This window comes from Hylobates moloch, unplaced genomic scaffold (assembly GCF_009828535.3).
Source record: "Hylobates moloch isolate HMO894 unplaced genomic scaffold, HMol_V3 SCAFFOLD_5, whole genome shotgun sequence".
NCBI lineage: Eukaryota > Metazoa > Chordata > Mammalia > Primates > Hylobatidae > Hylobates > Hylobates moloch.
In genome coordinates, this window is record NW_026652280.1 from 95300713 (window position 1) to 95442922 (window position 142210).

Here is a 142210-nt window from a genome sequence, read left to right on the forward strand (position 1 = left end):
ATATGCCCCCTAGGATCTGGCTGAGGGGGAGCAGTTGACTCAGAATCCCAGGATGACAGATACCATGTGGCCTAAATCTTCTTTTCCAAGTGGGGAAACTGAGGCTCAGAGAGATTAAACTATTTGAATTGATAAGACAGAGCCAGAACTCAGGTCTCCCGAGTCTACATCCAATCTCCCAGAGAAAGAAAGAAACAGAGACTACTCTGTTCCTTCTATTATAGAGGTTGCAGGGACACTGAAGCCCAGAAATAGTTAGAATTTGAACCGAAGGCTGACTTCTGCACTTGAGGCACCTGGAAGGGGGGGCCGGGAGGAGTCAAAGGTGGCTCGGGAGGCAGCGGGAAGTTTGGAGATGGAGGCGAGAGGGTGTCCCCAAACCCTGCCAGGTGTAACCTCTGAAAGTTTTGAAGGAGAATCAGGACTCTGGTAGGGAGGGGCAGGCCAGGGCTAGAGGGGAACGGTGAGACTCCTAGCAGGCATCTGATGACATCTCTGGGTTTTGTTTACTCCTCGTTTACCGTTTCATCGCTGTTGAAGAGCTCTAGACTGAATCTATGCTTGAGTAGAGTAGTGACAGGGAGAAGTCAAAAGAGAGGAAAATGCAGAACCTCTAAGATGTGTGTGAAGGTCAGTATCATAGCAAATATCAGACATGTGAACGAGAAAGGAGAGTGACTGTTTCCTTCTTCCAGTGGGGAAGGGGAAGCAAATCTGCAGCATGCAGGACTGAGGCTGGAGAAGAGGCCTCTCTGCAGTGAAGTTGGGGAGATTGAAAGTGTCTGAGGAGTGAGGATGCCCATCAGAGTCAGGAGCAATCCCAGAAATGCCTAAGGCTTTGCCTGGGTCTGGAAAGGGTATCTTTAACCTTATACCAGCTAGAAACTGGGGACAACGAGATGACCCAGGACAGGACCAGCTGGTCTAGGGGTGTTGTTGCTGCTCATTTGATGAGAAAACCAAAGGATGAGGGGCACAGAGAGGAAGGGGAACCCAGAAGGGGCAGAGAGAAAAGAAAAAATTCTGCTCCCGCCTTCTACTGGGAACAGTCAGAGGACAGGATTCCCCTGGAGTGCCCCTGTTTCTCCGGGCACAGAGATGGAGTGAGGGGAAGCCAGCAGAGTGGGGCAGGTCTAAGTGCCCTGAGTGCAAAGAAAGCAGAGAGGAAGGGAGGGAGGGAAGGGGGGCTTTGGCCAGAGGCCTAAGGTGCCTGCTGGCTGGGCTGGGTCCATCTCTGGCCCCAGAGGGAACTCCCTGCAGAGGGATTATCAGCCTCTCCTCTAGCAAATCCACTCTCAGGGCACAAGGCTAACATCTGAATTCCCTAAATAACTGGCCCCCTCTGGGCCTGCAGTTGAGATTTTCCATTACAGGGACCTGGTAGGTCACATCTCACTTCCACCCTCCTTCCCTCTCTGGGTTTCAGTCAGAAAGGGTGGGTAGGATGGGACCAACAGGGCCTTCTCATGGCCCCCTTCACTGAGCTCAGATTTGGTCTTGGGAGAGTATGGGCAGAGGGAGGAAACAATGAAGGGAACACATGCCAGTTCAACCCCTGTGTGTTAAGGAGAGAGTGAGAGGGGAGTAGTGGGACAGCCTGTGGTTAGACATCAGGACAGACTGTCTAAAGCAAAGTCACTCTAGAGTGGCCCCAAGGCAGCTATAGGGCGATCAACACTGGGGCAGCCTTGCCTGGGGGCTGTGGGAACAACATGATAAATTGGGGTTTAGGAAGCACCTGTTCCTTAGGTTCCTGGGTTGGAATTCCTGGGTAATCTTCTGCCCAGCCCTCTCCAGAACACAAACTGAGATAGAAGAGAAAACGTCAGTCCCCGAATCTGAAGGTGTGCAAACCTCAAGCACTCTAACAGTTTTCATCTCACCCCTCACCCCTGCTGGCACCTCCCAGTACTGCCCAGTCCTTCCAAAGGCCCTGGCTCTGGTCCCTGTGGCCAAGCTCAATACTGGAAAGGATGTGCCCTTCCTCTGCCCCTACAGCCTGCTGGGGCTCCCTGCCATGCCCTGCATTTGGGTGAGAGCATAGCTCAAGGGGCACTGCTGCTCACATATTTAGGGCTCAGAGAAATCAAAGAGTGGGCAGGACACCCAGGGCCTATACTTTCACCGTGCATCACTGACCACCCTCCCTGCCCAGTGAGAGCTGAGGCTCTGGGGTGGTCTACCTCCTTCTTGTCCACCATGAACCTCAGGCTCTAGGATATTAACAGGTGTAGACACCTGATCCTTTGATCTGGAGTGCCTGGGTTGGGCTACTGTTTCTTCAAATACAGTCAGCGGTACCAGTTTAGATCAAGGCCCTTGGAGTAAGAGGAGGAAAGGAGAGAGAAAGAAAGACTTGAAAGCAGGAGGATGGAAGGCCAAGATGCCTGGGCTGGGGAGTGGGCTGAGAGAAAGTCAGGAGGGGGATCCATCAAGGGCAGAGTGGGGATGGAGTGGTCCTGAATCAAATATTTGGTTGGTAAGAAGTGTGTGTGTGTGTGTGTGTGTGTGTGTGTGAGAGAGAGAGAGAGAGAGAGAGAGACCAAGAGAGTTGGAGAGAGACAGGAGTGTGCATGTGCCTGTGTACAGATGTGTGCTAGTTAATGACTGGGAGGACCTGAGCGTTGGGTCCTGTGTGAGGTATGAGACAGCGTGGTGGTACCAAACCACATTCCAAAGGAGGAGGTCCTCAGGGGAGAGGACAACACTCATTCGGATGTGTGGCCAATCTGCTATGAATCGGTTGTCTGTATGCAAGCATGAGTACAGAGGTGCGTGTGAGTCCGTGAGTGCGCATTGCTTCTCGGCCTTTTGGCTAAGATCAAGTGTGGAGTCCGCGTGTGCGTGCATGTGGGCCAGTGGGGAGCTCATGTGAAGCCGGGTGTGGGTGTACGTGAGAGTCCATGGGAGAATGTGTGTGTGCACAGGGAGGGGGTGGGGACGCTGCTCAGCTGCAGATGGGCTTTCAAGGTCTCCAAGAAACAGTTTTGTTTCCTAAGTGACTGGTCTCCTGGGGCCTCCAGCCCAGACTTGAAGGTTGTTTCAAGATCATGAAAGAGAGAGAGGAGGAGGGAGAGTGGGAGGGAAGGAAGAGCTGGGAGGCTTTATCACCCCCATCATCCCTCCTCCCGCTCCGTCACCCCACTTCTCTGCCCCAGTCCTGATTTGGGCCCAGCTCTCCAGCCCTGCTCCTCCGGTCCTCCTCTCGGCTGCCAACCCCTCTCTGGGCATCTCTCCTTCTTTTCCTTCTTCCACTCCCTCTAACTCTCCTTTTCTTTTTTTCTTTAGGGACTGTGGTCTTGTCACTGCTATCAGGCTTCTGAGGTCTTCTGGGAGTGTGGATGGAGTTTTTCTGCTTCCAAAGGGACCCCATCTTGGGGGATGAGATGAGGGGAGCCGGGAAGGCCTGGGCTGGCCATGACAAGTGTCCAAGAAAGATGACTTCTCACTCTCCCTGCCTCTCCCGCCCTCTGTCCTCCCACTCCCTCAGGTTATAGTGACCTATTAAAAGGTTGGGATCAGCCAGGTGGGGTGGCTCATGCCTGTAATCCCAGCACTTTAGGAGGCCGAGGCGGGCGGATCACGAAGTCTGGAGTTTAAGACCATCCTGGCCAACATGGTGGAACCCTGTCTCTACTAAAAATATAAAAATTAGCTGGGAGTGGTGGCACAAGCCTGTAATCCCAGCTACTCGGGGGGCTGAGGCAGAAGAATCACTTGAACCAGGGAGTCAGAGGTTGCAGTGAGCCGAGATCGTGCCAGTGCACTCCAGCCTGGTGACAGAGCAAGACTCCGTCTCAAAAATAAATAAATAAATAAATAAATAAATAAATAAATAAATAAATAAATAAATAAAAAGGTTGGGCTCAGAGCCCCAGAGTGGCTGTCCAAGTCCTGCTGCTGTCTCAGTTTCCTCACTGGACTACAAAGATGGTGTTGAATTTTCTCCCCGTCTCTCCTTTAACATCTGCTCCTCTGTTTTCTTTTTGGTTTTTCTTTTCTTTTTATTTTCTTTTATTTTTTTTCTTTATCTGTTAAACCATTCCTTCAACATGGTCTTTCTTTTCAGTCTACTAAAAGTAGATTCTAAAAATCTCTTCTGGCCAGGCGCGGTGGCTCATGCTTGTTTTCCCAGCACTTTGGGAGGCTGAGGTGGGTAGATCTCCTGAGTCCATGAGTTCAAGACCAGCCTTGGCAACATGGTGAAACCTGCCTCTAATAAAAATACGAAAAAATTAGCTGAGTGTGGTGGCATGTGTCTGTAGTCCTAGCTACTCAGAAGGCTAAAGTGGGAGAAGCACCTGAGCCAAGGGAGATTGAGAGGCTGCAGTGAGCCAAGATTGCACCACTGTACTCTAGCCTGGGCAATCAAAGTGAGACCCTGTCTCAAAAACAATAACAAACAAAAAACAGACCAAAAAAAAAAACTCTTCTTCTCTCTCCCTTAAAAAAAAAAAGGACAGATTCTCACTCTGTCACCCCAGCGGCACGATCAACTCACTGCAGCCTTGACCTCCTGGGCTCAAGCCGTCATCCTGCCTCAGCCTCCAGAGTTGCTGCATCTATTGGCACGCGCCACACACCCAGCTGGTTCTGTCATTTTAATCTCTCCCCTAGAGTATTTTTATTATCCTCTTTATTATTAAAACCACACTGTATAGAATTTAGAAAATAGGATGAAAAAGCACCCAGAAGCATTTTCCCGTCTCTGCCTGTGCTGCATTCCCACCTCCTTCTGTCCTTACTTCTCTCTGGATTCAGATAGCTCCATGTTGTGTTCTGCCTGTGCCTTCCTCAGGTGGAAGTCCCAAGGGAGAAAAAGGAAAGGACCTATGGTGTGGCCCAGGGAGCCGGTGTCAACCCTTCCCAGGAGCATGAAGGCCCCGGGCTATTCTGTGCCTCTGCTTTCCCTCCTGTCCTCTCACGGTCCCCACCGTGGTCCAATGCAATGAACTTTTGCCTGAAAGTCAAGTCAGCTGAGGCTAGTCCTGCTGAAGCCACTAACCACCTGTGTGATGTTGGACAAGAAGCTTCTCTACTCTGACCTTGGCATCTTCATCTGAATGACAAGGAACGGGATTAGAAAATCTGTGAGTAATCCCAGCACTTTGGGAGGCACGAGGTCAGGAGATTGAGACCATCCTGGCTAACGCGTGAAACCCCGTCTCTACTAAAAATACACACGCACAGAAAATTAGCCAGGCATGGTGGTGGGCGCCTGTAGTCCCAGCTACTCAGGAGGCTGACGCAGGAGAATCACTTGAACCTAGGAAGTGGAGGTTGCAGTGAGCCGAGGTCGCGCCACTGCACTCCAGCCTGGGCGACAGAGTTAGACTCTGTCTCAAAAAAAAAAAAGAAAATCTCTGAGGTCCCTCTCCAGTTCTGATGATCCCCAAATTCCAGGCTACTGCCTCCTCACTGCACAGCTCAGCTCAGGTAAACAGCAGGAGTTACCTGCAGGTTGTACCTGTGTGAGAACCATCAGCTGGAGACCGGGGTTCAGAAGGAGATCCAAGGGGGTAGGTTGTTCTATCTTGTTTGTTAGCACGGAGGCAGGTGCTCCTATTTTGTTTATTATTATGACTCATAGAAATGAATCGAATCTCTTTAAATCTTGGCATGGAAAAAAAGAAGGGCTCCGGTTTGGGCAAAGACTACCCTGGTTTCTTACAGAACACCACTGTGAGAGGTGGGACAGGGTCTGGGTATCTTTAGGGGAGAAAGGCAGGGCTGGTGGTGAGACTGGGAAAATCTGACATCTCTTGGCTGGTATCGGATCAGCAAATACCAGGGGAGTCTGTTTGCAAAGATTCTTTGGGCTGGGAAAAGTGTGTTGAGGATATGGGGAGGACGGGGTTAATGGGCCCTGCTGAGTGTGAGGAGCAAGGGTCACAGCTGGACCCTCCAGGGTTCCTGTTAGCCTTTGATTCCATCTGGGCAGGGAGGGAGAGGCCCCCCAGCCCCCTGAGGCAGGTTTGCTTTGGCCAGAGATCTGACCCAGCCACTGGCCCAGAGCACCCCGCCTCCCCACTCCCCCTATCAAGAGGCAGCTGGCTTGGCCCCCAGCCTCCTTCTTTCCACCTCCTTCTTCCCTTACCAGGCCCCCTCCACTTGGCCCAGGATACAGCTCTGTTTATCTGCTTGTCCCCTGTGGCATTCTGTATGCTCAGTGAGTTCAGGATGCCCTGCAAACATCTGGCACACAGGGCCACTGCCTCCCTCCCACATAGCAGCCTCTCCTTGGAATTTCAGGGAGCTTGGCCTCCTCTGTGCCTCAGTGTCTCTGAAAGTCCAAGATTCTTTTACTTTTGTGCTCCCCTCTGGATGTTCTCACCACTGCCCCCTTGAGGAATGTGAGTGCCCTCTGGGTGACTTAATAAACAGAACATGTGCTTTTTGATGTTATTGCATCATTTAGACATTCAACAAGCATTTGTTGAGCACGTACTATATGCTATATTCTGTGCAAGGTACTAGAAAGACAGTTACAATCAAGGCAAACAAGATCCCCACCCTCACTGTCCTTTCTCTCAGAATCTCATGCCATTTAGTCACTAAATCCCCCCACCCATTCTTGACCTTGTCCTCCCAAGCTCATAGTCCTCAGGGACTCCCCACTTCCATTTCCTCAAACTTTCCCCACTTCTTTACCTCTATTTTTGCTGAGTGAGGTTGAATGGGCCTGGCTCTGCCTCCTGCCTAGATGATTCTCCCAACCCAATGACGCGGGAGCAAAGGCTGGGCAATGGCATATTGGAAATCGCATTGGAAATCACTCTGGATTAGACTAGAGGGAGGGCAGAGGCTTTTAGTGTGGGACTTGCTCTACAATTAACCAGCTGTGTGCACTTGAATAAGTCCTTTACCTCTCATCAATAAAGTAGGGGATGGAAGGTTGGACTAGCTAAGGATTCTCACCCTTAGCAGCATGTTAACATCCCACGCCCAGGCCTCATCTTCAGGTACCATGTTTTTAATTGATCTAAGGTGGGGCTTAGGCATCAGTGTTTTGTTTTGTTTTTTGAGACTGAGTCTCACTCTGTCGCCCAGGCTGGAGTGCAGTGGCACAATCTCGGCTCACTGCAACTTCCACCTCTCAGGATCAAATGATTCTCCTGCCTCATCCTCCTGAGTAGCTGGGATTACAGGCATGCAGCACTACACCTGGCTAATTTTTGTATTTTTAGTAGAGACAGGGTTTCACCATGTTGGCCAGGCTGGTCTCGAACTCCTGACCTCAGGTGATCTATACCCACTTTGGCCTCCCAAAGTGCTGGGATTATAGGCGTGAGCCACTGCGCCCAGCCGCATCAGTATTTTTTTTTAACTCCCCAGATGAATCAACAGGCAGATTTGAGAACCACTGAGCTATATTGTCCCTAAGATCTGTAGCTCATCATAGCTAACAGTTAGTCAGCACTTATTGTAGATTGCACGTTTGTGTCTCCCCAGAATTTACAGATTGAACCTCTGATGTGATGGTATTAGGAGGTGGGGCGCTTGGGAGATAATTAGGTCATGAGGGTGGGATTCGTGCTCTTTTAAGAGGAGGCATGAGAGAGCTTGCTTCCTCTCTCTGCTGGCCAACATGTGGGGACACAGCAAGAAGGTAGCTATCTGCAAACCAGGAAGGGACCCCTCACCAGATACTGGATCTGCCAGCACCTGGACCTTGGACTTCCCAATCTCCAGAACTAATGAAGACAGCATGTAGTTCTTAACTTAGTCCTCACAACTCTATTTTACAGATGAAAAAACTGAGGCACATAGATCCTAAGCTTACCCAAGTAGGGGGGCTGGGGTTCAAACCTAGTTAGTTTGTTTCCAGAGCCTGCACATTAAACTTCCATGCTGTAAGGACCCACTGAAGCTTCTCCTTTGGGTTCTTTTCCCCAGGAGTAAATGACCAGAACCGTCTCAATGTGAACATCTCTTCCTCCTAGAAGCCTTCCTGGACCCCTCCTGTCTGGATTAGATGCCCCTATGCTCTGCTTTCACAGTGCCCCCATTACCAAATGCTCCTTATTTGCCTCTGTGTCCAATTAGACTGAGAGCCCCAGAGAGCAGGGGCAGCATTGGATGCAGTGGCGACAGTGAGGAGTGCTCCAGAAGATAAAGGGGAAGAAAAAGTGCCAAGTCTTGTGCATCTGTGTTGAGCCAGGTATTGCTGGCTGCTGGTTGCTCACCATAGCGTTTAGAGGGTGGTGGGAGCCCAGAGAAGGGGGAGATGGTTCTCAGTTGGAAGAATCGAAAAGGTCTTCACGGAGGAGGTGGCATTCTAGTTGGGCCTGGACAGATAGGTAGGATCTGACTCAGAGAGAGAAAGGAGAAGGAACAATGTGAGCACAGACACAGAGAGCAGAAGCACTCAGTGCACAAGGAAGAAATATGGGCGGTAATACTGGAAATAGACGTTGGAGCCATTTCATGGAGGGCCTTGAATGCCAGAGTAATTGCCACTCTAATTGCTAGTGTTTCCTAAAAAGGCTCTGATGATAAGAATCACCTGGGTGCTTGTTAAAACTATAAAAGAACAGGCACATTTCTTCAAGATTCTGATTCATGAGGGTGGGCGTGGAGAGTGGGAACCTGTATTCCTACCACCAAGCAAGTTTGAGAAACATTGCTATAAACAATATGGAGCCACTTAAAGTTTTTCAGCAGGGGAGTAATCTCATTGAAATTGTGTTCTAGGAGCTCATCAAATGTGTGCCTGTACATGGACAGGTGTGTGCCTGTACGCGGACGGGGTGTTGGGCTGGAAGGGAGAGACTGATGGGGGCTATAGGTGGTGAAGGTCTGGAGCAAGACAGAGAGGAGACAAGGATGGATGAAAAAGATGTTTGGGAGGTAGAATTTCAGTATTTGGCAGCTGATTGGACATCAGGGTAAGGAAGGAAGCAGTTGGAGATGGTGGGGGTGGTGAGGACATTGGTGCAAAGTTAACTAAAATAAGGGGTAGTGGAGAAAGGAGGTTGGGAAATAAGCCGCAGTTTGCTTGGGGGCATATGGAGGTTGAGGTGCTCCAGGCAGGGCTTCAGATGAAGGCACTTGGTGGGTGATAGAAATGGGGACTAGAGATTGGGAGAGGGCATGGGCCATGGGAATCCCCCGCATGGAGGTGAACACTGAGCCAGGAGAGCAGAGGAGATGGCCCAGGCAGGGGAGCTAGAGGACAGAGGTCTGCGGATCCTGGATAGTAACACCTATGGTTGAGGAAGAGGATCTGGAAGATGGCAAGATAGAGAAGCCAGAGAGATGGAGAAGAGGGGCCAGGAAGCTGAGAGAGGAACAAGTTTTAAGGGGCAAAAAACTAACAGTTTCAGATTTCAGATGCCAGGGGGAAAGGAAAGCTGGTCACTTTTTTTTTTGTCAACTCAGAGGTCACTGGTGTGTCCTTTGGGAAAACCATTTCCATGTCGGGTTGAGTTTGGAAAAAAACCTGTGAAGGGTTGAGGAGTGTGGTGAGGAAGCTGAGGCAGGGCGTAGGTTATCCTCTTCCAAGGGGATTGTGGGAGATGGAAGGGGAAATAAGACTTGGTAAACTGAGACAGACAGCAGATGGGGGAAGCAGTGAACAGTAGAGACCCATTTAGAAGTCTCCTCTCCTTTGCCACTGGTCCCACTCCACCTGTGGGCCCTAGCTTTGATCATAATGGGGCACCATGATACACATGTTTTCATTTCATCTTCACAACAATCCTCAAAAAATAATGAGATCGGTACTCTTGTAATTCTCACTTTACAGATGATGACACTGAGGCTAGAGAACGTGAGGAATGGGATTCAGGCTACACAGCTGGCAAATTCAGGTCTGTGCTGTCTGCTTCTGAAATCCCAGCCCCCAAGCTTTTGATTTAATTGAAAACACAGAAGCTTTATTTCTTACACCTGAGCTTCCGATTGGTAACCTGGCTCATCCCCTGATTTCCAGGTTCGTTCTGGCCGGTCCCCTTTCCCCAGGGCTATCCAGTCCGGGAGCTGGGATCGTTCATGCCAGTGCTCAGGGCCTCAGTACCAACTGGATTCCCTGTCACCCTGCCCTGCTGGCTGATCGGACCTCTACGTCTTTGTCGTCTCCCAGCTCCTTCTGAGGACAATCATTTGTATGGTATAGAAGCAGCCCGCAACATGGCTGAAGACTTGTGCTGTGGAGTCAGAATGCCTGGAGAAGAAATCCTAGGTCTACCACTAATTGGACACATTTTTTTTTGAGACAGGGTCTTGCTGTGTTGCCCAGGCTGGAGTGTAGTGGTGCAACTGTGGTTTACTGCAGCCTCACCTTCCTAGGCTCAAGCAATCCTCCTGCCTCAGCCTCTTGAGTAGCTGGGAATACAGTTGGTGCCCACCAGGACTGGCTAGTTGTTTGCTTTTTAAAAAATTTTTAGTAGTGACAGGGTCTTGCTATGTTGCCCAGGCTGGTCTTGAACACCTATAGGCTCAAGCAATCCTCCGGCCTTGGCCTCCCAAAGTGCTGGGATTACAGGTGTGAGCCACTGTGCCTGGCTTGGGCAAATTTTTTAGCTTCTCTGAACTTCAATTTTTTTTTAACACCTCTAACTTATAGAGTCATTTTGAGAATTACAATGCCCAGTGAAGGTTAGCAATTATTTTGTGCCCTTGATTTCCAATGTCCTGGCCTTCAGACTGTAATTTCTTTTTCAGCTTGACCTGATCCCCAGTGCCCTTCCCACCCTACAGGACAGAACTCAGCCCTTCCTAGGCTGCTTTGGAAGCCAGCCTGGGTTGTTTCCTGAGGGGTGGAAGGTTCAGGTTCTGAAATAAGAGGAGGAACTTTCTATCAGCTGTAGATGGAAGTGACTAGTATATGATGGACTCCAGAAGAAATAACAGTGTCCACTGTGGAGGTGACACGACCACCAGAGAGGAAGGGCCCAGATTCCCTCTCTCGTCATTCAGCATGTCCTCACTTCCTCAGTCACTCAGCAAATGTCTGTTGAGCTTCTACTCCTTGCCAGGAAACTCTGTAGGCTTTGGGGAAGGGCAAAAAAGAGTTAACAGTGGCTTTGAGAAGCTCACAGCCAGGATGGAGAGGCAGATACAAACAAGCCCTGTAATTACAATGCAGAGTGGGAAACTCTACCAAGGAGCTGAGAACAGGGTGCAGTGGGAGCAAGGGGGTGGGTCGCGTTAGCATCAAAACTCTGGGCCCCCGCTCTCTCCCATGGCCAGCTCAGTCACCCCCACTGTTCCATCTGTTTCTTTGTTTTTGCAGAGTCTTTATTTCTGGCTTTGTTTTCCCTTCACTTTCCTAATAGAGAGCCTTTGGAAAAATTCCACCCTTGTTTCAGTTGGAACAGGGAAAAGGAGAATTGTCTACTCTTCAGCCAAAATAGCCAAGGGGTGCCGGGTTCCTGGAGAGTCCAGGTGGACAAGCAGAGGAAGCAGGGACTGTCCCGAGGGAGCCAGGGGAGAGCCTGCAGCGCGGCAGGCATGGGGCAGGGAGAGGTGAAAACACAGGATGAGCTGTGCCTGGCTGGAAGGCCCAGGCGGCTGTGTGCCTCAAGTCCTCTTCAAGCTCTCTCTGCATATCCTGTCCTCTGTTCTGATTGGAAGAGATAGTTGAGACTTCTTCCACTTCAGAGAATCCTGTAAAGCCTAGTTACATTGCTCTTTCCCCACCCAGGTAGCTGTGAAGGGCTGGGACCCCAGAGTTAGAAGTGAGTCTTTGATATTATTCGCAGCAGAGGGCTGTGTGTGTGTGTGTGTGTGTGTGTGTGTGTGTGTGTGTGAAATCCCTCCTTTCCCCTCCCTCTTTCCCCATACCACCACACACACAACGCTCGTTGTTCCCTGGGCCTTCAGTTCTGCATTCATCCATTCAACACATATTTATTGAACACTCACTATGTGCTGGAAGCTGGAGCTGTGTAGTGGAAAAAGTTATTTCAGAAGGTTGCATAGGCACCAGATATGCATGTGTGTGCCTGAATATATGCACATGTATGTATGAATCAATGTGGGCAGGCTAGGGAAACAGGAGGAAGAAGGGAAGAAGAATGTTTGGGAAACTGAAGTTTGGGAGTCAGGTAGCTTGCATTTGCATCTGGGTGCTACCATTTGCTAGCTGTGTGACCTCGGGTAAATTATATGAGCTTTCTGTGCCCCTATCTCCCAGCTGTAAAATAGAGACACCCATAGTATTCACCTCATGGGGTTGTTGTGAAAGCTGAATGAATGAATGCACACAGAGTGTGTGCAACGGTGCCCAGCATGAAGTAGGTGCTCCGTAGGTATTAGCAATTGTTGTTCCTTTCTCACCCCACTCAGAGCTGGGTGGAGACAAACTCGTAAATGACTGGCAGTCACCTGGTGCTATCAGCCTCCTGCCCCCTGAGGCTCATCTACAACACTCAGCCCACAAACCTCTGTCTAACCAAACCACTGCCATCTCCTGCCCTTGGCTGACCCCCACCCCACCCTAGGCTGCTCAGGGTAGAGAAGAAGTAATATCACACAGTGGGGGTTGCTTCAGTCCCACGCTACCCTCCAGACGTATATCTGAGCTGTCAGTTCCCTCTTAGCAGACTGGGAATGGAGAAGTGCGATGGGTGAGCATCTGGGGCGGAGCCCAGGCCCCCAGCGCCCACCCAATGGGACTAGGGAACAAAGAACTTGTCAGGAGGTCAGGAGAGAGACCGAGGGGATTCCAGCTCTGAGGAATCCATGTGTGGCATTCGAGCGTGGGTGGCAGCTGGCATGAATCCTTGGTTCAGAAATGGCAGGGCCCCCTCAGGAGTCAGGGCCAGGTCGTGCCAAAGCCCCAGTGGCATCGTGGCTCTGCTATTCTTGAACAGCTGTGCTGCTCCCCTTGGCACAGGGTTCGAGAACAGGGGCAGGAGTGTGGGCCTAGCCAGGGAAAGAGGGTTCAGAGAGTAGACACACACATGTGCACACACACACACACACACACACACATAATCCACCATGAAGGTGCAGACGCCTGGCTCAGGGAGAAAAGAGGGGAGGGAGAGGGTGGAAAGTGAATGTGTGTGTGTGTGTGTGTGTGTGTGTGTGTGTCGGGGGGGAGATGGCTTTGTGGTTCTGTGAGTGCGTTTGGTGTTTGGGTGTGCATAATGTCTCTGTGTTTATCTTTGTGTGCGCACTTCTGTTTCAGTGTGTCTCTGAATGAGTTTGTTATCAGGGCGAGGGTAGGTTTTTGCGCTACTTCTGTCTCTGACTCTGCTTGAGTCTCTCAGCAACTCAGCAGAGAGAATTTTCCCTTCTGGGAGAGTGGGAAAATATAGCTCATCAGGGCAGTATGGGCCAATGCTTTATAAACACACACAAATCACAGGACATTCTTTTGTGTGATCCTTAGCTCCCCACAAAGCTAGGGTTGATACACATTCAAAAGAGAGAGAGCTGAGTCCTATGCGTATGCTTGTGCCATTTCTATATGTCTGACTGTCTGACGAGCATGTGTGCTTATGTATTTGATGTATTTGTCACTTTGTCCCCATGGCAGTATCTGTGTCTACAGCTTGGTATATACTCATGTGTGCTAAGCCCATATTTAACTGTGTCCCTAGTGACGTTTGTCTTTAAGCAGCAACATAACAGGAGTTAGAAGCACAGGCTCCACAGTGAGGTGATCTGTTTCGAATCCCTGTGTGGACAGTAACTAGTCCATTAACGTTGGACAAGTTTCTTAACTTTTCTATGCCTCAGTTTTCTCACAGGGATAATAATAGCACATGAGGATAAATGAGATCACATTTAGTGCCTGACACAGGTCAGCATATGTGAATGGTCCTGCCTTTGAACGTGCTCCTCTCTGAGAGCTATCTCCTTGGTTGTGACTGCAGTGTGTCACATCTCAGCTGGATTATAAACTGCTTTTGGGCACAGCGTGGGTCTCAATTATCTTTAACAATACTCATGACACCTCAGTGCCACCTTGGTGTTTTGTGTATATGTCATCTCGAGGTGAAATGAGACCTGTTTCATGTGAAACAGGACGGGTGTCAGATGTAGGCCCATGCCTGGGGTAGTACATGGAGGGCAGGTGGGAAGCTGGTGATGGCAGTGACAACACAGCCCAGCCGGGCATCAGGGTCCCTCATGGTCACTACTGCATCCTTGCCAGGTCTCTCTGCAAACCCAGGTTCCCTCCTCCTTCGTGTCTCAGTCTGGCCTGGAAACTCACTGAAGGGCTTGCTTCCTCCTTTCTCTGCTCACCCCACCCTAGGGCACCAGCCTAGGTGCTGGGAGGCCTGTGTGTGTTTTTAATGGATAAGATGAGTGCTCTCCAATCTACACCATGCATCACTGTTTTGCACCTTGTGTGTGTTTGCGCATGACTCTGTGGGGGTGTGTTTCTGGGAGCCGTCTTTCTGTCTGATCCCCGCTCCATTACAGTGGGGACATGTGTCTGTGTGTGTGACGTGCCTCGTGCCTGGGGTTTGTTCCCCTCCCCCAGCTTTGCCAGTTACATAAGCAGCAGAGGGGTCCGTCAGGCCTGGGCTGTGGGCTCCCCCTGCTGGCCGCCTCTGGAACCCGCAGTCTGGGGAGGGGCCTGCTGAAGACACTGTTCTCTCCTTGGGCCTTATCCCCTCTGGAGGGAGACACCAACCCAGTTCTCAACGCCAACCTGCCCCCAGCTCCTTCCTAGCCCCAGGCCACGGGGTAAGAGAGGATACCTCACCTCCCTGAAGACTCCTCTCATCATGCTCATACTGGGGGTTGGTTATGACTTGTTTATGAAATGTATCCTTAACATACAGAACTATGTTCCCTGAGGGCAGGGGAGCAGGCCCGCCTTGTTTACCAAGGCATCTCCAGTGCCCAGTACAAGGCCTGGCCCAATCAATATTTGTTGAATGACTGAGTTTACAGGGTGGAGAGGCTTGGGAGGAGGGACAGTGAGGTGTAGGAAGATTTGGGGCTTTGGGGACAGACAGACAAGCCTGGGCTGAAGTCACCCCTAAGCCAGTTAAAAACTTTGTGGCCTTGGGCAAGGTACTTAACCTGCCTAACCTCAAGTTTCTCTTCTGTTAAATGACACCACCTTGCAAAATATGCTATAAGGGCTAGACTAATATCCAAAAGGGCCTTCTTGTGTAAGCATTTCATAAATGACATCTATCATTATTACAATTGGTAACATCTTTCATCCCTCAAGCATCATGAAGGCATTAAATCCACTCGATAATTAAATCTATTATAAAGGGAGAGATGTGTTCTTCCAAAAGCTTCCCCTATGAGTTTCAGTTTTCACATAGCTCGATATGCCTGTGGATGGATTTAGATGATGAGGTTCTGGAGCAACCAGGTTGTGGATATAAACAGGCACCCTATTGCCCTGTTCGTGGGCCAGTGCTGGCAGTCCTGGGAGGTGAGGGCTGGACCTCTGATCTCCCTTCAAGGCCTCAGTTTCTCTGGCTTCTCCAGGGTTCCTCAACGTGGCTTCTACTGGCAACCCCGTGAGCATCTTCTCAGAGTCAGGCACTGTGACACGCTTGAGGAATACAATGTCAAGGAAGGTCTGGTCTGGCCTGTGCCACTAACCCTCTCTGGGATTCAGTTTCATCTTCTGTAAAGGGGGGGGGGGGGTGAGTGAGTGGGAGGGAAGGGGGATGAGAGGGGAGAGGGAGGGTGTCGGAGGGTAGAGGGTGGTAAATGGGCTCTATGGTCACTTCCCACTGACAGCCACTCTGACAGCCTTAGCTTTGCAAACCTGGCCATCTCTTCTCCCCATTCTGGCCTCATCCTTCCTGCCCCTCCCCACTCCCCATCTTTACAGTTCAGGAAGAGACAGAGCACCTGGGAAGGGTGCCTCCTCCATTCTCCCACCTCCAGGGCAAGCCCCACTCTTCCTAGAACAGAGCAATGTTCATCTCTTCCCACTGTCACTGAACATAGAGACTCCTTCACCTAAATGCCAGGTCTAAACTAGGTCTAAACTAAGCCTCTTAGGAAGCAGTTCAAATAATAATTCAAAACCTAAAACAAAATAATCCTTCTTTATCTCCCATTTCGTGTTAGTTCCCTGTGCCAAACACTTTATGTATATTACCTATCATCACAATAACCCTTTGGGTGATGTGATCAACCTCAATTCAATCTGCAGAGGAGAAAACTGAAGTTGAAGGAGGTTAGACAACTGGGCTAGGATCACCCAACCCAGAAATGACGTCACATGGACGGCCCCCTCTCCTAATCCATTTTTCTTTTGGTTTTGCCCTCTGAGGGGGTGAAAAACAGGTCTCCAGTGACCTTCTGGATCCTGGAAGCGCCCTTCAGCTCAAACCCTTCGCATTCAGGAACTCCTGGGTTCCACCAACCCCTACTTCAGCAGGGTTTGCAGCGAGGACTATGGCTCAGAGCAAATAACTGAATTCTAAATGCGTGGTCACAGTCACCTCGCCAATCCCAGGGACCCTGCATCTAATTCTCCAGGAAAAGCTGGCAGGTGCGGGGTGGAGTGCGCTCTGTGCGAGGGTGGGTGGGAATTTCGAAACGCCGAGGTGCAGTTAGCTCACTCCTGCGGGGGCCTCGGGCGGAGCCAGGGCCAGGGGCGGGGCGAGGCCGGGGTCCGGGGCGGAGCCAGGATTGGAGGCTGACGTTAGCCCTGGGGGGACGAGGAAGGGGTGTGGCTTGGGACTGGGGCGGGGCCGGGGCCCGGGGAGGAGCCAGGATTGGAGTCCGACTGTAGTCCTGGTAGGGCGGGGTGGGGGAGGGGCCGGAACTGGGGGCTGGGCCGAGGCCCGGGGCGGAGCCAGGGCTGGAGTCTTGCGGGGCGGGGCGGGGAGGGGCGGGGCCGGGGCGGGGCTGGGACTCGATGCGACGCAAAGGTGAGTTCCGAGGGGCGGGGCGGGGCCGGGGCCAGGTGTGGAGCAAAGGCCGGAGTCTGGCGGGGTGGGGCGGGCAGGGCCAGGGCTGGGTCCGGGGCGGGGCGGGCCTAGACGGGGCGGGGAAAGGGGCGGTGCCGGGGCGGGCCGGGACGAGAATGGTCTCGGAACTGCTGAGGGCTGGAGGGAAAGCAGCGGGAGGGGCGGAGGGAGGGGATTCGGCAGCTCCAGTTCAGCTCGCTCGGCGCACCCACGCCTCGCTGTCCCGCTTCCTTACCCCCACCTGGGCATGCGCCCCCCACCCTTCCGGCCCCCCAGAACCCGCGCCATCCCCCGGAGCCTCCCCAGAGCTGGCCGCGCAGGATGGGCGCCCTCAGGCCCACGCTGCTGCCGCCGTCGCTGCCGCTGCTGCTGCTGCTGCTAATGCTAGGTAAGCCAGGCCCCCGTTCCGGTTCCCGGCCCTGCCGGGCAGGTGCCTGCCATCCAGCACCTCCCAAACATTTCGGGGCTGCTCACATCCTCCTCCGTCAGGGGTACCTCCAGCCTCCCCCGGGGTCGGCGTCCAGCTGCGCTTTGTGGCTGCCTGCCGAGCCAGTCTTGGGAAGAGTGCAGGCTCCCCAGCTCTAAGCCAGGGACTGGGGCATAGGGAGGACCCACTAAGGTGCTGCCCCAGGCACTGCTCCGCCTCCCGGGGCAGGCCCCACTTCTCAGCTAGCATATCCACGTCCTGGGGTCGCTGCACCAAATGCTGCGACTCGTTTCTGCCCCACACTCAGCTCCAGGCCTGGCCTTGGGTGCCCGCCCTACGTGGGCAGTGCCTGCCCAGCTTCATAATTGCCCCAGAGTTGGCTGGAGGCCCAGAGGCCAGTTCTGCCCACGATCTTTGAAGTAAGTCTCTCCCAGTTGTGCTCCACACACTTCATCAACTGGGGGCAGTTCCCTCTCTCACCCCCATCTCCACCCTGGGTTGGGTCCCTCTTTGCCCTTCTTCCTCTCTCCCAAATGGCACTTGGCTCTGCAGCCACCCATCAGTTTTCACACCGCTTAGTTCCAGCTTCCTTGCCTCAGGAGAAACCAGGTTCCATGGAGACTGATCCTGGGATCTCCAAGCACCTTGTGCCTGCTGTGGTGGGTGTTTATGAAGGGGTGTTCTGGGCCAATCTTGCATGGATGCATGGGGATAATGACAGTGGAATTGTTTTTGGCCTGAACTGGAGGGCTCCCTGTAGGAGGTGGTCTGGGGAAGAGCATGGCCTGGAGACAGTGAAACTGCCAGTACAGATGTTGATGAGGCTGAAGCCCTTGAAATGAGAGTGAAGCGTGGGGGTGGGGATGGTGACTTCAGAGCTGCTGTCGTCAAGGCAGAGGCTGAAGGTAGCCCCAGCTGCCTGTTTCTAGACCAGAGCTCCACAGTGGCACCAAGCAAAGCCTTCTCCTGCTGCAGGTCCCTGGGCCCTGCAGGGTTAGGATGAGTCCTCTCCCTGGTCCCTGGGCAGGTGGCAGGAGGATGTACAGAGAGGAAGGCGCTGTGGGGCCTGGGTTGCCTAGCACTTGGTGTTTTTTCCCCAGTGGGCAGCATGGAGCAGGGAGGAGCCCAGGGAGGTGGGGAAGTGCTGGCCTGTGTTTGAAAAAGCACGCAGAGGTCTGAGCACCCACTGCCTGTGGGCACTTACATTCATTTCACAAATGAGGAAAATGAAGTAACTTGCCCCAGAGAGCACATTTAGTGAGCGTTGGGGCTAGGATTTGAACACAGATCTGATTCCAAAGCAGGCCTCTTTGCTCTACCTTTCCTTGCTGCGACTGATACAGAGGAGGGGAGAGAGAGCTGTGTGGCAACTGATTTCCTAAGGCTGTGGAGGTGACTTTCCCATGGGCATCTCCAAGCATCAGCAGTTGTGGAGCCAGGAAGATGGGAGGGGGCCTTCTGAGCAGTCTGCCCCGAGGCAGTCAGGGAAGGTGTCGGCTTGGCTGTCTCCACCATCATCCTGATTATGAAACTTGCCTGGCCTGGGGCAGGGCTCTCCTGAGTCACAGACGCACTCACACACGGTCAGAGCTGGAGCTCTTAGTTCTCCTCCAGTGTGGAAACTGAGGCCTAGGACAGAAAGAGACTGGATCCCAGGCCACACAGCTGGGCATGGGGATGGTGCTGGAATCCCACTTCCTGACTGGCAGCCTGTGCCCTTAACAACAGACCATGAGTTCTCCCTGTGACTCAGCCAGAGGATGAAGGAAGGGGCTAGGAGCCCAGCAGCAGGGGTGGGGAAGTTCAGAGGAGCCGTTCCAGAGAAGCTGGAGGGTAGAATTTGACCACAGACTCCTGGGCATTTTCCTCTAGCTCTTGCAGAGAGTCCATGGTATCCCCCTGGGCAGCCTAAAAGTGACACCCTGGTTGGTGAGGTCAGTCCCTTCAGGCCTAGCCTTGGAGTTTCCCCATCTTCCTCCCTGGTTTTGTCCCTCTGGAGGAGTGTGTAGAAGCCATCTAGGGACAGCATGATCTTGGCTAAGATATTATATTTTTCCTGCCTTACCTTTCTCATCTGTAAAATGGGAAGAGGTGGGGAGGGGTGGCCTAGCCCTTCTTACATTCTGAGGTTCTGTGTTCTTATCTAGTGGGAGCTATGGAAGGAGAGAAGGGAGGAGCTAAGCCCTCTAAGTCTGCCAGGAGTATCTACTGGGGTAGGGTTGGGCATAGAGGTGGAGTAGGGTGAAGAAGAGAGGTTTGGCCTTTCTGAAGGGGGAGAGGTGAGAAGGGGCAGCTAGGGATTTAGTGTCTCCCTACAGAAAGACAGCCATATATGTAAATGAATGCATACCATATGCAAATGAAGGCTTTTGTTAAGGAACTGGGGCAGGCGCCTTGTGTGTCTGCTGGGCTAGCCTGAAAGTTTGGCAGGCACTGGAGGAGGGGATCTTCTGCCCCCAGTGGCCAGGGCAGAGCCTGGATCTTGCCCCAGAAGGCCCAGCTGCCTGGGCAGCCCTGTGGGGTGAGAGAAGCAGTGAGCTCATGGCACAGCTGGAGGGGGGAGGGCATTGTGTGGTGAGAACTGACTGGGCCTGTGCCCTTTCCAGCTAGGGTCACTGGCTCCATTGTCTGGCCCAGGTGACACAGCTGAGCCAACTAGCACTTCTGAGCAAGACTGCCAGCTCCCCTCAAGCAAAGGAGAGGGACATGTAGTCTCAGAGTCCCCTAGCCAGAAGGCTCCCCTTGCCAGGTGCTGAGGAAGGAATGGCAGACATGGAGGTGGGTGAGTGGCAGGGACAGATCAAGGTTCAGTTGGAACCAAGGCCTGGTTAGGTCAGGAATCAGATGTACTCCTTTCTGCCTTCAGGCGCTCTGCTTCTAGTCCACCGGAAATGGGATGCATCTGGGTGCCAAGGCAATCCTGGGCCCATGCCACCTCCTTGAGATCCAGGTGTTTTATATCACAGCATCCCTTTCCTATTCTCAGAACAGGGTCCAAGCTGTGGACAAGCTTCCCCAGGTCTCCTTTCCTTTTGTAGGCAGAGATCAAGAATGATGCTTGTGGTGGCAGAGGGCATGGAATGAGGAACCAGGCATCTCCAACTCCTTCTGCCTTTCCCTACAGGAATGGGATGCTGGGCCCGGGAGGTGCTGGTCCCCGAGGGGCCCTTGTACCGCGTGGCTGGCACAGCTGTCTCCATCTCCTGCAATGTGACCGGCTATGAGGGCCCTGCCCAGCAGAACTTCGAGTGGTTCCTGTATAGGCCAGAGGCCCCAGATACTGCACTGGGCATCGTCAGTACCAAGGATACCCAGTTCTCCTATGCTGTCTTCAAGTCCCGAGTAGTGGCGGGTGAGGTGCAGGTGCAGCGCCTACAAGGTGATGCCGTGGTGCTCAAGATTGCCCGCCTGCAGGCCCAGGATGCTGGCATTTATGAGTGCCACACCCCCTCCACTGATACCCGCTACCTGGGCAGCTACAGTGGCAAGGTGGAGCTGAGAGGTACTGGGCTCTGGGATGGGGTGGGGCCACACACCCTCTCAAGGCAGAAAGTCAAGGCCACAAGTGACCTATTTAACTGCCCCTTTAGGTTTTGTAGCCAAGGAACTTGAGGCCCAAAGAGGTTAAGCGACTTGCACAAAGTCACCCAATAACTCAGTGGCTGATGTGGGACTCAAACTCAGAGTTCCTCACCCAGGCCAGTGCTCGTCTTATCATATTAAGACCCCTCCTGGGAGAAGAAGTGTCCTTAAGTTGTCCAGTCCCCTTTCCATTCCCAAGAACGAGGAAGACTGTTGGGTTGAATAGACTCTACTCCTGGACAGTACAGGACCCAGATCTGGGAAAGAGAGTAGAGTTAGGGAAGGAGTTAGACCATGTGACATTCTCACTCTCTTAAGTTTCTTTGTCTTCTGAGAAGAAAGACAGAGCCGCTTTTCTCAGTATTTCAAACAGTGGTCAGTCTCAAACATAAGGGTGAGTAGGTGATGGGCTGGTTCTATGAAATTCAACAAGTATTTATTGAGTGCCTGTGCTGTGCCCAGTACTGCCCTTGGCACCACTGAGTTACAGAAGAAATAATACAACATGCAATCTTTGCCCTCTGGGAGCTCACAGTCTATTTAGGGAGATAGGCTATACACGGGAAATAGTAACAAGGGCTGCCAGCTCCCAGCCCTCCCTCACTCCAGCTGTTCTCTCCAGTTCTTCCAGATGTCCTCCAGGTGTCTGCTGCCCCCCCAGGGCCCCGAGGCCGCCAGGCCCCAACCTCACCCCCACGCCTGATGGTGCATGAGGGGCAGGAGCTGGCACTGGGCTGCGTGGCGAGGACAAGCACACAGAAGCACACACACCTGGCAGTGTCCTTTGGGCGATCTGTGCCCGAGGCACCAGTTGGGCGGTCAACTCTGCAGGAAGTGGTGGGAATCCGGTCAGACTTGGCCGTGGAGGCCGGAGCTCCCTATGCTGAGCGACTGGCTGCAGGGGAGCTTCGCCTGGGCAAGGAAGGGACTGATCGGTACCGCATGGTAGTAGGGGGTGCCCAGGCAGGGGACGCAGGCACCTACCACTGCACTGCCGCTGAGTGGATTCAGGATCCTGATGGCAGCTGGGCCCAGATCGCAGAGAAAAGGGCTGTCCTGGCCCATGTGGATGTGCAGACGCTGTGTAAGTGCCACTTACACATCCCACTGTGGGAGCTGGGAGGGACAGTGTCCTGGTGGGCACTGTGGCCACAGGGGGTACCAGATAGCCATCATCTGACTCCAAGGAACTCATCTTCCACGGAGTGAGCAGCCTTGTTAGCATTTCTTCCCCCGCTGCCCTTGATGGGTTTTCTCTGCTCAGAAATTGGGTATAGAGCTAGGAGGCCCATGGCTGAGGGGTGAGATTCAAGCCCCCAAGTAGAAAGATGGTCATACCTAGTGAGGGGGAGACAGGAGGTTTTGAAGTTGCTGCTGTCAAGTAGGAAACAGCAAGTTGGGGAATCAGGTGCCTCTGTGTCCCCTACTGCCTCCATGACACCTCTTCCCCTTCCTGTGTTTCAGCCAGCCAGCTGGCAGTGACAGTGGGGCCTGGTGAACGTCGGATTGGCCCAGGGGAGCCCTTGGAACTGCTGTGCAATGTGTCAGGGGCACTTCCCCCAGCAGGCCGTCATGCTGCATACTCTGTAGGTTGGGAGATGGCACCTGCGGGGGCACCTGGGCCCGGCCGCCTGGTAGCCCAGCTGGACACAGAGGGTGTGGGCAGCCTGGGCCCTGGCTATGAGGGCCGACACATTGCCATGGAGAAGGTGGCATCCAGAACATACCGGCTACGGCTAGAGGCTGCCAGGCCTGGTGATGCGGGCACCTACCGCTGCCTCGCCAAAGCCTATGTTCGAGGGTCTGGGACCCGGCTTCGTGAAGCAGCCAGTGCCCGTTCCCGGCCTCTCCCTGTGCACGTGCGGGAGGAAGGTGAGAGGGGGCTGGGCCCTGGACGGGGTTCGAGGATTGTCAACCCCTTTTCCTTCTGTTTCCATGACCCTCTCCCTCTCCATCAGCTCAGGAGATGTGGCTTGCAGGCCACAGCCTCACGCTCCTCTTCTACCAATATTGTGGGAATACCCTGAGTTTCCTGGGGCGGTGCTTGGCAGCAACCCTAACCCCATGCTCCCTGGCCCTGCACCTTCCGACCCCATGTCCTTTGTTCTGCAGGTGTGGTGCTGGAGGCTGTGGCATGGCTAGCAGGAGGCACAGTGTACCGTGGGGAGACTGCCTCCCTGCTGTGCAACATCTCTGTGCGGGGTGGCCCCCCAGGACTGCGGCTGGCCGCCAGCTGGTGGGTGGAGCGACCAGAGGACGGAGAGCTCAGCTCTGTCCCTGCCCAGCTGGTGGGTGGCGTGGGCCAGGATGGTGTGGCAGAACTGGGAGTCCGGCCTGGAGGAGGCCCTGTCAGCGTAGAGCTGGTGGGGCCCCGAAGCCATCGGCTGAGACTACACAGCTTGGGGCCCGAGGATGAAGGTGTGTACCACTGTGCCCCCAGCGCCTGGGTGCAGCATGCCGACTACAGCTGGTACCAGGCGGGCAGTGCCCGCTCAGGGCCTGTTACAGTCTACCCCTACATGCATGGTGAGTGACACCCTCTCCACCCTCCTCACTCTGCCTTCCTCCTGGCCCCTGCCACTGGCCTTCCCTTCCCATCTTCTGACCCTCCTGCTACTATCTCTCTCCTCCACATCATGTCACATGAAGTCTCAAAAAATCCAACTTCCAGCCCCGCAGTGCCCACCTGCATAGGGTCCTCTGTGGTTGATGCTGACTTGCGTGCTGAGGGGGCAGGCTGTGGGCAGGGATGGGGGTGTCTGTGAATGGAGAAGGTGGGTTCAGAGAACTTGATGGGGAAAGCGTAGAGGCAAGTGTGATGGGTGGAGGATGATGGCATCCTCTCTGAACGGTCATCCTCTCTCCCCCAGCCCTGGACACCCTATTTGTGCCTCTGCTGGTGGGCACAGGGGTGGCCCTAGTCACTGGTGCCACTGTCCTTGGTACCATCACTTGCTGCTTCATGAAGAGGCTTCGAAAACGGTGATCCCTTACTCCCCAGGTGAGGGAGAAGAACCCCCCAACCTTGTTTTCATTGGGCTTCCCACCCCCAAGTCCTGAACCAAGCTGCTCCCTCCCAGGCCCCACCTGGAGGAGGAGTAGGCAGCTGAGATCCACAGGGCCCTGTTAAGGGGTGGAGGCCGTGAGGGAGCCCCACTCAGGGCTCTCTGTCCTTAGCCCACGCCGGGCACCCTTTTCAGGTCTTGCAGGTGTCGACTGTCTTCCGGCCCAGCTCCAAGCCCTCCTCTGGTTGCCTGGACACCCTCTCCCTCTGTCCACTCTTCCTTTAATTTATTTGATCTCCCACTACTCACAATGGGAGACATGCCTCCCCTTCCCCACCCCTTCCCTCCCAAGCCCCTCCCTCTGGCCTTCTGTTCTTGATCTCTTAGGGATCCTATAGGGAGGCCATTTCCTGCCCTGGAATTAGTTTTTCTAAAATGTGAATAAACTTGTTTTATAAAAAGCAGGCTTGGCTGTGTCTTCCCTACCACGAGACTGTAAAAGGCTCAGCGTGCATAGTAGGGAGGTGGTTGGGGGTTGACAACCTATTCTGGACGACCCAGGCCTCTTTTCCCACCACAAACACCATCTGGCCTCCATGGGCCATGCCACCCACCCCAGGAGGGGACACCTGGGTTCCATCTGCTGTCTGAACTGCCAGGGCTGAGACAACGCCTGATTGGACTCCTACTTGGGGAGGGAAGCATAGAAAAGGAGGGTAGGTTCCAGCTGCTTGTGGTCCCCCCTCCCCAGCTTCTCCCATGTTAAAGGGCATGGCCCTCCAGGGGCAGTGCCTTTTCTGAGCTCCCCAGCCTTTCCCCAACTCTTCCCGTCTCATTCTCCTGGTCAGGCTAGTCTTGGACCTGACTCCTCCCACTAGGTCCTGGGGCTGAAATTCTTGTTCCTTCTGACCGATAGCAGCAGAATAGAAGCCTCAGAACACAACTGATACTCAGGCTGGGACAACAGGCAGTCAGGGGAGGGCCTGTGTGTCCACAGAGCCATCACACCCGCATGTACTTGCTGTACCTGCATATACCCACTACCCGCATATACCCACTACACCTGCATATACCCACTACACCCGCATATACCCACTACACCTGCATATACCTGCTACACCCGCATATACCTGCTTCACCTGCCTATACCCACCCTGGGGTCTCTTCCCTCCCACCCTTCAGCTTCACCCCTCCTCCAGTGCCCCAGGAGTTTCATGAATTTTCTTGCCTAAGGATTCTTTGATCCTAAAATTCTTACCTGCACAGCACCTTAACAGACATCTGGTAGGCCTCCTTCAGTTGTTATTTAAACATTTATTGAGCATTACGAGTTTGCTAAGTGTCATTTTTACAGATGAGGAAACTGAGGCCCAGATATGCGATTTGCCCAGAGTCATAGAGCTAATTAACAAGTGTCAGGAGTAGGACCTAGGTCTCCTGACTTGTTGCACTGTACAGTGGTGCCCTGAGTGGTGACAGTGGCGAGGAGAGGTGTGGCAGGGTCTCAGTGACTTCAGCAGGCAGGAGGGGCCTTTCCAGACTCAGTTTCTCTGCTTGTTCAGCTGCAATGGGTTGGCTCCTGTGTGAGTGCCTGTGTGTGGATACCAAGTAGCCCACCCCCTCTTGTCCAGATCCCCCTGTTCTACTGAAACCCGAATGAATCCCCATTCCCCATCCCAACATCTGTTCTTAGGGGACCAGTCAATGCCAGGCTTCAGGAATCTCATCTTTGATGACGACCCCAGTGGCCCTGTGACCTGAGGCAAAGATGTCCGTGCTTTGACTGAAAGGAAGGGACTGGGACTTGGGTCCTTTCTGAGTGAACCCAAGCTGTCTGGGCTCCTTCCATGGCCCTCTTTCTTGCTTCCAGAGGACCCATAGGGCCCTGGCTGTGCCCATAGGACCCTGGCTGTGCCCCATAGGACCCTAGCTGCCCAGCCTGGAACAGAGAAGACTGGAGTGCTTTCCCCAGGGCGCTTATGAAAGGGCAGGAGTGGGATGTGGCCAGGGCCAAGGGAGGAGGTCCTTGCTGGGCCAGTGCTGCTGTGTGGGAGATAGATGCTGTCCCAGGGCAGGCTCTCCTGGGCCTATGCTTTTCTCCAGGCCAGCTTCAGGTCCCTTCCACCCCTCTGCCCCTCTCAACTTGCCATTGTTCTCCCTCACCGTCCAGGAAGCTGCCGCTGGTGACTGGGATGTGATCAGGAAGCAGGTGGAGGTGGGGTGAGAATATGCATCTTTGGGACCCCCTGGCCCAATTGGGCTGACAGCAGGCTGCAGACACATCCAGATGTTCTGACTCCTATCGCTTCTCTCAGATTTTCTCCCACATTCAATCCTGCCTCCAGTCCCACAAGGGGTTCTGTCCTTTGCCCCTAAAACCGTTCCTGCTCCACCTCCCCCCGACCTCCCCAGGAGCCCCCTCAAGTCATTCTGATGGCTTCATCTCTCTGTCGGGCCTGCTCAGCTTCCAGACACCCCCTCCACTTGTCACTGCCCTGTTTCCACTGATGGTTGAGTTTCTGGGCCCAGAGTTAAACTCTTCAGCCTGGGCTTCAGGTCCCTTTCCCATACATAAAACCCCACCCTTCACATTTCTCTGTCTGCTCCTGTGAGGATCCTCAGCTTCTTCTCAGCTTCTCTTCATCTTCCTCTCAGCTACTCCTCAGTTTCTATGCCCCATGTCCTGAGACGACCTCTAAGTCTTCACTTAGAGCACAGGTTCTCAAAGTGTGGTCCCCAGTCCAGCAGCAGCAGCATGACCTGGGGACTTCTTAGGAATGCATAGTTTTGGTCCCCACCTCTTGGGTCAGAACCCTTGGAGTGGAGCCCAAAAATCTGTGTTTTAACAAGCCCTCCAGGTGATTCCAACGCATACTGGAGACTTCTAACTCCTGACTTACATATTCCCTATGCCTTACACCAGCCCCAGCCTTCTGATCACGCACACTCCCCCACCCTCCACGGGACTGCACAGGTTGTCAGTTTGAATTATCCCTCGTTCAGTCGCCACAGGTAGATTCCTCTGTTTTCCCAGGTGCCCCTTATTTTGAGGACAGGAACCAGGTTTTTGAATGTCCACTCCACATGGCACCCAATCAGTGATGTGAATGACTGTGCCCCAAGGACACACTGCTTTTCTAGGGGCTCCCTCTGTCCCAGCTCCAGCGAACCCACTTTCTAGATCTCTCTCCTGGCCCTTCCTCCCCAGAACCTCTCTCTCTTCCTGCCTGTGCCTGATACCTGTAAGATCTCACTCCACTATAAGAAAATAGCTATCCTTGGTTTTCCTTTCCCAGGCCCTTCTCCAGGCCCCAGCTCAGGCACCTGCCTGCTCTGCCTGCTTCCCTGAACTTGTGGACTAAGGTCATTCACACCTTGCTGAGCCCCTTGCATGCCTTCATCCTGGTGAGGGTGGAGCTAGGAGGGCACCCTCCTCACGTGCCCATCTTGGTCTGGCTCCTTTCTCCTTCGCTTCAGCTTGGCCTACCATGTCATTAGACAGTTGTGCCATATGTGGGGAGGCTGGCAGAAGAGGTGATTGGGGACTGCAATCCATCCTACACTCTGCTCCCCAAGCCATGCACCCTGGTTTGGGGCTGTATCTGTCTGGAGGAAAAAGGTTCCCTTTTAGAATTTGCACAGGGGCGTTCTACAGGTTAGTGGCAGCCCTGAGTGGACCAATTGTCTACTGGTCCATTTATGTATCTGTCAGCTGTCTTTATCTGCTACTATCTTCCCATCCAACCCCCAAAAGTCCATCATTCTGTCCATCCATCCACTCATGAACAAATGTGAAGGTCAAACACACACTGGCATGTTCACCCGGCCCCACCCTCCATTTCCCTGAAATCAGGACCCTTCCCTTCCATACTGGTTTCTAGACTTGAGGATCTGGGGGACGGGGACTTTCCAACTTTAGCACATTTCCAGGGGCTTTGCCTTCCTCCTCCTCCTCCCCCACCACCTCCGATATGCAGTTCCCCATGTATCTGTGTCTGGCCCCCGGTCTGCCACAGGGGTCTGGAGGAAGCTGGTCACACCTTGGACTCACTCTCTGGGGGTGGCAGGCAGCCATTCTGCTCCTTGTCAGCCCCAGCTTCCCCACCCGCCCCCTCCCCCGCCCCCTCCTCCTCCACCTTCTCATCCAGCCGGCTGGGGATGGACCAGTAGAGATGGGCATCAAGGCGGGCCGCAGCCTCTGCCAGCTCTCGAGCACTGCAGGAAGGTGTGGGCACCTCAAAAGTCTCGTGAAAGCTGGCATAGTCCACCTCGTAGAAGCCGTCCTCCAGAGTCAGCACTGACGTGAAGCGGTGGCCCCACAGCACCTCGTCTACCAGGTAGGAGCTCCGAGCTTGGCATGTCATTCCTGGGAGGAGGGGGCACCGGTCAGGGGGAATCTCAGCTCCAGGCTTCCCTCTCCTCTTCTCATTCCACAACCCTACTCCCAGCACCCTCCCTTCTATTCCTTCCTAAGGGGTCCCACCTCCCTTTGGTCCAGTCCATTCCCCCCCCCCACCCCCCGGCTCCTGTTCTTACCCAGCTCCCTCAAGTCTTCTCCATTTGCCCCAACTCCTCTTAATGTCCAGCTCTTTTTTCCCCTCCTGTCATTTGGTGATGCCAACCAAAAAAAGCTTAACCTTGAAACTAACCTCAGGGATCCTCTAGTCCAACTTCTCACTCCATACAGTGCTCCCCAAAGGAGCATTTCTAACGATGGGCATCTAGCTTATACTTGATTACCTCCTGGGATTGATAGCTCACCACTTCAGAAAGGGCCCACTCCTTTGTACGATAGCTCTAATAGTTGGGTTGTTCTTTATACAGAGCTAAAACCTGTCCCCTGGGATTTCCAACTCTTGGCCTCATTCCCCTCCCACTTCACAGTCCTCTGAGTATCTGAAAACAGGAGTCTCAGATTCCCTCATGTTTTCTCTCTTGACTTAACATCCCTGGCTTCCTCCACGATTCCTCATTTGACCTGGTTTTCCAAAATTCTACTTTTTTGATTACAAGCCAGAATGGCCAAGGAGGGCCCTTTAAGCATTTTGAGTATAGTAAATTTTCCAACTGTGGCCTGCTCCGTGCATAAGAGAGGGCGCACCATCTCTCTCTTCTGGCCATGATGCTTTCACTAATAGGGCCCAGGATAACATTACATAATCATTTTGGAGGCTGCATCACATTGCTACGACATCAAGCCTGTAGCCAACTAAAACTCCCAGTTCTTTTTTCACCAGTGCTCTTCCATGCTGTGCTTACATAAGTGATTTTTTTAAAGCCTAAATGTAGAATTTTATATTTATTCATTTTAAATGTCATCTTGCTGGGTTTTGGCTCATTATTCTTGCTTTTCAAAAGCGTTTTGAATCCTGACTGTCTCACCCAAAATATTACCATCCTTTCCAGCTTTATATCTCTAGAAAAACAGACAGATTCCTATCCCTTATCTCCTCTGTCCTGGTCCTCCCTGCCCGGGGCCTGTGTCCTATCTTCCTGTTGGGCTGGTGCATCCCTCAGGGCAGGTCATTCTCCTTTCTGCCACAGGGTCTTGCCCCCAACCCATATCCGTCTCGGAACAAGGGGAAACAGAAGAGTGAACATTAGCTAACCGGAGAGTGGCTGTCAACTCGGAAAGCCTGGCGCTGAGACATTGGTATTCCTCGGTGAAGTTGGAATAGAAAGTATCCAGTGGGAGAGAGGAGAAAGAGGCATAAGGGACACTGGGGAGAGAAGGGCTTCGAGGAGGAGAGGGCAGGGCTGGGGGTACAAAGAGAAAAGAGGGCCGGGCAGGAACTTCCCTGGAGGGTGAGGGGCCTGCCTGAGATACTGGCAAAAAAGGAGTGACAGCTGGAGAGAGAGAGAGGAAAGGGAACGGGGTGAGTGGGGGAAGGGGAAAGAGTCGGGATGAAGCAGGAATGGGAACAGTGATGGGGAGCTGGGGTTGGGGTGTGAAGCGGAGGCTCAGCGTAAAGGGGCCAGAGAAAGGATCTGAAGGCACCAGCTAGTCAGCGAAGCCGACAGGGAGCATCAGCAGCTCTGGCGTCAGAGGCAGGGACTGCGGCGCCCCCTAGTGGGCCTTTGGTCCTCCACCCGCAGTTTCCTCATCCTCATCTATCCTCTAGATCTCAAGTCTTAAGTGACCTCCTTTGCGACTCCTGTAACACTGGTCTTTTCCCACCTGCTCCCAAAGCCTTCACTGTGTAGGTCTGGGTTGGACTTATAGACATCACAGATGAGTTGCCAGTTCCTTTTGGAAAAGGGCTAGAAATGGTAACATCATCTATATCCCTTGTCAGTGGAAACGGATGAATTGGGAAACCGAGGCAGAAGTGAGACCAGGTATTAAGCTCCCCTCAAGATCCGGCCTAGAAATAACTCAGGCAATGGAAAACCTTCACCGTCAAATTCCAGGGGCCTGAACCTGGCTGCAGTGAGAAAACCCCTGCACCTAACCCCTCCTTCCAACTCGGGAGCACTAAACATTGAAGCCACATTGCCTGTGTCCAATCCAGACATGACTACTTATTGGCTTAGGAAAGTGGACAACTTCCTTAATTTCTCATTGGAGCAATCTCATCTCTAAAAAATGAGCACAATAACAAGAAGTTACCTTCAGAGGGTTCTTGTTAGGGTTAAATCGACTCAGAGGTGGAAAGTGCTTTGGAACTGCGCATGACACAGGGTGAGTACTGGGCGAGCACTAGCTATTATTGCTCTCCCTATTCCAAGTGACACATTCCTCTGGGCCCAGGGCCCCACGCCAGTGCCATTTCGGAGAATTCCTCCAAGCTTTCTCTTGGCCTTCCGCAGCGTTGCTCGATTCCACCCCCGCCCCCCGACCCCTGTCTCACCTCACTCTCTCATCCTCCACCAGCCCCTCCATCCATCCTCCCCACCTCCCCGGCCCCCCGTCTCGCCCCTGCCTTCCTCGGCCCCGCCCACCCTCTGCCAGCCCCGCTCCCCTCCCCAGGCCTGCTCGCACCCGTGGCTTCCACCATGCCCTCGAGGATAACGACGATCTCGAAGTCGTCCCTCTCGAGGGCACGGCGCGACGCCTCCCAGAAGGGGCTGGCGGCGTCGATCTCGTGGCTGATAACCAGCGGCGAGACGAGGAAGAGGCGGTCGTCTCCCGTGTCGAAGCCCACGCTGAGGTCGGTCTGGTGCAGCGGGATGAACTCGCCCTCCAGCGTCTGGCGCGAGCGGATGAGCTTGGCGCGGATGGAGGCCTCCACTATGTGTGAGGAGCGCAAGTCGCCCACGCGGAACATGAGGCAGAGGCGCCCGTCGCGCAGCGACACCACGGCGTGCGAGGAGAAGACGAGCGTGGCTGCGCGCTTGTTGGGCTGCGAGATCTTGACGAACATGCAGCCCACCATGAAGGCGTTCACCATGGAGCCCAGGATGGCCTGCAGCAGCAGCAGCACGATGCCCTCGGGGCACTGGTCGGTGATGACGCGGTGCCCGTAGCCGATGGTGGTCTCGGTCTCGATGGAGAAGAGGAAGGCGGCCACGAAGCCGTTGAGGTTGTTGACACACGGCGTCCACGCGGTGTCCTCCAGGTGCTCCAGGTCGCCGCGGCCGTAGGCGATCAGCCACCAGATGGCGCCGAAGAAGAGCCAGGTGAGCGCGTAGGCCAGGACGAAGAATAACAGGCTGAGGCGCCACTGCAGGTCCACCAGCGTGGTGAACAGGTCCGTCAGGTAGCGGTATGTCTCGCGCACGTTGCCCTGCTGCACGTTGCACCGGCCATCCTTCTCCACGTAGCGCTGGCGGCCGCGCCGCCGCGGCTGCTCCTCCGGCCCGGGCGAGAAGGCCGCGTTCTCCTGCGCCATGGCGGCCGCGTCAGGGCGAGCGCTGCGGGCGCCTGGAGTGCGGCGGGGGCCCGAGCTGCTGCCACCTGCCGCGGGTCGCTGGGCGCCTAGGCGGCGTCGGGGGTCCTGGAGGGGCTTAATAAAGGTTTGCCGAATGAGTGGCCCCTCGGAGATGGGGAGGCACGGGACATCAGGGCCAGCACCGAGCCCTGGGGGGCCCTGGGCGAGTCCCTTCGTGTTTCCTGGCCTCCATTTCTGGGAATAACACATTCAGCCCTAACTGCCCCCCAGGCTCAGAAAGTTGTGAGGGTCAAATGGAATAATGTACCTGAACTGAATAGAACTGTGCAAGTTCCACGATGATTTTCAGGGGAAGGAGGTACCAGACATTTTGGTGCCATCACCTCCAGCTGGGGTGTGCAGCACCTCAGGGGCAGCCCCGGGGCCAAAGACCCAGGCCCAGATCCCCCTAGTGATTTCCTGAAATCACTAGACTGGGGGCTTTTTGGGGAGGGGGGCAGGCGGGTAATGGAGCCCTCCCTGCCCTAAGGACTTCCACCATCCCTTCCCCAGCTGTAGCCAGTGCAGCCACCAATGGCTCTCCTCGCAGGCTGTTTTGAAGTTCACCCCAAGACTGATACACAGTCTTTCTCATTCTTCCCTCCTTGGACCTCACTCACTCCACTCTACTCCCTCCCCTCAACATGCTTACAAAGGAGAAAGAAATGAAAGCTGTGGAAAGTCAGTGGAAACCCTCCAGTGCACAAGGGTGGAACATTAGGAAATTCCCACTAGAAATCCTGAGACCTACCCACGATCACTGCTGCTCTTGGGCCAGCCTCATATCCCTTGGGTTTTTTCTCCTAGTGGAGACAGCCTGCAAATGGGGAGGGGAACTGGAAGATCCCAACACAGAAGCCTGGGAAAGGAAGCCCAGAGTTATTAAGAGTTAGGCTCGTATCCCTCTGGGATCCTATTCTTCATGAGAGACATGGAATCAGATCAAGTGAAGCACTAAGCACCCACATTTATTTCCCCACTCCCTCTAGTTATATTTCCCCCCAGCCTGTTACTTCCCATGGACTATCCTAACACCAGCCCCGCCCCCACCTGCCATATGCCCCAAAGCCCACATTCCAAGCGAAGCCCACCTGATTTTGCTTCACATGCTTGCCTCTGAGGAGCTCTCTGAGCTGCAGTCTGCTCTGAGAGAGGTCCAGAGCCCTTCCCCAAAGCACCCAGGGTCCTCTAGGAGATATGGACCATACAGGGGAAGGTTTAGAATAAGGATTTGGGACTCTTCCACCTTCCCTTCTCTTTCCTGGGAATGATCCTCTCCTCCCACTCCACGGAAACGTGGGCTGGCTAGTGGGTGGGGGATGGAGGAGTGTGCCATAGGAACCACAGATGGCCTGGATGGTTGACCAGGTCCTGAGGAAAAACTGCCTGGGTATGTGACTCTAAACCTAGCACTCCAGCATCTTATGTCCTGGGGTGAGGTGCTCTGCAGTCAGCACTCTGGAGAGGGTGTGTGTGTGTGTGTGTGTGTGTGTGTGTGTGTGTGTGTGTGTGTGTATTGGGGTAGAGAGGGCAGGAAGAGAAATCAAAATGAAATGGCTTTGAGCTTAGGGGCACCCCCTGCATTTATTATCCATGAAGTCAGGGGACACAGGGTCCAAGAGCCCCATGGCAATGGAAGATTAGGGTCTCCCCTGCCCCCAACAATGGGCTTCCTTTTCCTTCCCTGTAGCTCAGATGTCCTCAGGAAGAGTAAGCATTGACTGGCTCAGAGACCCCAGGTCATGCAGAAAATGACCCTGCTCCCATCATCCTAGGTTTAGTCCCAGGTGGGCTTCCAGATGTTCTCTCAGGGTCTTAGGTAATCTGACCCCCAGTCAGCCTGGTTAGACAGATCTCTCTGCCCAGGGATGGGGAAGGAACCCCCATGTCGGATCACCCCCAGAACTCTCTCACTCTCCATTGCCCCAGGGATCTAGGTAAACCTTATTTTCAATGTGTCCCACATCCTGTCTTCCTGAGTGGGGGACTGCATTTTTCTCAGGGGAAGGAAAAGTGTGAAATTGTTACCTCTGTCTCAAGATCAAGGACTTGATTTCTCCATCTTCCCTCCAAGAATTTCAGTTCCTCCAACCTACTCCTCATTTCTTGTGCATGCTGTGACCCCTTTGCAGAAGATCGCAATACCACTTTTCCTGGGCCCTTCTTCCTCCCTCTAGAGAGCTGGGGAGTAAGGGGGCTCATTTTTTGGAAGGAGAGACCTAGTGAAAACTCCCCCAAGAACCAGCTCCCCCCAAACCCCCAACTGCCTTGGAAATAGGGGCCCAAACCCCAAGTCCCCCGCAACTCAACTCACAGCACGTGGAGAGGAGAGTAGCCGGCAGCAGAGACCCCTGGGGGGTGGCGTCCATGCCCCTGACACCGCCCCCCCCACGGGCCCCCTGAAGGGTGGGAGCCGCAGACACCGCTGTTTCTCCTAAATGTAGCGGCGGCTCTGACTAGGACTTGCTATCTGTGTCATCCCTACTTCCCAGGCTCCCCTGCTCCTCTCTCGTTTCCACGGCAACCAGTCTGGCGACAGCTCCAGAGCATCCCCCTCCCCTCCCCAGTCCTGGGTACCACTAGGGGTTGATCCAAACCACACGCCATAGTTATTTTTAGCCAAAGTCCCTCCTCCTGGACAACTCAGAGCTTGGCTCCTCACCCCCTCATAGGAAAAAAAAAAAAAAAAGAAGAAGAAGAAAGAAAAACAAAGCTGGCATGCTGGCTCTTTCCTAAGAAGCTCCTTGCTGGGGGAAAATACAAGCCCTCATGTATTTGAGAATAAGGTGTTAGGTTCCCTGGGGTTTCAGAGGGCCATCTGGTAGCTGGCAGTTCACCACCTTCAACATGGGTCTCTGCGTGCAGGTGCTGCTCTCAGGTCAGGCCGACCATCATGGTCTCTAGTTTTGGAGAGGCCATGGATCCAGAAGGTGGTAGCTAGAAGGAAAATAGATCTACTAAAGGAAGGGAGGCAGGGTCAGGGGTTCTAATTATTGCCACTGATTTGCACTGTGACCCATAGGAGTCACTTCACTTCTCTAGCCACAGTTATTCCATCTATCCCAGGGTGTGGACAAGTGCAAATACCCCCTTTCTGCCTGCTTCACAGAGTCTGCGGATCAAATGAAGCAAAAACAAACAAACAAAAAAACCCAAAAAACCACGAAGGGCTTTGAAATGTGTTTTATTCATAGCAAAAACCCTAGAAACAACCCAAATGTCCACCAGAGAGAAAAGCCTAGGTTAGGGCTTACTAAGTATTCACTCAGCAAACTTCTGCGGAGCCCAAGTGCCAGGCAGTGTGTTAGATGGGGTGGTTACAGAATGAGTAAGTCCCTGCCCACAAGGAGCTCATTAACCCGTGAGGGAGAAAGACACACAAACACACAGTAGCTGCTGCTACTAATTCACTGAACATTGGATATGAACGAGACACATGCCTCATTTCATCCCCATGGCAACTCTATAAGACAGGTATAATTTTTCCCAGTTATAGATGAGGAAACTAAAACAGAGATATGTTAAGTAATTTATCGAATGTCACAGACTTGGGCAGAGATAGGAGTCAAACTCCCACATCTGTATCACCTCATGCTTTTTAAACTGTTTTAAAAGAAGACTTCTTAAAGGGTAGTTTTAGATTCAGAGCAAAATTGAGAGGAAAGTTACAGAGATTTTCCGTATGCCCCCTATCCCCATGCATCCACCAGAGTGGCACACTGGTTACAAGTGATGAAACTACATTGACATCATAATCACCCAAAGTCCATAGCTGACATTAGGGTTCACTTTTGGTGTTGTACACTCTGTGGGGTTGGACAAATATATAATGATGTGTATCCACCATTATAGTCTCATTGCTGTAAAAGTCCTCTATGCTCTGCCTAGTCAATCCCCCTTCCCTAACCCCTGGCAACAACTGCTCTTTTTCCTGTTTCCATAATTTTCCTTTTCCAGAATGTCATATAGTTGGAATTGTACAATATGTAGCCATTTCAAATTGGCTTCTTTCACTTAGTAATGTAAATTTAAGGTTCCTCCATGTCTTTTCATGGCTTTGTAGTTCATTTCTTTTTGGCACTGAATAATATTCCATTTCAGGATGGCCACGGTTTATTTATCTATTTACCTACTGAAGGACATCTTGGTTGCTTTCAAGATTTGGCCATGGTGAATACAGCTGCTATAAACATTCGTTGGCAGATTTTCATGTGGACGTAAGTTTTCATCTCCTTTGGGTAGATACCAATGAGCATGATTCCCAGATCGTATGGTAAGAGTATGTTTAGTTTTTTAAGAAACTGCCACACTTTCTTCCAAAGTAGCTGTACCATTTTGCATTCCCATCAGCCACGAATTCCTGTTCCTGTTGCTCCACATTCCTGCCAGCATTTGGTGTTGTCAGCCTCAGCCTATGTTCTTTTCAGAAAGTTACACTGCCTCAGTAATGTAATATCTGTGGAATATTAATATCATGGGTTACTGTAAAGCCATAATAATTGCTGTGCTTAAATATGTGAATGTGTATACAACACACTGTTACATAAAAAAGCAGGACCTAAAAATATTCTTATAAATTGATCACGACTATATTGAAATAGCTTCAGGAACACTGATAAAAATCAGAACAAAATTTGGAGAAATAGAAATATCTTATTGCTTATTTTTCCCCAGGGAAATAATGAAGAGAAGAAAGTGGTTTACAAATGCAAAGTGTTGCTGTTGTTATCAGTATTATTATATCCCAGATACGGATCTATTCTTATCCAGATCCTTTAAATTTGGATCAAGAAAATATGAGCTAGAGGAGCAGGAAGACATAGAGATGGACACGGAGGGCTAGAAGCTCCTGGAATGACCTGGCGAGGTGGGAAATTCGGTACTGGATAATATAAGCTCGGGAGGCAACGACTTGGGTTCAAATCCCACCTCTGTCCACTACCAGCTGGGTGAACCTGAGCAATTATTTAACCTCGTTAAACCTCAGATTCTTCATCTAAAAAAAAGAACAACCATATTATTCATTTCTTAGGGGGTTGTCATGAAGACTACATAAGGCAATGCCTGACACATTGTTAGTACTCAGTAAATGCTAGCTACTGTCTTCCTCTTCCTCTTCCTCCTACTCATTGTCTTCTTCATGGTCATCATCATTGTCACCATCATCACCATCATCTCAGGGATGTCCTGAAAGCCCTACCCTGCCTGTGCCACCTTCCTCTGTTCTGGCACCAACCTGTGAGGCCTGCAGGGGGCACCCCCGGTATACTGCCCTCTCCTCAGCTCTCTTGCTGGTGATTCTTGTTGTTCCAAGTGGAAATATCGAGCTTTCAGCCTGAGATTGGCATCAAGAGTGCTGTTAAAGCCCCAGTCAACATCCCCGTCTCTTGGGCCTGGTCCTGTCACCCGAGCTTTGGGACTGCTAGCCTGCCCTTCTCTGTCCTGCCAAGCAGCTGCTCACATTGGTTTCACTATGCCAGGAGCTCAGAGAGAAGAAACCAAACTCCTAGGCAAGAACATATTTGCATAGAGCTGGCCCTATTTGCTGGAGGGGGCATCACTGGCAGGGCCCTCCACAAGGCAATTTTAGCCAGCCCCTCGCCTCAGTCCAGGTGCCCCTGAACCTAGCCTTGCTGACAAGGAAGAAGACCACCACTCCCTCACCTGATTCACTCATCCTGCAGGTCCTAGACTTTACCTGTTATCTAACCTCAGTTCCTTATTTATCACTGAGCTTGAACTGAGGCAGGAGAAAAAAAGTTTTCCTAGGCACCAGGACACAAAAGCATAGACAAGATTCTAGCTTTTGGCCTGGCACGGTGGCTCACACCTATAATCCCAGCAATTTGGGAGGCTGAGACGCACGGATCGCTTGAACCCAGGAGATGGAGACCAGCCTGGGCAACATGGTGAAACCTTGTCTCTGCAAAAAATACAAAATTAGATGGGTGTAGTGGTATGTGCATGTGGTCCTAGCCACCCTGGAGATTGAGGCGGGAGGATAACCTGAGCCTGGGAGCTCAAGGCTGCAGTGAGCCATGATTGTGCCAGTGAACTCCAGCCTGGACGACAGACTGAGACCCTGTCTCAAAAAAAAAGGGAACTGTGGTGCAAAGGTTCCCTTCCTCCAGCAGACACAGCTCTGAGCTGGATGCAGGAATTGGCAAGCTGAATGCAGTTCAGTCTTCAACTTGCCCCATCAGCAGGTGGCTTTGTGGCAGCCCTGAGACCAGCCAAACTGGGGAGGCTTCCCTGGACAAGATCATGAGACATCTTGTGCAAAATCTGGCAAGCGGAAGAGGAAGCATGATGGGGAAGACAGGAGACAGTTGAGGATATGAGTTTAGTGGAGCAGGGAGGCCAATCTGGTTAATTGTAAAAATTTGTATAAATTCAAGGGGGATGGGGCTCCAGAAAACTCAGAGCAGAGGAAAGATACGGTTGAAGGAGTAGATGTGGCAAATGACTGAAGCTGAAGATTAGAGTGAACTGGGGAGAAGCAGAGCACAGCTCCAGGCCAGACGGAGGCAATTTCAGCCAGCCCCTCACCTCAGGCTGGGTTCCTGAGGCTGAGGAGCTTGCTGCCTTTCTGGCTACTTTCAGCAGAGCGGGAGGATCAGAAGCCTTCTCACACAGAGTTCTATCTTGCTTTATAGGACTGGGTAGAGATAGGCTAAGATTTAAAAGTTATATGACAGTTAGAGGTGGTACAGGATTAGCCCTTACTTTACAGGTAGGAACAGGTCCCAAGAAAATAGTCAGGACTAAGACTCAGGCCACCCGACTCGAGGTTCCTCGTGTTTCTTTATTCCCAGTTGCCTCCCTCCTATCACAGTGCATTGGATGTTAATGGAATTTCTATTAACTGGACCCAACTAGAAAGGTACTAGAAGTCCCTAGTTAAAGGAATTCGTTTTTTTCTTTTTTCCTTTTTTTTTTTTTCTTTTTAAGACAGAGTTCCGCTCTGTCACCCAGGCTGGAGTGCAGTGGCACGATCTCAGCTCACTGCAACCTCTGCCGCCTGGATTCAAGTGATTCTCTTGCCTCACCCTCCCGAGTAGCTGAGATTACAGGCACACACCACTATGCCTGGCTAATTTTATTTTATTTTTGTATTTTCAGTAGAGATGGGGTTTCACCATGTTGGCCAGGCTGGTCTTGAACTCCTGACCTTAGGTCATCCACCCGCCTTGGCTTCCCAAAGTGCTGGGATTACAGGCATGAGCCACCATGCCTGGCCATGCTTTTCTTTTTTAAAGGAAAGAATTCTTTAGTAGGTAACTAAGTATTCCCTAAATTATGTCTTATAAATGTGGGTTTGTGTATATTGCATTTATTTAAAGGGGGTGATCTACTTACATAATGATTCATTAGTGACCTGGGGAATATAGCTCAGTCCTTCTCTTGGATTTCTCCTCTGCGGCCTGAGTCATTCAGCTATGAGATGCTCCACTACTAATGGAATTTGTTCAGCACTGTGGGATGTGAGCACCAAAACGCCACTTGGAATCCTGAATCCTGTGGTGAGCCATTTCAGTGTCTCTGTTCTTTCCAGCCACTTCCCCTGACTTGTTAAATACTGACTATTCTGAGTCTCTATCATGCCTCCCAACCCAAAGCTTTCCTGATTCCCTCTGTCCACATCTGCTTTGCCCAGCACAAGCCCCTCAGACTGCTGCCCACTTGTGGATTCTCTTTCTAAAACAGGTGACACACCCCAACTCTCCTCCTCCTCTGCTCTGAGGTAGCCTCTGCCCCATTATAAATGAAGTAAAAGTAGAGATGAGGCCAAAGCTGGAAGCAGTGAGTCTGAAAGGAGAAATGGAGGAGAATAAGGAAGATGCAAGTTGGGAAACTGAAAGAAGAGAGAGGGGTCCTCAAAAAGAGAACGTTCCTCTGTCATGTTTCATGGTGGACACTGAATGTTGTAATTCTGGGGAATTTTTCATACTAACATGTACTCAGGGGTCATAGCCTCTGGTTGGCAAGATTGTGTTTAAACCGTGCAAATTCCCTCTGGCATTATTCTGAGACAAGTTTTGGGGTCAAATATATGTGGATTCAAATCCCAAAACACTTTCCAGCTATGTTACCATAGGCAAACCACTTAACTCCTCAGAACTTTAGTTTCCCCATCTCCTGATCTATCTGACGTAGTAAACACTCACAAATATTAATGTCCTATGCCCCTTATTACTGATTCCCTACTGGGCTCCTAGAGACTGTTCTAGGACTTCTCTTTTGCAAACAAATTTAAAAATGAAAACCTCACATTTGATATGTACAAAAGAATATAGATGGTGGACATATGTCTATATGTTATAAAGTATAATTTAAAAACAAAAACTCAATTTAAATCACTCTTTTAAAGTCAGAACATTACAGTGCTGATGAAGCTACCTGTGTACTTTTCCACAAGCTCCCACCCCTGCTGTTCAAGGACTTATAAAGTCTTTCTAACTGCCCAGTCCCACCCCACTCTATCCTCACTCTGATTGTTAGTAGAGGACACTTCTGTAGATCACTTGTAGTTTTTTAGTCTGATTGACCAGAAGTAACACAGAATTAAGGAAGTCATGAGCACTTCCAGCCTCGGAGAGGAAGATGCCGAGTTCAGTCTGGGGGCCTGTCACATTTTTTATCTTCTTTTTTTTTTTTTTCTAGGTCTTCTGTGGTGAAGACCTCCTTCACTGTGACCTGTAAGCACGAGGCACCTGTTTGGGGTTTTAAAACAAGGGCACAGGGACCGACATGATGAAAACAGGTTGCCTCTTCCTTTGAGACTGGAGAGAAAGGTGAAGGATGGGTCAGGTCCTGATCTTTCTGATTCTGGTAGTGCTTATAGGAATGAAAAAGGACATTGCAAACAGATGAAAGAAAGGGAGACTTGACAGCATTTGTTGGCTTAATTGACATGTCCAGGAATGGGCCCAAGGCAAGGGCAAAGAGTAAAGGTCACTTGTAGTTTTTTATTCTAATTGACCAGGAGTAACACAGAACTAAGGAAGTCACGAGCACTTCCACCTTTGGGAAGGAAGGTACTGAGTTCAGTTTGGGGCCTGTCAAGTCAAGATGGAAATCCCCTGCAAGCAACTAGAAATATGGAGCTCCAAAGAGAGTGTAGGATTGAAGACAGAGATTTGGGCATCACTCAAGGACAATCGTTGGAGCTATGCAAATGACAAAGGCTCAAGGGGCAAGACACAGAAAGAGAACATAAGGCTGAACCTTGAGTATTAAAAGAAGTAGCTGTAGCTTTGGGTGTATAGGGGCAATGGAAGAAGATAAGGCTGGAATGGCACCAGGTCCAGGTTATAATAGGCCTTCTCTTCCAGGGTAAGGAACTTGGACTTTACTTATAGAAAGTTGGCAGTTACTGAAGGTTTTAAAACTTGGAAGTGATATGGTCAGATGTGTGTTTCAGAGAGATGAACTTTACTGGTGCTTAATTATTTTTAAATAAAGAAATTAATAATCCAAAGAATTATTAGGGTGGAGGAAGACTGGAGGTAGGAAGAGTAGTTAGAAGGCTGCTGCAGTAGCCCTGGTATATTAGGCCATTCTTGCGTTGCTATAATGAAATACCTGAGACAGGGCATGGTGGCTCAAGCCTGTAATCCAGCATTCTGGGAGGCTGAGGTGGGAGGACTGCTTGAGCTCACAAGTTCAAGACCATCCTGATCAACATAGCGATTCTTCGTCTCTACTAAAAGTTAAAAAAAAAATAGCTGGGTATAATGGTGAATACCTGTAGTTCCAGCTATGTTTGAGGTTGAGGCAGGAAGACTGCTTCAGCACAGGAGTTCAGGGTTGCAGTGAGCTGTGATCACACCACTGCACTCCAGCCTGGGGGACAGAGTGAAACCCTGTCTCAAAAAAAAAAAAAAAAAAAAAAAACCCAGAGAGTGGGTAATTTATAAAGAAAAGAGGTTTAATTGGCGCAGAATTCTGCAGGATTTACAGGAAGCATGGTGCTCACATCTGCTCAGCTTCTCAGGAGACCTCAGGAAGGTTTTACTTACGGTGGAAGGCAAAGCAGGAGCAAGCACATCACATGGCAAAAGCAGGAGCAACAGAGAGTTGCTGATGGGGGATGTTGCCATATACTTTTAAACGACCAGATCTCATGAGAACTCACTATCATGAAGATAGCACCAAGCCGCTGAGGGACCTGCCCCCATGATCAAAACACCTCCCACCAGGCCCATGTCCAGCATTGGGGATTACAATCCAGCATGAAATTTGAGCAGTATCAAAGATCCAAACTATTATTACCTGGTGAGAGGTAATGGTGTCCTAGACTACAGCAATGATAGTGGAATAGAGAGGAAGGGGACAATATTGAGGCTATTTAGAACACAGATGCATTGATTCAATAAGGGAGATGAGGTGAGGAAGATTGAAGAATCTAGGATGGCTGCCATGTTTCTGGTTGGGTGATGATAGTATATCTACCACGGTAGAGAATAAATGGAGAGGAGCACTTTTGTGAGCAAGGTGACATGTTCTACTTTAAATATGTTGAGTTTGAAATGGATATCCCGGTGGGCTGGACATATTGACCCATGGGTGGTAGTTGAAGCTAAATGCATGGATAATATTTTTGGAAAAATAATAAGTGCACAATAAATGTCTGTTAATGATCCATAAATCATTACAGTCCCTTTGCTTTCTCTTCTGTGGTGTTCTTCATGTTTATTTTGGAGTTCCATCAGGGCCTCCAAGCCAAGCTTGTCCAACCCAACGCCTGTGGGCTGCATGCAGCCCAGGACGGCTTTGAATGAGGCCCAACACAAATTTGTAAACTTTCTTAAAACATTATGAGGGTTTTTTTTTGTGATTTTTTGTTTTTAAGCTCATCAGCTACTGTTAGTGTTAGTGTATTTTATGTGTGGCCCAAGATAATTCTTCTTCTTCCAATGTGGCCCAGGGAAACCAAAAGATTGGACACCCCTGCCTAAGTCCTCTCTGTCTGTGAATGTCAAGACTGTGGCCCCCTTAAGGATCTTTTGGATGTCCTATTTTTTTTGAAACTTAAAGTTCTTATACCAGCCTTGCAGGCTGGCCCTCAGACCATCTCACCACAGCCCCTCATCCATATTGACTTAGGAAGAGAGGGCGTTGGGATTGTGAAGAAGAAAAACTGGAAGACTGTTTCTTTTTTCTTTTTATTTTGTGTTTTGTTTTGTTTCTGGAGACAGAGTCTAGCTCCGTCCCCCAGGCTGGAGTGCAGTGGCATGATCTTGGCTCACTGCAATCTCTGCTTCCCAGGTTCAAGTGATTCACATGCCTCAGTCTCCCAAGTAGCTGGGATTACAGGCGCGTGCCACCACGCCCAGCTAATTTTTATATTTTTAGGAGAGATGGGTTTTTGCCATGTTGGCCAGGCTGGTCTCAAACCCCTGACCTCAGGTGATCCACCTACCTAGGCCTCCCAAAGTGCTGGGATTACAGGCATGCGCCACCGCGCCTGGCCTGTTTCTAGTATATTGTCTGGTTTCTATTTCTCTCCTCTCTATGAGTAGAGTTCTCAAAAGTGTAACCTATACTTGCTAACAGTTTCTCACTTTCTAGTAGTAACTTGTAATCTGGTTCCCACCTTGCTCACTCTTCTGAAATTGCTCTCAAATGTCACTAGAGACTTTGTCACTGCCAAACCCAATGCCTCTTCTCTCTGTACCTGTTGGCACTGTTAGAACCTCCTCCTTAAAAGTCTCTCCTTCCTTAGCTCTGTGACATCTCACTTTCTTTGTCTCCTTCCTGCCTATCTGGTGGATTCTCTTTCACTCTTTGGGGGTCCTTCTTCTTCCCATCCCCTAAACATAGGTGTTCCTCCCTCTCTGTGCCAGGCTCTCATTTCTCTGTGCAGTCTTTGTTGGGAGCTACCCTGTTCTCATAGCTTCAACTCACCCTGCCCTGGCAGCAATGACCTCCTTTCTCTCTTTGGTTCTGACCCTCTCCAGAGCTTCCAGCTCTGAACTCATCATTTCCTCTTCCCCTGCCTCAGTCTCCTCACCAGGTGTGATCCCCCCCAGGCTCCCCTGTGCCCGTGAATGACCTCGCAGTTCTGATCACCTGACTTGAGACTCTAGTATGATCTCTGAAGCTTCCCTCTTTTGCTCATCATGTCAAAGTTTTTTCATTTTCTTTTGATTTTTCTGTACTCCAATTCATTTTCTGTGTTCCACTTTTCACCATTGCCACGCTGATTTGAGCTCTCATCTCTTCATGTTTATATTATTGCAATTATTTTCTATCGTCTACTTGCCTACTATATCCCCTTGGTTCAAACTATTTTTGTCACCTCCAGATTAATTTTCCTAAAATTCCATAGCTTTCTCCTACTCCATCCTTCCCAAGAACCTTCAATTGCTCTCCGTAGCCTACAGAAACTCTGGCCTGACCACAAATTAGCACAACTCTGTGTTTCTTCCGGATGTTCCCCTTAACACAAACACTGCCTATGGTGCCTAACCTTTAGTCCCGTCCTTCCAGCTAATCCAATGAGGCTATTTGAATGGACATTTACTTATCTTATGGCTTTTAGCGGTTAAACTAAGCTACATTCCTAGTTTCTTTCCTTTTTTTTTTACCTGAATTTATAGCAACTCAATATGGTAACACTGGTTATTGATTAGCAGTTAAATGTTTATGATGATCAGAAATGAGGAAATAATTATATTCTTCTTTAATAAATGCCGGGGGTGGGGGTGAATTAAAACCTCTCAACACATAGATTCAGAAAATTAAAGAAATCTTTGGTGATGAAAGGGTTGAGAACCATCACCCTGCACTCTAATCTAGTAAATGGGACAGTTTGATGCTGTTTCCCAAGTGAACTTGTATTTTCACGTCTCCCCAGGACCCTGCTATGTTGTTCCCTCTGCCTTAAATGCAACAGAGTCTTGAGGACCATCTCGCAGCACCTGAATCTTCTGCTTCCTTTGGGACCCTAATCAGATGTTACCTCTTTCCTCTCACATCTGCTAGGAGCCCTCTGAGTAGAATGACCTCTCCCTTTTACAGCCTTCAGTACCTCCCGCACTTCGTTGCGGATTCCGGCCTTATCTTTTCTTACAGAGAAAGCTGCTGCAGGTGGGCACGGTGTGCTGCGCGTCTCGCACCCAGCACCGCACCTGGGACTTAGGAGACGGTGAACAACACGGGAATTGTGCCCAAAGATACAGTCCTGTGGCCCAGGGAGCCCAGGCCTACTCCGCCCCAATCTTACTTTCAGGCGCCGCCTTCGGCGCTGCCTGCAGGGCCACTGGGCAGGTCCTGAATTCATTTCCACTTCATTAACTCGGCCCCAGTCCCGCCCCCCGGCTCCAGCTCTCGTAACCCATCTCTGACACGACCGCCTCCCTTTTCTTCCTTCTCCCTTCCCCTGTTACCCTGCCAGCTCAGCTCCTATCGTTTCGCATATCGTCTCTTCATCTCTCTTTCTCCCCGAGTCTGTCTGTGTCTCTGTCTTTGGGTATTTCTCTCTGCGCCTGCAGCTGTCTGGGTCTCTGCTTCCTTGCCCCGCACGCCCCGCCCCTGCCCAAGCCCCTCCAATCCCGGCGGCTCGAACCTGGCGCTCCACTCTCCCATTGGTCCGTCCGGAGCCCCCCGCCCCCGCCTGCCCGGCCCCCCTCCGGGCCCCTCCATTCACACAAAGTTTGGCTCCAGCGCTGCGGAGGGAGGGGGCGGCCCGGCCCGGCCCAGCTCTGCCCCCGGCCGGCCCGACCCCGGCCCCGGCCCCCGGACAAGCCCTTATCTGATCCCAGCTCCGGGTTTAAGAGTCCTGGCCCGGCCAGTCGCACAGCTCTGCTCCTAACTCCTGCCCGCCCCGTCCGTCCATCTGTCCCGCTGCCCCGCGGCCCATCCAAGGGGCCACTCCACCTCGGACCCAAGGTAAGACCCTGGCCCTGATGAAGGAGTTCTGCCGCCCCGGCCGGGTCCTGTCCCCCTAACTCTACAGAGACATCGGGATCCCAGCTCCTCAGTCCCTACCCTGCCTGGCCTCAGCGGTACCGTCTTGTTCCCCTGCCTCCCGCCTTGGGCAGTCCCAAATGGAGCCTCCTGGGAAGGGCTCCCCACGAGGAAACTAGCCAGGCTGGTCACCTCAGCCCTTTCATCTAAGGAAGGGGCTTTCCCGATGCCCCCTCCCACTGGGCAGACCAGCAGTTGCATCCCCGCTCCTCTAGTTAATACAGTGACAACCACACTTAACCAGGCACCCCATACACAGGCACACCAGACAGTGCGCCCTCCTCCCCATATAGACAGGTTACTCCCATCCCCAGCCCCTCCCCCACTCCCCGTACGGTGACAATCACATAGTGACACCCACGATCGCTAGTTCTCACATGGGGAGAAAAAACAGATACTGGCAGCTTAAACCGGGGAGACACCAAAGCCTGGTGTGCTCCAGACCCCTGCCCACCCAATCTCTTCCTTCCATTCTGAGTGGCTCCCATTTTAAGGCATCCCTCCTCATTGCCCCTCACCCTCACCCCAGCTGTTTCACACTGAGATTTCCAGAAGGAAAGGAGCAGGGCCACTTCTGCTAGAGTGAGAAGGGCAGATTGGGTTCTATAAACTCACCCTCCAGACGGAGACGCCCCTTCCCATTCCATCCCTCCTCTCACCAGAACTAACCCAGGGCACTTGAGTTAGGGAACAGATGAAGGATGGAACTTCCTGATTTGGGGGAGGAGAGCTGAACCCAGGAATGGGTAGAAGGACAACACTGGGAAAAAGTGAGGGTGGGTTCTGGTGTCTTGAAGTTTAATTCCAGTGAGTGCCCCAGGCAGGGTGAGGCAGATGGGGAAGTGGAGATGGTGAAGAAGCTGGTGCAGATTTGGACCCCAAAGAGGCCAGTGCTTAAAGCCTGCTTCTGTTGCTTACCAATACAAATTCTGACTAAAGATGTCTGGCCAATCTGCTCTTGCTGTGGTGTTTGAATTTTTTTTCTCCCCACTGGGACTGCTTTAGGCTGGCTGGGTGGGAGGGAGATAATGATGGGAGATTTAGGGCCCCCATGTGAGAGATGGCCTTGTTTAAGGGTGCTGAGGAGGGCCTGGAGTGGTTGTCATGAAATTAGTCCCAGGAAGGGTGGGCAGCCACCACTGAGTTCAATTTAGTTTCATCCTGAAACTCTCTCCCTAATCTCCAAGGATTTTTGAACATATTCCTGGCATGATGGTGGGTACCATCCTGTGCCAAGTGGTAGGGCTTGTAAATTTCTCTGGGGGTAGACTGGGTATAGGGGACCAAGTTTGGAAGGAACCAGGCATCTTGACTCATAGCTGGTTCTTTAGGGAGGAAGAAACGAGGGAGGAGGGGGATGGAAGGCATCATGCCAGGGAGAGGGTCCAGGGCTGGGTTGAGGAGGCAATAGGCACGGCCCAGGCAGTGCCAACTCCTTTCCCCGCTGCCTCCCCCCAGTCCTTTGGTGGTGGTGGCAAGGGAGGAAGGGAGGGAGAGGGTGTTGGGGGGGTGATCTGGGCCGGTCCAGCCTCCCAAAGCCCTTGCCAACCTGGGTCCTGAAAGGAGCTGCTGTTTTCTGAGCCATCCCCCCATCCCCCACCCAGAGCCTGAGCAGCCAAGTTGTCTCAGCGGATATCAAATGGCAATGACTCCACCGATGGAGGGTGGGTGGGGAGTGGGAGTGGCAGGGGTAGCAGGGTTATGGTTCCAGCCCCTCTGTGGCTCTAATGCAGAACCCCTCTGCTATCCCTTACCCTGAGGAAAAAAAAAATCCATCTCCCCCAACATCTGACCCACATCCAGTCTATGGGTGCATATGTTTGTGTGAGGGGATTAATGATCTGCCCGCTGGTATCCCCCACCTCCTCCGTGTGCCCCATTGAACCACATTCTAGCTCCCTCCCACCTGCATCACTGTGCATAAGCTCATTTACAGCTCCAGCTTGGTTGGCTTGAGCTATAAGGAAGTGACTGGCAGAGGACCTGTGGACCTTCCTTCCCTTGACCTTCCTAGGGACCAGAGAGGCTGGGACACTTGGATCACGGTGAGCTCAGATGAAGTCCTCTGAAGTCATTCTGTGATTGGTGGGATAGGGGGTTTAAAGCTCTAGGGGGTGGGTCATGCAGAAAGATCTGTTTCCTCAAAGGATACTCCTGAGCCTCCTAGTAAAATGCTTGGTTTCTGCACACAAGATGGAAAGATAGGCCGAGCCTCCTGGCATTGGTGGGGAGCAAAAGAGACATTGGGCAATGGAGTCCCTAAACTTTCCAGCCACAGGTTATTTAGGACAGAAGAAAAAAACCTCCACTCTCTCTCCCCTCCTCGGCCTAGATTCTTCTCTTGCCTGACTGGTCAGTGCTACTGTCCAGGCTGAGGCCAAGCTGTCTAGGATAGCAGTGGGGCCCTGGAAGGGGGCAGAGAAGGAATCAGCCAAGGCACATTGTTGAGATGAAACTACAGAAAGATTGGAGAGGAAAGGGAGATTTAAAATCTAAGTGTTTTAGCACCCAATGATGGATGGTTGGCTGGGCAGCTCCTGGGAATGAGAGTTTGCCATGTCACCTCGGTCTCTCCGGCAGGCTGAGTTCAATGCTTTTCTTCCCTCGTTTGAGTTTAGCCTACATGTTTGCCACCGTTCTTTTTTTTTTGTTTTCGCCAGGTGTGCACAGTGGTCTCGATTCCCGGTCTCGTAATCCGCCTCCGCCTCGCTCCAAAGTGTGGCGCCCGGCCTGCCACCATTCTTTAGGGAGAGAGTGCATCTGGTGGCCCCTGTTCCTCCTCCCCCATCAGAACCTTGAAAGGGCAAAGAGAAAGGGATTGTGGGAAATGCCCTCCCGTGGGTGTTTGCCAGCTTGAAGCCTGGATTTGAGGTGGTGGGGGAAGGGAGGGGCTGGCTCTGGAATGTGAGAGAGAAGTAAGAACAGAACTTTGTGGCATGGAGAAGCAGGAGCCAGAGAGGACTGAATCAGACCTCAAGCCTCCAACAAGGTGCAGCACAGAAAGGGTATATATACATGGCCATTGTGCAGCTTTTCCGATGGCAGAACACCTGGGGAAAGGATTGTGGCTGCAGCTAGAAGGACTTAGGTTAGATCTCAGGAAGCACATCCCAGAAAAGGAAAGACATTTGAAATGGAGACTGGGAAGGAAAGAGAGACCACTTTCTGGACCAAAAAAAAAACAAACCAAAACAAAACAAAAACCACCAACCAAATCCCCAAACAAAGAAGCCCATCCTTAAAGCTTCCGAGAGGAGTGATGGAGCTCAGAGTGCAGGGACTATTGTGACAACTGTCAGGGGCCTTCCCTGGGTGGCTGCTGCACCTCTCTCTTGCTGTTCCACGGCTACTTTCCGCTCTGAGAGACAGCAGGCACTATGGTTAAGAGCACGGCCTTGGAGTCCGACTTTGTGGGATTCAGTCCTGGTTTACCTTAGTAGCTAAGGAAGTCTCACCCTCACAATAGGGCTCATAACTGCTGTGAGGATGCACAGTGACTATTTTAAAGGGCTTGGAATAGTCCTTAGTCTGTAAAAGTGGAGTTGTGGGCCATTACATTTCTCCCACCACTCTAATGTTTTCTACTGTGTCATCTTTCCTGGTTCCTGGGCTTTGTCCCAGCCCTTCATTGTGGGTTTTGTTTTGTTTTGTTTTGAGATTCTGTCCTAGGTTTTTTCGTCCCACCCTTCTGGATTTGGGAAGGTAGAAGAATTATCAAGTAGTTTAAGATGAATTTCCTCCCTTGATTCCAACAGGCTGGGCATCGCTTGAGGTGGGGTCTCCACACCCACAGCCCCTGCTTTCCACAAGTTTTTGCCAAGCAGATGTCCTGTCTTCAGATTCAATAAATGAGAACTGAGCTGCTGAGCTTTCACCAAATAGTCTCTTTCCCCATTCTCAGCAACTTCTCTTTCAGCCAAAGACTTCTGTTAGAAACTTCTGTCAGTCAAGACAACCCCCACATCTCATTCCTGCTCCCATGGTCCTGCCTATCGCTCTTTTCTTCTTCATCCTGCCTCTCCCTCTCCCGGCCCAGGTTTGCCCCCACAACTTCTCTCAGGTTTATATGCCCTCCTCTTCTTGTGTCTCCTGATTGGCTTGCTCATCCCATCAGCCTGGATGCCCACAGCAGCCTCCTTAATGACCTCCCTGACTCCAGCCCCCTCTCTCCTCAACTCCTTCGCTGTACCCTATAATGAAATTATCACTGGAATTGTCATCACGAAGCATCAGTTTTATCTTGCCCTTTCTCTACCCAGACACGTCTGTTGGCATTGGATAAAAATTTCCTAATCACAGTCTTCAAGAGAATTTATGCCTTTCTCCCATCCCCTCCAGCCCCACATCTTGTGGAACTGCACACTTCAGACCCTGTTCCTGGGGAGCATATTCCAGGCAGTCTCTGAGCCATGCTCATCCCTGCACTCTGGGCCCTCACAAAGGCCATTCCAAGTCTCACCCCTCCCGCAGACCTCTATTCTCCTGTATTCCCCTCTGCTCTGCCATCTTGCTTGTTACTTGCATCTGCAACTTGGCCCAGGGTTCTCCATGAATGGCGATGTTGGAGGAGACATCTTGTCTCCCTCATTGGCCGGGGGTTTCCTCTAGGGTAAGGCCTGTACCTCCATCAGATTGGCAAAGGAATCTCTTCTCTCCCCGGACCCTCTGGCACCCAGCAAAGGGCCTGCCTCCTAAGACACAGAGTAGCTACTGTCCAGTTTGACTCTAGGTAGGAAACATTTCTGATCGCTTATTCTTGGGGGAGGAGCCTGACTTTGGAGGTTTATGTGAGCATCCTGCAGCAGGGTGTGTACAGGATCCTATTATCTAATTCTATAGGAGACCTCAAGAGAAACCCCTCTCCTACTAACGACCCCATCCTGTAGACATGGCTTCACCCTAAGATTACAAGCCCTAGAACCCCGAATTTATAGTCTTCTAAGCATTGTTGTTCCACCCCCCACACACACAAATGCAGGTATGTAGGCCCCAGAGAGCCTTTCTCCCCTCACCAGGGCGGTCTGACTCCAGCTTGAGGCTGGGCTTGTCAGCAGCATCGTCTGGAGTGAAAAAGGGGGATAAAGGTCAGAGTCTAGTCTGAGGCAGCCCCACTATCCTGAGCATACCTCTGAGCAGGGGCTTGCAAGGTGGCAAACATGTGAGGTCACCTCCCAAGTGGGGTATAGGTCTGACCTCTTAGCGTTGCATTCTCCCTGGACCAGCCTCCTCAGCTCCACTTCTGATCCCAGTTCCAACTGGTAGAGCCAGGCACACTCCTTCTCCACGTGTCTAAACCTCCCAGTTGACCCTGTGATAAAAAAGATACAGGCAACTGGTAAGAGGGGAGAGTGAGTGTATCAGAGTCTAGAGCACTGGTTCTTAAACTTTTTGACCTCAGGACCACTTTACATTCTAAAAAATTACTGAAGACTCCAAAGAGCTTTGGTTTGTGTGGGTTCTATCTATGAATATTTACTGTGTTAGAAATGAACACTGGGACATATGAAATAATTATTAATTATTGCATTTAACAAAATGACGTATTTTTAATGAAAAACAGCTGTATTAAACAAACAAAAAGTTAATAAGAAGAGTGACATTGTCTTATATTTTCACAAATCTTTTTAAATGTCTGGCTTAATCAAAGACAGTGGTTTCTCATCTGCTTCTGCACTTAGTATGTTGCAATATCATATGTCATATAGCTTCTGGAAAAGTCTACTGAACACTGTGAAATAATGAAAGTGAAAAGGGCAAATAATGTATTGTTGGCATTATTATGAAGATAGGTTTGACTTTGTAGAGTCTCTGGAAGGGTCTCAGGAACCCTCCGAAAGGGTCCAGGGACCATACTTTGAGAACTGCTAGTCTAGAGAAACCTCAGAAGACAGTTTCAAAAACCTGGGCCAATTTGAATATCCTCATTGATTTCCTTCAGCTGCCATGGTCTTTTGAATGTTCTCACAAGGGAGGTAGTATGGGGTAGTGGTTCATCACGTAAGTTCTGCCTCTGTTCTACTACTCACTAGCTATGTGGCCTTGGGCAAATTATTAATATCTCTGTGCTTCAGTTTTCTCATCTATAAAATGGGACTTTAAAAAGTACCCACTTTTAGAGTTGTTGAGAATTAAATGACATAATACGAAAGGGCTCAGCATAGTGCTCAATGATGTGAGCTCTCATTAAATTCCGGAGCCTTGCCCCTGAATCCACTGCACATTGCCCTGAAGGCAGGGAGCTGCAGAGGAGATCCATCCAATGCTACACATAGGAGCTCGGCCCAGAGAGGGAAAGTGACTTGTGCAAGTTCCCAGAGAGAGTTGAGAGGGTTGTTGGGCCCTGAACCCAGGAGTTCTAAGGCCTAGCTCCATCTCTGCTGTCCCTGCCAGAATTTTTTTGTGGAGAGTGGAGGAGCAAGGTCCTAAGACGGGGAAGGAAGCAGACTTTACCTTTCTTTTCCCCAGCAATCTCAAGTGAGGCCAGGGCCAGGGCAGTACAGTGGGAAGCCTTGAGGGCAGACAGCAGGGAGAACTTCCGACATTGACAGCAACTGAAAAGACGAGAAAGAAAGCTAGGAAGACATTCTCAAGCCCAGAGATTGTTCTGTCTTACCTTGTGGGGAGCAGTTCTGCAAAGTGCCCCCGTCCTTCTCTTCCTGGGGCTCCTAGGAAGCCTGTGATTGGGCGACCCTGCTTCTCATGAGGTGCTCAGTCCCGCTCACTGCCCTCCTCTCAGCTCTCCGACCACCCAAGGCCCAGGAGCCTCTCCCCAGATCACGCCTTCTGGCCCTGCCCTTTGTGCTGAGGCACCACAAGGCACAACATGGTGCCTTGGAAAAGGCAGTTGGTGGTGCTGAGGGCATTAATGAGGATAGGGGTGCCTGCTGGGGTTCCCTGGGCAGGAGAAGGGAAGCCTCTCCCCACAGACTGTAGAACAGGAGAAGGCAGATGGGAAATTAGACATATACTGGGAAGAGCTAGTCCTGGCTCATTGGCCCTTCAGCCAAATTCCCCTGAGCTGGGCTTCCAGCTCCACCTTCACTAGTTCAGGCTGAATTCCCTGGAAGAGCACAGGTGGCAGGCGACTCTTGTCCCTAACCCCTGCTTCCCCTGTAGTAGCTTCTTCAGCCTCCAGAACCACAGCAGGTGGAGATCTCCAAGAAGGTGACACCCCAAGGAAGTAGAACCCCAAAGACCCCAAACCCTGAGCACATGCCCTTCCTGCTGGGGTTGGAGAACTTGCTATGTATTACTCCGTTTTTCTTCTCCTGCCCACACAATTCCTTTGCATAGATGGTAAAACTGAGGCAAAACGTGGGAGGACTCAGACTGCCCATCCACTTCTTTCTAGAGCCCAGCCTGGGACCAAGGGGCTTGGCATCCCGCGGCCCCTCCCGCTCCACTCCTACCAGTCTCGTGGCTTTTTCCATTTGGAAAGTCCTTTCTGGCGAGTGGCAGGTTTGGAGGCCCTAGTCTAGTCTCCTCCCCTGTCTCCTGGGCAGTGCCCCCAGGGGAGCCCCTGTGGGCCAAGATCTCCTCAGTCTCAGTCCTGGGCCCCCCTCACCCTCTACCAGCAGTCCCCCAGCTCCCGCCCCTGGGCTGTGGGACAGGGAGAGGGCTGAGGGGCTGGCTCTGCATACTAATGTCCTTCCCATTGTCAAAGCCCCTTTGTGCCAGGGAGCTCCATTGAGGCGGCTCCGGGGCGGGCACAATGGGGGCTCTGTCCCCTAGTTCCCCCAAACAGTCACCTGCTTTCAGAGCCTTCCCCACAACCCCCCCTTTGCCCCAGTGTCCGGAGGGCCCAGAGAGCACGGGGGAGTGGGCCCTGGGCCAGGGGGGATGGGCAGGAGGTGACCCCCCCTACTCTCTGGGCAGGCTGGGGAGATGGGCATTTGACAGGGCAGGCTGCAGAGGGCACACAGAGGGGAGAGGCCCTAGGCTCACAGGGGCGGGGGCAGTCTGTGGAGGAGTTGGAATGCAGGTTCTGTGAAGCCTGAGAAGGGGAAGGGGCACTCAGAGCCTGCCCACTCCTCGGTTCCGTATGCCCAGCCTGGGCCTGTGGCTGCCACCTCTCCTCCTCCCACCACAGGACTCCCCGGAGCTTATATATGCAGAGACACACAGGAATACACTCATCTATGCGGCCCCACACACGGCTCCCAACACACACCCAAACGGATGTGCCCAGACACAACACACTGACCCCAGCACACAGATCGCACGTCCACACCACCACCTCCTGGCATATGCACCTGCACACCCACCCTCCCTCCACCCCACCCCCCTTTCCCTTTTGCACCCCCTCCACGGCCGGCCGCAGGCATCTCAGCACCATGTCCCTCCCCCCATGCCCTTGCTGCCCTCTGCTGCTCTGACACAGGTTATAACAAGTTTGCACTTGTTGTGACCTTAAGAATGTAGCCCTGGGGCTGAGAATGTCCCGCTGCCCCAGACTGCACCTGCTTATACGTTAACCATGGACACAGCCTCTGCTGCACTCTAAGCAAGGCTCCCATTCCCGCCTCAACCATGGAGGCAGTTAGGTGGGCCAGGCCCCCCACCCCAGAGCTGAGTCAGGTACCCTGGACTGAGCTCTATGTGAACAACGAAAGCCCCACCTGGCCTCGCTGGCACAGGTCTGGTGTGTCCGTCTTTGCATTTGCCCAGGGCACATAGGTATTTTCTAGCCCTTCCTGGCCCTGGGAGGTAGACAGAACAGTTATCATTTTCCCAGCAAGGCTCTTAGAGGTAAGATGACGGTGTCCAGGCAGCTGGTGGCAAGGCTGGGACTAGAATGGAGGTCTCTCACTGCTAGTTTTTTTGTGTTCTTTTTCCCCCACTATTTGTCTCTTGGTTTCACTCAGATGACCCCAGCCCCAACCCTATCTACAATTCCAACAGAGCTGTCTTTTAGCCACCTTTTTTTTGGGAAGGAGTGGGGGCATGGTGAGGGGAAGGGGTGGGGAGAAGAACGGGTCTAGGGGCCTTAAGTGGGCTTCTGGGTCTAGAAAGAACCTCTGAAGGTCACCTTGACCCTTGCACTACCCCTAGGCAGAGTGAGCTTACCTCCTTTCACTTCCCACCCTCCTACCGGCCCCACTCCTGCTATGAACTCTGGATCACTGGAAAGTAACCCCACAGCCTTCTTAGCTAGGGTTTGAAGTTGGGGATCTCTATCAATTATAAGTCCTTCATGCTGCCTAGCACTGGCCTTTCCAGTTATTATCCTATGTCTGCATGAGGATCTGTAGGCTGTATCTATGGCTTGTCTGCTATTCTGGTCCAGAGCATCTTCTAGCAGTTGGGAGCAGATACCCTAAAAAGGGAAGAGAGGAAGGCCCACTGGGATCCCAGAGACTTGAGGGCTGACTGCACAGTGGTGTGCTGGGGCCTGGGAGGGTGGATGGGGTCACAGTTGCAGAAACTCTGTTAGATAGAGAACTAAGCTGATATTGGTTTGCTCATCAGCAAATATTATTGAGTGCTAATCTCCATGACGTTTCCTCACATCAAAATTGCATGGGAGAACCTCAGGGCCCTTCTACTCCTTCTCCCTTCCCCTCATCTAAAATGCTTCCCCTCTGGCTATTGGATTCTCCTTAAGCCGCCTCATCCGTCTTCCTTCATGCAGGAACACACCTCCCCCAGCCCTTATACTCTGGTGTGATTCTTTTGCCTCCAAATGTTCCCTACTGGAGAAAGAGAACTGCCCAATGTATATAACTTCAGCTTTCCCTGCTGTGCTCGGGCAGTTAGTTACTATAGGAGACAGAGGACAGTGAGACACTCACCTCTGAATCTAGTTCTGTATCTAGTAAGTGTCCTCATGCCATCCCTACCCCATCCTCCTTCTTAAGGGAGGAATGTGGATAAGGAATAAGTAAAAAGTTGAGAGGGGGCAGACAGATTGCCTCCCAGAGTCATGGTGAGCTCCCTAGACTTCCCTGAGTGAGGGTCAGAGGCTGCTCTTCATGCAGGGAACAGGAGCCCCAAGAAGGAAAGGGAGCTGAGAGGACACCTGTCAGGGAAAGAGGCTCAATTTTCTGAATACGAATGACAGGTACAGAGTGCCTCTGCGTCTCCAGCTCCATTAAGGGTACAAATAAGAAGAAATTGCTCAGATAGCAACAGGTAAATTTTGACTTAACTGGAAGAATTCCCTGGGCATAAGGGGAGGGACAGAAAGAGGTGGAGAACTCACTGCCCTGATGAGAAGGAAAAGTCCCCCTTTAGACACCTACTGAACAAAGCTTGAGTGGCCTGGAAGATAGTTCCAATGACTCTCAGAGCCCCTATGGGGTTTCCAGCGGCCTCAAAGGAATCCCTTGATCATTTCCACAGACCCCAGTAAGAGCATCGCTGAATGTCTCCTCCTTGTGGACCTCACTATTTGCTGCTTATTCTAACTCTTCTTGTTGGGCCAGCTTCTGCAGGAGTGAGGGAGACCCTGAGACCTACTAAGTGGGAGGGCCAGATTGAAGATAATGGGCTGTGGCTGGGGTTGGCTGGGGAAGAGCTTCTGTGGATAATGCTCCAAGGTTGGCTCCACAGAAACTGGCCCTTTCGGACCCCAGAGTGAGGAAAATGATCTTGTAGGAAGAGATAAGTTGAGATGAAGAAGAAGGCCAGGGTTGTTGCTCTGATTCTGATGCTACCAGCTAGCAGTGTGATCTTGGAAAAGTTACCCACCTCTTCTAGGCCTTGGCTTCCTCTTTAGTAAAATGTGGGTATTAAACGTGACGACCATAGAGGGCTTCCCAGCATGAATACTCTGTGACACAGTCCAGTAGCAAGTTGAGAAGCCCAGACTTTAAGCAGATTTAAGCAGGCTTGGGTTCAACTTGCAGTGCACCCCTTATGAGCAGTCCTCCTGGGCAAGTTAGTTAACCCCTGTAAGTCTAGTTTCCACCCGTTCATCTGAGGGCAATGGTATCGCCCCCCTAGGGAAGCCAGGATGAAGCACGGCATGGAGCGCCCAGCACAATGCCTGGCGCACTGTAAAGCCTGAGGTAGGAAGTTCACGGTACTGTGGGAACACAGGGGGATAGCAGCCAATGTTGCAGGCGGGGGCATCCAGAAAGGCTTTCCAGAGAAAGTGACATCTAAGCTGAGGCCTGAAGGAGGAGTAGAAATTAAGCAAAGTGGGAAAGAAAGAGGCCCCTTTATTTACTAAGAAAAGCTTGGTCTGTTCAAGAACCGAGAGGTTTTGTGTGGCTGGGGACATGGTGCATGTGTGAAGTGGGTGAGTACAGATAGAGAACACTGATGCTAGAGAGGTCAGCAGAGACCAGGTCATAAAAGACTCTGTTCCACCAGTAATTCTAGGGGCTTCGGAGATAGGGTCCCTCCACTTCCTCTCCTCTTTTTCCTACTTTTCGTTCATCCTTTCTCCCAAGCCTAATTTCTCTTGTCCTTGGTCACACGAGCACAAGGAAGCATTGGGCTCCCTTAGGACGACCTGGCCAGTGCAGGGAGAAGCTTTAAGTTCAGAGTTGTCTGCCTCTGGACAAGTTTTGGCTGAAGTTTTCTGCCTCTGTCCTTTCTCACCACTAGAGAGAGATGTGCCTTCCACAGAAGACCCTGGATTTTATCACTGAGGCACTCCTACTAAGCACTCCCACTGCGGGCCTCAGTTTCCCCATCTGCACCTCTCATTGTAGAGAGTAGGGAGAGTGCTGACAGGGTGGGGCTGAGCACAGCCTTCAGAGAAGAGATAGGGAAACTGACTCAGTGCCCCCAAGTGTCCAAATGTTGAAACTTCAATGGGAAGCTCAGAGGAAGGACTTCCGAAGGATGAAGTGGGTGGCACATGGAAAAGGGGGCCTGAAGGAGGAAAAGTGATGTAGAACATCAATCCTACAGGCTCTTTTAAGTCAAGAAATACCAGGCACTGAGAAGGACACAAAGTTGAACAAAATACAGGTTAAGAAGCAGCCCAGAAAAGGTTCTCTGTTTGGGAAGGTGGGGATGGTCCTTCCTGGAAGGCGCGGAGGGGGTGAAATAGCCTCTACAGGAGCTGGCCCTGGGGGTGCTCTCACAATGGGGAGTAGCTCTTCTGCCTCCCCTACCCGCCACTACCTCTTGGGCCCTCCACCAACTAGGTCCAAGCCTTCCCTCATTTCCAGCCAACACCACTTCAAGTTCAAAGACAGGAAAGTGTACAGAGAAGGGCCCTTCAGCTGGATCTGGTCAGCCTCCCCATCTTCTCTCAGGTGGAGAACCCTGTCTTGGCCCTGGAACTCCAAGGAATAGGTCTCATCCTACCCTCCCTAGTTTCTCAAACTCTTCTGGTAGATCAGGTGACAACTCAGTAGCCCAAGAACATTATCTCCAGGGCCCTGGCCATCCTGGGCCTTGAGAAGGCTGTCAGCTGCCTGATACTCCTGAGGTTGGGGGCAGACAAGAGGGCGAGAGGCTGAAGGATAGTAATTAAGAAACTTGGCTCTACTCAGCAGTCCTCAGCACACACCTGTCCACCTCTTGGCAGGCTGAGAGGGTTTTGGAGGAATTATAGAGAGGTGGGATAAAGAATAGTGGGTTGGAAGTCCCTTAAATTCTGGGGCTAGAGTAATCTTACCCCACAACTCACCTGGAGAAAGGAGATCGAAGGGATGGTGTAACTTGAGCATCATTAAGGCCACTGGGGTGTGAAGAGGCAACGTGAGGGAAAAGCCCACAGGATTTGGAGACATGGGGTCTGGCTTTGCCATTAAATAAATGTCAGCAAGTGACTTTATGTCTCTGAACCTTGTTTCTCTAATTCAATAATATTTTTCATTCATCTGCAAAGTAGGATAATAACATCTTTATTTGCATAAGGGCCTTACAGATTTCGTATACTTTAAATCTTGTAATCCTGACTACATAATGGAAGGTTTTATTGCCTCCTTAGATGAGGAAGCTGAGCCCTAGAGAGATTAAGAGATTGACTGAAGTTCCCATAGCTAGTAAGTGACACAGACAGGATGGCAAATAGTGGGAAAGAAGAATACATAGGGACCTTTGTGACTCAGACACGCCAGGATAAGAAACAGGTTTCATTTGTTGGGCTAACTCCATTTGATTGAAAATGACTCTCTGTATCACCATATTGAGGATGATTCTGAGGCTCAGTCAGATAAAAAGCACTGTGATGAATTAGTGTTATCTGCTAAGGGGTGGTGGGGTGATGAGTGATGGCTTACATGCTGTATAGTTGACATTCGTAGCCCAGAATCACCCAGAGATTCTAATTCCTCCCTCTGTACTAACCAATTAGGTTAAATTTAAAGGTAACAGCTTACAAAGGTGACTAAAATACAGTCTGTGCCTTCAAAGAGCTCACAATCTCTAGAGAAGAACAAAGGATGATGTGGCAAATGTCCCAGGAACATAGAGGGAGAGTAACTATTTCTACCTGGCAGGTGGGGAAGGCTCCACAGTGGAGAGGGCACTGGGGAAGGGCCTTGAAGGAGGAAGGGGATTTGAAAGGGAAGACAGCAGTCTGGAGGGCAGTCTTGGAGCAGGCAGATGGTGTTCTAGGTAGAGCGAGCTGCCTGAGCAAAGACATGAGACAGAGAAGTGGAGCACAGGCTATGTTTCACGTGGCTAGAATATGGGCTGCACAGGGAAAATACTCCAGGGGAGGCTGTGAACAGTAAGGTGGAGTCAGACATTGAAGGATTTTGCCAAGAAGTTTGAATTTCATCATGAAAGCTGTGGGAACCCATTGAAGATTGTAAAGCCAAGTGATGGAGTCAGAATGTGTGCACTGAGGCAGCTGAGGACCGAGGTGAGCACAGTGAGCCTGGGTGCAGGAGGACCAGGAGACCACTGCAACACTTCAAGTGAATGAACTAGGGCAGCCTCAGTGGACATGAAGAGGAGTCGTGAAGGCAGAAATGATGGACCTAGTCACCAATCAGATGAGGGGGAAGAGAGAAGGCAGGGATAATTCTAAGGCTTGGGCACCTAGTGGAGGGTAATTCTGTGAACAAGAAGGAAAACACAAAAGAGACTCTTTGGAGGAGACAGGACGCTGAATCTGAACATGTTAAAATTGGAATGCTCCAGGTAGGGGGAGCCTGTAAGTACTTGGACACCCAGGGCGGAGGTGACGTGGAATCCACGGAGCGGGGGAAACAGTTGAGGAAGATGGAGTACAGTGGTCAGGGATGAGAGCCAAGAGTGGATGGATTCCTGAGAAACACCAACACTTAAGGTGCAGAGGAGAGATTACAGCAAGAGAGATGATCCAAGGTAAACAGAGAGGTAGAGAGAGAACCCCGAGAACATGGTGTCCGAGAGTAACAGTGAGACTGTGCACACGTGTAGTGTTCACAACCCATGCAGCATTCTCACACATATGATCACATGGAACTCTCCCGTTACCTCTGTATTATTATGCCCCTTTTGCAGATAAGGGAAATAGAAACTCATGCATTTAAGTGATTTGCCCCAAATCACAAAGCCTAGAAATGGCAGAGCTACTTAATGGCTAATCAAGGTGGATAAAATCAGTGGATACCCACCACATCTCAATAAAAGCCAAAAGAGAGTGTTAAGAACAGACCGGTCAGTCATCAGTCTCAAGTGCAGCAGAGACTGCTGGGGTCAAGGGCTGAGAAGATCCCCTCGGATTTAATGATGGGAAGGTCAGCTGTGACATTGGAGAGAGCTTCCTGCTTCCTGTTGCTTTAACTGCCCCCCACCCCCCCAGATTGGCTGTGTGGGGCAAATGGCATAATTCTGAATTTATACAAGTGTTTTGTAGACTTCAAAACCCCATATTACAGAGGTGATTGTTACTGTTATTTTTACCGTTATTAGGTATTGTTAGATTGAACCCTTTGATATTGCCAATAGGGAACCCATGTGTTAAATGGACGATTTCATAGAATTCAACCTAATAGTAAAAGGAGTGAGCTGGAGTTCAGGTAGGGGCTGTGAGGTTATGAGACAGGCAACTGCGCAGGCAAGGGCGGCCCCAAGGGACTGAGGAGCCCCATGGTTAGGGAGGTCAGCCTTCTGCATGGGATGGAGAGAGGTAAATCACTGGTGAAGCTTGAAATTGGCAGGAGTTCCCTTTCACCTCCACCACTTCCACCCTCCCCATCTGCAACCTGGCCAGCCCCCTCTGCAGAGACTAGGGGTGGGGGTACACTCTCATGAGGGGCTCTGCCTGAAAAAATACTTCTGGTACCTAAACTAGGTTGATCCCCTCAACCAGCGTCTTTGGAGATAAGTTGGGGATGGATTCTTCCTATGGAGAATCTCGGGGCCTAGGCCAGGTGATGACTGATTGGAGATCCAGGCAGAGCTGACACAGGAAGGAGGGTCCTGAACAGACTTCTTGTTTATCACCCTGACTCTCCCTAACCTAGCTTGGACCCTCTTGAGATTTTCTCTAGTGTCCTTGGGAACCTTTTCAGCATCTCATGTCTTAGCGGTAACAATAGGAATAACAATAGCAACAAGAGTTATTTCTATAGATGCCATTACTTCCAGCTGACTCTTAGCACTGATACTAATTCTTCTGGCTGTTCAGTCAAGATGAGGAGGGATGGGTTAACGTCTCCCAGTAGATGTTCTCCTGAGGTGAGGACCCAGATGGGGCCAGGCTGGGAGGCTACCGGGATTGCTGGAGCTGGGGCTGAGGAGACAGTGGTACAGCCTCTGTCCTCAGTTGAACCCTACATAGTGCCAAGCTCCTCACAAAGGACCAGCTCCTGTTGAGCCTTGCTGGCCCAGACAATGACTAGCAGCAGATACCGGGATGGGGTGATGACTCAGGAGGGTGTGCAATAGGGGTAGTATGAAAGGTTGAGAGGGCAGGTGCATCAAAGAGGCAGCACCCACTTGCCACAGGAACCAGGAAGTAAGTCCTCCTCCCTCTCCAGCCAGGGAAACAGGGGGTCCCCAAGATGCCACCCTGTGGGCAGTTCTCTATAGAACACTGTTCCTTTCTTGCAGGGGACAGAAGGCACTGCTTGGGGATTGAAGTGGAGGAAGGGGCAGTGGTCCTAGTCAGCTCACATTGACAGGCAGGGGTGGTGTCTGGACAGAGAACATCTGATGTGGCCCCATCTTTTGTCCCTCCCTCTCTTGACTGGAAAACACACAGGCAGGTCAGAAGGGCCATGCAGAGGTTATAGACTCCCAGGAAATGCTTTGAAGGCTTTTATCCTTTCTTTTGATCAGACTATGAGAACTTTCCAAACGTTGACACAAGAGAAGAAAAGCCTATTCTTCCATGGGCCAGGGCCTCGGTGTCAGGCTGGGGCTCGAGGATGGGAGGGAAAGGGGGAAGGAGACCAGGGAGTGGGAGACAGAGGCAACAGTGATTCAGCTGGAGAGTCATGCCCCGGGACACACTGCCCTCTTTTTCCCCACCTCAAGATTTGTGTGCATCTGGCTCCATTTCTATTTGTTTATTTTCCTTGGGGCAAGACAGGAGGAGGCAGATTAATGAATAAAGACATCAAGTTTGAAAAGAAACCCAAATCTAGCTCCATTCTTCTTCCAATCTTGAGCGCTTACATAACCCTGCAGTGCTTTTCTTCCTGCCCTTCCTCTCTTACCCCTCTCCTTCCTTTTCTCTTCCCCAACCCTCATTAAGAACACTTGGAAGCCCAGAAGTGCTTCTTTTTCATCCCAATGCAACTGATCTCCTTCTGGAGGACTCTAAGGTCGCTATTCAAGTTGGAACTGGTATCCAAAAAAGAGATAATATGGTTGGTGAGAGGAGGCTGAGTAGCTGCTTGCTCTCTCCACTGAGGCCGGGGGGAGGAGTGGGACCAGACTGCTGTGGGGGCAACTGGGGCTGGACATAGAGATTTACAGCAGGAAGTGACCCTAATCATCCTCTAACGTAGCACCTCCCAGACTGACCTCGCAATGTGTCCTGAAAGGCAGAGGAGAGGGAATTTGTGCCCTAGAATCTACAGTAAATGGCCACACACTGGACATCCTTGAAATCTCTTTTTGTCTCAAGCCATTCAAAATGTTTATTCTACTTCATTGTACATTGTTGGCATAATATTAAAATAACATTTTCCCTCAAAATGCGAGCAAAATTGCTAACTTCAGGAAATATACTAAATTTAGTCCTGTGGCTTTGAGTGCCTCCTGACACACTAGTGCATGCCCTGGTTTGAGAAGTGTGGAACTAATACCAACCCCTATTCCACAATGAAGGAAATACAGACCTAAGAGGCTGAGAGGCTTGACTGAGGTCACAGCTAGTCAATGGCAGAGTTGAGATTGGCACCCAAGTCTCTTACTTCCCAGTCCAGTGCATGTTCCACCAAGCAGTGCTGTCTCTTAGTTCTGAGCAGCTTTTACACATCCTTGAGCCTAATTATCTCACTCTATCTTCAGAATGCTGGGCATGGACAGATACCTAGTTCAACTGTCTAAGATAAGTATGGGTGTGGAGACCAGCCTAATCTCAGGTGCTGAGAATAGTGCTCAAAACCCCTCTACTGCATACAGGGCTCTCCCAACATGGAAGAGGAAGGAGAAGGCAGGACAGGAAGGAGAAGGCAGGACAGGAAGGGAAGGAAGAAAAGTACTGCAAGGATTATGTAAGCCCTCAAGTTTGGAAGAAGAACAGAGCTGGATCTGGGGTTCTTGAGCATGATGGACAGATAGTAGGACAGAGAGCAAGCTGAGTCCCTATTTCTAGCCACCTATTCATTTGTCTTTATCAAACAGTGATTGGCTCAGAAAGACCTTCAAACCTAAGATAATTGGATTAGTTAATAGCTATAGTAGGTACTGTTCTTATCTTCCAGGAATCTGCCTCCCTTTCTGATCTCATTTCCAGATCCTTCAATCAAAAGGCTCTTTTCTACAGGGAAGAAGTAGGGAGAAGAATAGGAGGCTTTGGGGCTTAGAATGTCTCTATTAATATGGACACATAGGCTGTGGGATACAGAAGAAGAATAGAAGGATAAAGTGTGGTAAAGAATTTGAAGGCGAGAGTTATGATTAGATGGATAGCATACTATTCCCCGGATGAGATACAGGAGGCTGGAGAAACCATAAGGGACAAAAGAGACAGCCAGAGAGATGTGTAGGCAATACAAAGGCAAAGAGGGAGGTGAGAAGGAGGACGGGGTCGGGGAGACATTTTAGTGACAGCCAGGATGAAAAGAGAGGACAAGCAGAGAAGCACCATTGACAGAGATGAGAAGACCGTTGGGGGGAGAGTCCACACGAAGGAAGTGGGGAGAATAAAGACAAGTCATGCAAAACTAGGAGAGAAACAATGGGATCAAGCAGCCATGAAGGAAGGGCATCGCCTCCAACCTTTGGATACATCCTGGGCATCACTGCTGGTGAATTTTTCATACCTGTCTGGCTCCTGCTAACCTCCACTATGCTTAAGGTGTCATCTCTGCTTGTTGAGTGTTGAGTTTGCTCAGTGAAGACAAATAAACCATAGTATTAATTTGAAGTTATGGTGGAAAGGACTTTGGAATCCAGCCAGAAAGAGGCATAAATTTCAGCTCTGCTACCGATAAGTTGTGTCACCTGGGCTCTCTGAACCTCAATTTCCTCAGCAGTAATTACGAAGATAATAAGATTTGTTTTACAGAGTTGCAAAGATGAAATATGAAGTGCTGGTCCAGAGTAGGCATTCAATATATGATAGTTCCCCTCCATCTCTCCTTCCATTTCCCTGAACCAAATATTTGCAAGAGGAAATACTCCACAGTCAAAAAACAGAAATTATCTCGCGGCTCTAAGAAAGAATGACCAGCAGGCTAGGCCGGGCACCGCAGCTCATGCCTGTAATCCCAGCACTCTGGGAGGCTGAGGCAGGTGGATCATGACATAAAGAAATCGAGACCATCCTGGCCAACATGGTGGCCAGCTGGCCAGCTGGGCATGGTGGCTCATGCCTGTAATTCCAGCTACTCGGGAGGCCGAGGCAGAAGAATCGCTTGAACCTGGGAGGTGGAGGTTGCAGTGAGCTGAGATTGCATCACTGCACTCCAGCCTGGAGACAGAGTGAGACTCCATAAAAAAAGAAAAGAAAAGAAAAAAAAAGAAAAGGCCAGACCAGCAGGCTAGAGCACCATGGAGGAAGCCAAGGCTCTGTACCTGACCCTTGCAGGAGCTGCAGGGCCTGACCCTGGCCCTGCAGCTGGCCATGAAGGAATCCACAGGGGCTGGCCACAAAGCAAGAGGGTGTTGAGGGGTCACAGCACATCACTGTTTTCCCAGTGTGTCCTATTAAGATCTTTCATGTGCTCCCAATGCTTCAACCAAAATGAATGGATCCTTACTTCCTTATTTCCTGGGTGGCCCTGGATTTCCTCATCTTTCCCAACCCTGTTCCCTTGCACTAGATGTCAGTTTTCCCTTCACAAGCTTTTCCTGTACTTCACTGATGCCTTTTCCATGGCACTTATCACTTCCTGCCTGTTTTACAGTTGTCTCCTTTATTAGATTGCAAGGTCTTCACGGAAAGAATCTACATCTGATCCATCTCCATAATTCCATTGTCTCGTTTAGAATTTGGCACCCAGTAGTTGCTGGAAAAAAAATGTTTACTGAGGCTGGGCATGATGACTCATGTTTGTAATCTCTGCATTTAGGGAGGCTGAGGTGGGAGGATGGCTTGAGCCCAGGAGTTTGAGACAAGCCTGGGCAACAAAGTGGGATCCCATCTCTTAAAAAAAAAAAAAAAAAAATAGCTGGGCGTGGTGGTGTGCACCTGTAGTCCCAGGTACTCAGGAGGATGAGGCAGTAGAATCACTTGAGCCTAGGAGGTCAAGGCTGCAGTGAGCCATGATCACACCACTGCACTCCAGCCTGGGTGACAGAGTGAGACCCAGTTTCAATAACAATAACAAAGCGTTTATTGTATAAATGAACAAAAACACAACTCAAACTGAATGTGGTGGGCAACATTAATACAAATGAAAACATTTGGTTTGTTTGCATACCTATTAGTGTTGATAATTAGTTATCTGGGGTTTCCATGTGTACAAGGAAAAAAGAAAACATCATTAAAAAATCAAGAGAAGATACAAACAAGAAGGGGGAATGAGAAGGCCCCAGAGTGAGAAGTGCTGGACCAGAGTGAAGTTCCATCCATTCTACCTAGGACAAGAACTTCCACATCTCCCTGGCCCTGTGATGATGGAGTCAGTTAGATTGGCCCCTATGGCTGGAGTGGGTTAGGAGTCCCCTCCTATTTTTAAGTCAATCATAAAATACTTCTTGAGCACTTACTATGTGTCATACATTGTGCTAATCTTTAGGATAACTTTTATATATATATGTGTGTGTGTATACATATATATATATATAAAATGCTGGATCCTTCTTTCAATGACCTTATTTGTAGTAGAATACAAATGATACACCATGTACTAAGAGAGGTGCCATTACAGGTACAATTGGATATAGATATACATATATGGAAACTCAGAAAAGGGAGGCATTACTTAAGGTTGTAGGAATCAGAGAAGGCTCCATGGAAGAGGGGTTTTTTGAAATGGACTTTGAAAGATAAGACTTGGATAGGTAAAGACAAGGAGGAAGGGGAGCCCAGGAAGAGAGAAGTGCAGGATCATGGAAGGCAGGAAAGCATGGGTGTGCACAACAGGGAGCAGGGAGTGGTTGGTTTGCTTGCAATATGCAGTGTGCCATAGCAGAAAAGTGGTCGGAGATAAGGCTGGAAAGCAGGTTCAGAAGCAGACTGTGGAAGGCCTTATATGCCAGCCTGGGTTTGGCCTGTCTTTGATAGATAATGGGGAGACATTAAAATGTTTTGAGCTAGAGAAAGAACTAAGACAATTATAGTAAAATGAAAAGTGGATGGATTTGGGAGACGAGACCTGAGCATGAATCTAATTCCACAGTTTACTGAGTCACACCATCTCTCTGAGCCTCAGTTTCCTCATTTATAAAACAAAGATTACAATCTTAATATCTCATAGGAATGCCATAAGAATAAAATGTGAAAGTGCTTTCTAAAGTATGGATAAATTTTCACTGATTCCTGATCAGAGGTATATTTGAGGAAGAGAAACCCAGGAGCAATGTAGGATGGATTTGAGGAGAGAAAGAACAGAGACACGAGATGAGTAGGAGGCTAATGCAGTGATTCAGCCACAAGGCATTAGGACCTGAAACAAGACAGTGGAATGAAGGGGAGGAGGCACAAATAATAAATCCACAGCACATGGCTTTAGATAAATGTTGAGTTGAGGCAAGAAGAGAGTTTGAGATGATCCTGGCTTTGAGTGTGGGTAATGGGTAGGATGATGGTCCCTTTAACTATTTTAGGAACCAAAATAGAGCAGCAAGTAGGAGAAGAAAGGATTTGTTTACAATTGGAAGTGAATGCATTTAGTATTCATATCCCAAAGCTCCTTTCAGTCAACTTGCTCCTGCAACAGAGAAAACAGACAAAGCACTTTCCCTGTGGGTGCAGCTTTTCCCCTCCCCCTGCACCTGCTGTCCCTGGGAGGGGGTTGAAGCATGTTTTCTAGTCACCTAATTTAGCATAATCAACTCCAATGCTATGTAGCCATTTACAAAGCTCATTCTCTCCCCAACCCCCTGCAAATGGAACAGTTGACCCAGAAGAGAGCAAGGACTGATATCTTGGGCTTTTATTTTCTTACCTTCTGAAAACAGGGTTGTAGGCATCTGCAGCATTAGCAAAGCCTGTGTAAACCTGGGTCCCCTCACACTCTGAAGTGGCTCCTCCTGAAGGTCTGTGTGAACGAGGTGTCTCCTGTGAGGCAAATAAAAACTGCAGCCCTCAGGGGGGCCTTGGCCCATCCAGATCAGGCTTTCAGTCATTCCCTTACTCTTTCTTAACAAACTGTACTAGGCACTGGGGAAACAGGTGAAAGGCAGAGTCAGTGGTCTTAAATTAGGAGCACAAAGATGGTAAACAATGATAAACAAACCATCTCAAAGCACTATAATGCTTCAAAATACGAATATGTACAAGAGGGCCAGGTGCAGTGGCTCACACTTGTAATCACAGCACTTTGGGAGGCCAAAGTGGGCAGATCACTTAAGTCCGGGAGTTTGAGACCAGCCTGGGCAACATGGCGAAACCCCGTCTCTACTAAAAGTACAAAAATTAGCTGGGCATGGTGGCACATGCCTATAGTCCCAGCTACTTAGGAGGATGAGGTGGGAGGACTGCTTGAGTCCAGGAGGCAGAGGTTGCAGCGAGCTGAGATTGTACCACTGCACTCCTGCATTTCAGCCTGGGTGACAGAGTGAGATCCCATCTGCGGGGGGGAGAAAGAAAAAGAATATGTACAAGAGCAAGCATAGTAAAGTAAACCCATTCTGGGCAGGGACAGGAGGGACAGAGAAGATGAATTGTTTTTTTGAGAGTCAGGGAAGGCGTCAAAGGGAGTAACTAACACTTGAGTCGAGTTCTGAAAGATAAGGAGATCATTAGGTAGGCACGGAGCAGGGCAGTGCAGAAGCAGGTCCAAAGGTAGAAAGGATTAAGTAGTGAGGCTCTTCGCTGGAGTTCAGGGGACCTGTGAAAGATTGTCAAGGGTAAAGTCAGAAGTAGGCAGAGACCAAATCATGAATGGTGTGCTGAGAGGCTACAGAGAAAACAGATAAAGCACTTGCCCTGCGGGCGCAGCTTTTCTCTTTCCCCTGTACCTGCTGCCCCTGGGAGGGGGCTGAAGCATCCTTTCTAGTCAGAAGTGTATTTGAGGAAGAGAAACCCAGGAGCAAAATAGCAAAAAGCAAAGGGGAGCAACAGATCAAGTTATTAAAGGTCACAAGAACAACAGTGTCCTTAGTCAAGAAAGGCCCTGATAAATCCATGTATTATCCTGGAGAATAAATGACTCTCAAGTAAAATAAATGAGTGCTCAGGCCAAAAAAGACAGCTCCAGGAAGAACTTCCAGGGGTAGCAGTAAGTGGGAGTGGTACTTGCTGAGGGAACCTGCTGATCATCACTGTAGCTATGACTGGCCTTTCTTTTAGGGAAAGGATCACTAGTTAAGTTCTTCGAGGAGAAAGAAGGTGAATATCTGTTTCTGTCTCTTTTGCCACTCAGAGGCTGGTCTTCAGAATTCTGTCTCTGGTATTTGGTTGGCTGGGGACTGTTTTGGGGAAATAGCACCCTCTAGAGGAAAGAGTATGTTTTATTTTGCGGGGGTGCCCCGGGGTGGTGGGGTGCGCAACAGATGATTTCCGGAGCTTTGGCTCGCTTCCTTCCCCAGGGGCCTGGCCAGCTTGGGGGTGGAGTGTAGCTGATTGTTTATCCGCTTCTGACTCTGGCCACCGCAGAGAACAAAGCTGCCTGGCTGTGGGAGGTGGCACAACAGCTGGTAGCAGCAGATAACAGCTGGAGGTGGCAGATATAAAGGATGGCAACCACAGGCACAACAGCTGGAGGTGGCAATCACAACAGCCAGAGGCAACAAAGAGGCTAGCAGTGGCCGAAATCTCCAGTGCCCATGAGTCTAGAGCCTTAACCCTGGGATGTGTGGTCTTATATACAGGGTACCATAGTGGCACCTGCTGAGAGCATGAGGTCCAAGAGAATGAACCTGGGGCACACAAAAGCAGTTGCTACAATTAAAAAGTTCTGGACCAGGAGCTGGGAGACCTGGATTCTTGTTCCAACTTTACCACCAATCTACTTGGGGCAAAGATCTCTGAGCCTTAGTTTCTATGGTGTCTTTCCTACCTACCTCATGGTGTGAGGATCAAACTATGTATTTTATAAACTTTAAAGTGAGAAGGAATTATAGACTAATATTTTGGGAATGATAAGCAAGGCTTTTCCTGGGCCCTAAGAGCTTCCATTCTCCAAGATATGTAGAATCTCCCCTCAACATAAACAAAGCTAGGACTTCAGTTAAGGATCCCTCAATGTCACCATAGAAAGTGCAGGGGTAGAAGTGGGGCGGAGAAGGCAGGCATCCTGACCCACCATGGGTATAGACAGAATCTTCAAGACAGTCTTTCAATCTTCCATCCAAAGCTTTTATCTCCACCATAGGATCTCTGCAAAGTGCTTGTCCAAAGTGTCTTCCTGATTGTTACAATGCTCTTTATAATATCAATTTGCAATCTTTATCCCTGCAGTATGAACTCACTGATTGTTCCTCTTGGAGCTCAAAGGACAAGTCCAAGCCTTTGATCACATGACAGCCCTTCAAACCAAATATTTGCACACATCCATTATATCCTTCTGATTGTCTCTTCTCCTGAATGAACTTCCCTATTTCCTTCAATCATTTCTCATGTGATCTGGTTCTGAATCCTCTCATATCCTGAGTATTCCTTGATGCTGGATACTGCAGGTGTGGGATGAACAGAGCAGAGTAGAATCAACTACATTTTTTGTTCTAGAGACTTCAGTTCAACCGAAGTAGCTTAAGATTAGTTTGCTTTTTTGGCAATCAAAATACATGGATAACTCATATTGGATTATTTTCTGCTAATATGTTTAATTTTTTTATATTGTACTGCTTTGCTAAATCACATCTTCTCAATCCAGAACTTGCTCAGGTAATTTTTGGACCCATGTACATAATCCAGCACTTAACATTTTTGTTAGACTTGGCTTACTTATTTGACTCCTTTTGGATCCTAATTCTGCCCCAGCTCTTGCATTTGCTATCTGTCCCAGCTTTCTGTCAGGCACATAACTGATGGCCATAGCATTCTATAGTTTTGAATGAAGTTCATGTTAAGAAAATTGAATAGGGCAAGGCCAAAGATGAAGCTCTCTGGTGTATCATTAGAAAATGAATTCCAGGCTATCGTGGTCCACTCACCAGTACCACTGATTTTTAAAGTCACCGAATTAGATTGGCATTCTCTTCATTTTTCTTTGTCTTATCCCCAGGTCATAATGAGAGATCTTGTCAAAAATCTCCTTAAGTTTAGGTACATGTTCTCTGTTGCACTTCTTCGATTTGTCAATTTAGTAGCCTTATCATAAAAGAAAATTAGGTTATTGTTATTTTTGAGACAGGGTCTCATTCTGTTGCCCAGGCTGCAGTGCAGTGGCATGATTATAGCTCTCTGCAGCCTCCAACTCCTGAGCTCAAGCGATCCTCCTGCCTCAGCCTCCAAGTAGCTGGGAGTACAGGTGTGTGCTACCATACCCAGCTAATTTTAAAAAATTTTTGCTGATATGGGGTCTTGCTGTTTCCCAGGATGGTTTTGAACTTCTGACCTCAAGCGATCCTCCTGCCTCAGCCTCCCAAAGTGCTGGGATACAGGTATGAGCCACCACACTCAGCCAAAATTAGACTATTTTGATGTGACTTGTTCTTAGTAAATCCACACTGCGTCCTATTGATAACTTCCTTTCCTCCATCCTGCCTAAGTACTCATAATCTTAATATTCCATTCTAGAATCTTGCCTAGGATCAATATCTTACCTGTTTGTAGTTTGTGAAAGGTACTTCATTTTTCTTTTTGAAAATTAAAACTATGTTCATTCATCTCCAATTTTACAGCACTTCTTCTGTTCTCTAATATTCCTCAAAATCTCTTATAGGAGTTTACATCTTTTTTTTCAAGAGTTTGAGGATCAAATGAGAAGGTATTCTAATGTGTGAATTCTAAAATGGTATATAGACACAGGCAGTATGGTTGTTATGTTATTATTACTACTACTGAGTACTAAATAGGGCTTTGTTTGGGCTTGAAATACAAATTCTTCCAACTTCAGAGTTGCAAAGCTTCCTTTTTTGTTCCAAAGCAGCCAAGGAAATAGGGGAGTGAATGACATCCAGGTCTGGCTGAATAGTCTCGCATGAACAGAAGTTCCAAATGGCCTGTGGGCCAGTAAATTGGGCATCCTTTTTGCCTCTGAACATTCTCAGGGTTCTCATCCATTGGTGATCTCCAATTCAGTGCCTACCTGGTTGGGCAACTGGTCAGGCCCAAATAATTCGAAGTTTTCCAGGGGCAAGGCCATGGGGAAAATAGAGGTGGGGGGCGGGGTGGGCAGTGTGAAGAATCATAAAATGCAATGGTTCAGACTTTTTCGAATGGAGAATGTAATGAGCCTCTCCAAGGAGGGCCAAACTCCCCAGAGATCACCCTGCTCCGCAGAAGATCTGGCTATCAGATCCAGGGTCTAAGGGCTCAAGTGACTAAAATTATTTCTGTGCTGGAAAAGTACAAGTTACTGCTCGGGCGAGGGTGCCAGACACCTTGTATTAAGTGAATTGTCTCCTATTTCAGTGGCTTGCCCCACTTTCTGCTATCAGAACAAATAGCAATCCTGAATTTGAGCCTGTGCAGACATAGCTGCTAGTTAATATACACTCCTAGCTCTTCTACTTCATTCCGTCAAAACAATTTTGCCACCCACAATCTGGCATTTCTGCCAGTCCTTGAGAAAATGTCCCAGTGCTGCCAGGAAGTTTCAACATGTTGTTTCTCCTCCACCACTGCTTATTTCTTTTTGTTCAAGTCCCATCTGTACTCTTCCTAACACTGCCCTAGACTGTAACTCAGACCAAATTTCCCCAGATGATGCAAACAGATGATGATGATGATGATGATGATAAAAAATGAAATGGTCTGGGTGCTTAGAGAGCATCTTGAAGGGTAAAAGAATAGGTAGTTTCTGCTATTCTCTGAATCAGATGAGTATCAGTATCACCAGTGTGTACTGGCTTGGGGGTAGAGCAGATAATGAAGAAATTAAGGTTGTGTGTGTGTGTGTGTTAAGGGGGATTGGCCTGGAAGGATTTCAACAGGATAGCTTGTCTTGCTTCATAGCCATTCATGAGGGTGGGGAGGGATCCTATTTCAAAATTAGAGATCTTCGGAGGACTAGTTTTGTGGTGAAGGCTCTCATTAGTCTCACCCTCACTTTCAAGGAACTGTGAAGCTACTACTCTTTCTTTTCTGCCTCTCTTCCTCTAAGAATTACAAATATCAGACTGTGTTGCAATTATTTGCTTACTAAATAGGCATCTTTCTCACTAGGCTGTGAGTTCTTGGAGAGCAGAATGATGTCATTTTATTTTATTTTATTTTATTTTTTTGAGACGGAGTCTCGTTCTGTCACCCAGGCTGGAGTGCAGTGGCACGATGTTGGCTCACTGCAACCTCTGTCTCCCAGGTTCAAGTGATTCTCCTGCCTCAGCCTCCTGAGTAGCTGGGACTACAGGCACATGCCACCATACCCAGCTAATTTTTATATTTTTAGTAGAGACAGGGTTTCGCCATGTTGGCCAGGCTGGTCTCGAACTCCTGACCTCAGGCGATCCACCCGCCTCAGCCCCTGCACAGTGCCTGGCACATAGCAAGTGCTCAATAAATATTTGGTAAGATAAGAACACATAAGCGACACCCAAATGAATGTTAATTCCTCCCTCCCATGGGGTGAGGGTTAGGAGTCAGCTGGATTTCTACGATAACCTCCATTATGCTGTCTTGCTCCCTCCAGATGACGTCAGTTGCCAAGGTGTATTACAGTCAGACCACTCAGACAGAAAGCCGGCCCCTAATGGGCCCAGGGATACGACGGCGGAGAGTCCTGACAAAAGATGGTCGCAGCAATGTGAGAATGGAGCACATTGCCGACAAGCGCTTCCTCTACCTCAAGGACCTGTGGACAACCTTCATTGACATGCAGTGGCGCTACAAGCTTCTGCTCTTCTCTGCGACCTTTGCAGGCACATGGTTCCTCTTTGGCGTGGTGTGGTATCTGGTAGCTGTGGCACATGGGGACCTGCTGGAGCTGGACCCCCCGGCCAACCACACCCCCTGTGTGGTACAGGTGCACACACTCACTGGAGCCTTCCTCTTCTCCCTTGAATCCCAAACCACCATTGGCTATGGCTTCCGCTACATCAGTGAGGAATGTCCACTGGCCATTGTGCTTCTTATTGCCCAGCTGGTGCTCACCACCATCCTGGAAATCTTCATCACAGGTACCTTCCTGGCAAAGATTGCTCGGCCCAAGAAGCGGGCTGAGACCATTCGTTTCAGCCAGCATGCAGTTGTGGCCTCCCACAATGGGAAGCCCTGCCTCATGATCCGAGTTGCCAACATGCGCAAGAGCCTCCTCATTGGCTGCCAGGTGACAGGAAAACTGCTTCAGACCCACCAAACCAAGGAGGGGGAGAACATCCGGCTCAACCAGGTCAATGTGACTTTCCAAGTAGACACGGCTTCTGACAGCCCCTTCCTTATTCTACCCCTTACCTTCTATCATGTGGTAGATGAGACCAGTCCCTTGAAAGATCTCCCTCTTCGCAGTGGTGAGGGTGACTTTGAGCTGGTGCTGATCCTAAGTGGGACAGTGGAGTCCACCAGTGCCACCTGTCAGGTGCGCACTTCCTACCTGCCAGAGGAGATCCTTTGGGGCTACGAGTTCACACCTGCCATCTCACTGTCAGCCAGTGGTAAATACATAGCTGACTTCAGCCTTTTTGACCAAGTTGTGAAAGTGGCCTCTCCTAGTGGCCTCCGTGACAGCACTGTACGCTATGGAGACCCTGAAAAGCTCAAGTTGGAGGAGTCATTAAGGGAGCAAGCTGAGAAGGAGGGCAGTGCCCTTAGTGTGCGCATCAGCAATGTCTGATGACCTGTTCCCATTCCCCCATTCCTCTGGTCTCTTTTCCTCTCTTCCAATGCCCTGGTAAGGAATACTACCCGGGTTTACTGGAGATCCCCCGAAGCATCCATCCTCCACTCTCTCTTCTTTAACCCAGTGGCCTGTTGGTAGCTTAGGCCAACTGGAGTCCAGGTTCGCCTCCCACTGTCCCCTTTCCACTCCCCCAGCTTCTGCCCCAATACACATACCTCCCTTAAGCCAGGATGGGGGAAAGAGAGGGATTAGGCTGAAGTGGCTTAGAAGGCCTCAGCCATGCTTGGATACTCACATTAGGAGGACCATGTGGTTGGAAGGATAGACTCCCCCCACCTCCCGCCACCACCATGAAGTTTGGTGACTTGAGGCTGGAGCTCCCTCTGTTACCTTTCCATCTAGCAAGTTCCCAAAGGCAAGACTCTCTCTGATGGTCACTTTGTGGTCTGTGCTTTCAGAAATACAGGAATCTGATATCAATATATCCTACGGTTTCTACCAATCTCTGTTGAAAGAAGCCAGGGTTTGCCACCGTGAAGCTGATTTCTGCTGGTGACTTCTGACCATAACCTAGAACTATGGTCACCACTATTTTCCCTGTATAGTTTCTCAAGTGAACACTCTCAGGATACCCAGTTCCCTCTGTTCTCAGAGAATTCGGTTTGGCCCAAGAAACATAAACATATAACCACCCATATCTATCCTGGATTTTGAACTCTTCAATTTGGAGTGACTAACACAAGTTGTTATCTAAACCTTTAAACCTATCTTCCAGGCAGCCCAGAGAAGATCTGTTTCCCTGTGTCCTGTGAATGGAAGGACACAAGCCAATATGTTCCTTTGAAAAGAGTCCAGTACCCAGGCCCCATGGAAAGGTCTGAAAATAATATTCCAGATTACACTGTACCTGGCTTCTCTTCTTCCTTTCCTGCCCAGCCTGGATCCTTCTTCCTTAACCCCAACTCTTTGGGAGAAGGGAGGGAAAATGCAAGGGCCTTCCTCTCTTAACACGGATGCTCAAGTGAAACTAGATTCACAGGGCACAGACCCCCCAGAAAGTTAACCCAATCCCACCATGAGGGATGGGTAAATTCTCAGATTTCCAAACTGCTGTACAGAGCCTCTGAGAATTGGTGATGCTTTGTTAAGGTTTGGGCAGAAGCAGAACTGTGGCTGGCAGCCACTATTCTCAGTTACACCTCCTAGTGCCCTTCTGAAAAGTGCCAGCTATTTCATTAGGCAATGCTGGAAGGAAAGGAAATTATACCCTCTGTTAAAATAACCATGGCTTCCCTCAGCCATTCCTGAGACTTGGTATAAAATGAAGAAAATCAGTGTCATCTCTACTCTCCTCTGCCATGAGGCCATTTTCAGGCAAGTTAAAAAGCAGACTTTAAGAGATCAAACTCAGCCTATTCCTTGTTCCCTTGGTGGGGTCTGTGGTAAGGGTCAGGGAAGGGCATATAGGCACCAGAGCTTTATCCAAAGCCCCAAATCCCTAGAGTGCTTTCTGGTCTTACTTTGGTACCAAGGAAGCCCCACATAGTGGTACTGCATAGTCCCACTATGAATCAAGTGGCAGTTTATTTAAGGTGGTCTCAGCCAATTGTTACAAGCTACAGAATATATACATGTATCTATGTACACAGCCTTGCAGAGAAACACAAAATTTTGAGGCTAGACCCATGATCGCCACCAACTATAATTGCACAAGGTCTTGTTATATTGATCTCTCCTCTAACTCAACTAACTATATCTTGAAAACGAAGACCCTTCAGTGTCCATCTACTTTAAACCCCACCATTACCTTCTAGTTGGCATAAAAACAAGAAACACAAAAACTTGAAAAATCTGAAACAGAGAACAGAAGGCCAACAGCCAGCTTCTGCGTTCTCAACTTTATTCAACATTAGACTTACCTGATTTCTTTCAGTGTGTAGGGACAAGATGTACTGCTGTGTGTGTGTGTGTGTGTGTGTGTGTGTGTGTATCTGTACCTTCTTATCCATTGGCAAGTTAACCTCCATTTGGTTTATTTTGCCATGCTATGCTTTCTTCCCATTCTCCTGCTGTCTATTCTAAGACCCCAGACTCAAGCCTCTAGACTCTTGGATGAAAAAGTGAGAAGAAAACATTTTCTGACTTACCCTTTTGGAATGTCCTCCATTATTATCCCAGGCTTTGCTTTAAGTTGCACTTTAAATCACACTGTCCTATTAATGCAATTTGGCATCTTCTCCCACAAGCCCCCCACAGGGAACAACTACCCCCAACCTTAACTCTAAATGGTTCTTTAGACTATAGTCTGTCTCCTCTGACCTGAAATCCTCTTTTAGGCAATAGGCCGAACTTCAGAAGCAGCCAGGTCTGGTGAGAAATGGGCCCCCATACCAACCGTGGACTTGGAATATCAGGAGAGTAGTAGGCACAGGTGTAAAAAGGGGAGGGTTCAGTAGGCACAGGTGTAAAAAGGGGAGATTTCAGAAGACGGGCAAAACAACTGATGGGGGAAGATACCTGGGGTGTGAAGATGAGAAAGAAACGATGCTGAGGGACCTAGTGAAATCAATGAAACTCTTGAGTCTTGCTTACGCTCGCAAACAAGAAGTGGGGAGGCTTGGGAAATTAGGATATGACACATATGAAAGGTTTATCTAAGAAGAAAGAAACAGAGATAATATATATATAGAAAGATGTATATAGATGTATATATGCCCAAATATATTGAATGTACAGAAGGGAAATATTCAGAGACTTTAGCATTGGGGGCAGATATCTTGGCCTGGTTATGGGGTAGGACACCCAGATTTCCAGGCTTACAATCAGTGGTCCTGGTTTCAACATGGAAGTGAGATAGATGATGAAGGATTTCAAGTCTGGAAATGGGAAAGGGAGGGGTAGAAGTTCCTTTTCGGAAATAAAGAGGCATTCATGAAGGCTTTTGTTGAATCCTATGCTACTGATAGGACCAGGAAGAGAGGAACTCGGAGGACAATAGGGAGGGGAAATCTTGGAAAATCTACCACTTACACTGTGTGCCCCCATCCCCAGCAGCGTCCTGCCACTGTAGCGCCTTTTTAAAATAAAATAAAATAAAATAAAGTAAAGCACCCTTTGGTTTCCCTTTCATGAAGTACACTGTATTTCCCTGTCTTCCACAGGGGTGGGAGCTGCTATTGCTCTAGCCCCTGAAATCAAACTCAGGAGCTGAACACCTTGGTGTATGGGAGGCACTAATGGGAAGCCTCAACCCTGGAATCCAAACGCCAGGACTAATAGCTGTTGGGCTCAAGATCTCCCAAGGTCGAGGCCCAGCCTTTTGTGTGGCTGCAAGCATCCCAAAGAGAAAGCCATGGATTCCAGAAGAGTTCCAATCCTGGCATTTGGGAATGGAGGGTGATGCTTTGGTTTTGATGCTTCTGAATGAAAATGAGGAGTGGGGTTACCAGCTGCTCTAGGGGGATGGTGAAGTTCCATGAGAAGCTTCCGAAATCTCTGCAATGTGCTTCACCCCATTATTCCCCCAACCCCTGTCAGCCTAATAAAATCATCCAGGAGTTTCCCTATAAGGTCTGAGCAGAGAAAGGAAGCCAGTTATACTATTGCTACAAGTCCAGGACACTGTGCCCTCCCCACGGCTGCTGCCCTGGTCCTTTATTCTTGCTAGCTAACCTAGTTCACTTGTACAGTAACACACTACCTTTACTGGAAAGATAGCATGGGTCTCCAGGCTCAGTAATGGCCAACTCTACTGATGCAGAAGTATTTAGGGATGTTTTTTCCATTCATTGCACTAAAGACTAAACCAGGTCAAATTTATCTAGGAAAAAAAGGTGTGTAAGATTTGTTTTGTTTTTGTCTGTTAAGAATAAGCTACTAAATAAAATGGATGACTCTTTGGTTGTCACTCTAGCTTCTTTTAGAAATCTAAACCAAGACTGTCAAGGTCTGAACTCATAGGCCTACCCATGAGTGTGGAGGGTTGAATTCGGCTGTGCTGGAAGAACTTCTGACTGCATGGCCAAGCCCCTTCTGTTTGATTTTTCTCTCCTGCTTTAGCGAGTTCCTTTCACATTCGGTTTTCATGGGACAATACTGAAAAAACATTAAGACCCAGGAGTATGAAAATTGGCTCAGCTTAATCCATAAAAGTCAAGTTGCTTTGGATCCTGGGCATTGTTCCTTTTGGCCAGTGATCACAAGCCCAATTTCCCTTCCATGCTACCATGTAGTCTTGTTGCCAGTTTTCCTTATATATCCTCAAGGTTCTTTGTAAGCTTATTCCTCTAATCACCAGGCATTTCTTCCCTCAAATCTCAAAGAAATGGATTTCTCTTCTACCCTTGTCTGTCAGTAGCCTGAGAAAGGTCTGGTTAATATCCAGCCCTGAATTTTCTCTGATGAGAGGCAAAAGACCCTATGGTCACTGACTCTTGTTCCCCAGAAGTGGAAGGAGAGAGAGAGGAGGAGGGAGAAAATTGGGTCTCTTATCATGATCAATAAATACTTAAGTACAACATTTAGGAAATACTAGGAATGAATCCTAAGACATATGAGATATATAAGATATAGGACATGTATACTTCCTAAAAGGCCTAAAAGGTTGAAGAAACCTACAAACTTGTAAGAAAACAGAAATAAAACAAGTAGCATATAACAAACATAATGAAAAGCAATAGCAGGTACCATGTACTAATGCCAGATATAACATTAGCAGAATGTTCCAAAAAGAGTGAGATCTCTGTGGGAAACATTTCACAGGGACAGGAACTAGGCAAGGGATGGTATCAATCTAACATGTTTGGTTAGAATACATTAAGATTCCAGAAAAATCAGCAAATGCTGAGTCCCTATTATGTGGAAGGTATCATTCAGCTAACAAAGAAATATAAGACATGATGCATGAATCAAGGGATGTACAATCATGGCACCTTCCACCTACTATTCCTTCTGTGGAACTCTCTCCATCGCCTGCCAACTTCCAATTTTCTTCTTTTTTTTTTTTTTTATTTGAGATGGAGTCTTGCTCTGTCGCCCAGGCTGGAGTGCAGTTGCATGATCTCAGCTTCGTGCAAGCTCCGCCTCTCGGGTTCAAGCGACTCTCCTGCCTCGGCCTCCTGAGTAGCTGGGACTCCAGACGCATGCCAACACGCATGGCTAATTTTTGTAATAAAAAAGAGAACAGACAATAAACATTACTGTTTTGAGGAGGGAGAGATTATTTCACTTGTTAAGGTCTAGGAAGAGTTTATAGAGGAGTTGAGGGTTGGGTTCAACATTGAAAAACCAAATAGCATTTAAGTAAGTAAAGAGAAACAGGTCTCTTTGTAGGAAGTACGGCATGAAGAAAGTAGCATGAGAAGAAAGCACAAGGCATATTTTGGGAACAGTAAACCTAAAACAGAGGCTTTATAGGTGAATAGGATGACAAGCTAAGGTAAAGCCAGAAAATAGGGGGACTGAATATCAGGCTAAAGCGTTCATTATTTTTTTCTTTAGGCGGTCAGGAACCACTGAAGATGTTTGATGGAGGAAAGAATCTAAGTAAAGTACTATTAATTATCAATCTGGTAGTAGAATTGAGACATAAGACATTAAATCAGTTAAGAGATTTTTAAAGCTTGAGGGAAAGGCAATTGTCACAGATCCTGGTACAGTATAGTATAGGTGTTTGCTACGTATTATTTGAGTTGTTGAAGGTCTGAACTAAGGTGCAGGATGCCGGGCACGGAAAGAATTAGAAATAGATTCCAAAGAAATGACAAAGCAAGACATATGAACAAAATCTAGTGAAAAAGAAAGGGATTAAAGTAGTCAAGGTTCTAGCAGGAAACAGATGGTATACTCAAAGGGCCAGTGGACATGTTTTAATGAAGAAATTATTTGCAAAGGTATGGGCAAGTTTAATACATCAACAAGATACGGTGATGTGCCCAGGCACTCGCAGAGTAGGACGCCTTTACCAGCCTTAAACCTGAAGGGACAGTTACTGGAACCATGAGACTTGTACCCAAAGGAGAGAGCTATAGCTTCAACAGGAGCCATGGCTTTAGGTGAGGAATTCCAGACACTGCCAAAGATCTGCTAGTGCCTCCCACTGGTCTATTCTAATGGGAAGCCAGAGAACAAGGGAGATTGAGTGACGCTACCCATACAGCCTCTCTTGGAACACAGAACAGGGCAAAAAAGATGAATAGTGGATATGGAAGGGTAATGAAGTATATGCAGCATAGTGAACAAGGACAAGGTTCTTGCTAGGGAAACTAAAGTTGAGCGATCCATGTTTGTGCTTTCCTTAGTCACTGGCTCTAAAAGGATAGAAATCTAAGAGCAGATAGTGAAAGGGGGAATTAAGAAGGATTGTAAGTAACAGTCCAGGAGGTAATGAACAGTTGAGCATTTGAAAAAAATGTAACTCTTTCAGAAAGAGGTGAGAAGATAAATCCCTAAACCCAATGCAAAAAGTTCAATATGGGGTCCTCGGACCCTGTGATGTATCTCTTCCACCCAGAAATAGTAACTAAAGTTGGACCTCTCTGTCCAATTTGTTTTACAGACTCCAGTCTCTTCTTCGTTCCCACAACTACTATCTACATCTCACTCCTTTGACTTCAGTGACATGCTTAGTTTTTTTTTTGTTGTTGTTGTTGTTGTTTTATTATTAGTTGTTTCCTTATCTGCCTAAATTTGGTGCCTCCCATCTCTCTACTAGGACAGCCATGTAGGGACAGATTGACTGAAACCTTTCTGCTATACTACTGAAACCAATCCAGCCACAAGGACCCTTACTTAGTTAATCCTCAGACACCTACCTCCCATATTTTCTATCTTAGGGAACTAAGCCTCACTTATCTATTATTTGCAGAAGAAAAGAATAAACCAGAGGTAGAAAGGGTCACAGTGAGAGAGAATATCCAGAATATCCAGATGAGAGATCAATAAGAGAAAACACAGGAAAATTAGAACTTGTGACCAACATTTTATTGGCAAGTCAGCCACATAATGATAAAGATATTCTAGGGCAGACACACTGGGTTTTGAGTTCTAGCACTGCCACTAGTTAGCTATGTGACTTAGGAAAATTACTTAATCTCCTTAAGCCTTGGTTTTCTTCATTTGTAAAGGTGGGAATATCTACCTTACATGAAAAGTACTTAGCATAATGCCTGGTACATTGCAAATGAGTCCTCAACAAATCCAGCTATTACAAATAATAGTAATAATCATCATCATCATCATTGTATGAGTGGTGATGTGCTGCCACTATGTATATGGCTAATACACTGCAAAAACAATGGTTAGAATTATCAATCTAAGGCATGTAATTATACCAAGGCATATAAAAGGACATAGAGCTATCACAATATGAATATGGAATATATAAGATCAACACAGTTCATCTCCAAGGGATAAATGTGAAGTGTAGGATGGATAAGCAGCAGGTAGTCCTGGGAGCTGCATGTTCAGACTGGATGAAGTCACCTCCTTTTCTTATTCTAGTCTAGAAGACTTCCCATAGGACGCAGGCTCATTCTATAATATCCAATTAGTCAGTATTTACTAAACATTTACCATGTGCCTAAGACTACAATAAATTACACATAATTGAAAAAAATTAAGGATAAGATATAATTTCTACCCCCAAGAACCCTACAATCTCTTGTGAGGGCTATGAATACAATCTAAAATAAAGTATCAAATTCTACAATGCGGACTATGTAAGTGCACTAAGTAACCACGGAAAGGGAAGAGCGAATGGGTTACAGTCGTTGGTAAGAAATTCATGGAAGTAGGGTTGGAGTGGGGTGGAGGGAGCAGGGGACCTTGACATACATAAAGGATATTTAAAAGGGAAAATAACTGGGAGTTGGGAGCAATCCAAAGATGCCACTCTAGAAATATTCTGGCAGTAGGAACCTCTAAAATCAATTCAACTTTACTGAATGGCTACTAGTACTGTGTTAGATGTTGAGGTAGAGAAAAGAACAAGATAATCTCTGATATCAAAGAATTCAAAGTGTCCTGATGGAAAACTAGGAGAGCAAAACAAACAAAAACAGTTATTACAAAGCAGTGTGACAAATGCTGTAACAAAGGAATGACCAGGGAGTTCTGGAGCACTGGGAGAACTTTTAGTAGCATGGCAGGGTCTTCTGTGTGAGTGATTTTCTGGAGCTTAGATCCCGTCCGCCCCAGTCCACCTATCCTCGGACAGGGGAGGGGACTGGCATCTAAGTCATTCATTCTGCGTGATGAGGAAGTGAGTGGGAGCTGGGAGCTAACACTTGCACTGAGGCCTGAAGGGTTGAGTAGGTATTTGCCAGAGTGATTGGAGAGCCGATGGCAACTTTGACAGAAGAAGTAGCAAACACAAAGATACTGAGGCATAAGGGGCTGACAAGTTAAGGAATTTTGTGACGCTTTCCTGTCTTCTTTCCTATCACCTTCACTTAGGGTTGCCGGATAAAATACAAGCTGCTCACTTAAATCTGAATCTCTGATTACCAACTAGTAATTTAAAAATACAAGTATGCCTCCAATATTGCATGGGACATACATAGTCAGCCCCCTTCAACTCATCCTGTCCTGTGCGGGGGCCCACAAATCCCCGGTGAATACCGGCGAGCTAGTGGAGTAAAGCATGAGAAGGCTTATCTTCCTTTCACTCCTACATTTTTCACCCTCGGATCTCCGGCCCAGGACTGAGGCATGTAGCGCGCAGCCCGCAGCTCGCTACGCGTCGGAGCGTTTTCCTCTGAGGACTGGAAATGGGGCGCGGGAAAAGGGCGGGGGCGGCGGGTTGTCACTTACAAAGAAATCTCACTCCACTCCATAAAATCCTCAAGCCAGTGCCTGATTTCCCGGCAAGCGGACGTCTCCCCTCCCAGGGACCGGAAATCCCGCCTCCACCGGAAGAAGAAGAGGAAGCAAGCCCGTCCATCCAGGGGAAAGCAAGTTTTTGGCTCAGGGGGCTGAGAAGCCCGAGCGGGGCTGGAGACAGGTAGCAGTACGGGGGCGGAGCTTCATGCCGGAAGTGATAATCCGCAGTCCTTTCGGTTGGCAGCCTGGCGGGCGGGAGATGCGGCGGCCACCTGCTGCGAGGAACCGAAGGGAAGGTTAGAGGTACCAAGGCAGTTTGGAGCTGGGGCTAAGCAGCTGTCGCACAGTCAGATCATGGGCTCGACCAAGCACTGGGGCGAATGGCTCCTGAACTTGAAGGTGGCTCCAGCCGGCGTCTTTGGTGTGGCCTTTCTAGCCAGAGTCGCCCTGGTTTTCTATGGCGTCTTCCAGGACCGGACCCTGCACGTGAGGTATACGGACATCGACTACCAGGTCTTCACCGACGCCGCGCGCTTTGTCACGGAGGGGCGCTCGCCTTACCTGAGAGCCACGTACCGTTACACCCCGCTGCTGGGTTGGCTTCTCACTCCCAACATCTACCTCAGCGAGCTCTTTGGAAAGTTTCTCTTCATCAGTTGCGACCTCCTCACCGCTTTCCTCTTATACCGCCTGCTGCTGCTGAAGGGGCTGGGGCGCCGCCAGGCTTGTGGCTACTGTGTCTTTTGGCTTCTTAACCCCCTGCCTATGGCAGTATCCAGCCGCGGTAATGCAGACTCGATTGTCGCCTCTCTGGTCCTGATGGTCCTCTACTTGATAAAGAAAAGACTCGTGGCGTGTGCAGCTGTATTCTATGGTTTCGCGGTGCATATGAAGATATATCCGGTGACTTATATCCTTCCCATAACCCTCCACCTGCTTCCAGATCGCGACAATGACAAAAGCCTCCGTCAATTCCGGTATACTTTCCAGGCTCGTTTGTACGAGCTCCTGAAGAGGCTGTGTAATCGGGCTGTGCTGCTGTTTGTAGCAGTTGCCGGACTCACGTTTTTTGCCCTGAGCTTTGGTTTTTACTATGAGTATGGCTGGGAATTTTTGGAACACACCTACTTTTATCACCTGACTAGGCGGGATATCCGTCACAACTTTTCTCCGTACTTCTACATGCTGTATTTGACTGCAGAGAGCAAGTGGAGTTTTTCCCTGGGAATTGCTGCATTCCTGCCACAGCTCATCTTGCTTTCAGCTGTGTCTTTCGCCTATTACAGAGACCTCGTTTTTTGTTGTTTTCTTCATACGTCCATTTTTGTGACTTTTAACAAAGTCTGCACCTCCCAGTACTTTCTTTGGTACCTCTGCTTACTGCCTCTTGTGATGCCACTAGTAAGAATGTCTTGGAAAAGAGCTGTAGTTCTCCTAATGTTATGGTTTATAGCGCAGGCCATATGGCTGGCTCCTGCCTATGTTCTTGAGTTTCAAGGAAAGAACACCTTTCTGTTTATTTGGTTAGCTGGTTTGTTCTTTCTTCTTATCAACTGTTGCATCCTAATTCAAATTATTTCCCATTACAAAGAAGAACCCCTGACAGTGAGAATCAAATATGACTAGTGTATGTTCCACACCCTCTGCTACTGTGTTACATTCTGATTGTCTTGTATGGACCAGAAGAGAGGTTTGGGACATTTTTTCTGAACATTCTAATCATTCTGGTGAAAGTTCCCATGTTCCAACAGAAGTTAAAAGCAATGTTTGCCTTATATATAAAAGGGACACAATAATTAAGGTCCACCTTCTAGGAAATCCTAGGACTCGTTTATTTGGGACATGGTGGGAATAAAGGTCACATATTGGAAAATGGAAAGGCTGATGAAACTATCAGATACTAAAAGATTCTTAAAATAGAGGAATATAGTTAGAGACATCAGGTTTAAGCCAGTATTTGTTCCTGTTTTACAATGCTTCTGTCTTAAGCTGTGTCTTAACTTTTAACCCCCATCTTTTCTTTCTAAAGCTTTCCTGACGGCTGTGAAAATCCAAAAAGTATTCTTAGACTGGGTATGGTGGCCTTTGCCTGTAATCCCAGCACTTTGGGAGGCTGAGGTGGGAGGGTCGCTTGAGTCCAGGAGTTCTAGACCCACCTGGGGCAAGATGGTGAGACCTAGTCTCCAAAAAAAAAAAAAAAAAAAAAAAAAAAGCCAGGCGTTGTGGTGCACCGCTGTAGTCATAGCTGCACAGGAGGCTGAGGTGGGAGAATTGCTTGAGCCCAGAGCAAGACCCTGTCTCAAAAAAAAAAAAAAAAGGAAGGACAACTTTTTAGATATAAAAGTATTAAATAATACTAAGATGCTTAGTATTATTTTAGAGAGTTTTAAACTTCTATATTAAATGTGGGGGCTTAAAAGATAATCCAAAGACTTTGGGAGGCCAAGGCGGGCAGATCACGAGGTCAGGAGATTGAGACAATCCTGGCTAACACGGTGAAACCCCTCTCTACTAAAAATACAAAAAATTAGCCGGGTGTGGTGACGGACGCCTGTAGTCCCAGCTACTCCTCGGGAGGCTGAGGCAGGAGAATGGCGTGAACCCGGGAGGCGGAGCCTGTAGTGAGCCGAGATGACGCCACTGCGCTCCAGCCTGGGCGACAGGGTGAGATTCCATATCAAAAAAAAAAAAAAAAATGATAATCCAAAGAATTTAAATTGTAATCATGTTTCATGTATTTGTTTTATTACTTAGTTTTGTAGCACTTAGTCCCAGTGGTATTAGACTGCTATTTGGTTTCACACAAAAAGGATTAAATTTAAATTCATTCATGTTTAGACTTGAGTTATTACATTTTTAAAACTATCATCTTGCCTTTAATGTTTGAGGTCCTACACAAACTATTAGTACATTTCAGTATCCTCTTACCCCTTTGTTTTTAAGTTTTTGATTGCTAAAGCAAGACTTTTTTCTTCTAGAATTTAAGTCAACCAAGTGTTATCTATGTTGTAAAAATGGATAATAGTAGATTTTAGGTGATAAAACAACTTGTTAGTAAGACATTTCTTAGCTTAAAAAAAAAAATCAAAAATTCCATTATAGAAATGCAGACCTGTGAGGGAAACTCCGGAAAAGCATAAGAAGCATCCCAAACAGCCATGGGTTTTCTAGACCAGGAAATTTAGAGGGAGATTGTGGAAATGAGGCTTAGGTGGGCAGATCGTTTCCTTTATCACTATAGTATTTCTGGGGGAAAAATGCTTTCTGAGTTGTTTAAACAAGCATCCTTACATTTTTTTTTTTTTTAAATTAAACAGCCTGTCTAGGCTTGGGATTCCCTAACACTACAGTAGCAGTTTATGAATATGATTTTGTGATTGTGTTTTTTAAAAGATAAATAATTTGATAAACTGTTCTTTTGCAGTCAAAAAACACTCACAAAAAGACAAAAAGAGTTCCACAGTAGCATATTTCATGTCAGTTCAGGCCTAAAAGCCTTTGCAAATAAGATGTCTATAGGCTGGTCACAATTAACAATGTTATTATTGGCAGCACTTCTTGGATGGATACCTTATGGGACCTTTCATTAGAAAGAGGGAAAGAATGGGGTGGTTTTGTACGGGCTCCTGTTTGGGGTAAAAATAGCAGAGTCAGTTGCTGAGGACAATGACCTTCCTTATAACATTTAGTTTCATACCCATATTAGGTCTTGTCTTGAGGACCCTTTATACGTGCTTGTTTACTAGTGGCCTTCCAGCCATAGCATTCTTACCTTTTTTTCCTATTCTAAGAATTAAAAAAAAAAAAATTATAGAGCCAGCAAGGGAGGAGGCAGGAAACAGAAATCGAATTTCATCATTCCAATATAATTGTCCCTTTTTTTGTATTTCTGACATGGTTTTATAATTATATTTACTTACTAATTATTATTTTTTAACATTCTTTATTGTGGCTTACTCTTCATACTTAAGAGTTGGAATTGTTGGACATCACATGTATGTTCACTTTATAAATACATCATTCTTCCACTGTTAGACCTTTAGATTGCTTCCAGTTTTTAATATTCTAAATAAGACTTTCAACATTTTCTGTGTTTTAGCTCATTCTGTTAGGACATTCTTAGAAGTTAGAAACATTTTTGCTGGGATTGTTGGAGGGAACTTCAAACTTTAGAACCTGTCCTGCAAGAAATTCTTTACCAAAGAAAGGCAGGTTTTCTTAAAGGGATGCAAAAGATATTTTGCAGTTTGTATGTTGTGAAACATTTAGTCAGTTAACTAAAAAAATGAGTTAATTTGGTTTCTTGGGGGATTTTAATTTTTTAATTTGTTTTCTGGTTATTTAAAAAAAAAATTTTTTTTTGCTTCTTATCACAATCCTTTTGCTTCCTTTTTAGTCCTTTAATAACACCTCCAAATTTTATAAGACTTTGGCTTATTTCCTACATAATTCTTTTTTTCTTATACCACCCCTTAAGATTGGTATGTTCATTTACAGGTAAGCATTAATTATTAGATAAAGAGGGATGGTTCTCAAGATTGTGTGTGTTCTGAACAGAGGGAACTACATGACATTTTCTTCTGTAATTGCCTTTGTAACATCTTTAGAATGTGGTTCCTAAATATTCCTAGATAAATTCTCTTGATAGGCCCATTGGAAAGGCTAATACTCCCGCCCACTGCTTTGTTCCTTCCTGGCAAAAGAATTCTTAAAACCACTGATTTTAGTTACTGACTTCTCACCATCTGGATTTTTTCAAGATGTTTCAGAAGTTGTGTAGAACTTGTCTTTCAGTTAGTTGACTTGTGGCTGAATTTATTGTTACTTCTCTAATATCAGTTGTTTTCTGCATTACCACCCTCTCCCCTAACCATCTGTACTATGAATAGAAAAGGAAAAAGATGGAAAGTTATACCTAGGATTGTCCCTAAATGCAACCTCTTGGTTCCCCCCACCCCTCATGTTTTATTATAAACTATTTTAAGAGCTGGGCATGGTGGTTCATGCCTGTAATCCCAATGCTTTGGGAAGCTGAGGCAGAAGGATCACTTGAGGACAGGAGTTTGAGACCAGCCTGGACAACGTAGTGAGACCCCCATCTGTACAAAAAAACAAAGTTCTTGGGAAGCTGAGGTGGGAGGACCACTTGAGCCCAGGAATTCGAGGAGGTTATAGTGAGCTATGATTGTGCCACTGCACTCCAGCCTGGGTGACAGAGCAACACCTTGCCTCTAAAACAAAAAAACTCCCAACTATTTTATTTTTTTATTTTTCTGAGACAACATGTTGCTTTGTCACCCAGGCTGGAGTGCAGTAGTATAAACATGGCCCACTGCAGCTGAACTCCCAGGCTCAAGTGATCCTTCCTCCTGAGCCTCCCAAGTAGCTGGGACCACAGGTATTTGCCACCACGCCTGGCTAATCTTTTTATTTTTTGTAGAGACGAGGTCTTGCTATGTTGCAAGAGGGAGATCGCTTAAGTGATCTTCCCTCATTGGCTTCCCAAACTGTTGGGATTCCAGGTGTGAGCCACTGCACCCAGCTGACCTAACTATTTTAAACACTACTCATGTTGCCATCATCTAAATTCAACAACAATTTGCCATATTTGCTTTATGTATATGTATAATTATATGTTTATATAATTTTTTGAACCATGTGAAGTTGCAAACATCATTGAACTTCACCACTAAATATATCAGCATGCATCTCCTAAAAATAAGGTATTTTCTTACAAAACCATAATTGTTACATATTATGATGTAACATTCTGTCATTTTCAAATTTCTTCAGGTATTTTTTGTTACATCTTACAGAACAGACATTCTTGGATCTCAAAGATTCCGAGGAAGGAAAGAACATGATGGATAATCCATAATTAAGAAGTTTGAATCTTTTCCTAGTCCTAAAAACAAAGTGAGAATTAAAGGGGTTTACCTTCCATCAAAGTTGAACAAATTAATTCTTTTGTGTGTCATACTTTTTGTCTCTCTCCCTAAAAACATGGGGGTGGTAATCTCTTTGTTTTATCTGGTAGGTTTTCCAGATTAAAGATTATACATGTTTGGAATCTTAATATCCAATCTCCAACTGCAAGCTCTGCCCCAACAACAATAGCTGATTATTTTACAACTTGATGATGGTAAATTTTTCATGATTAACCAATTTTGGGCACCTGTTCCGCCATATATGGTTTTATTTAATTTTCACAGCAACACTTCAAAGTTGATATTCATATTCTAAATTTATAGATGAACAAAGAGGCTCAAAGATTAAATAACTTGCTAATAAGTGATTTTTACCCGTGCTTTTTCCATTATATTATGTTTTGGATTTTTCCAGAGTAACCAAACCCAGCAGATGCATACTACTCCAAAATAAATGGAACTCAACACTGGCTCTGTCAAGTGTCTTGCCAATCAATTTGTCCTTCCAATCTTTTGAGGGGGAGTTCTCTCAGTTGTACCAAGTCACTGTCATCCCCAAACTTTTCTCTTCAACGATTCCAGGCCTTTAACAACTCTCTTTCACCTCCAAACCCTCTCTCACCAAATTGTGTAATTCTTTGTTTACTGCTGGCTTCATCATGCACTTTTCCTTCATAGCCTATTTTAAGAAGTTGATTTACTGAACCACTTTTTAGCCAAGCTGTTTGTAAATCAAGCTACACAAAGTATGTGGCCATAATTTCCAAAAGGCAAATGATCATTGTTCAATTGCTCTTGCTCTGCAGTGTGCGTTCATGCAGTTAAAAATTGTCCTGCACTGATAGTACGGCATCAGAGAATAGATTACTTAGGTTCAAATCCCAGTGCATGATCCTGAGCAAGATTATCATATCTAGATACATTAGTTTTTATCTGTGAAATGGGAATGATAGCACAATCTTCATAGAACTGTTGGTAAGGATTAAGTGAGTTGATATGCTCAAAGTGTGCATGCTGGCATAGAACAAGTCACTGTTTACAAGCCTGTAAAGAAGGAGCTGTTCTGGCACTGTAAACTTGAACCTTTTTTCCCCAAATCTAATGGATGTAGGCAAGGAAATTATATAAAATAAATGTTTGACTACCTTTGATCATAAACTTTATTCTCCTCTTGACCTGTTCCTTTGAAAAGATAATAAATACTGATATGTGAAAAATGTATGGACAGATTATTCAGATATCTGGCTGAGGCTTTACAGTTTTGTATATTTCTGTCAGACATTAAGCTGACTCTAAGCAGTGGAGGTTTGGTTTATGCCCCTAAATTACACAGCACTTCTTTTCTCCATTGTATTGAGGGGTCATTCAGGGGTTGCTGTTCTGGAGATAGAAGCACATGTCTCCTGCCTGGGTCAGAAGCGTCACAATAGCACAAGCATTTATTCAGCACTGGCCTAGGAGAACCATTCATTTAGTCAAAACAAGCATTTATATTCATTATCCTGAACAAAAACCAGACTAAATGAGAACATTTCTAGCTGCTCAGGCACTCTGCTAATTGCTATGTCTGCTAGATAAAGTGAAATGACACTTATAGTGACTATTTAAACATAATTTGGAGCATGAATATTTGAAGCTCAGTTCATTTTACAAAGGAAATGTATAACCTTTGCTCTTCATTTTTTTTTGGCAATTATTTATAGATCCAGGCCCTGTGTCAAGTTCTGTAATAGATGAATAGACAGTTAGTTAACAGTAAAAACAGAAACATACCCCACTGATAAAGTGTTATCACATCATTAAGTTCCACAATGATGTGATTTGTGAAATGGAGGGGCAGTAGGGCAAGGTAGAGGATATTTTTATTTGTATGTTACAGATAAGAAAACTGAACTCAGAAACAAATGACTTTCCGAGGGCAAATAGCTAGTTAATGGCAGGATTGGGGTGGGACCCCAGATCTTCTGATTCTAATCTTTTTTTTTTTGCAAGTCGTTTTTAATGTTATGCAATGACAGGTGATTACAGTGGAAAACTTCACTTATTTAGCAAATGTCATTCACATAGCAAACTACTTAGCAATATGCCATGAGTATCTTCTGTGTGCCAGTCATTGTTCTAGGCATCGTAGATGCAGTGAGTGAGAGAGGGAGGCAAAGACCCTATCTTTATGGATCTTACATTTTCATGGGGAGGCAAAGAATAAGCAAGTACAGGATTGTGACGATGATATATCATAAAGAAAAATAAGACAAGCTAAAGAAGTAGAGAGTGATGGCAGTGTGGAGAGTGGAGTAGGTGCTTCTTTAGATGAACTGGTTAGGAAGGTATTGTGATGAGAGGGCACTTGAGCAAAGACCTGGGAAGTGAAGGCATGACCTTCATGCAACCATGGTGCAGGGAGGTAAGGGAAGAGCATTTCACTCAGCATCCCTCCCCGCTGGGTGAAAGCAGTGCGGAGGTCCTGAGTTAGGAATGAGCTTGGCAGGTTTAAAGAACAGTAAGGCAAGTATTACTAATTGGAGTGAGCAGGGAGCAACCAGAATCTAATTCACATTATCCAGCAGAACGACATGAATGCTAGTTGAAAAATACAATTAACATTAGCATTTTTACTGGCTTATAATGCAATAACTTTGAGCCAACCTATTTTTTTTCTCTGACTTCTGAGCACATGTTAATATGTAAGGAAGATGAAACGTATATGTAAACAACTTATATTTTAGTAATGATACAAAATACTTTCACAAATTTTGTGATGTGGGAATTTTTAAAAATTCCATTTTCACAGATGAGACCCCTAAAGCTCAGAGTATATGCGCTTTGCCCAAGGTCAGAGTTAGTACGTGAGGCAGGACTAGACCCTAGATCTTCTGGAGCTAAATGTGCTACTCATTTCTCTGTACTACCCTTATCATTTAGCTATGGTGAACAGAAGATGAACCACTGGATTCTAGAAAGCAGGGAGCTCAGGAAAAACACTGTCCAACCGATGATTCATTCATCAGGTAAATACTTAGGAGCCTACTTTGTGCCAGGCACTCAACTAGCCTGGGGGCATAAGGATGGTTAAGACTAGAGTCCTGCCTTTAAGGAACTCATAGTGCTTGATGGAGGACACTGGTGGAAAGAGGGTTATAACTCAGTTATAAATCAATGGCTAGAGTAAAATACACCTAAAGTAGTTCACTAATACATTAATTGGACAAAACTAGTGCAGAACCTAATATATACTAGGTAGTGTGATGTTTGTTATCGTACCTGTTTTTCTTTAACATTGGTAAGTACTGGGGGCTTTCTTTGAAACTTTCCTGCTTAAAATCAGTCAGTGATTGACAGGCTCCTTTGCACAGTGTGAATGGCGGGGGCTGTGAAAAAGAAGAGAAAACAGTTTCTCAGTGCCTGTCATTTCTGAATGCCATCAGTATCCACCTAATTTTCTAAGCTAGAATCTTATAATCACCTCCTATTCCTTCTTCTCCTTCACTTGTTACCCGCCCCACATCTAATCAGTCACTAAATTCTGTCAGTTCTACCTTTTAATGACCCTGGAGCCTGCTGGCATCTTGCCATTGTCATTTCCAGTACTACAGTTCAGGCCCTCATTATCTCCCATCTGGAATCGATAGCTCCTGACTGGTCTTGTTGCTTTTCGTCTCTCTCGCCCTTCATTCCACCTCTCATTTATCCTCCCCAGTACTGCCAGAGTGTGCTTTCCAAAGCAGATCTGATCGTGCCACCATTCTGAAAAAAAGCATCCTGGGGGACTATGTGACCTGCAGAAAGACATCCAAATTCCTTAGCATCCTCCATCTTGCACCAATTTCCCCTACTCAGCCTCACTGTAGCCTACTGGATAATGCAGTTTCCTGAAGTTATCATACTATTAAGCCTTTGCCCATGCTGGGTTTGTGTGTGTGTGTGTGTGTGTGTGTGTGTGTGTGTGTTTTGAGACAGAGTCTCACTCTGTTGCCCAGGCTGGAATGCAGTGGCATAAACTCGGCTCACTACAACCTCTGCCTCCCAGGCTCAAGTTGATTCTCATGCCTCAGCCTCCTAAGTAGCTGAGATTACAGGCATGCGCCACCATGCCCAGCTAATTTTTTTGTATTTTTAGTAGAGATGGGGGTTTCGCGATGTTGGCCAGGCTGGTCTTGAATTCCTGACCTCAAGTGATCTGCCCGCTTTGGCATCTCAAAATGCTAGGATTATAGGCATGAGCCACTGCCCCCGGCCTGCCCATGCTGTTTTTTCTGCCTAATGTGCATACTTCTCTCCTGGCCTTCAGATGACCTGTCACTCGTTTTTCAGGACCCAACTCATAGGACACTTCCTCTTTCAAGAGGAATGCTAGATGAGATTTTGGAGACAGAAGGTTAGTCATTAAGGGGGAAAAAAGAAAGACAGGGCCAGAGTTGTAACATCTGGTAAATAATCTCTATTAATGGACTTGATATGTTATGGTTATTTGTGCATTTGTCTCTTTCTCTCAGACTTACTGTTTTGTGTTTATATCCTTAGCATACAGCATAAGTGCTCAATAAATGTTTGTTAAATAAGTGAAGTAGGTATGAGGAGGGAACAACTGTTTATTGAGCACCTATTGTAAGCCTATATGCTTTTCACACATCATCTCATTTAAACCTCAAAACAATTTTTTTTGATTTAAGTATTATTTGCTAATAAGAAACAGTCGCAAAGGACATAAATACTTCCCTCTCTCCCCACCCACCAAGGTTATGGGTTTGTGAGGAATGGAACTAAAGTTGGAACCTAGGTCTGTCTGACTCCAAACCTTTCCTCTGTTGTGTGATTCTCAGACAGGGACAATTTTGTCCCCCCTTTCTGGGGACATTTGGCAATGTCTGGAGATATTCTTGGTTATTATAATGGGGTTGTTACTGGCATCTAGTGGGTACGGGTCAGGTGTGCTGCTAGGCATCTTCCAATGCACAGAAAAGCCCCACAACAAAGAATTATCTGGCCCTGAATGCCAGTAGTGCCAAGGTTCAGTGTCTTCATCTGTTTGAGCTGCTGTCATAAAATGGCATAGACTGGATAGTTTATAAATAACAGAAATTCATTTCTCACAGTTCTGGAGGCCAGGAAGTCCAAGATCAAGGTGCCAGCAGATTTGATGTCTGGTGAGGGATACTTCCTGGTTCATAGATAGCCATCTTCTGTTTTTGTCTTCACATGATGGAACGGGTAAGTAAACTCACCAGTCTCTCTTTTTTTTTTTTTTTTTTTTTTTTTTTTTTTTTTTTTAAGACGGAGTCTTGCTCTGTCTGCCAGGCTGGAGTGCAGTGGTGCAATCTCGGCTCACTGCAAGCTCCGCCTCCTGGGTTCACGCCATTCTCCTGCCTCAGCCTCTCCGAGTAGCTGGGACTACAGGCGCCCGCCACCACGCCCGGCTAATTTTTGTTTGTATTTTTAGTAGAGACGGGGTTTCACCGTGGTCTCGATCTGCTGACCTCGTGATCCGCCCGCCTCGGCCTCCCAAAGTGCTGGGATTACAAGCGTGAGCCACCGCGCCCGGCCTTCACCAGTCTCTTTTGTAAGGGCACTAATCCCCTTCAGGAAGACTCTACCCTCATGACCTAGTCACTTTCCAAAGTCTCCACCTTCTAATACCACTACCTTGGGGGTTAGTTTTCTTTCCTTTCCTTCCCTTTCCCTTTCCTTTTCTCTTTAAAGCAGTTGTTAACATTTAATGAACCTCCTTCTACGTGGCTTCAAGCCACCAGGACAAAGCTCCCCCTACTGAATCTTCTCCCGAGCTCTTCTGCTGAAGAATTTGGCCTTCACGATGACAGGCTGGTTTGGGAACTTTTCCCTTCCCAGAACTCTGTAGTAGCCCGATGGCACCACATCAGTGATGGGAGCTGTTCCAGGCTTGTTTTTAGCAGCATTCACCTGTGTCTGCTTCCTCACCAAAGCCCACAATTTGTCAAGGTTGACAGCTGGGTAGAAGCTCAGGTTCCTCTTTAGGTGGTAATGTCTCATACCAACTTTCCTAAAGTAACCTGGGTGACATTTGCTGAAGTCGATCCTGTGGTGATGCATGCTGCCAGCATTGCCACGGCCTCCTGGGTGCTTTCAGTGCTTGCCAATGCGGCAGTGGCCGTGGCTTACCTGGCTCCAAAATTTCTGGGTCCTGTGGTGACTACATTTCCTCAGCCTGGATGGCTGTGTGGAAAAAGAAGCTTAGTGGTAAGGCCTAAGGAAGAAGGAGCAGGGGCGATGCTTGCCAGCCTGAGATGGGCCTGTAGGCCTGTGGGCCAAGGACCTGCCATCTGGAACATTTGGCAAAGTTGAGGGGCCCATGTGTCTTCGAGACCCGAATCTCAGGCTGAACAGGGCCCCGCCCTGGACCCACCTGAGCCGCACTGCCCTGCTGACTGTCAGGTGCGGCCTAGAGGTCCCGATCAAGATCGAGGGTGCGTGGCTGAGGGCAATGGGAGTAGAGCTTAGGATCCCTGCTAACAAGGAAGTGGAGGCAAGAAAAGGATCCTAGTTTTCAACATTTGAAATTTTGGAGGACACAGACATTCAGTCCATTACTTTGAGAAATCCTGCTCTATTCCATGTTGACTCTAATGAAAAGCAATTCATCAGACAAAATAAATGCATCCATGACTCCATGGGGAGTCAGATTGGGCTTAAGAGAAGTCCTAGGGGCTTGGGGCCATTCATGAGCCACTGGCATTGGTAGGATAAAAAGACTATTCTGTCTAGTACCTGACCTGCCTTTGGTCGTATGGTTCTTTCTCTACTGCATCCACCCGGTCCTTCTGTCTCTTCTCCACCTTTCCTTTTCTTCAGTAGACTCTAATTTAGCTTGGGGAAGGCAACCCAGAAAGCTCCAACATTTTCTAACCTCTTTTCTAATTAGAAGGTAGAGTTAGCATATAAGAAGCTGCAGGTTTCAACTTGACAATATCTCTAGAACTGAGAACAAGACCAAAAATGTCACCCTCTGAAATTGACAGTAAAATAGATGAGATTATTCACTGTGATAATCTTCCCAGAAAATAACCCACCTAAGAAATTCTTGTAAGTGTGCTGCTAAGCCTTGGCTGTTTCCTAATCTCAGCCAGGGTCCAAGAGTGCCTCCCTGTAAAGAAAAGCATTTAAAATGTAACTTGTGCATTAAACTAGTAATCTAGGAAATTATAAAGTGTTTGCCCTGGGGAAGTGTTCTAATGGGGGACGCTTTTAATGACTCTTAAGTGTAACTGCCTATAATTGTTGGGGATGCTTTGTGTTTTTGTTTTTCTATCTCTCAGCATAACAAATATTAGGAGAGAGGAACCAGGTTTATTTTACTGGTGTCTGGCAGCAAAGGCATGGATGAGTCACTGCTAGTGAAGGATAGGAATTAGTGGTGTGTGTGTATGGGGGTGGCAGATGGTCACAGAAGTCTTTTCCTTGATATAGTGATTTTAATCAGAAACCCATAAACCTTGGTTGTGTGCAAAATGTGTGTGTATTTGTGTGCATTTTTTCTGTAAAACGTGTCTGTAGCATTCAAAGGGTTCTCTGACCTCCAAAAAGTAAAACCCCTGCCTTGGTGATTGGAACATAGCTACTAGGGACAATGAAATAGAAGATAACCCAGGAAAGGCAAGGGAAGCGAGTGCCTCGTAGGAGAGAAAGGGTTCATTTTGAGCTCACATTTATTGATTGTGCATGCAGAAGGCCTCTTTACATACATAAATAGGGTTCCTAATTTTATAACAAATATTAGGAGCCCAGCATGCAGTAGAAGGATGAATTGTGAGAAAACATCAGGGCAGAACAAATTCAGCCTGGTGGATGCTGGAGAAAAGTAAAAAGGGTGATTAGAGGACTTGGAAAGAATGCAGTGTGGGGACAGAAAGGGGGAGAGAGAGAGAGGGAGAGAGAATATGTGTGTGTGTGCGCGTGTGCATGTGCACACATGAATATGAGGTGGGGAAGATGAATGTTAAGTTGTTCTACATATGTCAATATCCATGCTGAGTTTAGGTTCCACAGATGCCCTAGGGTAGCCAATACTAAGAGAACGGTTCTGTAAAGCTGAGTTCTAGGAAGCTAACCAGACAATTAAGAAGGGATTCTTCTAAAGTTCTTTTCAATTTTAAGTTGCAGAAACCAACTTTAGCTAAAGGACTTAAAGGATGCTGGACAATCCATAAATCCCAAGGAAAGAACTGAACAAGGAAGTCTGGGGAGGCAAGAGATTGGACAGTTTGGGGATTTCCACAGCAGGTGACCAGCTCCAGTGACCTCGTTTCCAGATCTCTATATTTGGGTTTTAAATTAACAAGACAGGAGTTAGCTGTTTGGACTTGTCCCAGAGAAGGGGAAATCATGAGCCAAGGAATCACCTTGGTTGTTGACCAAAGTCATTATCATATTGGTTTAGAGCAGGTGTCCTATCTTGAAAAGTGTGCGAGACTAGTACCCAAGTCTTTTGATTGCCACTTACACGCAGCGTGCTCTCAAGGCATATTCATAATTTCTTAATATTTTAAAAAATAATTAATAGGGTTTGGGTAGGAATAGAGTGGGGGACTTCCAGGCAAAGGGAACAAAAAGTGCAGTGGCCTTCAGGTAGGATGAACTTGGCATCCCAGAAATAGAAAAGGCTCTTGTGGCTAGAGAATTATCTGCAAGGAGTAAAGAGTAGCAGAAAGGCATTCAGAGGCTTGACTGCATCATGGTGAGAAGTTCAGAGGTTTTTTGTTTGTTTGTTTTTTTATTTTCCTATGTGCAGCCAAAAGCCACTGAAGAGATTTAAGCAGATATGAATTACCTTTTTTGAAAAACACTCCAGCTGCTCAATGAAGAATGGATCCTGTGAAGGCTTGAATAAGAGTGACAGTACTAGAGATGGTAAGAAGTGGGTTGATTCAGCATGCATTTTTGTATCTTGGAGAGAGAACTGGCAGAACTTGCTGACGGATTTGGTGTCTGGGAAAAGAAAAGGAAAATCCAAAGTGGGTGCTAGGCTTTTGGCTTGGGCAACTAGATGGATGGTAGTGTTCTTCACTGAACTATGAAGACTGATGGAAGGAGTAGTTTTAGGGAGGAAGACAGTTTGGAATCGATCGTGTCAAGTGTGAGATGTCAGCAGTCTTAGTGAGGAAGTCAGAGGGACAGTCAGATACACATTTGGGAATCACCAGATTATAAATGTTGCTTAAAGACAAGGGCCTGGATGAGCTTGCCTGGGGGGCCTAAGACCGAGCTCTGGGCACTGTAATATTAGATAATCTAGCTGGGCAGCAATGGGCAAAGGAAATTGGGGAGAAGTCAGTTAAGTCAGAGAAATGCTGTATTATTTTTAAAGTGTGGGTTTTTTTTGTTGTTGTTTTTTGAGACAGAGTCTCACTCTGTTGCCCAGGCTGGAGTGGAGTGCAGTGATACCATTATGGCTAACTTCAGCCTTGACCTCCTGGGCTCAAGCGATCCTCCTGCCTCAGCCTCCCAAGTGGTTGAGACCACAGGTGCATGCTGCCATGCCTGTCTAATTTTTGTTTTTTGATTTTTTGTAGAGAGGAGGTCTCACTTTGTTGCCCAGGCTGGTTTCGAACTCCTAGGCTCAAGCTATCCTCCTGCTTCAGCCTCCCAAAGTGTTAGGATTACAGGTGTGAGCCACTGCACCTGGACAAAGTTTGGGTTCTTAATTTATAGTTCTTTATAGATGTTTGTAATTTCTCTGTATGATAGTTTACTTTGGACACTTGTGTTGTTTATGAATCTATTCTCATATTAGTCTAGTAAATGTTACACACTTTGCAGCTCTAGATTTTTCCTTGCTTAAATTGTTGGCAAAATCTCTCTAGTTTTCTCTTTCTGTGTGTTTGAGGGGCTGGGAGCCATCCCCTGTTAACTGGGCATGGAAGGAAGGCCAAGGCTGCCATTAAGTCTCTTTTTGAGCCTGTAAATATTTGTATAAGGTCCATTAACTATATTAAGTGGTCATAGATAAACCAGGTACTTATAGGCAACTCTAATAAACTACATGCAGCTTTGTAGATTATTTGCAATAAAATGTTAATTTTAACAATCCTTTAATTGTTAAATTAAAGCCTGCCTAAGCTCTCTTGTAGTATTTTGCATATGTCTGGGGTGGATCTCTTTATTGGCTTTTGGCATATGCATTTGGTTTAAAGCAGTCCAAGCAAAACATAAGTAGAAAGGTAAGCTTACTGATTATATATGGTATATATATTTACACACACACACACACACACACACACACACACACACACACACACAGAGTAAACAGCCATAAGAACTATGTCCAGCTCTTTCTAATACAGCTAAGTAATTATAACAGTCAGTTAGTCCACCTAAGGACCCCAGCTTTATTTTTTAAGTAAAAATAAAAATCTTACTTGTTATCAAAACAATATGTTCCTTATAGTGAAATAGAAGCAAAATTTTTAAATAGGAAATTTGGAACACAATAATCATAACTCCACCATACAGGGATAACCACTGTTAATATCTAGGTTTGTATTCTTCCAGATCATTGTATATATATTGCAGACTTTGGAGTCATACTATTCATTTTAATTTAAAATAAACTTAAAAAAAACTTAGCAATGTATTGTGACTATCTTTCTTTCTTTTCTTTTTCTTTTTCCTTTCTTTCTTTCTCTCTCTTTCTTTCTTTTTCTTTTTCCTCTTTCTTTCTCTTTCTTTCTTTCTTTCTCTCTCTCTCTCTCTTTCTTTCTTTCTTCTTTCTTTTTTTTTTGGAGACAGGATCTCATTCTGTCACCCAGGTTGGAGTGCAGTGGCACAATCATAGCTCACTGCAGCCTCAACCTCCTGGGCTCAGGTGCTCCTCCCACCTCAGCGTGTCAGGCAGCTGGGATTACAGGTGTGCACCACCATACCCAGCTAAGTTTGTTTTTGTTTTTGGTTTCTGGTTTTTTGGTTTTTTGAGAGATGGCATTTCACCATGTTGCCCAGGTGGGTCTCACACTCCTGGACTCAAGTAATCTGCCTGTCTCAGCCTTCCAAAGTGCTGGGATTACAGGAGTGAGCCACCGCACCCAGTCCCTATCTTTCCTTCCTTCCTTCCTACCTCCCTCCCTGCCTCCCTCCCTCCCCCCCTCTCTCTCTCTGTCTCTCTTTCGACACAGTCTCACTCTGTCACTTAGGCTAGAGTGCAGTGGCCCGATTTCTGCTCACTGGAACCTCTGCCTCCCGGGTTCAAGTAATTCTCCTGCCTCAGCCCCCTGAGTAGCTGAGATCACAGGCGTACGCCACCACGCCTGGCTAATTTTTGTACTTTTAGTGGAGATGGGGTTTCACCATGTTGGCCAGGCTAGTCTCAAACTCCTGGCCTCAAGTGATCCACCTGCCTTGGCATCCCAAAGTGCTGGGAATATAGGCGTAAGCCAACATGCCCAGCTGGGCCCCTATCTTTTAATAATGATAAATATTCTTCAAGACTTTCTACAGACTTTAAATGACCGCCAAGAATTTCACAGTATGAATGTACGAATTTAGCTATTTATCTATCAGTGTTCGCATTGTTTCTGTTTTTTGTTTTTGTTTTTGTGTTCTGCTAGTGTATCAATAATGCCATCCTGGCTGGGCTTGGTGGCTCACGCTTGTAATCCCAGCACTTTGGGAGGCCGAGGCAAGAGGATTGCTTGAGGTTAGAAGTTTGAGACCAGCCTGAGAAACATATGGAGACCTTGTCTCTATTAAAAAACAAAAATTAGCCAGGCATGCTGGTGTGCACCTGTAGTCGCAGCTACTTGGGAGACTGAGGTGGGAGACTCAGATGAGCCTGGGAGATAAGGCTGGTGAGCTATGATTGTACCACTGCACTCCAGCCTGGGTGACAGAGTGAGACAATGCTTAAAAAAAAATTATATCCTTGCAATTAAATCCTTGTATACAGTATATTCCTATTTCCTTAGTCTAAACTTTGAGAAGTAGACTAGCTGAGTCAAAGAGTTCTGACACATTGCCAAATTTTTCTACAGGCTGAATTAATGTCTACTTCTACCAAAAATAAATGCCTTCGTTAACACTGGGTCTCAAAAACAATTTCAAAAATGTTTGTCAAGTCAATAGGGAAAATGGTATCTCATCAGTGGTTTAATTTGTATTTGTTTGATTACTTGTGAGGTTGAATGTTTTTGTCTTACACTTGTTAGCCATTGGCATTTCTAATCTAATGACTTGCTTTTCTATATCCTGTACTCAATATTCTCTGAAGATGCTTGTTATTGATTTGTAGGACCAGTCTCTCTATAAATGGATATTGAGTCTATGTGTTTTAAATATTTTTTCTAGTCTGCTATTGACCTTTTATTTTTTGATCTGAAATGGTTAAAAAATATATGTAATTTAGGCCAGTTTTTCTTTTTATAGTTTCTCTGTTGCTATTTTAAAAATGTTGTTATTGTAGACATTATTTTTTGATACATATTTGTATATATTTATAGGGTAAAAGTGCTATTTTGATACATGCATGGAATGTGTAGTGATCAAGTCAGGGCATTTAGGATATTCACCACCTCAAACATTTATCATTTCTTTGTGTTGGGAACATTTCAAGTCTTCTCTCTCAGCTATTTTGAAATATACAATGTATTGTTGTTAACCATAGTCACCCCACTCTGCTATCGAACTTTACAGCTTTTTCCTTTCATCTAAGGGTTTGTTTGTACTCATTAATCAACCTCTTTTCATCCCCCCCATCCACATACACACCCTTCCCACCCTCTGGTATCTATCATTCTGCTCTCTAACTCCATGTGATCAAATTTTTTAGCTCTCACATATGACTGATTTGTCTTTCTGTGCTTGGTTTATTTCACTCAACATAATGACCTCTAGTTCCATCCATGTTGCTGCAAATAGTAGGATTTCATCCCCTTTTTTATGGCCAAATAGTATTCCATTGTGTATATATACATTTTCTTTATCCATTTTCCCCTTGATGGACACAGTTTGCTTCCACATCTATGCTATTGTGAATAGTCCTGCATTAAACAAAGGAGTGCAGATACCCCTTTGATACACTGATTTCCTTTCCTTTGGATAAATACCCAGTAGTGGAATTGCTGGATTGCATGGTAGGTCTACTTTAAGTTTTTTGAGAAATCTTCATACTCTTATCCGTAGTGGCTATGCTATTTACATTCCCGCCAACAGTGTATAACTGTTCCCCTTCTCCACATCCTTGTCAGCATTTGTTTTTTTCCCCTGATAATAGCTATTCTAACTGGGATAAGGTGATATCTCATTGTGATTTTGACTTGCATTTCCCTGATTAGTGGTGTTAAGCATTTTAAAAATATACTTATTGTGTATTTGTATGTTTCCTTTTGAGAAATGTCTATTCAGATTCTTTGCCCACTTTTAATATAATTATTTGGTTTTTTTTGGTATTGAGTTGAGTTCCTTGTATATTTTAGATATTAGTCCCTTGTCAAATGAATAGTTTGCAAATATTTTCTCTCATTCAGCAGGTCGTTGTTATTTTTAAGAAAGCCTTTCCAACTTGAAATTATATAAATGCTTACCTATGTATATTTTTCTACTGCTTGTTTAGTTCCATTTTTTTACTTGAAATCATTACCCTGTAGACTTTATTTGGTATAATACAAGAAGTAGAAATTTAATTTAATTTATTTCAAATGATTCACTATTCAAAGATTAATCAATTTTTTATACCATTTCACATTTCTTCTGCTATATTTGCAGATTAATTATAAAGGAAAGCACTGATCAAAAGTTGCACACTGGAGGCCCATGGCCATATCTAGCCTATGAATATATTTAGTTCAGAATATTTTTGAATTAGTTATCTGCATCTAAAAATCAGAAAGTTTTATACAAGAATCTGTTTTTACAAATTCCCCTTAAAAATCAGAATATCTGGCAACTCTAGACTCACAGTCTCCCTTGACAAAAATGTGCAGCAGCTGGGAGGCAATTGCTTCCTATCATCAGGAAAGGTCCCCACCAGTGTACTTTATTCATTTTTGTTGTCTGCCTGATCCCTGAAGGCATTTCAGGATGCTATTAAGTTTTGTGTATTTATTTTGCAACTGGACACATTACACGAATTCTCTAATTAGTACTAACCGTTTTGTGGCTAATTTTCTTGGGGTTTCAAGTAATTATATCATCATGCAAAAAATTATAATTTTGTCTTCTCTTTCCAAAACATATACTTTCTAATTCTTTCTTCTCGCCTTATTACAGTTGCCTAAAAATTTCTCACATTTGGAATAATGGTTATGACTGTTAATTTTAACTTTAATTTTTAACATGACGAGATTGAGAGATGCCTAAATGGCTGGTTTGTTTCTGGGTGTGTCTGTTTCCAGAAGAGATTGGTGGGTGAGTCAGTGGACTGAGAGAAGACGACCTGCCCTCGATGGGGGCAGGCATTGTCCAGCTGGTTGGGGGCCTGGTTGGAACGAACAGGAGAGACAGTAGACTCTCTGTCTCTGCTGTCTTTCCTCTGGAGTGGGAGGCTTTTCCTCCTCTTGTCCTTGGACATCAGGCTCCAGGTTCTTTGGCTTTTGGACTCTGGGACCTGCACCAGTGTCCTCCCAGGGCTCTCAGGCCTTTGGCCCCAGACTGGGGGCTGCACGGTCAGCTTCCCTGGTTCTGAGTTCCCTGGTTCTCTTTAGCTTACAGGTGGCTGGTCGTGGGACTTTGCCTCTGTGGCCACGTGAGCAGCCAGTTCCCTCATAAATTCCCTCTCATATCCTACTGGCTCTGTTTCTCTGAAGAACCTTGGCTAACACAATGGTCATAATAGCAGGCATCTTTATACGGTACCTAATTTTAATGGGAATGCCCCTTGTGCTTGACTTTTAGGTATGAAGTAAGCATTTTTTTATTGTGTCAAGGAAGTATACTTTTTATAGTTCTCTGATGTTTTGATTTTGTATTAATATCAGTAATATATGTGGAATTTCATCAGACCAAATGACCTTTCAATATCTATTGATATTATCCTGTGACTTCTCTAAATTTAATACATTATAATAAGAGATTTTTCTAAGAGTTCGTATGCTTCACAGTTTAAGCCATGTATGTATTTTTATTATGAATCCTACCAATATCTAACACTACTTAATAAACTCTAATAATATACTTCTTAATCTAATTTGCCTTTAAAAGGCAATTAGGAAATTTTTATCTGTTTTCATAAATGAGATTTGTCTATTGTAATTGTTCTTTCTCTTTTTGGTGCTTTGTCATTTTTTTTTCTTATTAGAAAATTTATTTTCAACACAACTAAAGCAGCAGCTCAAGTTTTTTTTTCTTAAAATATACTTCATTTAATATTTCCACTGCTGACCATACTTAATTCTTTAATTGCATTAACTGGTACTTTTAAAAATTCTCTAAAAAGTTAATTTTTCATTTACATATTGTGATGATTAATTTTATGCATCAACCTTACTTGGCTAAGGGATGCCCAGATAGCTGGTAAAACATTTCTGGGTGTGTCTGTGAGGTTATTTTCAGAAGAGAGTAGCATTTGAATCAGTAGACTGAGTAAAGAAGACCACTCCACCAGTGTGAGCAGGTGTCATCCAATCTGTTGAGGGTCTGAATGGAACAAGAAGGTGGAAGAAGGGTGAATTTGTTCTCTCTTCTTTTTTCTTAATTTATTTTTTATCTTAAAATTTTTTTCCCACCCAACTGCACACTGAAGTTCTCTCTTCTTGAGCTGGGACATCCAACTTCTGCCTCAGACATCAGCTCTCCTGATTCTCTGGAGTCTGGGCCTGGACTGGAACTATATACCGCTGGCTCTTCTGAGCCTCCAGCTTGTGGGACCCAAGAAGATTGAGGGACTTTTCAGTCTTCATAATCCCATGAGCCAATCCCTCATAATAAATCTCTTTCTGTATATCTCTCTCTAGATATACCTTTTTGGTTCTATGTCTCTGGAGATCCCTGATTAATACATGTTATTTTCTTTTCTACTTTTTTTTCCCAATTTTAATGTGAAGCATATTATAAATACAGAGTAGTGTATAACATGCATTTGTACAGTTTAAAGGATAATAATAAAATAAACACCCATATAGTCATCACTTAGCTTAAGACATAGAACATCATCAATGCCTATAAATTGTTTTCCAATTGCATTTTTCTTCTTCCTCAAACAAAACCATTATCCTGAGTTTCTAGTTAAAATATCCTTGCTGTTTGCTGATAGTTTCACTTCTTAGATATGTATCCTTTAACAACATGTTGTTTAGTTTGGCTATTTTTAGTCTTCACATATGCAGCTAATCCTTGATTTATGATGGGATTGCATCCTGATAAACCCAAAACTAACGTTAAGTTAAAAATCAGATGGGTTTATTAGGAGTGTACTGAATGCATATTGCTTTTGCACCATGGTAAAGTCAAAACATTGTAAGTCAGGAACCATCTATATAGAATCATATGGCATATATGTTTTTATGATACCCTTTTTTGCCCAATATTATGTATATGTGAGCCATCCATGCTGAGGCACACTTATTTACACTGCTGTATTTATTCCTTACACACATGTATTATCTCGTCTGCCTTTGAATGACATTTTTGCATTTAAGGTTGCTGAGGAGAAATCTGCTATTTCTCAGTGTAAATGACCTGTTCTGTTTTGTTTTCAGCCTGGATGGTTACAGGCCCTTTTTCCTTATCTTTGACAGTCAATGTTTGCTAGAATAAATCCAGATAAATATTGTTTTATTAAGTTTGTCTGGCATTCCTCATATTGGCCCTATTATTTCTATATGTGGTCATTTTTCTCCATTTTCTCATCCTTACAATGGAAGGCTTATGCCTGTCCAGCATGGGAATGGGTAAGTGTTCTCTCAGAGATTATGCGTCCCTGTGAAAGCCTTTCAGTCTTGGCACAGGAAATAAGTTTATATTTTCTTGACCTTAACCACCTTAGAAGTGTCACGGTGTATGAGAAATAAGAAGAGAGGTGGCCATAGGTAGGCAGCCTCATCACTGGCTGAAGGGCTCCTCCTGGGATTGTCACAGCAGCTGAAGCCCACCGGGGCAGGCAGCAGTACCCCTCCAGCCAGCATGGCGGCCCTCCCCAAAAGCAAACCTCATCAGAACCTCTGCTCCATTCTCTATGCCTTCTGTGTTGTGAACAAGCCTTGAGCATCCCTGGGACCACCCAGCCCTCCTTGAGAGCTCCAGCAGCTGTTTCCTTCTTAAGGTGGTGGTGGAGTTTGAATTTGACACTGCCCTCAACAAAATGACAGTCTTATGATCGTCACTCATCTCTGGTCCCGTCACACCAAGGAGTGGAGTGTTTGTCCTCTTCTTTTGCGTAGGTCATTTCAGCTGCAAGTTATGAAGGGAGAGTGTTAATGCATTGACTCAGATTGTCATGTTGAATTGGAAACACTGGCTATTCCACTTGTATTGACTCTCAAGTTGAAAAGTGGGCCTTTTGTGCATTCAGGATGCCTCCCAGAGCCTAGCAAGGAGGGTAGAGATGGATAGGCGGCTTCTTTTTTCCAATCCATACTTGAGAAAATTTCAGCCGCATCAGCAGGTTACGAGGGAAACTACCTGAATGCCACCTGAGATTTATAGCCACCTGGGGGATAAGCATTTGTTTCTAATGTGGAATAAGATAATCTTTTCCTCCTAGCCTCTGGACAATAGAAAGGGAGTCTGACCATTTGCCAAACACATTGTGGAAGGGGAAAGTACATAGAACTGGAGATTAGACAATGTCCTTCGTATTCTTCCTTTACAGAAATTCTGTGACTAGTGTTTTCTTTGACTAGAGATGGAGGGCTCCATCTCTCTAATCTTGAAGTCCTGAGATATGTGCCTGCTTGTTCAATGTCACCTAAGGCTTTTTAGTCAGTGTTGAAGGATGGGGCTGTCTTATGATCACACAGATATGTTTTATTGTCTTAGGGGCCTGACAAATCAGGGATACCTTCTAGTTAAATTCCTCTTTAAGGGCCTGAAGTCTCCTTAGTACTCTGCATGCAGTTCAGATGTTTCCCTTTCTCCTGGGAAACAAATAGGATTCTCAAATTGTGACTTTGTTAATTGTTCTTAAGCAAGTTGCATTAAAATTTATATGCATCTTTCCAAGAGAAGATAAATTATACATATTACAAGAAGGAGAAGAAAAGACACAGTGATTATGAAATTCCTCAGAGAAAGGTTCTTTGTTCTTTGCATGCCTCATAATGTATCTGTCAGAGCAGACCTGTCCATTCAGCAGGTCTAAGATGGCAGCGAGTTAATGATTGGGGGACTCAAGCTTATCATCCTCATTATTGGGAATATAATTGAAAGGTCAGAATACTTCCCCTTTGAGAGCTATCCAGCTGTGCCCAGGGGCTTGGCTGTGGTCTATGGGTCTTTAACTTGAGGACAGGGGGAAGGTAGGGTAGGGAACATGGTCTTAGATTTCTCAGATATTTGAAAATAACTTTATCTTCGGTCAAAATCTGGAAACTGTACACATTACAATCAAGTGTTTCTTGGACTTTCTAGGGTAGAGGAAAAATGGGACAATAAAATAACTCTTTTATTCTTTTATGTCTGTTGGAGTCTTGAAACTCTCATCATTCAGTTGGGCCCAACCTGAGAAGGAGAACATCTCTGATTTGATAAGCTTCTAAAGTAGTGTACATATTACATTTTGACCACAATAAGACAGATTATACAGAGTGCTATGAGACAGACACAGGCCTAAAGAACTTCACTCTCTTTTTCTTTCCTTTTTTTTCTTACATAAAAGGCTGGGCAATATTCAGACATTGCCTGTGCCACTCCTGACCTTGTGCAATTGTCCAGAAAGTCCCTGAGCCCAGAGCTGGGTGCAGGCTGTGCCTACAGCAAAGTCCTTGGGGGTAACTGGTAGCCTGTGGGGGAGGGGGACTATCATGACCTCCTTTTACAACTTTCACAAGGACAGACAATCTGGATCAGTGGAGTTAGCTAATCAAAACTTCCTCAGTTATTTTATAACTCTCTGCCTCAGTTTCCTCTTCCCTAAAATGATGATAAAAATAGAATGTACTTTTTATTTTATTTTATTTTATTTATTTATTTTTTTGAGACGGAGTCTCGCTCTGTCGCCCAGGCTGGAGTGCAGTGGCGCAATCTCGGCTCACTGCAAGCTCCGCCTCCCGGGTTCACACCATTCTCCCGCCTCAGCCTCTCCGAGTAGCTGGGACTACAGGCGCCCGCCACCATGCCCGGCTAATTTTTTTATTATTATTTTTAGTAGAGACGGGGTTTCACCGTGGTCTCGATCTCCTGACCTCGTGATCTGCCCGCCTCGGCCTCCCAAAGTGCTGGGATTACAAGCGTGAGCCACCGCGCCCGGCCGAATGTACTTTTTAGAGATGTGAAAATTAAATGAGGTAAAGCTGTTAGGAGAGTTTCAGGGCTAGAGTAAGTGCTTAATCAATAATTATTTATGACATTATTATTACCTTATTTGGATCATTGAGGAGTAAATTTCTCCCTATTCTTGAATAGAAATGCTTAATAATCAAACCATTTGGTCTCTAAGTGAAGATGAGCTATTAGTGGGAAATGTACAGATATCTTATGCCTCCCCTTCTTGCCTATGCAAAGCCTATATTCTTGGTTGGGACACCGAGAGCCTTATAAACTTTGCTTAAGCACAACAGAGAATATTCACAAAGTCTCTTAATCTCATCCAATTCCCAAGAGAAGGAACACTGTTACATAGTGATGACAGTGGATCTCAACTTCATCATGAATTCTTCCCAAGAGACTCCTGAAACATTTATTTTATGGCAAAGATGCCTTCTAGCAAGATTGACTGTAAAAAGAATTTTCTCTCTCTCATTGACTTGTTTTATAAAATCAGAGATATGATCTCATGGAAGAAAATCTCCCAATTGATTTGACAAAAATGCTTAATTAAGGAATGAGTAGATGATGTGTTTGTTTTATTCCACAACTAAATTGTAAGTTCTTAAAGGGAAGGGAGCTAGATTCCTATTTTTGTAGATTACAAAGATTCAGTACATTGGACTGACCCGGTGGCTCATGCCTGTAATCCCAGCTCCTTGGGAGGTCAAAGTGGGAAGACTGCTTGAGCCCAGGTGTTTGAGGTTGCAATGAGCTGTGATCATGCCATTGCACTCCAGCCTGGGCGACAGAGTGAGACCCTGTCTCTAAAACAAAACAAAACTAAACAAGAATAGATTTAGTACAGGACCCTAAAATGTGCTGGGTACAGTAAATGTTGACGTGGGCTGACCAGGTCCGAATAGTGGAAACAGAATATTTTTGAAATTTTAAGAAGAAAATTCACATATGAAAAGATAAAAATAGATGTACCTAGATGTGGGAGTGAAGAGAGTAGCCACACTCACTTGACTCTGCCGTTCCTAGAGGGCCCTGAGGGTGTCCTTTAGTGTTTTGAGGTCCTCTGAGAGGGCGTGACCCTGTTTGATTGAAGATGAGGCTCCTGAGACCAACTGACTTAACCAAGTCTATACCAAGTTATTTATGGTAAAATCAGGACTAGGACTCAGACCTTTAACTGAACATGGAGATTCCAAGATCTCTCTTCTGCTTTCTCTGTATGAAAGGAATTTTTCTTATTCTGATTTATACCTGAGACTAGTATAATTCCACATCAACCAGCTCCTATTATATTTCCCGTGAAAGGAAGTTGGATGCAATATCACAATTGACCAATAGATGTCACTATATGCCATATTATTGTGCATGTGGCCGCCTGCCTGAATTTTGCTTGAATTTCTTAATTGGGGTGGGGTCTGCAGACTTCTGGGAATCACTGGATCTATTTGGGAAACACAAAAGAACTATGAGAATTTTAAAAATTGTATTTTAAGCTTGATAAAAGTTTTATCAAATCAAGAGTTATTCGACCTGCTATAAAGGCGAAACTCTTACTTGAAATCTTTTTTAATAGGAAAAAAGGGGTGTTTTTCAAGTTGAGCTCCCTAGATGAGAAGTGAAGTTAGTGGGGCTGTGGGGAGCCCCTAACTTCTATTCAGTTGGCAAAAGCCTCCCCTTCCACTTCATAGAGAGGAGTCTGAAGGATTGAAGGGTATGAGATTTGAAGTTCAACAGAACTGGGTCTGAGTTCTGGTTCATTCATTAGCTGTGTGATCTTGAGTATGTTATTTAACCTCGTCTAGCCCCGCTTTCCTCAGCTGTAACATAATGACACTGATCATATGGTGTTGTAAGGATGAAATGAGACGATATGTGAAAACACAAAGATTAACTGTCATTATTAACTATGACCATTTCACTTTACGAAGGCATTTTTATAACTAAAAATGCTTGGAAAGTACTGACTAGTCCAAGTTTTCATTTTAAAAATGGGACTTAAGAGGCCAAGTTATTTAGCTCTCTGATTATGTTTTACAATTTCATAATACAAGTATTTATGTAAAACAAGACATGCCTGTTCTAAATCTTTTACAGGTGTGTCCCTCCCCGCTTGGGGAAACGTGATATGTCCCTATTCAAATTTATCAAACTGATGAAATACAAAACAACCCTTCACTTTGTAATTTAGCAGGCAAAATAATCCAGTTTATTTGAAACTTTTATCTTTATTTTTTTCTGTTTACAAAAGTATTCTAGAATAACTGTGTAAAATTTCAGCAAATGATGTGTTTAAGTAATGATTTGATTGATGTAGTTAAAATATAATTTAATAATTAAATATGGATGTTTTCATAACTTTTCAACCACAGATTTTTAATGTTTTGATTTAGGTGATTCATTTATTAGGCAAATATTTTCACTGGGAACATTCATACTCACCGAATACATGTATAGGCTGCTAAGTGAAGGCTTTAATGGAATGGGAATTCATGAATACTTGGCCTTATGACGTCGGTTGCTCTGATAAATTGTTAGCTGAAAGAATAATTCAAAGTGTTGTGGGTCTATCCTCATTGATAACGTAAATTTAATTTCACCTTTCTATTGACATCCACCTGTACACTACAATTTAATTTGTTTCCCCAAATTCCTAAGGTTTCCAGATAGTTTTTTAAGGAAATGCAATTTGATGATGATAGAATCCCATTGCAACTCCATATGCTGTAATGTCTAGGGTTGGAGAAACCTCTGGATCCAGGAACCAACAATTCAAGGACTAGTTTGATTAGACCAGGGTATTCCGGCTATTTTGAGGGTTGTCTATGGTAGTCAGGGCAAAGCAGAGAGGCCACTGGAACCATGGGCCCCTAGTCTCTAAAAAGTGACTTGGGCTTCCCTGAGGGCCTCTACTGCTGCTGCTGACAGAGGGCGCAGGCAGGTTTGTGCATCTCCTGAGCAGGTGGGGTGCTGTGAGTTACATCTGGGCCAACTAGCCATTCAGGAGGCACACCATCTGGGGCCATGATACTTACTGGGACCCATGAAAATGTTTTAATTTTAAGTTCTTTTGAAATACAAAGAAAAAATAAATATAAGAATAATGAATATAATAAGGAATCCAGCTTACATTACATTTTGCCTGGGAAACAGCCAGACCCCATCTCTACAAAAATAAAAAATAAAAAATTAAAAAAAAAAATTAGCCAGGTGTGATGGCAGGCACCTGTAATCCCAGCTACATGGGAGGTTGAGGGAGGAGAATTGCTTGAGCCCAGGAGTTTGAGGCTGCAGTGAGCTATGATGGCACCAATGCACTCCAGCCTGGGTGACAAAGCGAGATCCTGTCACAAAAAAAAAAAAAAAAAAAAAAATTATGGAGGTGAGGCTCTCTAAGGCCAAAGTAGCTAAGGCCCATGAAAATTATAATGGGATCCTGAGCTACATTTCCAAAAAATTTTGAGTCCTAAGTTTACTGTAAGGGGAGAGGGGGACGAGGGAGAAAGTTGGAGGAAGAGGGAGTTGCTGAAGGCAAACTCAGCCTCGGGCCTGGGACACACAATGAAGTAGGGTGAAGGTTTAGCTCACCTGGGCTCTGACTGACTATAAGGGAGGTGACCTGGGAGTGTAGGAATTATCTTAAGTTACAAAACTGTTTGTACAAAGACCTTTCTGACCTCATAGCTGCCAAGCTCCTAGACTTTTACCTGCTTCCCAAATCTTCAAAAACAGGCCGTTTTATTCGCCTCGCTTGCAGTCTGTAAAATGTCTTGCTGCCTATAAAATGTCATAGGTCTGGATTGGAAAACACAGGGTGGGCAGGCTGCATGATTCCTCCCCATCTAGGCCTAGGGAGAGCTATGTTTCAGGCTAAGTAGTAGTGCGGGTCAACTTTTCCCTCCTTGGAAAGTTACCATTGGAGGAACTCTGAGACTTCCAAGCAGGTATCTCTGCCTGAACATGAGCAGAGAAAAGAGATCACCCTCTGGGAAAAGAGCAGGCTTGCTGGTAACTCAGAGGACACTTTTCTGACAGGCAAGAGAAGGAAGCTAGGTTTCCAGTCTGTGGCTTCTCTCTCCAGTGACGGTGTGTTCTGACACTCCCAGATATTATTGCCTGGTTGCTTAGGGATGGCGCCTGGACCCTTGGCCTGGGGTCTTTGAGGGCTTCCCTCTGGGAAGGGAGAGGGCAAGTGAAGCAGGCTAGAACACGGCCATCTGGTGGCACTGGGCAGTCGACCAGCATCCCCTGCCATCCAGTGAAACACCTGTGAGACTCATGGGGTGGGATGGGGAGATGGGGTTGGGGAAGCTCTGCCCTCAAGAGCTTTAGTGCCATGCACCCATCCAGCCCCAGAGAGAAGGGCAGCAGTGGGGCAGGGGCAGAAGTAAGTCTAACAGTCACTCCTGGCAGCTGGGGCCAGCAGTGAGCCTGGGGAGACCTTGGCTGTGGAGGGGGAATGGAGGTGGCAGGTGTGCTTCTCAATGGAGGGAATAATGGGGATGCATGTGTGCAGATACAGTCTGGCTGTTCTGGGGCCAACACCACTCCTACCTGCCTCTTGGCGAATAGGCTGCATCCATCATGTTAGTCTCTTAAGATTAGGTGGTGGCTTTGGTTATTTAACTCCTGGGGTGCCTCGTGCCCTGAGGACACCATGCTGATCTTGCTCTCCGGCTGGTGCGTGGGTCCCTTTACTGGCTGACTCTGGGGGGCAGCAGGGGAGATGTTACTCTATCATTCCTATGTTGATTTATGGCTTCATCTTTTAGTCCTTATGGAGTCAGGCCAGGGGACACAAAGATGAGTAATATATGGTCTCTGCCTTCAAGGAGCTCAAAGTCTGTTGGGGAAGAAAAAAAAAAAAAAGAAAAAAGACTACTGGCACACAGTGACAAATGCTGGGCTAAGGCCTGCCCAGGAAGGGGACAGCTGCTGGGAGAGGTATATGCAGGGGCAGGGTGGGCCTCGAGACAGGGAAGGTGGGATTCCAAGGGAACACAGGAGTCAGCCAAGTGGGAAGTCAGGGAGGAACATGTAAAGCTCTGGTGCCATCAAAACCCAGAGGCGCTCAGGTCTGCTGGCCCTTGAAAAGGCAAGAGCTTAGGGGACAGGATGGGGAATGGAAAAAAAGAAGAATGGAGAGAGGCAAGGCTTCTGGTTGTGACCAAGAGCCAGGCATCCCCCCACTAAAGGATTGGGGAGGAACTGCAAGATTTCCTCAGGGGAGAGACAAGACCAGACTTGAATTATATGAAGATTGAGTCTGGGAGAGGTGGGGAGATGAGAGCTGGAAGCAAGGAGGCCTGTTAGAAGGCAATTATGAGTAGGAAATGATAAGAACCCAAGATCACCGGCAGTCAGTGCAGATTACAGGCTTGCGGCTCCCAGGTGCATGGTGGTGAGTGGGTGGTGGGGCGCAAGGATGGGAGGGGCCTCCCAACTCCTCCTGCTCTTGCTCCTCCAGCCCCAAGGAGATGAGAGAGCTGGGCCAGGTCTTGTTCTAGGAAGGTGCCCCTGCTGGGTTCTGGTTGAGGCGATTTGGCCAGGGTGGAGCCTTTCGCCTCTGCACAGGCTGCTCCTTCTTCCCTTCCCAGCACACTTCCCTTCCTTATGTCTTGTGTCAACTCCTGCTTGTTCTTTAAGGTGCAGCTCAGGTGTTACCTCCTTCAGAGAGACCTTTGTGACCTACTCCTGCCCCATACCTTGGGTCAGGAGCCCCATTGTTGTGGCATGTGGTTACTGTGCTTGCAGTAAAGGCCTCTGTCATCGTGCACTAAAAGGGCCCAATAACTTGCCGTCTTTTCCCACTACACTGAGCTCCATGAGTGCAAGGTTTATCCTGATGTATTATCTATTAAATGAATATTTACCAACAGCCTGCTTGGTAAGCCAGGAACAGAGCTAGGCATTTGGGATATAAGAGTGAGGGGAAAAACAGGCACTAATCATGCAACCATGAAATTTAGAGCCTATAAGCAAAGACTCATGCTATGATGAGGAGGAACACAATGTTATAAGACCTCCTAGTAGGTACCCACATTAGTCAGGGTTCTCCAGAGAAACAGAACAAAGAGGATGTGTGAGTGTGTGTGTGTGTGTGTGTATGTGTGTGTATATACATATGTAGATATAGGGAGAGAAATTTATGATAAGGAAATGGCTCTCATGACTATGGAGACTGGCAAGTCCAAATCTACAATGTAGTTCTAGTCTGAAGGCCAGCAGCCTGGAGACCCAGGAAAGCCAAGGTTCCAGCTCCAGTATGAAGGCAGTCTTTTGGAGAATTCCCTCTCGCTCAGGATAGCTGGTCTTTTTATTCTATTGAGGCCTTCAGCTGACTGGATTAGATGCACCCACATTATGGAGGTCACCCTGCCTTACGCAAAGTGTATTGATTTAAATGCTAATCTCATCCAAAAACACCCTTCAAGCCTGGGTGCAGTGGCGCGTGCCTGTAATCCCAGCATTTTGGGAGGCTGACGTGGGCAGATTGCTTGAGCTCAGAAGTTCGAGACCAGCCTGACCAACATGGCGAAGCCCCATCTCTACAAAAAATAGAAAAAACAGCCAAGAGTAGTGGTATATGCCTGTAGTCCAAGCTACTTGGGAGGCTGAGGTGGGAGGATGATTTGAGCCCAGAGGTCAAGGCTGCAGTGAGTCAAGGTCATACCATTGCACCCAAGCCAGGAAAGGGTGAGACCCTGTCTTAAAAAAAAATTAAAAAAACAAATAAATGAAAACCAAAAACACCCTTCAAGTTGACACAAAAAATTAGCAATTGCAGTACTCGGGCCTAATCTAGGAGGTCAGGAAACCCTCTTTTGAGAGAGGAGCAATAATGCTGAGATCTGAAGAAGAGCCAAGGGCACATGGAGGAAGTGAGGGTGAGGGGAAGAAGGGAGGCCATGTCAGGTGGAGAAAACAGCCTGTGCAAAGGTCCTGTGTCAGGAGGGAACACTGCATTCTGGGGGATCTGAAAGAAGGCCAATATAGCCAGAAGAGAAAGAGTAAGGGAGCTTGGTGTGAGATGATTCTGGATAGGTGGGAAGATGGCAGATCCTGCAGGGTCTTGTAGGCCACAGTAAGAGGTGTGGTCCATATCGCAAGAGCATTGCGAAGCTATGAAAATGTTGTTAATGAATAACGTGATCAAATTTGCATGATTGCATGTTGAATTTCCCTCTGGTGGCTATGAGAACCAGGTGTATACAGGCAAGAGTTGCCATGGGGTGGCTGGTTGTATTATTCAGGATTCTCCAGAGAAACAGAGCCAATAGGATACATATAGATGCATGAGAGGAGATTTATTATGAGAATTGGCTCGTGTGACTATAGAGGCCAAAAAATTCCACGATATGCTGTTTGCAAGCTGGATAACCAGGTAAGCCAGTGGTGTAATTCAGTTCAAGTCTAGAGGCCTGAGAACCAGGAGAGCCAATGGCATAACCGTCCAAGGCCAAAGGTCTGAGAACTGGGACTTGGGGTTGGGGATGGGGTGGGGAACTGCTGGTGTCAAGTCCTAGATTCTAAAGGCCTGAGGACCAGGAGCTCCAATTTCCAAAGGCAGCAGCAGATAGATGTCCCAGCCCAAGAAGAGAGAGTAAACTGTAGCACTCCCTTAAATTTTGTAAAGTGATGCCTCCCTCACCTTATCCTCATTCAGACCTTGGCCCAGAGAGTCCCAGAGCCAGGAAAATCTATGTCCAGTGTCCCAGGTAGGAAGGCATGCACCTCTCCCTAGCAAATGGAAGTTCCCCAGAAAGATTGGGGGAACACTGGGAAGATGGGGCTGTCTGTAACGTCAGCGTTTCTTCACATAAATGAAATGACTCCACATTCAAGGCCAGGAAAGAAGGAATATAGTGCATGCCCCACCCCATCTCTGTCATAAAGACCTGATGAACAGAAAAACCATGATATGAGCATGCTTTGAAACCACAGTTATGCTACCAATATCTTTTAATAATGTTTGTTTAATAAAAACAAAGTGATATTGTTATCATTATTAACTATTACACTCTATTTTCATATTTTTCTGTTTAGCAGGTAGATTTTTTTCTAACAGGCTTTGTAATCTCTTGGATTATGTTTTTCTTTAGCTATTAATGAAATTAATTTGGGTTCCTTGAACACAGCCATCATTTCACAAATGTTCTGCCTAGATGACAGAGAAAAGTCTGCCTAGAATGGAAAAAAAGTATTAATAATCCACAAAAGGAATAATCCACATTATCATTTGGATTAATTGAGAATTGATTGGAATCATCTTGAGTCAGGTAACTTCGCTGAATTAGTAATACTGGCATAAAACTCTTCCAGGGCTGAGAGCTTTATCAACAAAGTTAGGCGCTGTATCTGCCTATTCTTCTGGCCACTAGTTTCTGCCTCCTTTGAAGGTAGGAAGGTTTCACATGATCATCATTTATGAATTGAATACTTTCCATGCAGAAGGTATTGCATATAAAATCAGCTTCTGGCTCTGAGTTATTTGCACTTTTTCTTCAGAGACAGGCAAGATCGGTGGTGAGCTAGATTCATGAACCCTTGGATTAGTATCCAGGTTGGCACACACTGTGCTGATGCTCTAGCTGGACCCTAACATTGATGAGGTCAGTGCTTAGACCATTCAAAAGTCGCACACTTCTCCTATCACTGACATGTCCTCCACGTTATTTTCTGTTCTTGGACTTTCCTCTTCTCAGTCACCCATCAATCCTGATTCCTCAGGCTTCAGCCTTTTTCATCCAGTTGGGCAGAGCTGCCAAGGATGTGTAGTTACATTCTATGGCTCTCCTCCTTAAGGGAATATTATGCTAAATGCTCCCTCCCCCACCGCCCTGTTCAAAGAGGAGGAGCACCCCAATGAGAACTTCATGGCATCTGTGAATTCTTCGTGCAGTATCTTCCATTGATTAATCAGACTTCCTAGTTTATTTCAGACTGATTCTCTTCTAAATTCATAATAAATTGATGACTTAACTAATTATATTTGCAAAGACTGTATTTCCAAAGAAAGACGCATTCTGAGGTTCCATGTTGACATGAATTTTGGGGGTGATGCTATTCAACTTACTACACTCTGCAACCAGTGATGTATGTCAGTTACATATTTGATCTCAACCTGGGAGTCTATTGTCCCTTACATATTTTATGTAGACGAATGACTGACATAAATATTTTTGGAAAACTAAACATCAAGGTTGATAGATTTTATCAGATTTTATCTGTGGTTAAAATTCATGGGCCATGAATCTGGTCAAATGTCTATGAGTTTGACTGAATACTCCTGAAAGGCAAACCATGGTATACATCCAGGAAACACATAGTATAAATCCAGGACAGGCTTCATCCGTGTTTTGAACCTAAGTGTTAGTGTTGTGAATTATTTAATAGTTGCTTTTTATTTTCTCTTTGCCTGTCGACATCTTTAAAATATACATTTTAGGCTTTAATTATACCTATTTATAAATTTGCCTTTTCTTCTAAGTTGATTGGTGAGAACTGAGGGCAAAGAAGCTAAGATTAAGTGAAAAGTATTTACATTTGAAAAATACAAAACAAAAGAATGATTTTTTGTTATTATATCTGATTACTTAAAAACATAATTTTTTTTTTTTTTTTTTTTTTGAGACGGAGTCTCGCTCTGTCGCCCAGGCTGGAGTGCAGTGGCGCAATCTCGGCTCACTGCAAGCTCCGCCTCCCGGGTTCACGCCATTCTCCTGCCTCAGCCTCCGAGTAGCTGGGACTACAGGCGCCCGCCACCATGCCCGGCTAATTTTTTGTATTTTTTTAGTCTCGATCTCCTGACCTCGTGATCCACCCGCCTGTAGTGCTGGGATTACAAGCGTGAGCCACCGCGCCCGGCCAAAAACATAATTTTTATAATATAAAATTGATGTATACTCATTGTGGATGCTTTGAAAAAAAAAATAGCCCAAAGAGAAAATAAAATGCTCTTGTAGTCCCAATCACAAGAATGAAGTGTTGTTAATATTTTCAGAGTATGCTTTTTCAGTCCTTTTTCTAATTGTATGCACATGTAAACATGAAGTGTGAAGAAAATGAGACCTGTATTTGTACACATGTACTCACAGGATTATAGCTGCTCCTAACTTTAAGAGGATGCTAGAATTCATCTCAAGAAAGATTTTAAAAAATTATAAACATTCTTAATGGTCCTGATAAAACATGAATAGTGGACACCTCTCCCTCTTTTCCAGGGCATGGAAAAAGGAGGTGGGACTAACAGCAGTGAATCACTCCCCACAAAACAGCAAAACAGGAGGGAACTGAGTTATTTGTTGGCAGCTCAAGATACCGGAGAAGATGACGGGCCAGGAAGTCGAAAGAAGGTGAGAAGATGAGGAGAGAAGAGGGCAGTTGGGGAGAAGCTCTGGCCACGTGGAAACCAGTAGAGCCTCCAGAAGACTGCAGCCAAGGAGGAATTCCTTGTGCAAGGAATGTCTGATGTTAAACCTTAGATGGTTTTCTGCGCTGTGCTGGGATGATACAACCTGATTCAACTCTTCAGTTGATTGTTCCCTACTAACAGCACCCTGGGGTTAGTGTTGCTTTGGTTGAAAGGAAGCATGAAAAAGTTCTTCTATGATTTCATTATTTTTATTTATTTATTTATTTATTTATTTATTTATTTATTTATTTATTTATTTATTTATTTTAATTGAGACGGAGTCTTGCTCTGTCGCCCAGGCTGGAGTGCAGTGGCGCAATCTCGGCTCACTGCAAGCTCCGCCTCCCAGGTTCACGCCATTCTCCTGCCTCAGCCTCTCCGAGTAGCTGGGACTACAGGCGCCCGCCACCACGCCCGGCTAATTTTTTGTATTTTTAGTAGACACGGGGTTTCACCGTGGTCTCGATCTCCTGACCTCGTGATCCGCCCGCCTCGGCCTCCCAAAGTGCTGGGATTACAGGCGTGAGCCACTGCGCCTGGCCGATTTCATTATTATTATTATTATTATTATTTTTACATCCAACTCTTTAGTCCATTCAGAATTTATTTTGATATAAAGAATGAGGTGGAACATTAACTTAATTTTTCTCCTGAAGGTTAGCCAATGATCTGCCCATCTTTTAAATGATTTTAAATGCCACCTCGACATTATGTTAAATTATACTAAATGCTCAAGTATACTTTGGTCTATGCTTCTCTGGAAGAGACATTCCAATGTTCCCTCTCTCTTTTAGGTTTAGTCATAAACTTTCAAATTCGTCTGGACACATGGTTCTTCTAAATCATTACTATGTCTCCCAACCTCTTTTGCTGCTAGCTATGGCCATTGAGATAGAAGCAGGAATGTTGTATGTAACTTTCAGGATGGTCCTGAATAAGAGGGGCCGTGCTCCTTTTCACCCCTTTTCCTCCTTTCTGACAACTGTGATGTAAATAAAAAGAACGCTGGCAGCCATCTTGGACCATGACATAGAAGTTGCTCATTGAATGTTATTGCAAAATAGAAGTAGTCTTGGTCTCTCAAGAGCCCTTGATGACTTTCTGTCACCTGTAGATTACTTATCTTTAGACTTATAATAAATGAGAGAAAAATAAACTTTGATGGGGCTCAGGACACACCACTCCAAAATATCACTGTAGGAGACCAAAATATGCCATCCCAAAATATGCCTCTTTGCTACATTGGTTATTTTAAGTTGGTTATTTTTGAGAAACTGCAGACATAGGAGTAGCTCTGAAAAGTTGCCCTTTTGTAGGAGAAATTTACATCAATGAAGGAAACCTCAATTTTTAAGGGTGTTTTCCTCTGCACCAAGAAGAGAAGGAGGACTAAATCACTAGAGACTCTTTATCAACGGAAAAGACATAGACTTAAATCCACATAACAAAACTCGTCCTCGTTTTGTGGCACTTTTCCTGGCCATCTGCTCTTAACCTGGCTTTTACCCACACTCTTCTTTCTTTGTTTCAGAGAAAAATGGCATTTACGCCTGAAGTTTACATGCTTTTTTTTTTTTTTTTGAGATCTACTCTAGAGATTTACTCATTTCTCTGGGTTTTCTTTCATGTATATATGAGGCATACATGTTAAGTAAGAAACTTCTATTTTTCTGTTGTTAATCTGTCTTTTGTTATGGGGGGGGTCCCAGTTAAGAACTGTGAAGGGTAGAGAGAAAATTATTTTTTCTTCCCCTACAACTTCTATCTGATTTGGGCCCTTTTTATGTAGATTTTTTTTAGTGATCATTGCAGGTGAACCTAATCCTAAGTGATGGGACTTTGTGTTAGGTTTCACTGGTCTATCTGCATATTCATCTAACAAGGTTATGCAATTTGACTTTAACATCGTAATACATCTTAATATGACACAATACAGGTACTTCTCTTTCTTCTTTTTCAATATTTTCTTGGCTATTCTCATCTGTTATTTTTCTTGTAGACCTTATGATAATTATGTTAATTTGTAAACAAACAAAATCCCTTTTGGATTTTGACTGAAATTGCATTACACTTACGAATTCATATAAAAGCACTGAAATCTTTATAATATTGAGTCTTTAGTATCCAGAAATATGTCTCTCTCAAACCTTTTTTATATTCCTCAAATAGGTTTATATTTTCTTTTATATCAGTTTTATATGATTTTTATACTTAGTATTGGATATCTTTTTTACTGTTTATATTGCAAATTGAATTTATTCACATAAATTATTACTCTAAGATATAGTTGATTTTTGCAAATTCATATTGTTAAGAGGGCAGAAAAAAATAGATTAAGAAAAATTCAGCTACTTCTGCCTCCTAGGGCAATGTCATAACTTTTCTCTGGAGTCCATAGTCCTCCTATGTCTTAAGCAAATGCTTTAGTTGGCCTTTTTGGTTGAGAAAGTCACAGCCTGGTATTTGGTCTGCCAAGAGCAAAGAGACCCAAATGACTGTATCATAAAGTATTTTAAGTGATTGCAGGCAGGCTGGGAGAGTGGGTGAGGGACCAAGAACAGGAGGGTGAGAAGAGTGTGAGGAATGTGTATAGAGGGAGTAGAAGAAGAACTAGAGAGAAGGTGGTGGAGATGCTAGTGTAGACTGGCACCTAAGGAGGGACACAGCTAGTGAAAAAGAACCTGTATTGAGCAATGGAAAATGCATTTCTTGACAGGGATGACTTATATTCAATGTTGTTGCCTCTGCTACTCTGCAATAAATATACTCTTTATTTTCCCAGTTGCTTTGGGGAAAAGCCTGCTGTAGGTAAAGGACTTGGATTAATGATGCTTTGGTGAATGAAGGAATGGGGCAGTGTTCAGCATGGGGCTAAGAGATGCAGGAAGAATAAAATTGTAATGAGAGGAAAGTGAAGAGCAAAGACCAAGAATCCAGTGAAATTTAGAAGTTACAGCAAGAGGTAATCAGGAGAAGTGTAAAGTCCCCTGATAGTCCTGCTCAGTTGGAAAAATGCCAGGTTTTCTACATGGGATGGAGGATCAAGCCATTCTGTTTGAATTAAAGAGAAAGGCAATTCAAGAAGGCTGAATGACTTGAAGATACTCTGGAGGCAGAAATCTAAGTTACGACTATACTTCATTACATTATGTTGTTACTAGTTTTATTTTTTGATTGCTATTGAGAATGAATATACAAATAGACCATGTTCAGACCACATATGACAGCAGAAATCTGACCCACAACTTTTGCAGCTACCAGCCCAGGAAGTCAGAGCAGGACCTCTGCAGCGGTCAGCCCAGATATCAGTACTTAGTCAATGATGGCCCGCTCCCTCAATTTTTGCCCCTGCTTCCAGTTCAAGACCAATCAAGGAAAGCCAAATATGCTCTCCAATTGATCACATAGGATGCTTCTAGTTAGCCTACCTCCTGCTTTCCCATGCCAAAAATCTATCAGAGTGTCTTAATTCTGGCTGCTTTACCAAAGTACCATACTGCATGGGTTATAAACAACAGAAATTTATTTCTCACAGTTTTGGAAGGAGGAAGTCTGAGATTAGGGTGCCAGCATGATTGAGTTCTGGTGAGGACCCTCTTTTGGGTTGTAGTCTGCTGATATCTTCTTGTATCCTCACTTGGCAGAAAGAGGGTGAGAGAGGTCTCTGGCCTCTTATAAGGGAACCAATCCTGTTCACGAGGGCTCCATCATCATGACCTGATTACTTCTTGATATGGTTTGTCTGTGTCACCACCCAAATCTCATCTTGAATTCCCACATGTTGTGGGAGGGACCAGGTAGGAGGTTATTGAATCATGGGGGCAGGTCCTTCCCGTGCTGTTCTTGTGATAGTGAATAAGTCTCACAAGATTTGATGGTTTTTAAAAAGGGAAGTTTCTCTGCACAAGCTCTCTTCTCTTGTCTGCCGCCATGTGAGATGTGCCTTTCACCTTCCGCCATGATTCTGAGGCCTCCCCAGCCATGTGGAATTGTAAGCTCAATAAGACTCTTTTTTTTTTTTTTTTTAAATTGCCCAGTCTCGGGTCTCGGGTATGTCTTTACCAGCAGCATGAAAATGGACTAATACAGTAAATTGGTACCTATAGAGTGGAGCAGTGCTGAAAAGATACCCAAAAATGTGGAAGCAACTTTGGAACTGGGTAACAGGCAGAGGTTGGAACAGTTTGGAGGCTCAGAAGACGTGAAAATGTGGGAAAGTTTGGAATTCCCTGGAGACTTGCTGAATGGCTTTGCCCAAAATGCTAATAATGATACAGACAATGAAATCTAGGCTGCGGTGGTTTTACGTGGAGATAAAGAACTTGTTGGGAACTGGAGCAAAGGTGACTCTTGTTATGCTTTAGCAAAGAGACTGGCTTAGCCTCCGAGCCTACATCTTTCTCCTGTGCTGGATGCTTCTTGCCCTTGAACATTGGACTCCAAGTTCTTCAGCTTTGCGACTGGCTTTCTTGCTCCTCAGCTTGCAGACAGCCTATTGTGGGACCTTGTGATCGTGTGAGTTAATACTACTTAATAAACTCCATATAGATATATACACACAGTCATATATATATGTATATACACACTCGTATATATATGTATATACACACTCGTATATATATATATTCGTATATATATACTCGGTGTATATATATACTCCTATATATATATACTCGTTATATATATATACTCCTATATATATATACTCGTTATATATATATACACACGTGTATATATACTCCTATATATACACGCGTATATATATACTCATATATACGCGCGCGTATATATGATACTCGTATATATACGCGCGCGTATATATGATACTCGTATATATACGCGCGCGTATATATATACTCGTATATACTCGCGTGTATATATACGAGTATAAAGGGATATATATCCTATTAGTTCTGTCCCTCTAGAGAACCCTGACTAATACACTTCTCAAAGGTTCCGCCTCCAAATGCCATCACATTAGGATTAGGGGTGGGTTTCAATACATGATTTTGTGTGTGTGTGTGTGTGTGTGTGTGTGTGGCAGGTGACCAAACATTCAGTACATTGCACAGAGCATATCTGAAATCTTCCCTTCCTTTTTCCCCTGCTCTAATGCTTTCCTACTCCCTGCCTGCCTGTGACTCTGCTCAACCCAAGTGATAGTGGCTGACCACCCACTAAAAATAGCAAGCTCAGAATAAATAGCCTCTGCTTGTTTTCTCTGAGTGGTGTTTGTTTATTTCTACAATATTCTTGGGTTTTAAAGATAGGCAATTATGTCAACTGCAACTAAGACTTTCTTCCTTTCTTTCTTTTATTTGAAATAGAGGTCTCACTTTGTCACCCAGGCTGAAGTGCAGTGGCACAATTATGGCTCACTGCAGCCTCAGTCTCTGGGGCTCAAGTGATCTTCCTGCTTCAGCCTTCTAAGTAACTGGGACTACAGTCATGCACCGCCATGCGCAGCTAATTTAAATTTTTTTTTTTTTTTTGTAGAGACAAGGTCTCACTTCGTTGCCCAGGCTGGTATCAAACTCCAGAGCTCAAGCAGTTCTCCCGTTTCAGTCTCTCAAAGTGCTGGGATTACAGGCATGAGCCACCGAACCTGGCCAAGACCTTCCTTTTTCCTGATAGCTGTATACTTATTACATTTCTGATTCTGATAGCTGTACATTTATATTTCTATTATATTATGATAGCTGCACATTTGTATTTCTATTATATTATGATAGCTGTAAATTTCTCTGTGATGAAACAGAAATGTACATCTATCAAAAATAGAAATTTACAGCTATCATAACAACATTATATAATAGTGACGATGGCAACCATCTTTACTGTACTCTTTATTGATAGTGTCTCTACAGTTTTTCTTTTAAATATAATATTGCCTATTGGTTTGAGATGAATATTTCTTCTCCCATTAAATAAGTATATTTTCATTCTAGTTTATTTAGTTTTCTTTTTTAATATCAAAAAAGTATGTTTTTAGTGTCTATTGAGTTAATCTTTTTCTTCTTATGGGTAATATTACATTAATAGTTATTCTAATTTTGGTACTTGCATTCTTATAAAAATAAACCTACTTGATCACAGTGCATTACTCTTTTATCACACTGATGCATTTAATTGGATAATATTTTATTCAGGATTTTTGCATCTATATTCATAAGTCAGGTTGGCATGTAATTTTCTCTTTTTGGTGCTATTTTAATCATATTTCTGACTTGAAACCTATTTCATCTACTATTAATATTGTAGAGGCTACTTTTTTTGGATAGCATTAACAACTGGCTGTTGGTTTGAAATATATATTTTTTGTCATATTAAGGAGCTATCTACCTAGACCTATTTACCTAGATCTATCTTTGGAGGATGCAATTCTTTGCCAATGTTTTCCAATTTATTCCATGTTTGTTAGTCTTTTCAGACCTAACCTCCTGAGTTAGTTTTGATTACTTATATATTTCCCATAAATTTACCATTTTATTAAGATTTTCAAATAAGTTAGTATACAGTTTAACATAGAAATATTTAAAAATTTTAATCTATAGGCATGGTTATAATCTTTAGTTTTAATCTGAGGCTATAATGTGTCATTCCTAATATGGCCCATTTTTGTTTTCTTTCTTCCCCCTCCATAGGTGTAGGATATTTTCTTTCTTTCTTTCTTTTCTTTTTCTTTCTTTCTTTCTTTTTTTTTTTTTTTTTTGAGACGGAGTTTCACTCTTATTGCCCAGGCTGGAGTGCAGTGGTGTGATCTCGGCTCACTGCAACCTCTGCCTCTCGGGTTCAAATGATTCTCCTGCCTCAGCCTCCTGAGTAGCTGGGATTACAGGCATGCGCCACCACGCCTGGCTAACTTTGTATTTTTAGTAGAGATGGGGTTTCTTCATGTTGGTCAGGCTGGTCTCAAACTCCCGACCTCAGGTGATCCGCCTGCCTCGGCCTCCCAAAGTGCTGGGATTACAGGCATGAGCTACCACGCCTGGCTGATTTTTTTTTTTTTTTTAATGTTTATTCAGTGTATGGCTTAGGTTTCCCTCTGAGAAAAGGATTTGAGTTCAAGTTGTTTTTTGGTTGGTGCAGGAAAATCCTGGTGGGGAGCAGGGAGGAGACACAGGGGTAGAAATGTGGCCCATAGAGGAGGAATTATCCAGCCGCAGCTGCCTCTGTAGGCACTGGGACATGACGGGAATATCTGGGGAGTAAAAGCATGCCTCAGAGGGGTTCCACTCCTGAGGTGGCAGAGGGGAGTTATTTATATACAACTCTTGACAGTCACCAGTTGAAGGTTACTGTGTGTGGCAGTGGGTGGTGTCAGGGTGTTAATTCCCTGGCACTTATAGCCTGTCTCAGGCACAGGCAGAAAGGCTTCTTACAGCTTCAGAAAAGGCTGGTAGGCAAAGGAATGCAGACACTGACATTGGAATTCTTTTGGAAGACACTGAAGTGATGTGGCTCTGAGCATATGGGGGGAGCACGACAGCTTCTGCTATGTACACCTGCTGGGGCTGATTGATCAATTCTGTTCCTTCACAGGTTTCTCATGAGTTTCATCTCTTAACTTTATTACTTTATTCTGTTTCTAAAGCTTAATTTAACATCTCTCTTTTTGACATCTTGAGTTATATGCTTACTTCATATATTTTCATTCTTTCTTATTCGATAATTAAAGCAGTTCAGGTTAGTTATGGGGAATCATTGAGAAACCACTTGTAAAAGTGCTTAGCACAGTGTCTGGCACACAGTAATTGCTCAACAAATGTTCATTACCATTTTGCTCAAACCCTTTGAAGTCACTTCTGTTAAAAGATAAACTTTAGACAAATTAACATTAGCAGAGCTTAACTGGGCAAATAATGACTTGTGAATCAGGCAACCACCCAAACTAGAATAGAATCAGAGTCACTATGGCACTGCTGTGTGGTGGAAGAATATTTATGAACAGAAAAAGAAAAGTGACTTACAGGAAACAGATGTGAGGCACAGAAATAGCTGGATTGGTTACAGCTCAGGCATTTGGCTTATTTGAACGCGATTTGAATGGTTGGCAGCCTGCGACTGGCCCAAACTTGATGATTGGCACAAAAGTAGTCTACAGTCTGTTTCTACATCCAGGTAGGTCACAGTTCACGATGTACTGAGAAGCCTTTAGGCTGAACTTAAAATAAGTTAAGTCTGCAGCTTTAGGCTAAACTTGATTTTACACTTCTGATTACAGATGTGGATGTCTTCTCTTGATGTTGATATGTGGTATTTTCATTATCATTATTGTCCAAGAGTTCTGTAAATTGCAGTTTTGGTTTCCTGTCTGATCCATGGATTATTTTGAAGAGTGTTTTCAAACCAAGTAGTTGGACGATTTTTGTTTACACATTTTTTCAATTTCTAGTTTTACTGTATTGTGGTATGCAGTGTAGTCATGAAATCTCTGGGCTTGAAATTTATTTAAGGTTTTTAGTGGTTTAATATGTAATCAATTTTAAAAAATTGTTCCATAGACTCTGAAAAAGTTTTTTTTTTGTTTTTTTTTCAATATTTACAAAGTGGATCCCAGCAATGACTTTTTTCTGACATTCTACATCTTTTGTTTGCTTACTTGATCTGTTAAGAAATGATGAAATCTCCATAGCAATGTGTTTTGGTCATTTTTGTCTTATTCAGAAACTAAAGATTTATGACAAACGTATCTTCATTGCAGATCTTGATTTTTACTACTTATCCTTTATTTTAATAGTTTAGAACTTTAATTCTTTTCGTATACTGTATCTTTTTCTATCTATTTTATTTTTATTTTTATTTTTTTGTTTTAGATGTGCCTCTTGTGGACAGTATATGGTTAGATCAAATATGAGGATCTTTGTCATTTCATAGAAAAATATAACTTATTTAGATATACTGTGACAACCAATATGTTTGACTTTCTGATGAACTTGCCTGGATTCACTGGAATATATAACAGGAAAAAAATATTTGTTCTTTGTCCTTGGCGCAAAGCTCCTGAAACCTTGAAATTTCCTGAGCAGTAGGCGCATCTTTTGCTATTCATTATGCACCCCTTTCAGCAATCTGTGTTTGTGCTAATGAGGTGACTCTTGGCAGTGTCCCCTAGATCACTTTAAGATGGAAGCCAGTTCTGATCAAGTTCTGTTAAAGCTCAGAAGTTTCAGCTCCACCCCCTCCTCATATGGGGAAGGGAGAAGGGCTGGAGATTGAATTTAGTCACCAATGACCAATGAGTCCATCAATCATCCCTATGTAATAAAAGCTCCATAAAAACCTTTAAACAATGAGGTTCTGAGTTGGTGAACACATTCACATACTGGGAGGATGGTGTATCCCAACTCCATGGGGACAGAAGCCCTGTGCTCCGGAGCGTCCCAGACCTCACCCTCTGGGCCTGTTCCTTTGGCTCTTCATTTGTATCCTTTATAATAAATCAGTAAATGTAAGTAAAGTGGCCCCCGAGTTCTATGAGTCATTCTAGCAAATTATTGAACCCTGGCAAGGGGTGGGGTGTGGGAAGCCTGACTTTGTAGCCAAGTCAGATGCAAATGTGGGTAGCCTGGGGATCTGATGCTTGTGACTGGCATCTGAAGTGAGGGCAATCCTATGGGACTGTGCCCTTAAGCCTGTGGAATCTGCCTGCCACTGAGTCTCAGAGTTGAACTGAATTATAGGATACTCAGTTGTTGTAGGAGAATTGGATAATAGGTTGGTGTAGGAAAAAAACACACACTTGGCAAAGATGAAAATCTGTTTTTGGTGTGTGTTTGCTAATATTTTAAAAAATGTATTTGCTAGTTAGACTATAGGGATTGGACCAGACCAGTTCAGAGATGATTCATGTTGCTTGGGAACAAGGCCCTTTATAGCTGCTGCTGCTTTTTGTTTGCAGTAACTTCTCATGCCCGGGCCCTTCTGCCTGTTTTTCATGAAGGCTGCTGTGCTGCAGAGCCTGTCCAGACCATCCTATGTGGCCTGCCCCTGTGTCCAGCGCTTGTGTCTCAGAGTCTCACTGTGTTGCCCAGGTTGGTCCTTCCTGGGATCAAGGGATCCGCCTGCCTCAGGCTCCCAAATTTCTGGGATTACAGGCATGAACCACTGTGCCTGGTGTATTCCTACAGTATTGTAAAATAACCTAGTCCATAGAAATCATGCCCCGTACTGCACTGAAAGAACACAGAATTTTCTTTTGCCTAATTCCAAGTCTCAGGTCATTTTAGTGACACAATTTTGCTGTTTTTCACTCATTATGAATTATTCTTTCTGGGGTGGATGGAGATAGAAGATCTGGCTTGAGTCCTTTTGTTGCCATGTTTTACACAGAGGGCCCAAAGAAGCATCCATATTCTTTTGCAGCTACCTCCTGAAACAGCATTTTCATTTCTCTTGTCAATGGACTATGGGCAGGTTCAATATGGTCTTGGCTAAACTAGATGTCTTAAAGTATAAAAGAAGCTTCCCCAAAATTTATCACAAATGTCTTATTAATTAAAAAATGCAAACACAAAATTTCAAATAAGGAATTACATTATATGCTTGTTTAACTTAAGCAAACCCAACTATGTATTGAGCAAGGGAATACTTTGCTATTATTATTATTAATCTTTTTTTTTTTTTTGAGATGGAGTCTCTATCGCCCAGGCTGGAGTGCAGTGGCACAGTGTTGGCTCACTGCAACCTCTGCCTCCCAGGTTCAAGTGACTTTCCTGCCTCAGCCTCCCGAGTAGCTGGGATTACAGGCATGCGCCACCACATCTGGCTAATTTTTATATTTTTAGTAGAGATGGGGTTTCACCATGTTGGCCAGGCTGGTCTCAAACTCCTGACCTCAAGTGGGAGGTCCACCTTGGCCTCCCAAAGTGCTGGGATTACAGGCATGTGCCAATGTGCCCGGTGAGCAAGAGAACACTTTAAATAGTAAGAGAATCTCCACCTGCTATTGCATTCAATGAATATACACCACAGAATGTGAGTGAGAAGGAGAGGCTAATCTGCTTTCCCTAAATCTCAGTTATCTTGTGTGATATCTTAGCATGCTGAGTGTGATTCTAATGTTTAAAAACACTTGTAGTTTTGAACCACATGGTCCCTAAATGAAAGCCACCTTCTTTGATTGGTACTATAAGTCCCAATCTGGAAGAAAAAACCTGGCTGTGTTGGGCTGTTGGTGTCAGCTCTTCTGGGATTTTCATGGGTACTTTGAACAGTGTTTAGTTTGCCTCATATGAAGTCTTTAGATGTTGTATTAGTTTCTATCGCTGCATAGCAGATCACCAACACATTGAGCAGCTCCCAACAATGCACACATTTATCAACTTGGCTTCCGTGGGTCAGGAGTCTAGGTGTGGTCTACCTGAGTCCTCTACTCAGGGTCTCACGAGACTGCAGTCGAGGCTTCAGCTGGACTGAAACTTCAGCCAAAGTTTTCATCTGGAGGCTCTGCTGGGGGAAAATCTGCTTCCTACCTCATTCAGGTTGTTGGTCAAATTTATTTTATTGTGGTGGTATGGCCGAGAGCCTGGGGTTTTGCTTGCTGTCAGCTGGAGGCTTCCTCTGGTCTTGGGGGCCATTCTCAGTTCTTTGCCATGGAGGCTTCCTCAGAATGGCTGCTACTTCAGCAAGGAGAATCTCTTCAATCTCAGGGAGGGCCGGGTTTCTCTTTCAAGGTCTTTCACCTGATTAAGTCAGGCTCGTTCCAGATCACCTCCCTTTTTGTTAATTCAAAGTCAACTGCTTTGGGACCTTAACTCCATCTGCAAAGTCCTTTCACCTTTGCCACATTCTATGGGTAGACCCACGTCAACACGTCTCACCTCCACTCAAAAGGAAGAGATTATACAGGCCATGGACGCCAGAGACGGGAGTCATGAGGGTCACCCTAAGGGCTGTCTGCCACGGACCTCAACCCCAGAGAGTACTCAGGGCCCAGTCAGAAAAACAGCAACCACACTAGGTATTTTAACAGGAAATGTTTAATATAGGAAATTAAATAGTTATTGGTGGACTAAAAAACAGCAAAACAAGACAATAGTGATATAACAAAGAAAAAAGGACAGGAAACAATCTTTCCCTCCCACCCCACTGGCTAAGGCAGTAAAGGGTTAATGAAGGCAGTAAAGGGTTAATGAAGTCAGAGTTATCAGGACCTCCAAACTTGGAGAAAAGTCCTTAGCCACTGAGTTAAGTCCCCCTCTTACTGATTCTGTTTATCATGGAGGGGCCCTGCAGAGCTCAGATCTCTGTAGAGTGGGTGCTGCCTCGTTCACACGGTCCTTCTGAGGAGGTGTCATGAGGCTTGTTTTGAGGGCGCTAAAAGAAGCTGGTGACTGAGACAACCTGCTGCTGGGATGAAGGTCCATTCCTGGGCCTATTGCCAGGAGTAGCCAGCTGATAGGAAGGACAGTTCTTCCTTCTCTTGCCTTCCAGTCTCTCTCCAACATCCCTGTCAGCGGAACCCAACAGCGAGCAAGCTGGCAATGGAGAAATATGCTTACCAGAGTCTTGGATCCAGCATCACAGAACAAGCGCAAAAGGGTAGATTTAGATCCTAGAGACAATAGCTTAATAACCAGCATTTAGCAACCACCTTCCTTAGACAAGGCTGCTGAAACTTAGGTCCAGCGGAAAGCCCTGGACTTCACTTTCTGGTCTAACACTGGTCATGCTTGGATTTTAGGGAATCAATGAGTAAGACCTTTTTTCTTTCTTGCCTGGTTCTGAATCAAAGTTCTTGATAAAGAGAATTAGAGGGGAACTTAACTCAGTGGTTAAAGACTTTTCTCCAAGTTCATAGGTCCTGATAACCGTGATCTCATCTCCTTATTCTCAGTAGTCAAGAAGATGGTAATAAAACTATCAGGTTTATTACTAACAGAATCTGATGTCAGGCATGCACCCAAATGTGCTTGCCTTGCTAACAGCCCCTGATGTAAACTTATTGCCAAAGTGCAGGCCTCCCCCGTGGGTTCTGGGTGGAAGCATCCAGGCCCCTGAGATCAGATAAGTATGCACCTCCCAGGTGGCCAGCAGATTCTAAGGAGAGACAAAGACACATCTGAATGAAGCCCACCCTTGGGGAGGAGTGCCTAGAACTGAGAGAGGTTGGTGGGGGTGAGGGGTTTCCCTGGTGAAGGTTCTTCCATTAGGGAATGTGAGGAACGGGGAATGAGTTTTCTCAAATTGGTATACTTGAAAACATATTTGATTGCAAACTGGCTCTGGTTAGAAATGTTGTAAGAACAGAATTTAAAAAAATTAGAGGTACTTTTAAAAAAGTGATAAAATACACATAACAGAATTTGCCATTTACAATGTACATTTTTAAGTGTACATTTCAGTGGCATTGAGTACATTCACATAGTTGTGCAACCATCACCACCGTCCATCTCCAGAACTCTTTTTATCTTGCCCTTTAAACTCTGTACCCATCAAAAAATTGGTCCCCAGTGACCCCTTGCCCAGCTCCTGGCAACCTTAACCTACTTTCTGTCTTTGTGAAATTGACTAGCCAAGGTACCTCATATAAATGGAATGATACAATATTTATCCTTTTGTGTCTGGCTTTTTTACTTAGCATTAGGTCCTCAAGGTCTATCCGTGTTGTAGCATTTATCAGAATTTCCTTCCCTTTTAAGGCTGAATAATATTCAATTCTATGTATATACCACATCCTGTTTATCCATCTGTCGAAGGACACTGGGTTGTGTCTACCTTTTGGCTATTTTGAATAATGCTGCTATGAACGTGGGTGTACAAATATCTGCCTGTGTCCCTAATTTCAATTCTCTTGGGTATATACTCAATAATGAAATTGCTGGATCTTATGGTAATTCTGTTTTTAATTAGAAACACAGTTTTTAGTGGACATTGTGAGGAACATCAAGAGGTAGAGGCCGAGAACCTGTGAAATGCACATCACCCAGCCTAGAGGCCTCTCAGGTAGAAATTGCACACTTGGGGCAGCACCTGTTCTTCTGCCTCTGCTGCATCTTCAGGCCTACAAAGTGGAGAATGGGCTGAGCCCACATCTCCTTTACTTTCAGGCACTGGGTGGTGAGCTCCACTCTCAAGAATGACGGCAGTGGCCAAAGTCCCTTTCAGTCCCCATAGACCCGGGCCTGTGGCTGAGATACCTGAGTAAGATTCTGGAGCCCTTGAAGCTTGCCTAGCTTTGTTATTGTTGCCATCTTTTGTCATCAGTATCACTGCAGTGATTGGCAGTGGAGCCTTTCATAAAGAAGCAGACCATGTGTGTGGTCTTTAGGGACTATCAGGAGAAGGGAGTTGGGAGGTTTCTTCTGGTTTAGGGCCACTCTTGGACAGACAGTGAATGGGCAGGGCCAGAGAAGGAAAGAAAGCAAGCTCAGTTCCTGATGGCTCCTGAGGCTCAACAGCTATAAATCCTGTGCATGGTCACCAAACACAGTTAAATTTCCTGTTCCAAAGAGGCACCCAAATGGTAGAAGTTCAAGCACCATGGCAAACTGTTGGGTAAACATTTTGGAGCAGATGGTAGGGATTAAAGGAATAGCCACTGCATGGAGTGTACAGGTGCCCACTGAGGCACTGTGCGGGGGTGTGGTTCTCTGAACTCATTGGACATTTAAAAGAGAAAGGAGCGATTACTTCCTTCTGTCCTGGTGCAGGGGCCTGTGTTGTCTCTCAGGCCAACTGAATTCACTCTCTTGGTTTAGTTGTACCTGTAAGTCCAGAATTAACGGTGTGCTCGGGGATGTTCCTCAGTCAGTGTAGAAACTCAGAGCCCAGGGAGCAGACGAGTACCGGGGTGACTGTAAAGAAGTCAGTGTATGAAACCACTTTCCCAAAATGTGTAGGGCTTGCTTCTAGACTGTTCTATTCAGCAACGGGTCAGAGACTCAAAAGAGCACTATCTGAAAGAAATATAATGTGAGCAACATACAGAATTTTAAAGTTTCTAGTAGCTACACTAAAAAAAGGTGAAATTTAATTTTAATATATTTTATTTAATTGGATGTGTTAAAAATGTTATTTCAACAAATAATTAATATTAAGATTACTGAGCTATTTTACATTCTTTGTTTTGTACTCAGTATCTGAATTTTGGTGTGTTATTTTACACATAACAACATACCTCAATTCGGAAAAGCCACACCTGTGTCGAATGGTCACATGTGGCTTGTGGCTACCATATTGGACAGTGCACCTCTAAGAGATCCAAGGGTATAATAGCAGGCATTTATTGAACAATTACTATTACATGTATTGAATCATTTAATAACAAGCAATACTCCAAGGCAGCTGCTATTTACTGAAGAATACAAGTGTATTCTTTGTTTGTGGCCCTTTCCTCTGTCTTTAGGAAGCCAATAGCATAGCGTCTTCTGTCTCCAACTCTGCTTTCCTCTCTGCTTCTGTCATCATGGGGCTGCGTCCTGCTTTTCTCTTAGAAGGACTCTTGTGATTACATCAAGCCTACTCTGATAATCCAGGTTAATCTCCCAATCTCAAGATCCTTAATTGAATCACATCTACAAAGTCTCTTTTGCCATATAATAAAACATGGACAGCTTCCAGGGATTAGAATGTGGACATCTTGGGGGGCCATTATTCAGCCTGCAACAGAGGGTGACTTTATTTTCTCAAGCATGTAAGGAAAACTCTGAGCTGAGACTGCAGTCTCTCTACTTCCTCCTTACATCATCTGTGTAACTCGGCTCATGCTGCTCTAGAAGAGACCATCTCCCCTGCTCCACCATATCTGCAGCCCTGGCTGCTGCAGGGAGAGGCACTGCCTTTCTTCTCCAGGCGCCTTTTGTTCTTCTCCCGCCCTGGCCCCTTGCTGCCATGCAGGACTCTGCTGGGAGTGACTTGGGTCTCTTTCCCTGAGAGAGCTGAAGATCTACAAAGAGACCTTCTCCCTGCCTTTTGCTTTGCATTTTGAAGGGAGGGAGACTAGCCGGAACCACTGACCAGGGGAAGCACTCTTATCCTCTTAGAAAGGACCTTAGAGATCATCTATCCCCTCCACCCCATCCCTGCCCTGCCACGAGGATTAATTGCTCTCTAAGTGCCTTGGCCAACGTTGACTTTCAACCCAAGCTTGACCTCTCAAGCAAGTTGTTTCCTTCCTAACAATAGTATTTCAAGTGAATTCATTAAAACTTTTTAGTTGCAAGTAATAGAAACTAACTTAAATTAACTCAAGCAAAAAACAAAAACAAAAACAAAAAACAAAAAACAAACCAAGGAGTGGTCAGAAATCCACTTCTTGGGGGAATTTGATCTCTTGCTTTTCTTGGCAACTTGAGGACCCTTTTCCTAGGAAAGCGGGACTTTCCCTGTCCCCCTCTGACTTCCAGCACATAATCAGTGATTATGACTCCAGTCCAGGGCCACTCAATACCCACTTATCATATGTGCTGCATTTCAACCAACAGATGAAGAGGCACAGATGGATGCCTCTTTCATCTGGTGAACTGATAGAAGTACTGTGATGAACCTCCACAGTAGAAGAAAAGAAAAAGGATGAAAGACACTTGTTGCTAATTGGCCTTAAACCTCCTCTGATGGGAACAGGAGGCAGAAGCTGGTCATGAGGGTAAGTCGATAAGAGAGGAGCCTAACCAGGGTGCTAATGAATGGCCAAGATATTGAGATACAAGCTAGAAACTCTAATGTAATTATGTTTATTTTTTTATTTTTTTGAGAAGGAGTCTCACTCTGTCACCAGGCTGGAGTGCAGTGGTGCAGTCTCAGCTCACTGCAACCTCCACCTCCCAGGTTCAAGTGATTCTCCTGCCTCAGCCTCCCAAGTAGTTGGGACTACAGGCACGTGCCACCACACCCAGCTAATTTTTGTATTTTTAGTAGAGACAGGGTTTCACCATGTTGTCCAGGATGGTCTCCATCTCTTGACCTTGTGATCCACCCACCTCAGCTTCCCAGAGTGCTGGGATTACAGGTGTGAGCCACCGCGCCAGGCCATGTGGTTATGTTTCCTACACACATGTGTGTGTATGCATACGTACCCATATAGACATACTTAACATTACACGATGTACTATGCTAGTTAGTGTTAGAGATACAGAAATGACGTTATGCCTACCCTAAAGGCTTCCCTAAAAGACAAAGAATTGTGGGACAGTTTGATAAATGTCATAAGAGATATTAGTAAGTGCTAAAAATAGCACAAAGAGAGGCATGATTTCCTCTGCTTGGGTGTGTCCAGGAAACCTCTATAGAGAGGGAAACATTTGCATGGGTCTTAACAGGAATTCAAAGATCACTGGGAGAAGTGTGTGTGTATGAGTGAGTGAGTGTGTGGCAGGAAGGGGTGATGAGAATGGAGAAAGATGTTCCAAAAAGGAAGAGTTATATGGCCACAGGCCTTGATGTGAAGCGGCATTGACGTTTAGAAGAGTGTAGATAGTTCCATGTGGCTGTCAAGACGGGGCCTTGGGTAGGGAATAAGAGAGTGGACAGCTGAGCACAGGCTGAGTCTCACTCAAGAGACATAAGCTTCTAATTTATCTTGTAAGTAAACAGACATCTTGGAAAGAATGGAAGCAGAGCGTGACAGATCAGATCTGGACTTTAGAAGGAGGAGGACTCTAACAGTGTGGAGGATGAATCGAAGGAAGGACAACTAGGGGCAGCCAGATCTGTTAAGAGAAGCAGAGGCCAAGACAAGATTAGACCTGCAGAGGCATTGTGGGAAACACCACACCTGTGAAGGATGAAGAGCGGGCAGCAGGAGTGGTCAGGAGAGACTTCAGACTGCAGTGCAGGTCAGACACCTGGGAAAGGAGAGCAGGCTGGGAAGAGGATCTGGTAGGATGATCCTCAAACTGCGGTGCAGCTCCGGGACGTCCCTGCCAGGCTTGGTGTCCCAGAACAGAGCTTGCCTCTTAGCGAGGTCTCACATCAGGCACAGTGGCCTGTTTCTAGCCCTGTTTCTGGCACCCTCTGTGCTCAGTCATTGGCTGGGAGCAGCATGGGGCAGTGTGAACACCCAACACATCCAAAATACAGCAGCAGGAGGCTGGAGGCTTCTTGCACCAGGTTCTCTTGAAGGGAGACCTGAGCACACTCCCTGCCAGCACAGAGATGCCTGCAGCAGCACAGTCTGCTCTAAGGCAGTCACGGGAGAATGGAAAGCAGACGGGAAAGAGGAGCTTGCCTTGTTTGCCAGCATCCCCTGGTCTGAGAAGGCTGTTTCCCCTCTGGCTTGTGAGGTTGCTGCCCTCGCTCCTTTCTTGGTTGGGGCCATAAATTGTCCTCCACTTTTCTTGAGGACATCACAGGCTTAGCAGATGCAGGAGTCAGCTCAGGCTGCTGTAACACATGGCACAGACCAGGTGGCTTAAACAACAGAAATTAATTTCCTCATATATCTGGAGGCTGGAAGTCTAAAGTCAAAGGTCAGCAGGGTTGGTTTCTTCTGAGGCCTCCCTCCTTGGCTTGTAGATGGCTGTCTTCTCCTTGTGTCTCTGCACAGTCTTCCCTCTATGTGCATCTGTGTCCTGGTTTCCTTTTCTTATAAGGACACCAATCAGAATGGATTAGGGCCCACCCTAATGGCCTTATTTTAAATTGATTACTCTTTAAAATACCCTGTCTCCAAATACAATCACATTTCAAGATACGGGGGTCAGAGCTGCAACATAGGAATTTTGGGGGCCACAATTCAGCCTATCACAGAAGTTAAGAGATGTGCTGCCTCCACTCGCCTCTCACACATCAAGAGCCCTGGTCCCTTAGTGTATGCAGGCTTCTCCTTCCTGTGAGTTCTGCTTCTGCATGTGACACAAAGAAAGCCAGGTGGGTCCAAGAGACGCCAACATGCAGAGAGTGATGGAAGAGAGCTTGGAAAGCATTAGAGAGTGAACAATAGTAAGGCTGGGCACTGTGGCTCACACCTGTAATCCCAGCACTTTGGGAGGCCAAAGCGGGTGGATCATCTGAGGTCGGGAGTTCGAGACCAGCCTGACCAACATGGAGAAATCCCATCTCTACTAACAATATAAAATTAGCCGGGCATGGTGGCGCATGCCTGTAATCCCAGCTACTCAGGATGCTGAGGCAGGAGAATCACTTGAACCCGGGAGGCAGAGGTTGTGGTGAACTGAGATCGCACCATTGCACTCCAGCCTGGGCAACAAGATTGAAACTCTATCTGAAAAAAAAAAAAAAAAATAGAGTGAACAGTAAGCATTGAATAGGGCTGAGCTCTGACATGAGGTGAAATTAAACCCATTTTAGCCCTTGCTCCTCAGGGATCTCTGTTGCCCATCAGTGAAGGAAGTGGGCGGGCACTTGGGCAGTGAGGTTGGGTGTCTTTCTACCACCAGTCACTTTCAGCCACGAGGTAAAGGAACGAAAGGTACAAGGCTGGTGGAGGGCGTCAGGGGATGTGGCAGAGGGGAAGAGGCTGGGAAGGGGGGTCTCAGGAGGATGGGCACCGAGCCATATGAGAAGGCGAGTTCCCCTGATAGGAGCAGGTCCAAGGGCACAGCCCACCGTGGAGAGGTGCCTGCAGTCCAGAAGTCCCTCCTGGAAGTGTGTTCAGAATCATTGTTCTGTTGGCTGGAGAGGGATGAACCCTCCACAGCAGAAGAAAAGGAAAAGGGTGGAAGACACACATTGCTGATTGGCCTTAAACTTCCTTTGCCTTGGTTTTGCTCAGAGCATCCCAATCTTCTCCCCCATCCTAATTTTCCTCTAACTCCCCACTCAGATTCTGTGCTCCATCCAGACCTGACCACCTAAAGTTTCCTAAAATGTCCTGTGATTTTCGATCTCTGGGCAAGTTCCTTCATGTACAGTTTATTAATTTATGGCTGCCTCCAAATCCATTCTCAGTGCTATTTATTGGTGAGACCTTCAACAGGATGGGCTATCTCCCTTTCTTTGAACTCTCACAGCAACCTGACACTTCGCTTTGTGTCTCCATACATGTTTTGTCCTGCATGGCTAGACTGTCTGGGGACAGAACTGTTTTATGTAACTCTGTGTCTTCAGTTTTACTTACCACAGTGCCTTACATATAGTAGAATTAAATACATCTTTGTTGAGTTGAATTAAAGTAAAAAAAAATTGACACATTATTTTCTCTAGGTCATTCATGGTAAAGAGTCTCATGAAGATCTCTTCCAGTCAAGAAAATATTTTTTTGTCTACCATACTTTGACTTTTAACTATTGCCTTTTGAAGCTCAGATTGATTTAAAGCACTTGGCTTAAATGCTAAAGCTTGCACATTTGCCAACATGAGCTCATAGTTTCATCTAAGCCTGCTTACCCAAGGAGATTTACATTTTTTTTGAACATTTATAAACATCTTAGACCAGTTTCTAAACAGAGATATGATGTGATTTCTTCTTATTTTCCTACCAGTGTTTGCATATTAAAAGAACTTGGGGAACACAGTGGCAACCAAAAAGACATCAGCGGAATTTCATGTGTGTTGGGGTGGTGTCCTAGAGAGAGGTGATTGAGAAGGGCTTTCCCAAAACAACTCAAACTGTACCACCTAGGTAGCCTTATGCTCCTCCTGCTTTGTAACCATTATTACAACCTTTCCTTACCTCCACCACTCTTGCAGGGTTTTCTGCTCATGCTAAGTAATCCACACATTCAGAAAACTGAACATCACCAAATAGAAGTTAAAATGAAACAATGCCGACAGCATTGATAAGACACATTTAATAACATACAAAGCTAATTTAGTGCCTCATAAAGAATAAGGATAAATGGATCCCTATGCCCTCAGACCAAAAACAATCTTTATTTTCACATAGTCGAATTAAGTATTTCTGGGGCCAGTGCGGGGGAAAGATGGTATGGAATGGGAGAATCCCTCCTTCCTGCAAGAGGAGAAAGCCAGGGACTGCTCTGTCTATATTTTTACAAGGAAATTCTTCCTTCGTTTCTAGTAACCAAACTCAGAGGCACTGATGCTGGGCTGGAACAAGGACTTTCTGGTGGGGAGGGCAGCTGGACTGCATAGACTTGAGGTTCCGTTTTTGAGGTTCACCTTGCCTTGGGGTCTGTCGTTGGTTACCACCACTGATGTCTACCATGCTGGACTTTGGAGAACTTTGCTTCCACTTCAGCACACCTTGGTACCTTCAGTCAAGTTTTGATTAAAGACTAGGGAAAACAAAAGGGAAATTTAAATAAGAAAAGAGTGCCAGGAATCTGTCTTATAAGATACAGTTTATGCATCCTCATCTGTCTCCCTTCTTAGTTGATGGCCTGTCTGGATGCCATCTTAGCATCTGTGACCCAGGTGGCTACATTTGTCCGTCTACCTACCTTAAGGTAGAGCCAGGTTCTGGAGATCATCCTCATCAGATCTGGAGTCCTGTCTAAAGCCACCTTTTTCCTAACAACCCCAAAGTCAAGGTCTCCTTTATGAAGTTCCCCACCCCTGCCCCCCTCTCCCGCCCCTAAGTTTTGTCCTGCCTGCTTCTTCTTGGAGGACGAGGTGTTGTCACTGAGGTCTCACCTGGCCCTTTTGTCTTATTCCTCCTGAAGTGGGGAGGGGTATGACATGGGCTCACTCTGTGGAGACCCTAAAGCCAGGATGGCCAGGATGCAGTGCAGAAATGTTCCTATGGAACTTAATAGGAACTATGACCTGGTGGGGTGGGGCAGTGGTGGGGGCTGGCAGTTTTCAAATCTGTGTAGGAAGAGGGACGATGAAAGGCCACAGATCCTCCTGTATGCACAAGTCCCACTTCTAACCACTCTTTCTGTCAGGAGGTCCTTATTATCTAATCTCACCCCCTCCCTTTTCCCCATGGCAGGTCCCTGTGATGGAAAGTTTGGCGAGACTTTGATCTCATGTTCCTGCATGTCTCCATGAGTACGCCTATGTTCCTGTCCCATTCTGACCACTCTTGGAAATGTCTGTCTGAGGGGACAGCTGTCTGGCTGAGGTGTAGATGGCTGGCTCCGTCTTACTGAGCTCAGGCTTCTGTGCCTGTCCGCACAGGACTGTGGTCTGGGTCCAGGCGAGAAAGCCTCAGGGTCCTTTCCCTCCCCAGTTCCTGGTGGCGAACATCTATGCCTGGTCACGTTCCGCTTTTCTTTGGTCATTTTCTTCCATTTACACCAGGCTTCTCTACCGAGTGAAGTCCTAGCCCTACCAGCAGTAGCTGAAGGATGCTGTCACTGGCCCCGTAGGGAGCTAATCGTGCAGGGACATGACTAATCTTTTCTATAACTGGGGAGATGGCGTGGGAGGAGGGTAGAAAAGAGACAAGAACCAACTTCCAGCAGAAAACTCTTCTTTTTCTCCTGAAGTAAAGACTACATCTGCTAACCTCACATCTTCCAGTACTACCTGGGAACTCAGACTGCAACTACAGGGATATCAACTCAGCCATTCTTTGTCTCTCTCTAATCTTCTGCCTTCAACAAAAATGCAGGACTAGGGAAAGCAAAAAGGAAACTTAAAAAGAAAAGAGTGCCAGGAATCTGTCTTATAAGATGCAGTTTATCTTTCCTCATCTGCCTTTCTTCTTAATTCCTGACCTGTCTGGATGTCATCTTAGCATCTGTGACCCAGGTAGCTACACTTGTCCATCTACCTACCTTAAGGTGGAGCCAGGCTCTGGTGAGATTAGGAAATCTTCCCAGTCGCATTGTTCATCTTTTCATCTACTCTTCCCCTAGGTACAACCTTCTTTCTTTCTTTCTTTCTTTCTTTCTTTCTTTCTTTCTTTCTTTCTTCTTTCTTTCTTTCTTTCTTTCTTTCTTTCTTTCTTTCGAGAGATGGGGGTCTCAATATGTTGTCTAGGCTGGACTCAAACTCTTGGGCTCAAGGAATCCGAATAGTTAGGACTACAGGTGCTGGGCTCTGGATTCTTGACACTGTCTTCTACTCTTTACCTCCTCCCAACCATTCCCATTGTATACTGAGAAACCCAGTTCCTTACAATCTTCAGTTGCAAGGAATGGATCCATTCTCAGGTAACTTCAAGAAAGAGAGGTTTATTGAAAGCTATATGGGGCAATAAAGAAGATTGGAATATTTTATTTAATCTAGCTTTTTAATTGAAACATATACGTGAATATAGTAAAAGCATTAAATTTTTTAAAAAAGAACAAAGAAGCACATTGTGAAAATGGTTTCTCCCTCACCCTAGCCCATGAGTTGGTTACCCAGTCTTCCCTTATATTCTAAACATTTTATATGCATATGCAAGCATACGTATGTGTGTGAATATGTATGCATGTTTCTTTTTATATACAAATGGAGGTGCACTGTACACATGGCTTCACATGTTGCTTTTAGTGTTTTTCACTAACACTTTATCTTGGGATCATTCCATATAGGTATTTATGGATCTACCTTGTTCTTTCTCATGGCTACATTATATTTCATTACATGGCTGGAC

General features: G+C 46.4%; 4 protein-coding genes and 1 pseudogene across 22 annotated transcripts; 4 read left to right on the forward strand and 1 right to left on the reverse strand.

Moving 5' to 3' along the window:
• Window positions 1–16666: 16666 nt before the first annotated feature.
• On the forward strand, window positions 16667–24335 carry IGSF8 (immunoglobulin superfamily member 8). Of its 3 annotated transcripts, none has more exons than XM_058439128.1 (8): window positions 16667–16683; window positions 17133–17244; window positions 20408–20785; window positions 21488–21949; window positions 22330–22737; window positions 22978–23391; window positions 23736–23866; window positions 24066–24335. In XM_058439128.1, exons 2-7 carry the CDS (start codon window positions 17178–17180, stop codon window positions 23849–23851), a joined length of 1845 nt encoding a protein of 614 aa, XP_058295111.1. In that variant the 5' UTR covers window positions 16667–16683; window positions 17133–17177; the 3' UTR covers window positions 23852–23866; window positions 24066–24335. The 3 variants fall into 3 exon arrangements, with proteins under 3 accessions (XP_058295111.1, XP_032009895.1, XP_032009898.1); XM_032154004.2 differs by lacking the exon at window positions 16667–16683 and adding an exon at window positions 16770–16817; XM_032154007.2 differs by lacking the exon at window positions 16667–16683 and adding an exon at window positions 17863–17942 and having other exon boundaries at window positions 17229–17244.
• KCNJ9 (potassium inwardly rectifying channel subfamily J member 9) lies at window positions 22092–83175 on the reverse strand. Of its 16 annotated transcripts, XM_032154008.2 has the most exons (6): window positions 83089–83175; window positions 52166–52266; window positions 50842–51023; window positions 30853–31816; window positions 28007–28236; window positions 22092–22203 (listed from the first exon to the last, which is right to left on the reverse strand). In XM_032154008.2, the coding sequence occupies exons 1-6, from the start codon at window positions 83109–83111 to the stop codon at window positions 22198–22200; spliced, it is 1506 nt and encodes a 501-aa protein (XP_032009899.1). In that variant the 5' UTR covers window positions 83112–83175; the 3' UTR covers window positions 22092–22197. The 16 variants fall into 16 exon arrangements, with proteins under 16 accessions (XP_032009899.1, XP_032009907.1, XP_032611418.1 ...); XM_032154016.2 differs by lacking the exon at window positions 22092–22203 and having other exon boundaries at window positions 25165–28236; XM_032755527.2 differs by lacking the exons at window positions 22092–22203; window positions 83089–83175 and adding an exon at window positions 67342–67377 and having other exon boundaries at window positions 25165–28236.
• On the forward strand, window positions 45499–78177 carry KCNJ10 (potassium inwardly rectifying channel subfamily J member 10). Of its 2 annotated transcripts, none has more exons than XM_032154021.2 (2): window positions 45499–45637; window positions 73132–78177. In XM_032154021.2, the coding sequence occupies exon 2, from the start codon at window positions 73132–73134 to the stop codon at window positions 74269–74271; it is 1140 nt and encodes a 379-aa protein (XP_032009912.1). In that variant the 5' UTR covers window positions 45499–45637; the 3' UTR covers window positions 74272–78177. The 2 variants fall into 2 exon arrangements, with proteins under 2 accessions (XP_032009912.1, XP_032009913.1); XM_032154022.2 differs by lacking the exon at window positions 45499–45637 and adding an exon at window positions 47465–47760 and having other exon boundaries at window positions 73132–74992.
• A 276-nt stretch (window positions 83176–83451) lies between the features above and the next one.
• Window positions 83452–90509, forward strand: PIGM (phosphatidylinositol glycan anchor biosynthesis class M). The gene has a single exon (XM_032154020.2). It carries the CDS (start codon window positions 83452–83454, stop codon window positions 84721–84723), a length of 1272 nt encoding a protein of 423 aa, XP_032009911.1. The 3' UTR covers window positions 84724–90509.
• Window positions 90510–135286: 44777 nt separating this feature from the next.
• Window positions 135287–142210, forward strand: part of LOC116467907 (Fc receptor-like protein 6) — a 10616-nt pseudogene continuing 3692 nt past the window's right edge.

Bases quoted from the DNA above. Each gene is read 5' to 3' on its own strand.
- IGSF8 (XM_058439128.1), top strand. From the start codon at position 17,178: ATGGGCGCCCTCAGGCCCACGCTGCTGCCGCCGTCGCTGCCGCTGCTG. The intron at 21,950-22,329 runs GTAAGTGCCACT...CCTGTGTTTCAG, and splicing joins TGTGGATGTGCAGACGCTGT to CCAGCCAGCTGGCAGTGACA. The intron at 22,738-22,977 runs GTGAGAGGGGGC...TTTGTTCTGCAG, and splicing joins TGTGCACGTGCGGGAGGAAG to GTGTGGTGCTGGAGGCTGTG.
- KCNJ10 (XM_032154021.2), top strand. From the start codon at position 73,132: ATGACGTCAGTTGCCAAGGTGTATTACAGTCAGACCACTCAGACAGAA.
- KCNJ9 (XM_032154016.2), bottom strand. From the start codon at position 83,111: ATGGAGTGGAGTGAGATTTCTTT. The intron at 52,267-83,088 runs GTAAGTGACAAC...TCGTCTTTTCAG, and splicing joins GAGTGGAGTGAGATTTCTTT to TTGCTGTCAATGTCGGAAGT. The intron at 31,817-50,841 runs GTATGCTCAGGA...ACCTTTATTAAG, and splicing joins TTGCAAGCCCCTGCTCAGAG to CCCCTCCAGGACCCCCGACG.
- PIGM (XM_032154020.2), top strand. From the start codon at position 83,452: ATGGGCTCGACCAAGCACTGGGGCGAATGGCTCCTGAACTTGAAGGTG.